Here is a 139430-nt window from a genome sequence, read left to right on the forward strand (position 1 = left end):
CGACCTGCTGAGTTCCTCCAGCGTGTTGTGAGTGTTGCTTTGACCCCAGCATCTGCAGATTATTTTGTGTTTTTTATTCTTCTCCATAGATGCTGCCTGACCTGCTGAGTTCCTCCATCATTTTGAGAATGGTGTCAGGCTCTGATTACTGATGCCCATAATGATCTGTGACTGGTCCACAGTTAGTTCCTATCTCGATTCAGATCATGTGATTGAGCCTGAAGTTAGTTTGATTCAAGTTAAGGTTGCACATTTGCTCTTGGATGATGCGAGCATTTAGTTTTGTACTTCACTGCAATACTGACACAACAGACATATTTCAATAGCATTTCAAGCTCTTAAATTTCTGTAACAACAGTTTTTATTTGACATAAAAGACAGAGCATTTTAATGATCAACTGAAAATAGCATGGTTGCTTAAACAATACAGATATGCCACTTTGCAAAGTTTTTAATAGGTACATGCCAGTGTATAAACCAGTTGTGTCTTGATTGACAACATGAACTTGCAAATGGAAACAAACAAAGACGTAGCTTTAAAAACATAAACCTTTTCCCTCTATATTCCACATTTGTGCTTGAATCCAAGTTCTTCTCATGTTTCCTTTCCTACCATTAGATAGTTACACAGGTGCCCACATTCTTCATTGCAGTGCCACAACCTGGCATGTGGCTTAGTACAAAGTGAGACCTCAATATCTTCACGTGAAAAGAGCAAGGCAATGTAAGTACTACTCTGTTTTTATGTAATTGAAGGGTAAATTTGTTTATAGGGTTTCAAATTCATTTAAATAATTTACTTTTGGTTTGCATAGCTTGGAACCAAATCACATTGTTCAAACTTATGAATGTTTGATCCATATTTGCACTATCATGTCACACCTTAGTTATCTGCTTCAGCTCCTGCCTCAGTACATCCATAGACTTATTGCCATTAGTTATGACTGTTCAAACACTGTACAATTCAGTCACCATAACTTTGATTCTGGAAAATTCAAGTCATTCAAAAATTCTGTTGCTTGCATTGCAGTTCATGCCAATTACTTACAGGCTTAAACTAGACCCCAATTCCTGCCCTTACCCTACTATATCTCTGTCATTTACTTCAGCAGTATAAAATAATTTATTTTATTAGATAATTAATGGCTTATTTGTTCTAGCCACAGCATTTCCAAACTAATTCAATCCACCTTTGTTGCCCATGCCTTCAACTAGCAAGACTCAAAGTTCTGATACTCTCTCTCTCTCTAAACCTATCTCCTTGACCAAGTCTTCCACCATGTTATAACTTTTGCAGTTCAGTATCATTGCTTTTGGATGGGTTAAGAGAGTTGTTATAATTGGATGCTATTGTTGTTATTGTTGTTGGACTACTTGCTCCTCCACCCCCAGTACACCCACTTCCTCAAACCAATCAGGAAATCTTCAACAGTTACACAAGTTTTCATTCACTGAGACACCAGCTGTAGAATTGCAGAATGCATTTAAACCTTTATACACAATTACACATGATTTGACTTTCTGATTCCAAGCACTTTGCCTTAAGAGGAATATTAAAGTTTTGACCAGGATACAGGGCAGATCAAGCGGGATGGTCCCAGGGATGAGAGACTTTGGTTACCCAGGGAGCCTGGAGAAATGGAGTTGTACATTTCTCGGCAGAGGAGGTTAATTGGGGGATTACCAGAAGGGTTAGAAACCAAAGGATGTAGCTGGCAATTGTGAATGCAGCCCAGTCCATCATACAAACCAGCCTCCCCTCGACCGACTCTGTCTATACTTCTTGCTGTCTTGGAAAAGCAGGACCCCTCCTATACCCCAGTCATTCTCATTCTCTCATCCACCCCACACCCCCCTCCACTGGGCAGAAGATACAAACGCTTGAGAACCTGTACCACCAGGCTTAAGGACAGTTTCCATCCCACTGTTAGCCCCACTTATATGCTAAAGATGATCTGCCTATCTACCTAGTCATGGCAAATCAAGAGCTAGATGGCACAGGTTTAAGATAATGGAGGAAAGATTTAATAGGAATTTCAGGGGCAACTTTTTCATTCATGTAGAATGAACTGCCAGAGGAAATGGTTGAGGCAGGTACATTAACAATATTTAAAGTGTATTCGGATAGGTATATTGATGGGGGAGGTTTAGAGCAAGGGTTTCCAACTTTTTTTGATAACATGGATGCCAATGATTAACCGAGGGGTTCGTGGACCCCTGGTTGGGAACCCCTGGTTTAGAGGGATATGAGCCAAATGTGGGCAAATGGACATCCTGGGTAGCATGGACAAAATATTTCTCCTCAGGTCGCTAATAAATCTCTCCCCTCTCGTCTTAAATCCCTTTGTCTACCCTTGCACTTTCTCTGTAACCACAATTCTACCTTCTGCATTCTGATTGTTTTCCCTTTTGCACAATCTCGATATATGGAATGATCTGAAGGATGGCAAGCAAAAACCTTCACTCTATCTCAATACATGTGTCAATATGAAACAATTAGCAACGGTTTAGTTTGAGTGCTCTATTCCTGTATGACTCTATAATCCAACTGAAAATGGGAGCAGATTCCAGGGGCTTTATTGTTTCCATCTACTCCTATTTCTCACATTCTTAATTATTTAAAAAGAAAAAGAAACTATTTTCACTCTCTGTGCTCTATCACACTCCCTGTCTCTGCAAATGCTTGTGTTACATCTTTCAGTCCTACGTCAGCTTTCCTTTCCTAAGGCAGTCCTCAGGAAGTGTGACTGGGCTCAGCATCCTGGAATTAGATAATACCAAGATCACAATCCTAGAATTTGGGAAGACTGAGCTCACAGTCCTGAATTAGGAAATGCCAGACCCGTCCTGCTCCCAGTTTCCAAGGGATGATGTGAACCACTGTCAGTGAGGTTCACATCAATGGAAAAGCCAATGGAAGGAGCAAAATAATCCAAAAAAGCCAAGGGGAAATGTTACAGCTGAAACTCTGCAGAGCCCCAAACCTAAGGTGCAAATGTGAATTAGTCTGGCTGAAAGAAATTGTCATTTAAAGCCTTAGACTTATTTTTTTTAAATGTCAGCTCAGTAAGCAAGCAAGTTTGTATAGCAGGACAAAGATGCCTCTTATATCAGAGGCTCCCTGTGATTGGACAGGTTATCTATCAATCCCTGTGTTCTGTGATTCTTAAACTAGGCTCGGGAAAAAGGAAACACTTGCTTGCCAGCCACATAGACTTCCGACATGTTCCGGTCGTCTCCTGTAACAACACAAATATCAAAGGAATGAAGCACATTTTCAGTCTGGAATGGTTAACTGTAAAAGGAAATGGTCTTTCTATACTAAGCAAAATGCTGTTGACTCTTCAGTCTGCTTCCACTGCAATGGTCTGCAATGCAATGATGCTCTCACATGAAAAAACCATCTAGTTTCTTGAAGTAAATACAGGATTTGGGAATGCTGAGCTTGTGATTCTGGATTAAGGAAAATTGAGCTCATGGATTTCATTCCTCCTTAAACCTGAGCTGATCCACACTTTGCTACCCGTATCCTAACTTTAGAATCAGATTTATTGTCACTGACATATGACACGAAATTCATTGCTTTGTTGCAGCAATACAATGCAAAAACATAAAAATCTATAAATTACAGAAAATAAATAAACAGTGCATATAAAAAGGAATAATGAGGTAGTGCTATTGGGTTCATGAACCATCCAGAAATATAATGGTGGGGGGGAAGAAGCTGGTCCTAAGTCACCGTGGGGGTCTTTGGGATCCTGTACCTCCACCCTGACATTAGTAACAATAACCATGACCAGGATAGTGAGGCTTCTTAATGATGGCTACCACCTTCCTGAGGCACTCCGTCTTGAAGATGAACTCAGTGATGAGAAGCCTTGTACCATGATGGAGCCAGCTGAGGCCTCAAGCCTCTGCAGCTTCTTGCGATCCTGTGTTTTGGCGTCTCTGTGATGCAGCACTCAGAGTGCTCTCCTTTCTACATCTACAATCGGTCTCCATGCCACAGGACTGCTTTGACGACGTCAACTGGAATGTCTTTCATAATGAGGACGTCTTGGAGTTCACGGATGGGGTCATGAGCTTCACCTGGAAGTGCATCGAGGATGTTGTCCCCCAGAGGTCAGTCAGGAACGTGTCTGAATGACTGACGTTCTGTCACACTCACCTCAATAATGTTTTGAGAGGCTGGTCAAGGACTTCATCTGCAGCTTGCTACCACCCACACTGGACCCCCTACAATTTGCCTACCAACACAACTGATCGACAGATGCCGCAATAGCCACAGCTCTGCACACCATCCTTACCCATCTGGAGAAGGACAATGCTTATTTGAGAATGCTGTTCTTCGACTACAGTTCAGCATTCAACACCATAATTCCCTCCAGGCTCGACAAGAAGCTCAGAGACCTCAGCCTTCACCCTGCCTTGTGCAGCTGGATCCTGGACTTCTTGTCAGATCGCCGGCAGGTGGTAAGAGTGGGCTTCCTCACCTCTGCCCCTCTGACCCTCAACACAGGAACCCCTCAGAGCTGTGTACTAAGCCCGCTCCTTTACTCTCTGTATACCCATGACTGTGCTGCCACCCACAGCTCCAATCTGCTAATTAAATTTGCTGATGATACTACATTGATTGGCCTAATCTCAAATAATTATGAGGCAGCTTACAGAGAAAAAGTCATCATCTTGATACAGTGGTAATAAGAAAACAACCTCTCCCTCAATGTTGCAAAAACAAAGGAGCTGGCTGTGGAATACAGGAGGAATAGAGACAGGCTAACCCCTATTGACAGCAGTGGATCCTGGGTTGAGAGGGTGAACAGCTTTAAGTTCCTCGGCATACACATCACTGAGGATCTCACATGGTCTGTATATATTGGCTGTATGGTGATAAAAGCACAACAGCACCTCTTTCACCTCAGACGGTAGTTGGTATGGGCCTCCAAATCCTAAGAACTTTCTACAGGGGCACAATTGGGAGCATCCTGACTGGCTGTATCACTGCCTGGTATGGGAACTGTACTTCCCTCAATCGCAGGGCTCTGCAGAGAGTGGTGCGGACAGCCCATCACATCTGTGGATGTGAACTTCCCACTAGTCAGGATATTTAGAGTGACAGGTGTGTAAAAAGGGCATGAAGGATCATTGGGGACCTGAGTCACCCCAATCACAAACTGTTCCAGCTGCTACCAACCGGGAAATGGTACCGCAGTATAAAAGCCAGGACCAGCAGGCTCCGGGACAGCTTCTTCCACCAGGCCATCTGACTGATTAATTCATGCTGATACAATTGTATTTCTATGTTATATTGACTGTCCTGTTGTACATACTATTTATTACAAATTACTATAAATTGCACATTTAGATGGAGACGTAACGTAAAGATTTTCACTCCTCATGTATGTGAAGGATGTAAGTAATAAAGTCAATTCAATACAGAATTTTGTAGGAGTCTGGTGACATTCTAATTCTCCTGAAACACTTACTGAGTAGAGCTGCTGGCGTGCCGTCAACATGATTGCGTCAATGTGTTGGTCCCCGATAGATCTTCTGAGATAGTGACTCCCAGGAACTTGAAGTTGCCCACCCTTTCCACTGCTGATCCCTCAGTAAGAGGCCCTCAGCTGCACCAGGCCCTTTTCACATATCAGCTCCTGTTGACTGACACTGGCTCCCAGTCTGGTAACAGCTGATTTATAAAAACCCTTCATGGTCTTAGTGTCCTGATAATCCCTGCAGCCTTCTCTGGTTCTGTGATCAGACAGCACGGCAGCACAGTTAGTATAGCTGCTGCCTCACGGCTCCACTGTCCCTGGCTCAATGCTGAACTCAGCTAGTGTCTGTCTGGAGTCTGCACCTCCTCCCTTGAGTCAGGAGTTCCTTCTGGGAGCTCCAGCTTCTTTCCCTGTCCTAAAGGCATGCAGGTTAATTGATGATTGTAAATTGTCCCTAGTATCTAGTTTGAATCCAAGAGGAAGATACTGACACGATGAAGGGAGCCCTGAACACTACCAGAGATGGAGGACCTCTATTGCTGCCCTAAACACCAGTGGCGTAATGGGCAGTAAAATATATAGTTTGAATCGGGAGTGGGAAGTTGATGGGAATGTGGAAAGTATAAAATGGGATTAGTGTAGGTGGGTGCTTGATGGTCAGCACCAACTTGATGGGCCGAGCAACTTCATTCCATGCTGTAAGAAGAGGGATTTCTTCAGCCAGACAGTAGTGAATCTGTGGAATTCGTTGCTACAGAGGGATCGATATGCCCAGTCATTGGATGAATTTAGGTATTGATACATTCTTGATTAGTGTGTGTGTGTGTGTGGGGGTTAAGGGTTACAGAGAGAACGCAGGAGAATGGGGTTGAAAAAGAGCAGTCAAGATTGAATGATGGAGAAGATTAGATGAGGCTGAATGACCTAATTTTGCTTCTATATTTTATGGTCTTAGGAGTCTATGACTCAAAACTCTGTGATCTTTGTAGACTTGTATGTATGCTTTAGTTAATGGAGATGGGGGTCGAGCTGCTCTGTAATTCTGTCACTACACCTCTCTTTAAATACATTAATCCATCAGACCATTGTCTCCTGCACCATCACCAACCCCGACAATCCTGGAAATCTCCCATCCAATGCCACCGGACATAGTTCCCTTACCCTGCACTGCTCGTTTCAACCTCCTACTCAAGATCCATAAACCTGATTGTCCAGGTACGCCCATTGTTTCTACTTACTCTTGCCCCACTGAGTCTGCGTCCGCAAAGCTCAATTCCATTTTACCCCCCTTGGTTCTGTCCTTTCCCACCTACATCTGCAACACTTCACATGCTCTCGATCTCAACAATTTTCAATTCCCTGGAGATGACTGCCCCTTTTTCACCATGGATGTCCAGTCCCTATGCACTTCTATCCCCCATCCAGAAGACCTTAAAGCTCTCCACTTCTTTCCCAACTACAGACCTAACCATCTCCACCACCACCCTCCTCTGACCGATGGAACTGTCCTCACCCTCAACAATTTTTCTTTTGGCTCCTCCCACTTTCTACAAACTCAGGGTGTAGCCATGGGCTTCTGGATGGGCCCTAGCTCTGCCTACCTTTTTATCAACTACGTGGGACAGTCCATGTTCCAAGCCTTCCCTGGCAATACACCCCAGTTCTTTCTACATTGATGATACATTGATTACTGCATTGGTGCTGATTCATGCACCCATGTTGAGCTCATCTATTAAATCAACTTCCATCCTACCATTAAATTCACTTGGTCCATTTCTAACATCTCTCTCCCCTTTCTTGTTCTCTTTGGAGACAAATTGTCCATCGATGCCTTTTATAAACCTATTGATTCCATGGTTAGTTTGACTGTACCTCTTCCCAACATGTAAAAATAGCATGTCCTTTTCTCAATTCTTTTGCCTCGACTACACCTGTTCCTAGGATGAGGCTTTCCTTTCCAGAACATCAGATATGTCTCATTCAACAAGCGGGGTTCCCTTCCTCCACCATTGATGCTGCCCTCACCCACATTTCCTCCATTTCCCAGACATATACACTCACCCTCACCTTCCTGCCACCTTAACAGGGATACAGTTCCTCTTGTCCTCACTTACGTTACCACCCCATGAGCCTCCACATCCAACACATCATTCGCAGCTTCTTCCACCATCTAGTATTAAACATTTCAACCCTAGGAAACAGATACTCTCTGTCCACTCAATCTATGCATCTCATAGTCTTGTAAGCCTCTCCCCTCAGCCTCCATAGCTCCAGAGAAAACAACCCAAGTTTATCCAGCCTCTCGTGATCGCACATGCCTACTAAACTAGGCAGCATACCAGTCAACCTCTTCTGCACTCTCTCCAAAGCCTCAACATACTTCCTATGGTGGGGCAACCAGAACTGTAGGTAAGACTCCAGATGTGGCCGAACCAGAGTTTTATAAAGTTGCAACATAATATCCTGACTTTTGAACTCAATGCCTTGACTAATAAAAGCAAGCAACCAGAAAGACATCCCAAGCTATTTGACCAGTGCAGAACAGCCAATCATGGAAGTAGAGAAATTTACAGCATTTAGTCTATGAGCAGCTGATAATGTCATTCAGATCAATCTGTCTGCAGCTTTCAATCCAGGACTCTGTCTCTGAACCAACATATGACCTGTGGAACTACAGGAGCCAACACACTTGACCAATGTTATACTACCATCGAGAACGCTGGCTGGCTGTACAACTACTTCTGGCTTATAGGCAGAGACTGAAGATGGCAGTACCAGTGGTGAGGACCAAGAAAATGTGGTCAAGGGAGGTGGAGGAGCGCTTGGAGGATTGTTTTGAGTCCGTGGACTGGACAATATTCAGGGATTCATCTTCAAATCTGAATGAATATGCCACAGTTGTCACCAACTTCATCAAGACTTCATGAAGACCTGTGTAGATAAATCTGTCTTTGAGAACATATCAAACATACCTAAACCAAAAAGCTGTGGATGAGCCAGGAGATTCATAATCAGGTGATGGCTAGATCTGTAGTATTCAAGACCAGTGATCCAGAACTATACAAGTCCAGGTGCGACCTACAGAAGGCTATTTTAGCAGTGAGAAATAAATATTCATTTTATTGCCCTATTTGGTTCTTTTTCACACTTATAATAATTTTTATGTATTTACATCGTACTGCTACCGCAAAACACCAAATTTGACATCATTGATTTATCAGTGATAATAAATCTGATTCTGCTAAATCTGAAATTAAATTTGTCTTGACTAATCTTTCCTGTTTTGTTCCCTGGCAATGTCCTTGTTAATTATTTCTATACCATCTTCAGTGCTGTCACAAAGCTTCTGAAGTTAAAAAATAAAATTTGACATCAAGCCGTAAGGAACTATTAGGAAATTAGCTACAAGCTAAGGAAAGAATGAGGTTTTAAACAGTATTTTAAAAAAGGCAAACTTTGACTTGCTGAGCTCCTCCAGCATGTGGTGTGTGTTGTTTAAAAGTGAGTCAACTAATGCTTATAGTTTAATGAAATTGAAGTGGCATTTGTAATTAAATTGTTTCACAACTCACCTAAGAATAGAAACTTCTGAAAGATATCCTGTAAAATCAGCAAAGAGAAATTCAGTGACACGTGAAAACACAAACACTGAAATGCTTTCCAACTTTGCTTAGGAATGGGTTCACAGAATCCTTACCATCAGGGTGTCCTCAGGAGATATTTCAAATGGAGAGTTTGGGATGCCGGTGTTGATCAGAACAGCATCAAAGTCCTTTCCCACCTCAAAGTTTCCCGTCAGCTTATCGAGGCCCAAAGCTGTAAAAAGCAAAATTATCCTCCATAAAGAACGTGTATAATTTATAAAAGGGAACACAGTTACATGAAGGGCTGGAGCCTCGGTAGCATAGCAGTTAGTGCGACACTATAACAGCTCAAAGTTCAAATCCGGTGTCCTCTGTAAGGTGTCTGTATGGCATCCCTGTGGAATGCGTAGTTTTTTCCCGGGTACTCTGGTTTGTCCCTCAGTTCAAAGATATACCATGTAGGTTACTTGGTCATTGTAAATTGTCCCATGGTTAGGTTAGGGCTAAATCAACTTAAGTCATATGTATGGAAATATTGAATAAAGGACTCCCGAGTTTCCTCGAATTTGATCGAGGAATTAACCGTGCTACTCCTAATTTTTTTTCTAGGTTTAAACAAGCTATAGTTTGAGAAAACCATTGAAATGTAGTAGGGGGATCAAAATCTTTCCATTTAAATAAAATGGATCTTCTGGCCATCAGCATAACAAATGCTATCAAACGGCAGGCTGAAGATGATAAATAATTAGAATCAATCGTTGGTAATCTAAAAATTGCAGTAATAGGATGGAGTTGTAAATCAATATATAAAACTGCTGAAACAATACCAAAGATATCTTTCCAGTATTTTTTCAAAAGAGGGCAGGACCAAAACATATGGGTTAAAGAAGCAACCTCAGAGTTACATCTGTCACACATAGGGTTTATATGGGAATAAAAATGGGCTAGTTTATCTTTTGACATATATATAACTTAAGTTGATTTTCTTTTTGAATCCTTTTCCTAATATCTAATTGTTTATGGAAGGAGGGACGGAGTCAAGGACAGAATAATTAATTATAATTGACAAATTATGGCAGCCCAGTTTTTTTTTCTGTTTTGTTTTCTGCTTAGCTTAGGGGTTTTTTCTTTTTGTTTTTTTTCTTGAACAATTCTTTTGAACTTTTTTTTCGGTTTCAATTATCAAGAGATCGGGAGGACCTGTCTGGATATGATATTTGAAACTTACGTTTGTATATATGATTGCTATTATTGTAATCCTGTTCTCTTGGTATTGTTATTATTGATATGTTCATTTAACTGATTATAATGCAATAAAAAGATTTGAAAAGAAAGGTTAGGGCTAAATCGGGGTTGTTGGGGATTGCCGGAATGGCACAGCTCGAAGGGCCGGAAGAACCTACTCTGCGCTGTCTCACTAAATGAAAAATTAAACGAATAGACAGGATTGTTACCTTGAAGTGGAATGCTTAATAGATACCAGAGAGGTTGCTTAACCTCTTGCTTCTCTGATACCCATCAGCTTTAAGCAGGTTCTATTATACCAGTGCCCAAGGAGAATATGGCAATCTGACTCAATTACAATGATCCAGTTGCACTTACATCCACCAGCTTGGAGATGCTGGTGATGAAACTTATCAACTCTTGCCTCAGAAGTGACTTGGATCCTCTCCAATTTGCCCACCGTTACAACAGGTCAACAGTAGCTGCCATTTCACTGGCTCTTCACTCAACCTGAAACACCTAGACATTGAAGATGCATGTATCAGGATGCTCCTCACTGATTGCAGCTCTGCATTCAACACTATCAACCCCTCAAAACTAATCAATAAATCCAAACCCAGGGCTCCACACATCCTTGTACAGCTAGGTCCTCGATGTCTTCACTCGCAGTTCAGATCGGCAACGTGTCCTCCACAATCTCCATCAGCGCAGGTGCACCACAAAGCTGTGAGATTAGCCCCCTGCTCTATTTGCTTTAAGCTTATGATTGTGAGACTAAGTATAGCTGCAACGCTATATTTAAGTTTTCTGATAACACTGCTGTTAGGCTGAGTCATCAGGGGATCAGAGGTGGTGAGGTTCAGCAACTTTAAATTCCCCGTTGTTATCATTTCAGAGGACCTGCCCTGGTTCCAGCATGCGACTCCCATTACAAAGAAGGCATAGCAGCACCTCCATTTTCTTAGAAGTTTGCAAAGATTCGGCATGTCATCTAAAACTCTGAAAAGCTTCTAGAGAGGTGCGGTGAAAGGTATACTGACTGGTTGCATCATGCTCTGGTATGGAAACACCAATGCTCTCAAATGGAAAAGCCTACCAAAAGTAATGGATGCAACCCAGCCCATTTTGGTTAAAACCCTCCCCACCATTGAGCACATCTCCAAGAAGCATTGTCACAAGAAAGCAGCATCCGTCATCAAGGTGGGAGGAGAAGATGGCAGCGCGCGCAGCTCTCTGGTGAAATGATATCGTATTTGTAAGTAGGATGCCGTGCACAATTCTGATTTCATGGAGACATACGTGAGAAGACACAGAGGAACATATGGAGAAATTCCTGAAATGCCCGGTTCGCTGCCACTGCGACTGTGCGATTGAGAATCTCTGGAGGGAAGGCCTCAAAATCCCCGGCTTTGCCTGCTGCTGGCGACCAAGGCTGGGGTCGAAGCGTTCGGCAGAGATGGTGCTCGGTATTCGGTGTCGGAGGGCTGGTTGGAGCTCGAAGTTTTCGGACGACTCAGAGTTGGACCGTGGTCGGGCATGGCAGGGAAAGTTTTCTTCCTTCTCCCGTCTGTGTGAGATGTGGGACTTTCGAGAGACTTTGAACTTTTTTACTGTGCTCATGGCCTGTTCTTCATCAAGTTATGGTATTGTTGCATTGTTGTAACTATATGTTATAATTATGTGGTTTTTGTTAGTTTTTTCAGTCTTGGTCTGTCCTGTGTTTCTGTGATATCACACCGGAGGAATATTGTATCATTTCTTAATGCACGCATTACTAAATGACAATAAAAGAGGACTGCGTGTCCTCATAATCTAATCTAATCTAAAGTACCCCCACCATCCGGGTCATGCTTTCTTCTCACTACTGCCATTGAGGAAGTGGTGCAGGAGCTTCAGGACTTACACTATCTGATTTCCCCTCAAACATCAGGCTCTTGAACCAGAAGGGAAACTTTACAAAACTTCACTCACCCTAACACTGAACTGGTTTCCACAACCTATGGACTCACTTTTAAGGACTCTACAACTCATGTTCCTGATATTGAGTGCTTACTCATTTACCATCATCATGGGCACTAGCTTCCCCAGCATCCATTAAATCTCAGAGGCAATGCCTCAGCATCTGTCATTGAGGACTGCCATCATCAGACAATGAACTCATGTCCACTACCCCACTACAGTGGCTTCTGGTTATTTGGCTATTGGTTAATTGAGACAGCTGTTAATTTAGAACAACACTTAGAAACAAAAACTAATCAAGAAAATAGCAGTGATTCCTTTGTTTATTTAGGATACTATGCTGCTTAACTGAGACAGGAAACTATTGCAGAACAGTTTTGAACCAGCATCAGTTGTGTGCACTTGCATGGCAGTTAGACACTACACAGCACTTCAAGTGAACAGTTTTTAAATAGCATCAGTTGCATGTGTTTTTGTTCAAAAAGCAGTGTTTCTTGTCACCGACAGATGGTGAGAAATAGGCAAGTAAGACAATTCAGAACTGTTTTACTCACTACGGTTTTAAGCAATCGGGCTTGGAGCTGCCAGAAACAGCTGTGAGTGAAAATGAAATGATTTCACTACTTCAACAATTTAGGCACTACGAAGAATTTGAAGGTATCGACAAACACCCTGAATGTTCCAATAAAAAATGAAGATTCGGAAGACGCAACCATCGAAAGCATTGTACGAAGGCAGTCTATTATCTGCACTGGGTGTCTGCTCTGATTTTGTTCATTTACAGTCAATCAAAAGAAAACAGCAGAGCACACTGGATGAATTCCTCCGCTGATAACTATTAGGAACCAATAAACAATTTTATAGAACTGTAGTGTTGGAATTTGTTCTGTCCTTCATTTAAGTACATAATTCGTTATTAGTTAAATGGTAGTTTGTCTTTTTTATACCTTTTGAACTATTTACATGAAACTTCGGCTAGTTGGGGAGGCCACTTAATTGGGCCAAAATTTGTCCCAATTAGAGAAATCCACTGTATCTTTTTTTTTGCTCTCATTTTCTAATACTTATTTAATTTTTAAAAACATGTGTATTTCTTATTGTAGTTTATGGTTTGTATTTATTATTATGATTGCAATGTACTGTTGCCTCAAACAAAACAAAATCATGCCATAAGCCAGTGATATTAAATCTGATTCTGATTCAGATCTTTCTGTTTTTGGATTTGCACAGTCTGTTGTCTTTTGCACACTGGTTGTCCGTCCGTCTTTGTTGTGAGTGGTTTTTCATCGATTCCATTGTGTTTCTTTGCGTTTACTGTGAATGCCCACAAGAAAATGAATCTCAGGATTGTATATGGTGAAATACAGTATATGTAATTTGAAAATAAATCTACTTTTACATTTGAAGGATAAAGTAAATAAGAAAAAAAACATTCACCCAGAGAATGGTGGTTTCTGGAAGTCATTGTCTGAAAGGACGGTGAAGGCTAAGCCTCCCCCCAGCATTGATAAAGTAACTGGATCATCACAGTATCATGGAAATTTAGAGCAGAGGAGGAAGTCATTCAACCAATCATATGTACTTCAGCCCAAAAACCTATTTAGGTATTCAAGCTGGAGGTCTGTAATTAGTGGAGTTCTTCTCTGCTGGGACCCCTGCTGCTTGTGATGTATATACATGACCTGGATAAAGATGTAGATGGGTGGGCTAGTAAATTTGCAGATGATACCAGGATTGGCGGAGTTGTAGATAGTGTAGAGGACTGACAAAGAATGCAGCACAAGTTGCAGATATGGGCTGAGAAATGACTGATGGAGCTTAACTGAGAGGTGTTGCACCTCAGTAGAGCAAAGGCAAGGAGAGAGCACAATGTAAAGGGCAAGGTCCATAACAGAGTTGCTGAGCAGAGAGAACTGGGATCCAAGTTGTAGCTGCTGAAAGTGGCTACACAGGGTGATAGGGCAGTTAAGAAGGCTTATGGGACGCTTGCTTTTATTAGTCGAGGCACTGAGTTCCAAAGTTAGAAGGGTATGTTGCGACTATATAAAACTCTGGTCACGCCACATCTGGAGTATTGCATGCAGCTCTGGTCTCCCCGTTATAGGAAGGTTTTTGGGACTTTGAAGAGCGTGCAGAAGAGGTTCTCCAGGATGCTGCCTGGTTTAAAGGGCATGTGCTGTTACAAAAGGCTGGATAAATTTGGCGTAGGTAGGAGGGATTAGTGTTTGGGTGTTTTTGATTTGCTTTTTAGCTGGTTCAGCACAACACTGTGGGCCAAATGGCCTGTTCCCTAGCTGTACTGTTCTATGTTCTACGTTAATCCTACTCCCAGCTCTTAATCCAGAGTCCTGTAGGTTATGGCTCGTCACACAGCTGTCCAGCTACTCTTTCAGTCTCATTTGGATTTCTGCCTCCACTAACTCTCAGCACTGATAAAATTACGTGAAGCAGTACTTGAAGACCCACTACCTCCAAGGCTGTGGACTGGGTGGCCACCCCGGGGAAAATGGATGAAAGGACTTCTTTCTCTCACTGTTTCCCTGATGGGATGACAGTAAGCATGGGAATGCAGCTTTCAGATGGGACTCCTAAAGGGCTCAGTTCTTGCTGTGGAGGAAAATGCAATATAGCAGGAGGAGGCAGCAGTTACATGCAAGAAGACAAAGGATGCTGAGGTACTGCAAGGCCTTGGAGTACATGATGTGTACTACACTTGCAGGGCTGGTTTTGCTCAGTCATGTTGACCAGACACATCCTCCACCACCAGAGTTTGTTTAGCCCCAGTGGTCAAAATCAAGGAATGGTAAACATTGGTTATCAAAGGAACACAGTGTTTCATCATTCTTCACCTTCTGTATAAATCAATACTTTCCCAGAAAGCAGAAGGCTGATTGTTGAACTAATAAATGGCTATAAAATAATGAAAGGCTTTGAGAATGAAGACAGCTAGAAACCCATAAGACCATAAGACACAGGAGCAGAATTAGGCCATTCAGCCCATTGAGTCTACACTGCCATTCCATCACGGCTGATCCTGGATCCCACTCAACCCCATACACCTGCCTTCTCACCATATCCCTTAATGCCCTGACCAATCAGGAAATAGCCAACTTTCGCCTTCAATATACTCACAGACTTGGCCTCTTTACCACAAACTCAACCTGTAAATTAACCTCCTGGGGGTCTTGCACGAGGACTCCTAAGTCCCTCTGCACCTCTGATGTTTGTACGTTTCCCAACACTGTATTCCATCTGCCACTTTTTTGCCCATTCTTCTAATTTGTCGAAGTTCTGCTACAATCACATTGTTTCCTCTGTACTGCCTACCCACCCACCCTCAAAGCTATCAGTTCCATTATCCAAATCACTGACAGTGTGAAAAGTAGCAGTCCCAATACTGACCCTTGAAGAACACCACTAGTTACAGGTAGCCTATTAGAAAAGGCCCCTTTTATTCCCACTTGCTGCCATCTGCCTGTCAGTCATTCCTCTATCCATGCCAATATCTTTCCTGTAATGCCATGGGATTTTATCTTGTGTATGGCACCTTATCAAATGCTTCTGAAAACCCAAGTAAGTGGCATCCACTGCCTCTCCTTTGTCCACCCTGCTTGCTACTTCCTCGAAGAACTCTAACAAATGTGTAGGGCAAGATTTCCCTTGACAGAAACCATGCTGACTTTGACTTATTTTATCACTAGTCACCAAGTACCCTGAAAACTCATCCTTAATAATAGACTCCAACACTTTCCCAACCATTGAGGTTAGGCTAACTGGCCTATAATTTTCTTTCTTTTGCCTCCCTCCCTTCTTAAAGAATGGAGTGAAATTTGCAAACTTCCAGTCTTCTGGGACCATGCCAGAATCAAGTGATTCTTGAAAGATCATGACCAATGCATCTATTATCTCTTCAGCAACCTCTCTCAGGACTCAGGGATGTAGTCCATCTGGTTCAGATGACTTATACACCTTAAGACTTTGAATTTGAATTTGAATTTTTGCTTTGTGATAGCAATGGCACTCACTCTTGCTCCCTGACACTCATGGACCTCTGACACACTGCTACTGTCTTCCACAGTGAAGACAATGCAAAGTACCACTAAGTTCATCTACTCTTTCTTTGTCCCCCCATTACTACCTCACCAGCATCATTTTCCAATGGTCCAATATCAACTCTCACCTCCGTTCTACTCTTTATTTAACTAAAAAAACGTTTGGTATCTTTCTTTATATTATTGGCTCGTTTGTCCTCATATTTCATCTTTTCCCTTCTTATAGCTTTTTAGTTGCCTTTTGTTGGATTTTAAAAGCTTCCCAATCATCTAATTTCCCGCTCACTTTTGCTACCTTATATGCCTTTTCCTTGGCTTTTATGCAGTCCTTAACTTCCCTTGTCAGCCACGGTTGACTACGCCTGCCATTTGAGAACTTCTTCTGTGGGACAAATCTATCCTGTGCCTTGTGAACTATTCCCAGAAATTTCAGAAATCTCTGCTGTGCCGTCATCCCCACCAGTATCCTCCTCCAGTCCACCTGGGCAAGCTCCTCTCTCATGCCTCTGTAATTTGCTTTATTCCATTGAGATACTGATTCATGTGACTTAAGCTTCTCCCTTTCAAATTGCAGTATGAATTCAAAGGTTACAAGCAGAAGGAATTCAACAAATTCTCTCTCTCGCAATCCGACACCAACCTGATTTTCCAATCCCCTATGTCACCTCTTTTTAAAGACATTTCCATCTCTTACTAACAGAACAACACCACCTAGGCCTTCCTGCCTGTTCTTTCGATACAAAGTATATACTTTGATGTTAAGCTCCCAACTATAGCCTTCTTTCAGCCACAACTCAGTGATGCCCACAATGTCACACCAACCAATCTCTAATTGCGCCACGGGTTCGTCCACCTTATTCAAAATGCTACGCGTATTTAAATACAGCACCTTCAGTCCTGCATTCTTTGCCTTTTTGAATTTTGACTCTGTGGTACAATTTAACTCTTAGCTCTGTCTGCATTTGTACCCAATCACTGGCTTATCCTTCTTACATACACGTTACACCCATCATAGAACATAGAACATAGAATAGTACAGCACGTTACAGGCCCATCGGCCCACAATGTTGTGCCGACCCTCAAACTGTGCCTCCCATATAACCCCCCCCCCACCTTAAATTCCTCCATATACCTGTCTAGTAGTCTCTTAAACTTCACGCGTGTATCTGCCTCCACCACTGACTCAGGCAGTGCATTCCACGCACCAACCACTCTCTGAGTAAAAAATCTTCCTCTAATATCCCACTTGAACTTCCCACCCCTTACCTTAAAGCCATATCCTCTTGTATTGAGCAGTGGTGCCCTGGGGAAGAGGCGCTGGCTATCCACTCTATCTATTTCTCTTATTATCTTGTACACCTCTATCATGTCTCCTCTCATCCTCCTTCTCTCCAAAGAGTAAAGCCCTAGCTCCCTTAATCTCTGATCATAATGCATACTCTCTAAACCAGGCAGCATCCTGGTAATTCTCCTCTGTACCCTTTCCAATACTTCCACATCCTTACTATAGTGAGGCGACCAGAACTGGACACAGTACTCCAATTGTGGTCTAACCAGTGTTTTATAGAGCTGCATCATTACATTGCGACTCTTAAACTCTATCCCTCAACTTATGAAAGCAAACACCCCATAAGCTTTCTTAACTACCCTACCTACCTGTGAGGCAACTTACAGGGATCTGTGGACATGTACCCCCAGATCCCTCTGCTCCTCCACACTACCAAGTATCCTGCCATTTACTTTGTACTCTGCCTTGGAGTTTGTCCTTCCAAAGTGTACCACCTCACACTTCTCAGGGTTGAACTCCATCTGCCACTTCTGCATCTTATCAATGTCTCTCTGCAATCTTCGACAATCCTCTGCACTATCTACAACACTATCAACCTTTGTGTGGTCTGCAAACTTGCCAACCCACCCCTCTACCCCCACATCCAGGTCTTTAATAAAAATCACGAAAAGTAGAGGTCCCAGAACAGATCCTTGTGGGACACCACTAGTCACAATCCTCCAATCTGAATGTACTCTCTCCACCACAACCCTCTGCCTTCTGCAGGCAAGCCAATTCTGAACCTACCTGGCCAAACTTCCCTGGATCCCATGCCTTCTGACTTTCTGAGTAAGCCTACTGTGTGGAACCTTGTCAAATGCCTTACTAAAATCCATATAGATCACATCCACTGCACTACCCTCATCTATATGCCTGGTCACCTCCTCAAAGAACTCTATCAGGCTTGTTAGACACGATCTGCACTTCACAAAGCCATGCTGACTGTCCCTGATCAGACCATGATTCTCTAAATGTCCATAGATCCTATCTCTAAGAATCTTTTCCAACAGTTTTCCCACCACAGACGTAAGGCTCACTGGTCTATAATTACCCAGACTATCCCTACTACCTTTTTTGAACAAGGAGACAACATTCGCCTCCCTCCAATCCTCCAGTACCATTACCGTGGACAACGAGGACATAAAGATCCTAGCCAGAGGTTCAGCAATCTCTTCCCTCGCCTCGTGGAGCAGCCTGGGGAATATTCCGTCAGGCTCCGGGGACTTATCTGTCCTAATGTATTTTAACAACTCCAACACCTCCTCTCCCTTAATATCAACATGCTCCAGAACATAAACCTCACTCATATTGTCCTCACCATCATCAAGTTCCCTCTCATTGGTGAATACCGAAGAGAAGTATGTCTTGGGGTTTTCCTTTACCCTACTCACCAAGGCCTTCTCATGCCCCCTTCTTGCTCTTCTCAGCCCCTTCTTAAGCTCCTTTCTTGATTCCCTATATTCCTCAATAGACCCATCTGATCCTTGCTTCCTAAACCTCACATATGCTGCCTTCTTCCACCTGACTAGATTTTCCACCTCACTTGTCACCCATGGTTCCTTCACCCTACCATTCTTTATCTTCCTCATCGGGACAAATTTATCCCTAACATCCTGCAAGAGATTGCTAAACATCGACCACATGTCCATAGTACATTTCCCTGCAAAAACATCATCCCAATTCACACCTGCAAGTTCTAGCCTTATAGCCTCATAATTTGCCCTTCCCCAATTAAAAATTTTCCTGTCCTCTCTGATTCTATCCTTTTCCATGATAATGCTAAAGGCCAGGGAGCGGTGGTCACTGTCCCCCAGATGCTCACCCACTGAGAGATCTGTGACCTGACCCGGTTCATTACCTAATACTAGATCTAGTATGGCATTCCCCTTAGTCAGCCTGTCCACATACTGTGACAGGAATCCGTCCTGGACACACTTAACAAACTCTGCCCCATCTAAACCCTTGGAACTAATCAGGTGCCAATCAATATCTGGGAAGTTAAAGTCACCCATGATAACAACCCTGTTATTTTTGCACCTTTCCAAAATCTGCCTCCCAATCTGCTCCTCTGTATCTCTGCTGCTACCAGGAGGCCCCTCCCTGCTCTCATGACTATACCCCTTCCCCACACGAAACCACCACGGTGGGCTTCACAGCTGAACAGGTGAGAAGACAACTGAAACGTCTCAACCCAAGCAAGGCTGCAGGACCGGATGGTGTCAGTACCAGAGTGCTCAAAGCCTGTGCCCCTCAGCTATGTGGAGTACTTTGCCATGTATTCAACCTGAGCCTGAGGCTCCGGAGGGTTCCTGTACTGTGGAAGACGTCCTGCCTCGTCCCTGTGCTGAAGACGCCACGCCCCAGCGGCCTCAGTGACTACAGACAGGTGGCATTGACCTCCCACATCATGAAGACCCTGGAGAGACTTGTTCCAGAGCTGCTCCGGCCTATGGTCAGGCCACACTTGGATCCCCTCCAGCTCACCTACCAACCCCGACTAGGAGTTGAGGATGCCATTGTCTTCCTGCTGAACCGTGTCTACGCCCACCTGGACAAACCAGCGAGCACTGTGAGGGTCATGATTTTTGACTTCTCCAGTGCATTCAACACCATCTGCCCTGCTCTGCTGGGGGAGAAGCTGACAGCGATGCAGGTGGATGCTTCCCTGGTATCATGGATTCTTGATTACCTGACTGGCAGACCACAGTACGTGTGCTTGCAACACTGTGTGTCCGACAGAGTGATCAGCAGCACTGGGGCTCCACAAGGGACTGTCTTGTCTCCCTTTCCCTTCACCATTTACACCTCGGACTTCAACTACTGCACAGAGTCTTGTCATCTTCAGAAGTTTTCAGATGACTCTGCCATAGTTGGATGCATCAGCAAGGGAGATGAGGCTGAGTACAGGGCTACGGTAGGAAACTTTGTCACATGGTGTGAGCAGAATTATCTGCAGCTTAATGTGAAAAAGACTAAGGAGCTGGTGGTAGACCTGAGGAGAGCTAAGGTACCGGTGACCCCTGTTTCCATCCAGGGGGTCAGTGTGGACATGGTGGAGGATTACAAATACCTGGGGATACGAATTGACAATAAACTGGACTGGTCAAAGAACACTGAGGCTGTCTACAAGAAGGGTCAGAGCCGTCTCTATTTCCTGAGGAGACTGAGGTCCTTTAACATCTGCCGGACGACGCTGAGGATGTTTTACGAGTCTGTGGTGGCCAGTGCTATCATGTTTGCTGTTGTGTGCTGGGACAGCAGGCTGAGGGTAGCAGACACCAACAGAATCAACAAACTCATTCGTAAGGCCAGTGATGTTGTGGGGATGGAACTGGACTCTCTCACGGTGGTGTCTGAAAAGAGGATGCTGTCTAAGTTGCATGCCATCTTGGTCAATGTCTCCCATCCCCACTACATAATGTACCGGTTGGGCACAGGAGTACATTCAGCCAGAGACTCATTCCACTGAGATGCAGCACAGAGCGTCATAGGAAGTCATTCCTGCCTGTGACCATCAAACTTTACAACTCCTCCCTTGGAGGGTCAGACACCCTGAGCCAATAGGCTGGTCCTGGACTTATTTCATAATTTACTGGCATAATTTACATATTACTATTTAACTATGGTTCTATTACTATTTATTATTTATGGAGCAACTGTAACAAAAACCAATTTCCCCCGGGATTAATAAAGTATGACTATGACTATGACTATAGAATACCCCCAATAGAGTAACCGCTCCCTTCCTGTTCCTGACTTCCACCCATACTGACTCAAAAGAGGACCCTGCTACATTACCCACCCTGTCTGTAGCTGTAATAGTATTCCTGACCAGTAATGCCACCCCTCCTCCCCTTCCCACTCCCTCTAACCCTTTTAAAGCACTACTTTAAATCATCTACTTGTAAACCTACTGACTCATCGTCAGCTTTATCATACTGCTTCCTATCCCCCTGACATGTTAATTTAAACCACTCCCAACAGCTCTAGTAAACCTGCTGCAAGATTATTGATCCCCATTGGATTCAAGTGCAACCTGTACCTTTTGTACAGGTCCCACCTGCCCCTGAAGAGGGCCCAATTATCCAGAAATCCCAAGATTACTACTCTTGAGGTCCTGCTTCTCAGCTTCCTTCCTAACTCCCTGTATTCTGTTTTCAGGACCTCCTCCATTTTTCTACCTACGTCGCTGGTACCAATATGTACCATGACTTCTGGCTGCTCACCCTCCCTTTTCAGGATATTGTGGACACGTTCAGAAACATTGTGGACTCTGACACCTGGGAGGCAAACTACAATCCATGTTTCCTTTTCACGTCCACAGAATTGCCTGTCTGTCCCCCTGACTATAGAGACCCATATCACTGCTGCCATCCTCTTCAGTTCCCTACCCGTCTGAGCCATAGGGCCAGACTCTGTGCCAGAGGCACGGCAGCTGTTACTTCCCCCAGGTAGGTCGTTTCCCTCCCCCCACCCCCAGTACTCAAAATGGAGTACTCATTATTGGCGGGGGGGGGGGGGGGAGTCCACAGGAGTGCTATCCACTATCTGATGTTCTCCCTTCCATCTCCTGACAGTCACCCATTTATCTATTTCTTCTAGCCTTGGGGTGACTACCTTCCTGCAGCTCCTGTCTATCACTGCTTCACTTTCCCTAACAAGCTGAAGGTCATTGAACGGTCCCTAAGGAGCTTCTTCTCAATGCACTGAGTGCAGATGTGGCCAACGGGGAGGCTGAAACTCTGCCAGACACCCAGAACAGAAAACTAGCTCTGTAAACATACTCCCTATTCTCTCAAGATTTAAATAAGAAATAAGGAATGAATTTACCTACTTACCTGGCCTCCGCCTGTTCTCGCCAAAGCCACGTTGAGCCAAAGCCTTACTACTCTGCCTCAGACTACTCCGACAACGACCACTCCCACGATGACTGCTCTGCTAGGCGGTACCTCTTTTTTCTAGAGACTGGGTTTTTAAGGCTCTTCACCGGACACCCTTTCTTCCGTCTCTCACCCTCCTCCTCTTTTTGGACGCTCCGCACTGGTTCTCTGCCTACTCTGGTTCTTTTCATCTTGAATTTACAATGAGACATTAACTAGTTCGACTTCAGCAGTCCCCGCTCCTCCTCAAACTTTATCCCCACTGAATGCACTGCCTTCTATTCACTCCGCACCAATAACATCCTTAACTTCAAATCCACAGACACTGTGTGTGCTGTTGTACTGTGGCAAGCTGGCCTCTACCTTGCTGAGGCCAGGCGGCAACTCTCAGACATCTCATACCCACCCGTTGAAGTGGACCCCACTTTGGACCATCAGGAAACTGGCTCTGACACCATCACCGACCTCATCATCTCTGGAGAACTCCCATCCATTGCCACCAAACTCACAGTTCCCAAACTCCACACTGTTCACTTCTTCCTCCCACCCAAGATTCACAAACCTGACTGCCTAGATAGGCCCATTGTCTCTGCCTGCTCCGGCCGTACTGAACTCGTGTCTGCATACTTCGACTTCACTCTGTCCCCCTTGGTCCAGTCCCTTCCACTTACATCCGCAACACTTCTCATTCTCTTAATCTCCTCACTAATTTTCAATTCCCTGGCCCTGACCGCTTCTTTCTCAATAAAAGAACCAACCAGTTCCCCTCTACCACCTCCGTCTTTCATCTGGCAGAACTGGTCTTTACCCTCAACAACTTTTCTTTCAGCATCTCCACTTTCTCCAGACCTGAGGTCTAACAAGAGGCACCCAAGTGAGCCACAGCTGAGCATGCTTATTAATTAGATCAGTCCATGTTCCAAGCCTTCACAGGTAAAGCTCCCCAACTCTTCCTCAGCTACAGTGACAATTGCCTTGGTGCTGCTTCATGCACCCACACTGAGCTCGTCAATTTCATCCACTTTGCCTTCAACTGCCACCCTGCCCTAAGGTTCACTTGGTCCATTTCTGACACCTCTCTCCTCTTTCTTGATCCCTTTGTCTCCATCTCTGGAGACAAACTGCCGACGGACATCTTTTATAAACCTACAGGTTTCCACATGATCTTGACTATAGCTCATCCCACCCTGTCTCCTGTAAAAATGCTATTCCGTAAGACCATAAGACATAGGAGCAGAATTGGCCCATTTGGCCCATCGAGTCTGCTCCGCCATTCAATCATGGCTGATCCTTTCTCCTCCTCCTAAGCCTCACTCCCCAGCCTTCTCCCCGTAACCTTTGATGTCATATCCAATCAAGAATCTATCAAGCTCTGTCTTAAATACACCTAACAACTTGGCCTCCACAGCTGCCTGTGGTAATAAATTCCACAAATTCACCACCCTCTGGCTAAAGAAATTTCTCCGCATCTCATTGTTGAATGGATACCCCACTATCCTGAGGCTGTGCCCTTTGTCCCAGACACCCCCATCAAGAGAAACATCTTTTCCATATCTACTCTGTCTAGGCCTTTCAACATTCAAAAGTTTTCAATGAGATTCCCCCCTCATCCTTCTAAATTCCAGCAAGTACAGACCTAGATTTAGCAAACGTTCCTCATCTGATAACCCTTTCATTCCTGGAATCATCTTTGTGAACCTTCTCTGAACCCTCTGCAATGCCAGCACATCTTTTCTTAGATGAAGAGTTCAAAACTGTTCACAATACTCACGGTGAGGCCTCACCAGTGCCTTAAAAAGCCTCAGCAACATCTAGAAACTCAGGTCTCATCTCATCAACTCATCTCAGGTCTCTGTAAAAAACCCTCAGATAGCTGCAGTTCATTCAGAACACTGCTGCTAGAGTCCTCACTAAGACCAAGAAAGTAGAACTTATCACCCCAGTTCTCAGATCACTACACTGGCTTCCTGTCCATCAGAGGATTGACTTCAAAATATTACTTCTGGTTTATAAAGCACTGAATGATCTAGGGCCAAAATACATCTCCGATCTCTTGTTGCATTGTGAACCTTCCCGAGCTCTCAGGTCATCTATGCTTTCTGTCCCCAGGGTCAAAACTAAACATGGTGAAGCAGCTTTGAGTTACTATGCTCCACATAACCTTCCAGAGGATCTGAAGTCTGCCACAACTTTAAGCTCTTTTAAATCAAGACTTATATCTTGTTCTATGTAAAGTGCTTTGCACTGCCTTGTGTTTGAAATGTGCTATATAAGTAAACTGCCTTGACCTACATGCTGATTTAAGAAACCTCCTGGATGCACCTATTAAATTCTGCACCATCTAAACTTATTGCATCAAGTCTACATTGGAGAACTTCAAGTCACCCATAGCAACAATCTTTTTTTTGCTCTTTTCCCTAATCTGCTTGTAAATCTGTTCCTTAATGTCCCAGTAGTTATTGGGGGTCAGTCGTATAATCCCATCAATGTGATTGCACCTTTCTTATGTTTGAGTTCTAACCATAAAGACTCAGTGGATGAGCCCTCCATTGTGTCCCTTCAGAGTGCAGCTCCCGATTAATAGCACGACTCCCCCTCTCCCTATGTTTTTTTAAATCTTCTTCTTTATCTTTTCTAAAGCACTGAAACTGGAGCATTAAGCATCCAGTCCTGTCCCACGCTCTACCAAGTGTCCTTATTGTTCTATGTACTCACCCATGTTATAAGTTCATCAACTTTACATTTAGTACTCATGGTATTAAAATGCTTCAACTCATCCTTCCCAGTGCATCCATTACTTGCCCTTCCTTTCTTACAGACTTACTCATTACGACATCCATCTTTCTCTCAATCCCCCCACTTTCTGAACCAGTGCTTTGGTTCCCATCCCCCTGGTTTACCCAAACTAGATTAAACCATCTCGAGCAGCACCAGTGCACCTCCCTATTATATCTGAAGGAGAAGGTTAAAACAATGGGCCACAACTCTTAGGATAGTTCTTCTGAAATCCAATGGAGAATCAAGAAGAAATTACCACACCAAGAATATGGAATTTATTTAAGAGGAAGCTGGATACAGGAGGAAGAAAGGAATGGAAGCATGGGTCTTGGTGTTTTGCAATTTGGAAGTTCTTTGGAAGTCAGGAATGTGTCATAAAACTTGTCTTAATTGTTACACAAAGAATGAACAAAGAAAGAAGAGCTGAGAGAACAAAGAAGTCATGGTTATCTTCTACAAAAACTAGCTCAGATTAAAAACGTGTCAATAATAAGAATTAGCCTATAAAATAGCCAGATTCAAGTGATGCAATACCTGCTGCAGAAAAACTAAGAAGCTGCAAGTAAAATGCAGAAGCAGCAAGACCACGATCACTGGAAAATTCACTAAACAGTTACATGCTTATAGGTGATTCTATAAAAATACAAGCAAGCAGAGGAAAGTTAAACTACAAGAGAAATAACCATTCTACACCCTGATCCAACCGTGGTGAGATGAAGAGGGCTGGAAGGAGATATGTGGAACATAATAGCTGCATGTCAGTTGCATAAGAACTAACATGCCACTGTTGGACCAAGTGACCAATCTCTGTAATGCAAATCTCATTATAATTTTAGTCAAATTACAAAATGGGGATTGTACACAGTTTCTCACCTTTACTGCCACCAAGGGTTGCAAGTCTGAATGCTTCCCTATACGAAAGCTTCTCATAATCTGGAGAGGTTAAACTCAGAACCTTGGACGTATCAATGGCTCTCCGTACAGCATCAAGTATTGAAGGCGAGTAACCACCTGAAAGATCTAAAACAGAGTTTTGTATCATTTCAGCAGTGCACATCAGAAAAGTAGCTGAAAGGTGAATAGTTGTCAAGGAGATACCTTTGAACTGCAGACTAAGAAGATCAGGTAAGAACAAAGTGGTTCTGCTGATTTTCTCCTTGTGAACGAGCCAACACCATAAACCACAAGAGACATTACAGAGGGTAGAGATGATATATGGAATTGTATTACCTGTTGCTGGTGTAGGTTCCAACCAGGACTCTCCTGAGTGAGCCCATCTCTGCCTTTTGGTGGTCCACTGCACCAGTACTTACCTGCTCCATCACTGCTGATAGAAGCTTGTGCTTCTGATGGTGGGGGATATGAGATTATGTGCACCTGACCTTCAGCAGTGCACAAGGGCTGAGTCATCTTTAGGACCTTCCCTGCTGATACCCAATGAAATTCTCACCTTAGTGTCTTCAGCTAATTTCCCTACATGCTTATGATCTTTTGCTAGCATTACACACAGAAAGTTTGGAAATATGAATTCCAATAGTCATGGTCTAGTACATTAGTTTCTAATTTAGAGCCATAGAGTCACAGAAAATGACAGCATAGAAACAAGTCCTTTGGCCCATCTCATCCATGCCAAACCATTTAAACTGCCTAGTCCTATCAACCTGTGCCCAGACCAAGGCCCTCCATTCCCATTCTATCCATGTATCTATTCAAACTTCTCTTTAATATTGAACTCAAAATTGCATCCATCACTTATGCTGACAGCTTGTCCACACTCACACCACCTTCTAAGTGAAAACATTTCCTCTCATGTTTTGCTTAAACATTTCACCTTTCACCCTTAACCCATGACCTCTAGTTATACTCTCAAACAACCTCAGTGAAAAAAGCCTGCTTGCAATTACCCTAGCTATCCCCCTCATAATCTTCTACATTCTAGGGAATAAAGTTCAAACCTATTCAATCTTTCCTTATAAGTCAGGTCCTCCAGATCTGGCAACATCCTTGTAAATTTTCTCTGTACTTTTTCAAATTTATTTATATCTTTCCTATAGGTAGATGACCAAAACTGCACACAATACTCCAAATTAGGCCTTACTAACCACTTATAAAACTTCAACATAACATCCCAACTCCTGTACTCTATATTTTGATTTATGAAGGCCAATGTGCCAAAAGTTTTCTTTACAATCCTATCTACCTCTGACACCACTTTCAATGAATTATGAACCTGTATTATCAGACCCCTTTGTTCTACCGCACTCCTCGGTGCCCTACTGCTCACTGTGTAAGACCTACCCTGGTTTGTCCTCCCAAAGTGCAACACCTCACACTTGTCTGCATTAAATTCTATCTGCCATTTTTCAGCCCATTTTTCCAGCATGTCCAGATCACACTGCAAGTTTTGTTAGTCTTCCTCACGGTCCAAATCACCCCCAATCTTGGTGTCATCCGCAAATTTGCTGATCCAGTTTAGCACGTTATCATCCAGATCATTGATATAGATGCCAAACAACAAATGACCCAGCACCAATTCCTGACGCACTCCACAAGCCCAGGTCTCCAGTCAGAGAGGCAACCATCTACTACCACTCTTTGGCTTCTCCCACAAAGCCTATGTCCAATCCAATTTACTACCTCATCTAGAATACCAAGTGACTTAACCTTCTTGACCAACCTCCCATGCGGGTCCTTGTCAAATGCCTTGCTGAAGTCAACGTAGACAACTTCCACTGCTTTGTCTTCATCAACATTACTGTAACTTCCTTGTAAATCTCTATAAGATTGGTTAGATACAACCTACCATGCACAAAGTCATGCTGACCATCTCTAATCAGTACCCGCCTATCCATATACTCAGGTATCTGGTCTCTCGGAATACTTTCCTATAACTTTCCCATTATTGATGTCTGGCTCACTGGCTTATCATTTCCTGGTTTATTCTTAGAGCCTTTCTTAAACAGCGGAACAACATTAGCCATCCTCCAATCCTCTGGAAACTCACTTGTTGCTAAGGGTGATTTAAATATCTCTGCTAGGACCCATGCAATTTCTTCACTTGCCTTCACAGGTTCCAAAGGAACACCTTGCTATGCCCCAAGGATTTATTCACCCTAATTTGCCTCAGGACAGTAAATAACTCCTCCTCTAATCTGTATCAGTTCCATGAGCTCACTTCTATAGACTCTGTATCTGTCTCCTGAGTAAATATAGATGTGAAAAATCAGTTTAAGATCTCCCCCATTTCTTTTGTCTCCACGCATAGATTAGCATTCTGATCTTCCAGAGGACCAATTTTGTCCCTTCCAAACCTTTTGCTCTTAACATATCCCTTAGGATTCTCCTTCACCTTGTCTGCTAGGGAAACCTCATGCTTCTTTTAGCCCTCCCGGTTTCTTTCTTAAATGTCCCCTAGCATTTCTTATACTCCATAGCATCTCATTTGTTCCTACTTGTTAGGCACCTCATTTTATTTTTTAATCAGGGCCTGAATATCTCTTGAAAACCACAGTTCCCTAAGCCTGTTATCCTTTTAGAATAAATGTCAAAATGAATGTGCCTTTTATTCTGACAGGCACATACAAGCTTTGTACTTCCAAAATTTCACTTTTGAAGGCCTCCCACTTACCAAATACACCTTTGCCGGAAAACAGCCTGTCCCAATCCACACTTGCCACATCCTTTCCGATACCATCAAAATTGGCCTTTCTCCAATTTAGAATCTCAACCCGAGGACCAGACCTATCCTTTTCCATAGTTACCTTGACACTAATAGTATTATAATCATTGGATAGAAAGTGTTCCCCTACACAAACTACTGTCTCCTGCCCTGTCTCGTTTCCTAACAGGAAATCAAGTATTGCACATTAGTTCTTTGGGGCTTCTATGTACTGCTTAAGAAACTTCCACAAACACATTTGACAAACTTTATTCCATCTAGTCCTTTTACAGTATGGGACTTCCAGTCAATATGTAGAAAGTTAAAATGACCTACTGTCACAACCTTTTGTTTCTTGCAACAATCTGCAATCTATCTACAAATTTGTTCCTCTAAAGCCGGCGACTGTTGGGTGGTCTATAATATAGCCCCATTAACGTGGTCATACCTTTCTTATTCCTTAGTTTCACCCATAAAGCCTCACTAGAAGAGCTCTACATGTACAATCTAAGCACTACCATGACATTTTCACTGACTAGTAGTGCCACCCTTCCTTTTTTGATCTCTCCCGCTCTGTCACATCTAAAACACCGGAATCCCAGAATACTGAGTTGCAAGTCTCACAACTGGCTACAAAATCATAATTCCAAGTGTTGATCCATGCCCTGAGTTCATCTTCCTTTCCTGGGGACCCAAGTCACCCCAACCACAAATTGTTCCAGCTGCTACTATCCGGGAAATGGTACCGCAGCATTAAAAGCCAGGACCAACAGGGTCCAGCATGGCTTCTTCCACCGGGCCATCAGACTGCTTAACTCAAGCTGACACAACTGAATTCCTATGTTATATTGACTGTCCTGTTGTACATTTATTATAAATTACTATAAATTGCACATTGCTCATTTAGACACCACCACGTTGAATGAAGACATAACAAAGAGAGTTTTACTCCTCATGTATATGAAGAATGTAAGTAATAAAGTCAATTCAATTCAATACTTCTTGCGTTCTTCCATTACTTGGAGGACTCTAGGTTCCAATCTCCTGACAGGGACATGGGCCGTACTATTCTGGCTGGCATTTGTCTGGTCATCAGGGAGCTCTGCATTGATAGATGTATTGTCAAAGATTTACGGGACATGGACGTGGCCTCCTTAGTCCACCGTGTCTGTGCCATCATCTGGAACCTATCTTTACCAATCCTTTGTGGCCCATAGCATTCTATGCCATGGTACTCCAAACGCAGATGAGATGTTAAGACTGAGGCCCTACCTGCTCTGTCAGGTGGATGTAAATATTCCATGGCACTCTTTCAAGGAAGAGCAGGGTAGTTGTCATGTTTAGAGTCATCAAGGGGTACAACACAGAAACAGGCCATTTGCTTGTTGACCGTGCCAACTATTTACATCTATCCCACATTTAGCTCATCTTTTACTCCACTCAGGTTCCAATTAATCATGCCTGGATTCTGCCACTCATATATACAATTGAGACAATTTACAGTGGACCATCGACCTACCAAACCACACATCTTCGGGTTGTGGAGTGAACCCGTGGGAGAACATGCAAACTCTGCACAGACAGCATGCTAGTGCAGGATTAAACCTGGGTTTCTTGCACTGTCAGGCAGTGACTCTATAAACTGCACCTCTTCTCTCCGATGTCCTGAGCTATCACTTAATTTAACTCAGATTTAGATTCGGATCACATTGAAATTCCTTACTCAGGTGAACCTTACAGAGTAAACAGTATACATGACAATGATGCATACTGCTATCAGTGCAAAACAACAGAATGGCACAAGTTAGCAGATAGTCCCAAACCCATGAATCTTCTCTGCTTCTCTCTAGCTTTTGTCTCATTTGATTAAATAAGTATTTGCTTATTTTTCAACATTGATGTCTGGTTCCAGATTCTTCCACAAGAGGGAAATTCCTCTCTTCATCCTCATTGTAAAGATCCTCAGTTTCGAGCAAGTCTGCTCTCACTCCTCTGAACAGCATGGTGAAGGTACTCCACCAGACTGGTGGGTGGGGAATTATAGGATTTAATCCCAGCAACTAGGAACCCGCAATATGATGCATCCACGTTCTGTTCAGAAAGCTCCAAAGCGGTTTGTAGTCAATGAAACAATTTTGAAGCATTATTGACTGTTGAATTAAAGAGACAAGAAGACAAAGAAGACAAAAGGTGCACACCTGGTCCAAAGACAAAAAAAATGGTTTACCTACCTGTTCCTAGCCCCACATTTACTTTGTGATTCAAAGCCCTTCGTACATCCATTAAACCGCTGCACAGGCTGGAGGGTGAAAGAGAGAAATCATGCCCCAGTTTGTCTGTTATTCACACAGATTCTAACAACAAGCACGTACAACTAACAATTGCCCATCAGCACTAACAGGCTCCACTGGATATTGCTAACACTGGAATCATGGAGTTGTGGTGTGCCAAGTTTTTCATAATAACATTGCTCACTTCTCTGGTAAATCTTCCATTAATGGCCGTATCTCTGCTCCATAGCTCTCTCAGCTCCCCCAGCCTCTGGATCCAAGGTTCCACCCATGACACAGGTTTTACCGTGCAGTTTGAAGGCTAAACCAAGTTAGTCACCAGTAAGCCTAATGGGGAATTTGGGAGAAAGTGCAATACTGCAGAGTGGAAGGTTCGTTACCGCGGAATGCGGGAGGTCTGTCACCGCGGAGTGCGGGAGGTCTGTCACCGCGGAATGCGGGAGGTCTGTCACCACGGAGTGCGGGAGGTTCGTCACCGCAGAGTGGAAGGTTTGTTACCGCAGAGAGCAGAAGGTTCGTTACCGTAGAGAGTGGAAGGTTTGTTACCCAGAATGGAAGGTTCCATATAACCATATAACCATATAACAATTACTGCACAGAAACAGGCTATCTCGGCCCTTCTAGTCCATGCCGAACTCTTACTCTCACCTAGTCCCACCGACCTGCACTCACTCCATAACCCTCCATTCCTTTCCTGTCCATATTGTTGTCCAATTTAACTTTAAACGACAACATCGAACCTGCCTCAACCACTTCTGCTGGAAGCTCATTCCACACAGCTATCACTCTCTGAGTAAAGAAGTTCCCCCTCATGTTATCCCTAAACTTTTGCCCTTTAACTCTCAACTCATGTCCTCTTGTCTGAATCTCCCCCACCCTCAATGGAAAAAGCCTATCCATGTCAACTCTATCTATCCCCCTCATAATTTTAAACACCTCTATCAAGTCCCCCCTTAACCTTCTACGTTCCAAAGAATAAAGACCCAACTTGTTCAACCTTTTTCTGTAACTTAGGTGATGAAACCCAGGTAATATTCAAGTAAATCTTCTCATACTCTCTCTATTTTGTTGACATCTTTCCTATAATTCGGTGACTAAAACTGTACACAGTACTCCAAATTTGGCCTTACCAATGCCTTGTACAATTTCAACATTACATCCCAACTCCTATATTCAATGCTCTGATTTATAAAGGCCAGCATACCAAAAGCTTTCTTCACCACCCTATCCACATGAGATTCCACCTTCAGGGAACTATGCACCATTATTCCTAGATCACTCTGTTCTGCTGCATTCTTCAATGCCCTACCATTTACAATGTATGTCCTATTTTGATTAGTCCTACAAAAATGTAACACCTCACATTTATCAGCATTCAACTCCATCTGCCATCTTTCAGCCCACTCTTCTAACCAGCCTAAATCTCTCTGCAAGCTTTGAAAACCTACTTCATTATCCACAACTCCACCTATCTTAGTATCATCTGCATACTTACTCATCCAATTTACCACCCCATCATCCAGATTATTAATATATATGACAAACATATAAAACAGCATTGGACCCAGTACAGATCCCTGAGGCACACCACTAGTCACCGGCCTCCAATCTGACAAACAGTTACCCACCACCACTCTCTGGTGTCTCCCATCCAGCCACTGCTGAATCCATTTTACTATTTCAATATTAATACCTAACGATTGAACTTTCCTAACCAAACTTCCGTGTGGAACCTTGTCAAAGGCCTTATTAAAGTCCATATAGATAACATCCACTGCTTTACCCTCGTCAACTTTCCTAGTAACCTCTTCAAAAAATTCAATAAGATTTGTCAAACATGACCTTCCACGCACAAATCCATGTTGACTGTTCCTAATCAGACCCTGTCTATCTAGATAATTATATATACCATCTCTAAGAATATTTTCCATCAATTTACCCACCACTGATATCAAACTCACAGGCCGATAATTGCTAGGTATACTCTTAGAACCCTTTTTAAACAATGGAACAACATGAGCAATACGCCAATCCTCCGGCACCATCCCCGTTTCTAATGACATTTGAAATATTTCTGTCAGAGCCCCTGCTATTTCTACACTAACTTCCCGGTTCATTACCGCAGAGTGCGGAAGGTTCATTACCGACAGCGCAGAATGTTCGTTACCGAGAGTGGAAGGTTCGTTACCAAGAGTGGAAGGTTCGTTACCGCAGACTGTGGAAGGTTCGTTACCGAGAGTGGAAGGTTTGTTACCGCAGACTGTGGAAGGATCGTTACTGAGAGTGGAAGGTTCGTTACCGCAGACTGTGGAAGTTTCGTTACCAAGAGTGCAGAACGTTCGTTACCGAGAGTGGAAGGTTCATTACCGCAGACTGTGGAAGGTTCGTTACCGAGAGTGGAAGGTTAATTACCGCAGACTGTGGAAGGTTCGTTACTGAGAGTGGAAGGTTCGTTACCGCAGACTGTGGAAGGTTCATTACCGAGAGTGGAAGGTTAATTACTGCAGACTGTGGAAGGTTCGTTACTGAGAGTGGAAGGATCGTTACCGAGAGTGGAAGGTTCATTACCGCAGACTGTGGAAGTTTTGTTACCAAGAGTGCAGAACGTTCGTTACTGAGAGTGGAAGGCTTGTATTGCAGAGTGCGGAATGTTCGTTACCGAGAGTGGAAAGTTCGTTACCACAGTCTGTGGAAGGTTCGTTACTGAGAGTGCAGAATGTTCGTTACCGAGGGTGGAAGGCTTGTATTGCAGAGTGCGGAATGCTCATTACTGAGAGTGGAAGGCTCGTTACTGTAGAGAGTGGAAGGTTCGTTACTGCAGAGAGTGGAAGGTTCGTTACCGAGAGTGCAGAACGTTCATTACCGAGAGTGAAAGGATCGTTACCGCAGAGTGTGGAATGTTCGTTACCGACAGTGCGGAATGCTCGTTACCGAGGGTGGAAGGCTTGTATTGCAGAGTGCGGAATGTTTGTTACCGAGAGTGAAAGGATCGTTACCGCAGAGTGTGGAACGTTCGTTACCGAGAGTGCAGAATGTTCGTTAGTGAGAATGGAAGGTTCATTACTGCAGACTGTGGAAGGTTCGTTACCGAGGGTGCAAAACGTTCGTTACTGAGAATGGAAGGCTTGTATTGCAGAGTGCGGAATGTTCGTTACCGAGAGTGGAAAGTTCGTTACCACAGACTGTGGAACGTTCGTTACCGAGAGTGCAGAATGTTCGTTAGTGAGAATGGAAGGTTCATTACTGCAGACTGTGGAAGGTTCGTTACCGAGGGTGCAAAACGTTCGTTACCAAGAGTGGAAGATTCGTTACCGCAGAGTGTGGAATGTTCGTTACCGAGAGTGTGGATGGTTCGTTTCCAGGAGTGTGGAACGTTCGTTCCCACAGAGAGTGAAACGTTCGTTACTGCAGAGTGTGGAACGTTCGTTACCGCAGAGTGGAAGGTTCGTTTCCAAGAGTGCGGAACGTTCGTTCCCGCAGGGAGTGGAAGGTTCGTTACCGCAGAGTGGAAGGTCTGTTACCGAGAGTGCGGAAGGTTCTTTACCGCAGAGTACGGAACGTTTGTTACCGAGAGTGGAAGGTTTGCCCCCAGTGAATGGCTGAGTTTAAAGGCAGAGACAGATCTATGCAGAAGTGAGATATGTATGAAAGATCAAGAAATAAATGACATGGTTATAATTTGAACTAAAGAGGGGTATGGAGAGACTTATGAAAACATCAGCATAAACAAGCTGTGCTGAATGGCCTCCTTCAATGCTGTACCATGCAATACATTAAAATATATACCTTTAGAAGACAGACAAAATGTTTTGGAATCTTCAGGGACCTAGCTGAGAATCCATTGGGGGATCAATCAACATCTAGACTTGGGAATCAGGTTAGCAAATAACCATCAGGGCAGGGAGCAAGGGGCCTAGCAAGAGCATCTGCCAGAGCTATTGTCCAGACAGGAAACAAAGTTCCTGAGATTAACTAGAACCTGACAATCCTCATCCAGTCCAGGCACTTTCAATACCACCACACCCCTAGAAATATTGCACATCCCATATACAGCTCAATGACTGTAGAATCTGATTTCCTTTTAAAGATTCACACAACACAGAAATAGGCCATCCATGCTGACCATGAATCCTAAATCAACATTGATCCCTTTCTATTCACCCTGTGTTCCCATTAACCTGCACCATGCCTTACCACTCATCTACCCACTTAGGGTAACTCACTGTGGCCAATTAATCTACCAGCTCACACATCTTTGGGATGTGGAAGGTAATTAGAGTACTAAGAAGACTGCCATTGAGTGACTGGGAGAACGTGCGGACGCCATACAGACAAAACCCAAAGTCAGGATTGAACCCAGGCTGCTGGAACTGTGAGGCAGTAGGTCTACCAGATGCGCCACAGGGCTGCCCCATTACGAATGTTGATTGCTTGATAAAATTTAACTGCACTGTCTGAAATAGTGCCGTGGGAAGGCAGGAGGCGCCTCAGCTTGATGCTTCATTGAAACGAAGGCACCTAGGTCAAAGCAGCACTCCCTCAGTGTGGCATGGGATCACTGGTCTGGACTTCTGTGTTCAAGTTCCTGGCGTGCAATCTTAAAGCCAAATCTCGGCAGAATATTAAACCAAGAGTTCTTGTTGTACTCATTTTTTTTTCGGATACTCACGATATGTTAGAATTGGGACAGTGTGCAATGCCAGCTCCTTTCCTCTGGAAGAGTTCAAGCTCCTCATTGGAGAGGTAGACTCCATGAGCCATGATAGTCTGGAAAGACATTGTAGTTGATGATGAGCTCTTGATGAGAGACTCCTTTAAAACTCTTACAGAGACGGTGGGAAAAATCCAGAAAAATAGGCAGAGACTCAACGGGGGAGTGTACGATAAGAATGCAAGTAGATGTAGGAGTAGGCCATTTGACCCCTTGTTCCTGCTAAACTTTTCAATTAGGTCAAATATATTCCAGATCACTGTCTTCAATATACTCATTAAAAAAAGCCTCTATAGCTCACGGCAAGAGAATTTCAAAAACTTCCTCTTTGTGATGAAATTTCTTCACATCTCTGTCCTAATAGAGAACAGGTAAGGAATTTTTCCTCTATTCACACCACTAGTCCCATAATATTAGACAGCCATCCTACTCGAAATCACAGCCCTCTGCGTGAGCTATAAAAAGGAGGCAAAATCTGGGGGAAGACTGTTTGTGAAATCCATTGGTGACCCTGGTTGAGTGACAAGTATCAGTCTTAGGATATCATGAAAAAATTCCCCACTTCTTTGCAAAGTAACATTGTGGATCAATACACACACCCGAGGAAGGGCTTTTAGGGAATTAGGGAAGAAGGGTACCTCCAACAATCTAACACTCTCTCAGTACTGCAGCTGGACAATGATTCTGGATAGGTGCATGAATCTGCTACCTTCTGAAATTGCAACATGAACATCATGCTCTGTGTGCAACTGATATATAATTAGCAACAATGCCCAGGAACACTCCAACTAGCAGCCCTGCTTCCAGCTTCTTATCTTGGGAAACTTGGGCTGGAAACAAGGACCACAGATATATGTTGAAAGTGGATGGCAGTGGAAGGTTGGGAGGTTAGATTCTTTAATCTGCAAGAAGTACTTACCTTATCATTCAGAAGGCCGTGGACATCATAAACTTCGGAATAATTCTTGCAGTTTGGAAATATTTTCTTCACAGCATTAATCTCAGGCTGAGTCTCACTGATATGACTCTGTTTATGAAAGAAAACACGTTTCAGGCAACTACAAGTCTATGGAGAGTAGAATAAAGGAAACCAATCAAGAGCAGGTTGGAAGGTCATGTTTATAGGTAGCAAAGGGTAAGGATGAAGGTTTCAGCAGCAGATGAGGTGAGGCTAGAATCACGTAATGTCTCAAAGGTAAAGGGCTCTTGACTTTATTTCTAATAGATTGAACCATGCTGGCTGTGACTGGCAGTTCTGATCAGAGCCTTCGGGATCCAGTCAATTAACCCACAGTAAATGCTGGACTTTGATACATGTGCAAGAGACATGGAACTATTGGACCAACCTTTGGATTCACAGAGCAAATCCGTCAGCTGAGTTCCCACCCCGTCTCCAGATGGACCCTAGTGGCAGAACCCAGACTCACTGAGTCTTCGTGGGAATTCTAGGATATGGATTGAAGAGGTTATGGAGAACTTAATTAAACTTTTAAAAATATTTAGCTGTTTTTTAAATGTCTGTAACTATTTCTAAATGCTTAAAACAAGAACGGCAATTGTAATAGTTTTTGTGTGTCAAAATGTCAGACATACAAAAATTGTAAAAGGCAACAACAGAAGGCCAAAGCTGCTCCCTCAGCTCCGCCCATTAGGGGCACTTTGAGGCAAAGCCTTTGCACTACAGCGGTACCAGCCAGCTCACCATAAGGGGTGTGCTGCAGGGTTCCAGAGTCTGAAGGACCAGACAGATTGGTGCATCGTTTCCGGCAGTGTTTGCACAGAAACTTTTATTAATAATCTCATATCTTTGACTGCCAAGGACAATCATACCATGGAAAGACCACGATCATCCACGTCATATGACATGGCACATAATGAATAAACGAATACCTTTGAAGTAACATAATAAAACAGGTCCTCTCAATCTGGCCCAGGTAACCACAGGAAACAGTGGACCATGATGCAGGGCAGAGAGAACAAACTGATCCCACCTTTGTTGTCTTCATATGACAGAGCAGCGGAACAAAATCTGAAGAGCATGCCAAGTTTATCTGGAAAAATTATTTGTATTTTAAGACATAATAATCAGCAAATATGAAATTGGTATTAATAGAAATTGCTGCTGAATATTGTATCTTGACTAATATAAAGTCACAGAGTCAAGGATAAAGTAAATGAAGAGGGACAGCAACAAAGACCAAAGACTGAAGGGCTGATGACCAGATGGTACAGGCTTAAAGATGGCCAGAAGGACCAGAATTAGCAGAAGAAAATGCAATGAGTGGTTAAAATTGGAAAAGCAGCCTGTTAGTGTGGACAGAAGCAATAGTGCACAACTGTACAAGTACTAGCATTGGCAGGAATAGGGTTCGGGGTGCATTATATGCTGTACCTGAATGTTCAAGTTATTGGCATTTGCAAATGTCCCAATTTGTTTCAATAACTCAGAAGAGCAAGAGAGCGCAAATCGAGGGGTCACAATAGGTCTCACCAGAGGATACTAAAACAGAAAATAAATCAGTAAATACCACTAGTTACACACTACCATCAAACTATAAAGTCTAAAATTATTGCTGTCTTTGAATTAACTTAAAAATAGAAAATGCTGGATATAATCAAGAGGGCAGGCAACATTTGTGACGAGAGAAAAACATGGACTGATATGGAACTGTGGTAGCTTTTAGACAAGTGCAGAGGCAAGAAACTTGGCAAAGTTCTGTGCTTGGATCAAAGACAGGAGAGAGTGAATGACAGCAGTGATGATTGAGCAAGATAACAGACAGTAGTAACTGAAGGGAGTTACCAGTCTCTTCACAGAATCAGTCTCTTTGACCCATTAAGTCTGCACTGACCATCAAGTACACATTGACACCAATCCCATTTTACTGTGCCCAAGTTCACATCATCTCCCACACCCCCCAGCCCCCACCCCTAGATTCTATTGCTCACCAGGACTTTAGGGGCAATTTACTTTGTCCAATTTACCTAACATCCCACATCATTGAGATGTGAGAGGAAACTGGAGCCCCTGGGAAAGCTCACTTGGTGATAGAGAGAACGTGAAAACTCATCATAGGCAGCACCTGAGGTCAGGTGCAAACCAGGGTTTCTGAAGCTGTGAGTAAGCTAGTCACATCACTGTGCTGTGCCAGTCTGAACTCCAAATAACCAATGGAAAGAAAGGGCGCAGTTCCTTGATCTCACATTGAAGAGCATGGGATCAAGAACAGAGAAGTGATAGGTCAGATAATTAAAGAGACAGGCAGCCCAGAGCTGTGGTCATGCTTGTACAAATAGCTGAAGTAATCAGTAAAGCCCTTGCCCACTCAGAGTTGGTACCCCTTTCAGTGTACTAGAGAGGCTTCACAAGCATTAAATATATTACAGTGAGCTAAATTAATTTGAATACTAGACCCACACAGAAAGGAGTTGCCTGCTGTGGTCAATGTTCACCTTTGGCCTTTGGTACCCAGGAAGCACCAATCAGTCATTGGTAGGCCCCAGGTGATGAGGCCTCAGCCATTGTACCACCCCCTCTTTTGACCAGAGGATAGACTGGTGGGAGTGTATGTCATCTCCTCTTAAAGGTAGGAATGTAGAGTCATCATCTCTACGAGAGGATATTCAGACTGATCAAAAACAGTTATACTTGATGTAAATAGTTAGCAAAACTTAAAAAAGAATTATTACTTTTGCCAAATCGGGGTCAGGAATTATCAGTCAAATGAAGAGGACTCTGCACCTGTGGCCAGTGGAATCCAGAAAGAGAGCAGTGGGCAGATCCACTGGGATCTGTCCCAACATTACAGTGGCTTGGTTATAATCAAGAGGACAGGCAACATCTGTGGCGCGAGAAAAACAGGACTTACAGTAATTGGAAATGTTCCCAGAGAGACAGAAAGGATTGTGAGGAAGGCTTTTGGCATACTAGTCTTTATCAGTCAGGTATCGAATTGGGGATATTATGCTGCAATTGCACAAGATGCTGCTGAGCCCATTTTTGAACATTGTGTTCAGTTTTGACCATCCTCTGAAGGGAAAATAACCTTAGACTGGAAACAGCGTAGAAAACATTTACAAGATGTTGTTGGAGCTCAGGGTACAGAGTTACAGAGAGAGGCTGGGCCGTTTGGAACTTTAGTCACTGGAGCATAGGAGACTGAAGGGTGACCTTGTAGAGGTATATAAGTTCATGAGGGGCATGCTGTAGATAGGGTGAATGCACAGAGTTGTTTTCCCAGGGTTAGGGAATCAAGAACCAGATAGCAGAGATTTAAGGTGAGAGGGAAGAGATCTAGTGGGGACCCAAGGGGCAATTTTTCACCCAGAGGATGGTCCATAAAGGAAATGAGCTGCCAGAGGAAGTGGTTAGGGTGAATACATTAAAAAGACAGTTGGCCAGGTACATGATCAGGAAAAAATCTGCAGATGCTGGAAATCCAAGTAACACACAGAAAATGTTCCTCATCTTTTTTTCTCCAGTCCTGCTGAAGGGTCTTGGCCCAAAGCGTTGACTGTACACTTTTCCATAGATGCTGCCTGGCCTGGTGAGTTTCTCCAGCATTTTGTGTGTGTTGCTTAGGCAGGTACTTGGATAGGAAATCTTTAGAGGAAAATGGGCCAAACATAGGCAAACGGAACTAGAAAGTGGGCATCATGTTTGCATAGATCATTTGGGCCAAAGGGCCCATTTTCTGGCTGTACAACCCTATGTTCCCTCCTGAACCACCATTATAGTTCCAACTCTGAGCGAAGACATTTCTTTGCATCTTAATCTTAATAAATAGCCAACCCCTCCAATAAAATCTGATGAAAACTCAATAACGTGAAACTGTTCCTGTTCCTTTCTCCAAAATGGGTATCAGAGTCCCTTTCTACTTTATTGTTTCTATTATACAATCCAGCACCCACAGCACGAGTTATTCTGGAAAATAAAATTATTACAGGATTTCCTATAATACAGATGCTTTATAAATGCAAATGTAAATATTTTAAAGGTTGCAAATACTCAGATGATCATGCAGTGACTGTGAAAGAAGAACCAGTTAATTGCTTAAGTTAAGCGCAGCTAATGCAGAGGCATAATAAGGCACTGGTTGGACTGCATTTGGGATATTGTGAGCAATTTTAGGCTCTGTATCTCAAAAGAGATGTGCTGCACTTGGAGAGGGTGCAAAGGAGATTCACCAGAATGATCTAGGAAATGAAAGGCTTAATGTATGAGGATAACTTCATGGCTCTGGAACTGTACTTGGAGTTCAGAAAGATCAGGGGGAATCTGCTCAAAATCTTCTGAATGCCAAAAGGCCTGAATTAAATGGGCATGAAGAGGATGTTTCCATTTGTAAGAGAGTCTGGGATCTGAGGACACATCCTCAGAATAAAGGGAGTATCTCTTTAGAAATAAGGTGACGAGGAATTTCTTCAGCCAGAGGATAGTGAATCTGTGGAATTCATTGCCACTCAGGGCTGCGGAGGCCACGTCATTATGTATATTTCAGGCAAAGATTGATAGGTTCTTGATTGGTAAGGGGAATATGGCCTAATTCTGCTCCTATATCTTATGGCCTTCAGGTCTGGGACATTTCATTTGAACTTGGAAATAGAGAACCATAGCTAGCAGAATCATAGATATAGATATACATAGAGAGCAGAGGAGTTTCAGCAGGCTGTTTTTATATTCATTCAAGGAGTGTGTGCCCTCCCAAATTGTCCTCATTAAGATGGTAGGAGTGAGCTGCTTCCTTCAACTGCTACGGTCCTTGAGATCTGTGTATACCCACAAGACTACTTGGGAGAGAGATCCAGGATTTTCATGTAGTGACGGGAAAGAAATGGAGATATATTTCCAAGTCAGGATGGTGTGAGGAATAGTACGGGGAAAAACATAGGGGCTTTCTCAGATGGAATCCAAATCCGTGACAAGGTTGAGCCAGGATATTCAAGGTGCCAGTTAAAGTTTGGATGAAGCTTCCTTGTGTGCACAGTGTGTTGTTACTGGTAAGGCTGAAGGTCATGTCTTTGAGGCCAGATGGTACAAAAAGAAACAAAAAGAAGGGTGAACCAAAGAAAGGTGAGTCTACTTTACCTTCCGTTTGGCCAACTCAGCAACAAATCTGTGAGGAATAATAAAAATTCAATGCCTGCATCACACGTTGCTTTGACTTACATAACATAAACTGTACATTGAGTATTCTTGTACACCCTCCCCTGCTGGACAGATCAAGGATAGAAATCTCTAGCCTTCATCTTCCATTCCCCTGGGTTTGACAGTCAATAAGTAATCCTGTATATTTTCCACCAGCTTCAATGAGGTTCCACCTCCAGATACACCTTCCCCTCTGCTCCCTCTCACAATTCCAATGTCAACGTTCCCATAATGACTCCCTTTCCCACTCTCCTATCACCATGAACTACATTCTATCTCTTAATATTTTCCTATACTGATGTGAAAGTTGCAGCATCTTCTCTTTTACTTCATCTCCTCCACTCGTCCAGAGCTTCAAGCTCCCCTCAGGGATGCAACTAATCCAATTGGGCTTCAGAGTTCATGACCTTTCTGTTGCCTGTCACTTCAATTTCCTATCCCACTCCCACTTAGATCTAGCTGTCTGTGCCCTCATGAATGGTTGTAGTAAGGCCCAAGGTAAGCTTAAGAGACAACAATTCACCTTCTGCCTGCACACCTTTGGAGCCATTGGGCTTAATGGTGAGCTCAACAAATTCAGATAGCTAGCTTTCTCTGCTTGTAAGATTATCCATCTGCAAAGTTATGTCAGTTTTCCTCTCTCCACAGATGCTGCTGGACATTTTCAACATTCTCCTTTTGGTTTTGAGTCTCAGCCACTGCTCTCTCTAAGCTGCACTGTAACTGAAATGCTCCCATGCACATAGCCTTTGTTGCCATGCAGCTGGAATTTTCTTCTATATAATGTTAATATAATTTTGAAACTATGCTGATATAATTTTAAAATCTATGTTAATATTAATTATGTGCTATTTAATATGATCTATAAAAGTTCTGAAAAAGAATTGTACCACACTTACTTTGAAACGTTTTAGAGCTTCAATGTATTTACATTGTCAGTGCTTCGTTATAACACTGTTACAAACTGTAACAGTAAACACAGAATGGAAGTTGGTAGCTCATTGCTAATAAACCGCCAACCTGCTGAACACCAACACCATCTAGTCAAAACATGTTACTTTTGTCATTGTGCCTCTCAGTTGTTTCAACTGCCTGACATAGTTTGCTTGTGTTGTGAGTTGTGGTTTGTGATTGTTTGATGTGTATATTGCCAAAAAAAAAACATTAAAGTACTGTTAAGTTTTCAGGCCATGTAAAAAGTTCCTGCACAGAGCAATGGTTGGTCTGCACAGCTGTAAAAAAAGATTAGAGGGAATGTTGGTCTCAGCAACTGCTCTAACCCGTATTTCACAGCTTTAATATGTCCCTTTGTTTTCTCACTCTAAGTTATCTCATTCATCTATCAATCAGAAAGCTCTGCAAAACAGAGGAATCACCTCATCAGCCCCAACATCACCCTATAAAAGTCTAGCACTCTGCTACCAAATGATTCAGAAATCCTGATGGTTCAGAATTTCCTTAGAAAAGTTGTTTCATTCCCTTCACCCTCACTGGAAACCCACTTCCTGCACTCCATAATAATACCAAGTAACATCAAAATTGTTCTGTATAGCCTACATTATAATAAGGGACTACTTTATGCTTTGGTAACACGTCGTTGCATACACTATTAGGCGCGTATTGAGCATGTGCTATTAGGCCCATATTGATCTGTATGTGTGTGCTGAGCTTGGATTCTGCCAGAAGAGATCCATGAAACTTAGCTCCCGTCTCCAGCATTTTTATTAATAACATTGTTGTGTAAACAGGCCACACACACAACAAATTGGCGATGAGAATTATGAACCTACATCTTATCGGAACACCGTGTTTTAGTTGATAATGATACTTGGAGAAGAGAGGGAAGGGAGATGAAAAGGAACGACACACACATCTATATGGAGTGAGCTCATTGCGCTAGCAAAAAGGACACATGAGTCAAAAAGAAAACAAGGGGAAAACGAGGCTAAATTAACATAACGAAGATGGCGATGATTGGAACCATTACAGCATTTGACAGTGGCATTGAAGACTGGGCAACTTACATTGAAAAAGTGGAGTTATATTGTGATGCTAACGGTGCATCGGTCTTGTCGAAGAGTCTTGGCCTGAAACATCGACTGTACTTTTTTCCATAGATGCTGCCTGGCCTGCGGAGTTCCTCCAGCATTTTGTGTGTGGTCCCAGTTCAATTGTAGTTTAATCAGAAAGACATATTTTCTGCTCCTGAGCTACTATTTAACATAAACACGACTATAAAATTAGAGCGCCACAGTAGCATTGCCATTAGCACGAAGCTATTACAACTCAAGGCATTGAAGTTCAGAGTCCAATTACAGCATCCTCCGTAAGGAGTCTTTGTACATCCTCCCTGTGGAATGTGTGGGTTTTCCCTGGGTCTTCCAGTTTCCTTCCACAGTCCAAAGACATGCCAGGTTAGTTAATCCGTCATAGAAAGATAAAAATCTACAGCACATTACAGGCCTTTCGGCCAACGATGTTGTGCCAACCATGTAACCTACTCTAGAAACTGCCAAGAGTTCCCCTACCGCATAGCCCTCTATTTTCCTAAACTTCATCTACCTATCTAAGAGTCCCTTAAAAGACCCTATTGTATCCGCCTCTACCATCTTTGCTGGCAGTGCATTCCACGCACCCACCTCTCTCTCTGTTGAAAAACTTACCTCTGACATCCCCCTAGTACCTACTTCCAAGCACCTTAAAGCTATGCCCCCTCGTGTTAGCCATTTCAGCCCTGGGGAAAAGCCTCTGGCTATCCACATGATCAATGCCTCCCATCATTGTAAATTGTCCCGTGATCAGGTTAGGGTTAAATTGGGGATTTTGGGGGCTGGGCTGTGCGAATTGAAGGGCTTGAAGGGCCTATTCCATGCTGTATCTCTAAATAAACAAAAATAAAAATAAATAAAAGCCTCACAGACTACCCCCTATGCAGAGATACCAAATGACAGAACCAAGCTGCTGTGATCAACAGAAGTCATCCACTCAGTTTGAAATAATGTAACGAACAGACTGAATAAACTTGCCAAATTCACATTTGGGCTGAACATGTTTTGCCAGTACGGTGTGACCGAATTTCATTATTTTTAATCCAGGTACTCTTATCATTTACCAAGAAAAAAGCAACCTCTGAAAGTTTGCCTAACTCCTATCAGATACCAACAGAAATGTACTGGATTTTAATAATCATTAAACTATTGTTATGCACACAAAATGCTGGAGGAATTTCTAGCATCTGCAGATTTTCTCTTGTTTGTGATCATTAGACTATAACTCATTGACCATAGCTACATGCCTATTAAAATGTCAAGTGGTAATTGATCTGAAACAGAGAAGAAAGCTCCTTCAAAGCCTTAAGGCTTAATGTCAAGATGCCCTCAGAGCTCTCGTGGAACTGTGCGCTTCAGTTCATCTAGTGCCAGGCATAGTGCATGTTACTCCACTCCCATCACTATCAGCACTCTGAAAAACATTGCTCCTCTCCTCTCCTCTCCTCTGTGAACTGGCCAGACTCCTTGATAGTTTTATACTACCAGTGCATCGGGACATTCTATCAGCAGTTCAGGACTTTCAACCTTTCCAAACTTTTGACTTGTTTCTTACTCAGCTGTATATGGAATGGACAGCTGGAGGAACTGCATCATCTCTGACTTAGCTGAGTATGTCCAGCATTTTCTATTTTTAACATCGCCAAGTATCTTTTACCCGGCTATCTGCACCTTTCTGTGAAGCACTGAATTGGTGCAGGTAAATGATTATATCTACACCATCTACAGTACATTGCCCAAAGAACAGAGAGGGAATTGCCCAGTTATTCCACTTCCAAGTGAATCTGAGTGAAGAAGCTAGCCTCAGGGGAACATTGCATACCTGTTTTAGGGACATGACCTTGTCTTAATGAGCAGGTTCCAGGATGGTGTTCGAACATGCAAATCCCACTAACAGAGCTGCTAAACAAGCCAACTTGTTTCAGTTTATGATGGTTCAGTGGGCAGAATGCTGACTGTTCTTGACTCAGCTCTAGGGGGGCTATTTGTCCATGCCCCACACCAGAGACTGTATTTCGGTAGCATTCAAACAGAGTCCAAGTCGAGGCAATGCTGTAGGAGGTACCACCTTTCAGCAGAGACATTAAATCCAGGACTCATCTGCTCTCTCATTGATGTGAAGAACCTGATGGATTTACTTTGAAGATATAGAGACACCCACACTTCAGCCCACTAAATCCATGCTAACCATCAAGCACTCAATCATACTAAACCCTTATTTTTAAATTCTCCCAACATTTCTTTTCAACTCTCAACAGATTCTATAAGTCTTCTACAAGTTTGGGGAAATTCAGAGTGGCTAATTAAACTACCACCCCGCAAGTCTTTGTGATGAGGGAGGAAACCTACATGGTCCGAGGGGAAAGGTGCAAACTCGTCATAGGCAGCACAGGAGGTCAGGACTGAACCCAGGTCACTGGCCCTGTGAGGCAGCGCCTCTAATAGCTGAGCCAGTGTGCCGTCCAGGAGAGCTCCCCTAGTGACGATGGGATGAATTACATTTAACAATAAAACCCAAATCAACCATTCCTTGAAGCAAACAAACATGAGGTAAATATCAAGCAATATTAAAAGTTCTTTTGCGGTTTGTGATATTTCAGTTATTACCATGACCATTTATTTGTACATTCCTCAGTCTTATGAATATTCTGAACTCTGTATTATATTTATAATATTAATTCAAAATTTGCTTTCTACATCCTGTCCTGTCTGTGGGAGTTCCTCAATACAGTTGGCTCTGCCACCTACTTAATGGCATCACAGAGAAGCATCAGCTGGTTCCTTTGATCTGATGCCTGATTTTGGAAAAAGGAATGTCTGTGCCACGGAGACCATCAAATCTTACAGGAGAGGACCTCGCTCCACCATTTACTGGGAATTCTAAGCCCATCATTTTTTATAATTATAGGAGAATTCTATATGCACTTACGTTACTTTCTCCTATCTTCCAGTTTCATATATCCCATGATTTACTGATTGGTGCATATTTGCAATGAAGCAGGAAATAATGAGTCCACTTTGATGATTCTGTGCAAAGTGTAACAATATCTTCAAACCCTGTGCAACAGCCAAACAATAGCTACCCAATTTAAACTTTTGAATAGTTATGCTCTACAAACCTGCCAAGAACTTTCCTGGTGAAGACCATGCTCGCCCACATCATATGACATGGTACATAATGGAGAAGACTCTACAAACCAACATTCCGAAAACCTATAGTGTGTTAGCAACCGAGAGGCCATATAACAACAACTGCTTTTATATAGCACCGGTAACGTAGCAAAGCAGCACAAGATAATTCACAGACGGATTATTGGACAACAATTAGGTTGGTCCATTTGGCATGTTGAAGACAAATTCTTCCCTATTATTCAAACTTAAAGTCCTAGAGCTGTACAGCAAAGGAATGGCCCTTCGGACCCAAATACCGATACCAAACTTTAATGTCCATTTACACTAATCCCAGAAAGTATATATCCTTCTATGCTTTGCTGACTTAAGAGTCTGTCTAACACCGCTACACTTCTTACACGTAGTATTTTATTTGTTCATGGGAGGTGAATTTTACTGCTAGGCTGGTGTTCATTGTCCATTCAAAATTAACCCCAAACAAATATTTCAGAATCATTTACAAATCAGTCAGATTATTGTGAGAACATAAAGGAAAGTAGATGCTGGAAAGTTGAAAATAAACATCAGGAAGATCTCAGCGGGCCAAGCAGCCTCTGTGGAGGCAAAGCAATAGTTGATGCTGCAGGTTACGATCCTGCATCAGGCCTGAGAGTGTAGGAGGAAGATGGACAGTGCATAGGAGCGAGACGGAGCCTGCTGGATGCTAGATAGACCCAGATAGGCGTGGGATGAGAGTTAGTGGAGGGGGATAGGAAAGGCAAACAAACCCAGGTAGATAGACAAGTACATGAAGGGCAGATGGAACCAGGTGGGGGAGAACAATGGGTCAAGTAATGGGAGTGGAAGGGGACTTGGAGGGTTGGAAAAAGGAACAGGGGAGAGATAACCTGGAGGAGTATTGAGAGAGAGAAAGGAATTGGGTGGATGTGGGTTACTTGAAACTGGAAGCTTCAAAGTTCATACCCTTGGGGTGTTGGCTCCCCAAGGGGAATATGAGGCATGCATGAGATGGGCTGGTTAGGTCTTTGAATGGTTGCGAGGGAGCAGGAGTAGAACGTGTTGAACTACCTACAGTGGCAGGGGGGAAGTGAAAGAGGTGGGAAGGCATGAGCTGACCAGGGAGCCAACGCAGGGAGTGAATAGTCCAACGCAAAAGCAGAAGGGGGTGGGAGGGGGAGAGGGTAAGATTGTGTTGAAGCTGGTGGAAATGGTGCTTTTCCTTCATCAGGAGTGTGTGGTGGGAAGGCAGCTGGTAATATAGAAGTGAGAAAACAAGGGTAACACCTGCTGCCTTTGGTTCCACCTGTCTCCTCTGTCTCTACCCCTTCCCCTCCACTCCCCTCACCTGGTCCAATAACACCTAATTTTGTTTCCCTTTTCAATTTCCAGTTCCCAGCCTGCTTCAACATTCCACCATTCTCCTCTCCCATCTGGATCAACCCGTCCATCATCCCATTTCATCCGGTTCCATCACCCACCAGCCTCTGTCTTGCCCATCCCTGTCAGGTTTGTATACTGGTCATCTCCCCCTCCACATTCTCAGTCCTTCTGCAGGTTCGCAACTCGATCATCCCTACGTTTCCACCCGTCCTTCCAGCAGTTCCTTTTTTAACAAGTTATTGTGATTTTGGGGTCACACGAGGATCGGACTGAGTGAAGACCACCACTCCCTTTCTTTAAAGGCAACAACATAAGCTGTGTTTTTATGACAAACCAGTGGCTTCCTGCTCACTGTTACCAAGACTAGGCTGACATTCCAGATACTGACACCAGACTTTTAATTCCAGACCTATTTGATGTCTTCAATGTAAATTAGTCTTCAGATCAATAGCCCAGGCCCGAGCCACTATCCCAGTGACTCAGCCTGTGATGACATGTTCTATAAAGTGTAATGTAGCTTCAAAACATCCAGCCGCCTGAGCAGACCTTCACTCGGCTGGAAGTGACCACAATTGCCAGACGTCAGCATCTTTTGTTATTGCCCTCAAATTACATTCCTGAAATTGGATACAGAGAACCACCCATGTGGCTCAACGATGCCACAAAGAGAACTGGTCAGCAACGGTCGCTTGCAGATTCAGACGGCCACTGCATTACTTGTGTTTTGTCTCAATTCAATATTAGGAGGATAGCTACACCAGAATCCGAATTGGTTTTAATTTCACCAGCATACATCGTGAAATTTATTATATATTTTTGAGCTTCTGGCTGCATATCATTTCAAGACCCCTTCCCATTTACTATATCTATCTATATATATATAATTTTAATAGTTAATAAAAACTATTAAATAAATTTAATCATCAATTTAAATAATAGTGCAAAATAAGTATTGAGGTAGTGCTTATTGGTTCAATGCCCATTCGGAAATCATTGAGTGTGTAGCTTTGGGCTCCTGTACTTCTTTCCTGATGGCAGCAATGAGACGAGGGCATGTCCTGAGTGATGAGGGCCTCTAGTGATGGACGCCACCTTTCTGAGGCTTCACTCCTTGCAGATGTCCTGAAGGTTACAGAGGCTAGTGGCCATGATGGAGCTGAACATCGCAACGAAAAATCAACTGTTTCCAAACACCAACTCTTAGGGCATATTCTGGACTTGGGAAAATATCAACTTCAGCAACCAATCTTTAGACCTGAATGTGGACTGTAGATGAAATGTAAAATGCAGCTCTGGACAATGGGCTCCTAGAGCTGTGAACAGCAGTTAATTGAAGAAAACAGACGATGCTGATTAACATTAATTTTGGGTGTCTGGAGTGCGGGCACGAAGGAGGGGGGTTGAAAGTTATATGTAATTCAAAGGAGGCATTGTGGATACATTGTAAATATAGAATTGTCCTTTGATCTTTGTCATGTAATACTGGGTTGAACACACCTCTTCCTCCAAGGAGTGTTTCATTTTTGTTGAATAAAAGGCTACTTCAGTGACATTGTTCACATTACAACATCACGAGCTACTCAGTGTATGTGAAAGGTCAGTGCCGCTGATTTATGGTTTAGTCTCAGTTTAGGTTCAGATACCTGTGAATGAGCTTTGAACTTCAATCCCTAGATCAAGCAAGCTCTGCCCAGGGAAAAGGGAGAACATCTGGAACTAAGAGACAGCGAGAAAGGCGACAACAGAAGCTGCATGTAAAGGCAGGCAGGCTATAAACACAAGAGAGTCTTCAAATACTGGAAATCCAGAGCAACACACACAAAATGCTGGAGGAACTTAGCAGGGGAGTCAGCATCAATGGAGAGGAATAACGAGTCGATGTTTCATCAGCCCAGGAACGTTACAGTCAAAAGAGCACTGCAAGAGTGCAGTCACACTTGTAACAGCTTTGGCTGCTGTTGTTTTTATTTCAAGACTCACAGAGTACCTGAAAGTGAAGGGTGCAGGAACACTGTGTGGAAAGTGTACATTAATTACAGATTCTGTCTGGTTTTGGGGCTACTCCACCAGCAGTAATGGTACTTGTTATGTTACGTAACTCCAACACATTAAACTAATGCAAAGGAAAACAAGAGAGCCAAGAGATGAGAGTCTTAAGTTTTGTTCTTTGCTTTAAGCGAGGCACATGCATATCAGGTGGTGGCATCATGATGTATGCAATTCATTTATTTTTGTATATAACTCGTATTGAATTATTTAAACAACAAGAATGCTTAATCAAACAATATGTTTACAATATTACTCAAATATTAAAGGTGCCACTGCTGACTGTAACATCAAACAGCGAGTTGTTGGTCTCCCCTCTTGCTGTAGCATGACTGATATCTTTCTCTCCCTTGTCAGTGAGAGAGAGCCTGTGGCATGTCGAACTGTCAGGTGAACAGTGGATTTTGATGGACTGCAGACCATGGGCTCTTTGAGGGCTTTGCTGAAGCAGGCGGGGGAGAGTTGATGCTTCACTGCTGCTTGTGCATGGGAGGGGGGAGCAGGGAGTGAGGCTTTGGGGTTCTAACATTTTCCTGTCATTCATTATTTAGGGTATTTCTTTCGTTTGTGTGGATGTCTGCAGAGAGTATGAATTTCAGGTTGTATATTCTCTGATATTAAAAATGGAAGTATTGAATCACTGATGTTACTGAAATATTACATATGCAACAGTACTAAGCAGAAAGTTCGAGATGATTGTACAAGCACAGTAAAACTCTAAAACTTGTCAATCAGAGCTAAATCTAATTCTAGCAGTACAAGGGCTGATGTTGATAATTGGCAACTGTTATAATGCAGGAAATATTATTGCCATCTGTAACAGTAGTATTGCCAACAGCAATATCCCTGAAACAAAAATGTGTCGCAGACAACGGTGTTGATTTTTAATGCAAGATAAATATTAGGCAGGACACAAAGCAAAATCTGTGTGACCAACATATCCTTTGATCCCTTAATATCCAAAAATCAATCCTGAATAAATACTGTGATCAAGCGCCATCAGCTGCCTTTGGTAGAAAATTCCAAAAACTCATTAGACTCCACGTGAAGAAGTTCCTTCTCTTCTCTGTCCTGAATGGCTGGGCTCCTTATTGTGAGACAGTAACTGCTGACTCCTGACTCATCAGCCAGAGAACACATTATCCTTGCGTCTACCCTGTCAGACCCAACAAGAATTCCAAACTTGAGAAAGTATAGACCCAGCCTGCTCACTGTTTCATTGGACAAAGTACCTACTATCTCAGGAATAAACCTGGTGAATATTCTCTGCCCTCCCTCTGTAAGTACATCCTACTTTACACAGGGAGTCCAGACCTGTACACAACTTTCCAGGTGTACTCTTACTCATGGTCCTTTCAATTGGAGCATGGCGCCAAACCCTCTTGCAGACCTTCATTTCCTGGAAATTTATCAGTTTTTAAAACATACTTAGACTTATAGACAGGAGTACTGCAAACTTCTGGGACATTCGTGGACTCAAGGCCTTAAGCCACAGTGTCACCTGTCAGCAGTCGCCATGAGAGAGGCGTTGAAGCCGGTGCACCCCACTGGGGCAGTGAGGTGCGGGGTCCAGGCTGGAGTCGGTGCTGCCCCCAGTGTTCACTTGGCTGAGGACAGGCTGTATCGTGGTCGACTGCATCAAGGACTCAGGGTCTGTTCTATTTATTTTGCGCGACTGTATTTTACTGATATCTTACATATGCTTGCTAACTTGTATGTGCTATGTGTGCTTTGTGTTGGGCGTGACTGTTGGTACTGTGTTTTGTACCTTGGCCCTGGTGTAAAGCTGTCTCACCTGGCTATATTCATGGGCTTTCAGTTTGAGCTTTGACTGCCATGGCCCACTCACTCCTGTTTCGGGTCAAGTGAGTCAATTCATTGGTATTCATTTCCAGTTCTCTGGCTGCTGTCCCCATCATCATTTGTTTTTGCCTTCCTCTTGCTTTCTTCCCTTCAATCTTTCCCATAACTACCGTGCATTCTAACTTCTCTTTCCTAATCACATGTCCAATGAAGTTACGTTGCCTTTTCATGATCTCGCACATTATTTCTCTTTTTGTGTTTGCTCTGTTCATGACATTATCGTTAGATATTCATTTCGTCCATGATATTCTTTGCATCCTCCTCAAAAACCATATCTCTGCTGCTACAATTCGTTTCCTCATGTCCAACATTCTGAGCCATATAACATAACTGGATGAATGTAACATTTTAGTACTCTGAGGCGGGTTGTCATGCCTAGTTTAGTATTGGTCAGTATCCTCTTCATTCTTGTAAAGGTATCTTTTGCCATCCCTATTCTTCTTTTGATGTCCAAGTTGCACCTGCCATCTGATGTCACCCAGCTTCCTAAGTAGCAAAAGTTCTGTACTTGTTTTATGTCTTCCTGTCATGGTCCGGTCTGTAAAGTCCGTATTCTGGTTCACAGTCCAGTCCATCGACCCTTCCTCCAGGTTTTCCTGTCTACCCTGTTTCTGTTCTTGTTGAGCTAATTGAGGCAGCTGATTCTCGTTGGGGCTGGCTGCATAAATACCTCCAGAGACGAGGGTGTGGCTGCTGGATTGTTCTTGTCCTTACTCCTTGCATCCCTTCCTCTGCCTTCTGTTTCCTCGCCTGAAGCCCTGCCTTGTCTTGCCGGTAACTCTTGCCTCGCCTGAAGTTCTGTCTTGTCTTGCATTGCCTGAAACCTTGCCTTGTCTTGCTGTCTTGTCCTGAAGCCACCCCGTACCTAGCTCCCTTCCTGTCCCTTGCCGCCGCTGGGTAAGTCAGGCCATCTTGCCATTACCCTGCGGTTGGTTCTGTCCCTTCCTGTTCCTTGCCTCCGTCAGGTAAGCCAGGCCGTCTTGCCATTACCTACGGTTGGTTCTGAACCTTCCTGTCCCTTGCCTCCGTCGGATAAGCCAGGCCATCTTGCCGTTACCTGTGGTTGGTTCTGTCCCTTCCTGGCCCTTGTCTCTGTCGGGTGGAGAACCATGCCCTGCCCAGGAGGAGCCTCCAGCCTCCAGCCCCAAGCCTTGCCTCAAGTCTCTAGCCTCTAGCCTCAAGCCTGAAGACCCCAGCCTCCTGCCTCCTGCCAAGCCTCTCCTCAAGTCTCTAGCCTCAAGTCTGAAGACCCCAGCCTCCTGTTTCCTGCCAAGCCTCATCTCTAGCCTCTAGCCTCAAGCCTGAAGACTCCAGCCTCCTGCCTCCTGCCAAGCCTTGCCTCTGGCCTCAAGCCTGAAGACTCCAGCCTCCTGCCAAGCCTCGCCTCAAGTCTCTAGCCTCTGGCCTCAAGCCTGAAGACTCCAGCCTCCTGCCTCTTGCCAAGCCTTGCCTCTAGCCTCTAGCCTCAAGCCTGAAGACTGCAGCCTCCTGCCTCCTGCCAAGGCTTGCCTCTAGCCTCAAGCCTCAAGCCTGAAGACTCCAGCCTCCTGCCTCCTGCCAAGCCTCGCCTCTAGCCTCAAGCCTGAAGACTCCAGCCTCATCCTGCCTGCCTGCCAAGCCTCGTCCTTGCCTAGTTCTGGGGTCCGAGCCAGAGGCAAGACCCAGGTACTATGTCCTTGTCCAGTCTCTGGCTCGGAGTCCAAGCCCGGGCTCCTAGCTCTCTTGTCCAGTCCTGTTCCTGGTTCCCAGTTTTCCTGCCCATGTCCTGGCCCTCGCCCTGTATCCTAGTCCTGTCCTTAGTACTTCAGTGTCTGCATCTTGCACTTGGGTCCATTCCTAGCCACCGTCCTATGACAGAACAATCCAGCCAGCCATGGATCCAGCGACACAAACACTGTTGTTTTCCTCTTACCACCCGGGGTTCCTTTCTGTTAAATACCCTCCCACCCACCCAGGTCGTCCATAGTCTGGATACCCTGTTTGGTTGCCAGGAGGCTCCTGTAGAGGGGGGAACTGTCATGGTCCGGTCCATGAAGTCGGTATTCCGGTTCACGGTCCGCTCCATCGACCCTTCCTCCAGGTTTTCCTGTCTACCCTGTTTCTGTTCTTGTTGAGCTCTAATTGAGGCAGCTGATGCTCATTGGGACTGGCTGCATAAATACCTCCAGAGACGAGGGTGTGGCTGCTGGATTGTACTTGTCCTTACTCCTTGTATCCCCTCCTCTGCCTTCAGTTTCCTCGCCTGAAGCCCTGCCTTGTCTTGCCAGTAACTCTCGCCTCGCCTGAAGTTCTGTCTTGCCTTGCATTGCCTGAAGCCTGGCCTTGTCTTGCTGTCTTGTCCTGGAGCCACCATGTACCTAACTCCCTTCCTGTCCCTTGCCTCCGTCGGGTAAGCCAGGCTGTCTTGCTTTTGCCTGGGGTTGGTTCTGTCCCTACCTGGCCCTTGCCTCCATCGGGTGGAGAACCACGCCCTGCCCAGGAGTAACCACGCCCTGCCCAGGAGGAGCTGCCAGCCTCCTGCCAAGCCTCACCTCAAATCTCTAGCCTCTAGCCTCAAGCCTGAAGACCCCAGCCTCCTGCCTCCTGCCAAGCCTACCTCAAGTGTCTGGCCTCTAGTCTCAAGCCTGAAGACTCCAGCCTCCTGCCTCCTGCCAACCCTCACCTCAAGTCTCTAGCCTCTAGCCTCAAGCCTGAAGATCCCAGCCTCCTGCCTCCTGCCAAGCCTCGTCTCTAGCTTCTAGCCTCAAGCCTGAAGACTCCTGCCTCCTGCCAAGCCTCGCCTCTAGCCTCAATCCTCAAGCCTGAAGACTCCTGCCTCCTGCCAAGCCTTGCCTCTAGCCTCAAACCTGAAGACTCCAGCCTCATCCTGCCTGCCTGCCAAGCCTCGTCCTTGCCTAGTTCTGGGGTCCGAGCCAGAGGCAAGACCCAGGTACTGGGTCCTTGTCCAGTCTCTGGCTCGGAGTCCAAGCCTGGGCTCCTAGCTCTCTTGTCCAGTCCTGTTCCTGGTTCCCGATTTTCTTGTCCATGTCCTTGCTCTCACCCTGTATCCTAGTCCTGTCCTTAGTGCTTCAGTGTCTGTGTCTTGCACTTGGGTCCATTCCTAGCCACCTCCTTATGACACTTCCCCATTTATTCTCAGCCTGCAGATAGGATTCTCTTTCTTTTTGGATATCGCAATACATTCTGTCTTTTTGCAATTGATAGATAGACACATTTTTACACTTCCTTCAACAATTATACCAATTAAGTTTTGCAGTTCTTCCTGCGTACTTGCAATTAACACAATGTCTTCTGCATATCTGAAATTATTGATGTTTTCACCACCAACTTTGATTCCCAAGATGTCTCTTATGTTTTGTAATATTGTATTCACTGTACACATTAAATAAGTCAGGGGAGAAAACATACCCTTGCCTAACACCTCTCTTAATTTTCGTAAACTGACTCACTTCTCCATCTATTCTTACAGTGGCAGTTTGTTTCCAGTACAGATTTCTGATTAGGCGGAGGTCTTTCGAAACTAGATCTGCAGTTTTCTGTAAAATTTCAAATAACTTATTGTGCTTCACTTTATCAAATGCTTTTGTGTAGTCGATAAAACAAACAAACAAATCCTTCTGCACTTGAATATCTCGTTCTGATAGTCTCCTTAACATCAATATTATGTTTCTTGTACCTTTGTCTTTCACAAAACCACGATGTTCTTTGCCTGTTACAGCTTGTATCTTACTTTTAGCTCTCATCATCAAAATTCTTACAAGTATCTTGGTGATATGACTCATTAAATTTACGGTCCTATGTCTCAGGCACCCTAACTATATGTATATGTGCCCTGGACTTTTGTACAGAACTGTATCCATAGATCACTTCTCTATTCTACTTCCTTTTCCATTCTAAATACCTTAGTCATCCTTTGCTTTCATAAGATTTTCTTTCCCAATTCTCAGGCCTTCTATCGCAATATTATTAATCATCCTCTTCAATTTAATATTATCCTTAAATTCTCTCATTAGCCGCAACTGGACTACTCATAGAACATAGAATATAGAATAGTACAGCACATTACAGACCCTTCGGCCCACAATGTTGTGCCGACCCTCAGACCCTGCCTCCCATATAACCCCCTACCTTAAATTCCTCCATATACCTGTCTAGTAGTCTCTTAAACTTCACGAGTGTATCTGCCTCCACCACTGACTCAGGCAGTGCATTCCACACACCAACCACTCTCTGAGTAAAAAACCTTCCTCTAATATCCCCCTTGAACTTCCCACCCCTTACCTTAAAGCCATGTCCCCTTGTACTGAGCAGTGGTGCCGTAGGGAAGAGGCACTGGCTATCCACTCTATCTATTCCTCTTATGATGTTGTACACCTCTATCATGTCTCCTCTCGTCCTCCTCCTCTCCAAAGAGTAAAGCCCTAGCTCCCTTAATCTCTGATCATAATGCGTACTCTCTAAACCAGGCAGCATCCTGGTAAATATCCTCTGTACCCTTTCCAATGCTTCCACATCCTTCCTATAGTGAGGCGACCAGAACTGGACACAGTACTCCAAGTGTGGTCTAACCAGAGTTTTATAGAGCTGCATCATTACATCGCGACTCTTAAACTCTATCCCTCGACTTATGAAAGCAAACACCCCAGAATATTAAGTGTGTCCAGGACGGATACCTGTCACAGTATGTGGACAGGCCGACTAGGGGGAATGCCATACTAGATCTAGTACTAGGCAATGAACCGGGTCAGGTCACAGATCTCTCAGTGGGTGAGCATCTGGGGGACAGTGACCATCGCTCCCTGGCCTTTATAATTATCATGGAACAGGATAGAATCAGAGAGGACAGGAAAATTTTTAATTCGGTAAGGGCAAATTATGAGGCTATAAGGCTAGAACTTGTGGGTGTGAATTGGGATGATGTTTTTGCAGGGTAATGTACTATGGACATGTGGTCGATGTTTGGAGATCTCTTGCAGGATGTTAGGGATAAATTTGTCCCAGTGAGGAAGATAAAGAATGGTACGGTGAAGAAACCATGGGTGACAAGTGAGGTGGAAAATCTAGTCAGATGGAAGAAGGCAGCATACATGAGGTTTAGGAAGCAAGGTTCAGATGGGTCTATTGAGGAATATAGGGAAGCAAGAAAGGAGCTTAAGAAGGGGTTGAGAAAAGCAAGAAGGGGACATGAGAAGGCCTTGACGAGTAGGGTAAAGGAAAACCCCAAGGCATTCTTCAATTATGTGGAGAAATAAAGAATGACAGGAGTGAAGGTAGGACCAATTAGAGATAAAGGTGGGAAGATAAGAAAGCTTATGGGGTGTTAGCTTTCATAAGTCGAGGGATAGAGTTTAAGAGTTGCGATGTAATGATGCAGCTCTATAAAACTCTGGTTAGGCCACACTTGGAGTACTGTGTCCAGTTCTGGTCACCTCACTATAGGAAGGATGTGGAAGCATTGGAAAGGGTACAGAGGAGATTTACCAGGGTGCTACCTGGTTTAGAGAGTATGCGTTATGATCAGAGTTTAAGGGAGCTAGGGCTTTACTCTTTGGAGAGGAGGATGAGAGGAGATATGATAGAGGTGTACAAGATAATAAGAGGAATAGATAGAGCGGACAGCCAGCGCCTCTTCCCCAGGGCACCACTGCTCAATACAAGGGGACATGGCTTTAAGGTAAGGGGTGGGAAGTTCAAGGGGAATATTAGAGGAAGGTTTTTTACTCAGAGAGTGGTTGGTGCATGGAATGCACTGCCTGAGTCAGTGGTGGAGGCAGATACACTAGTGAAGTTTAAGAGACTACTAAACAAGTATATGGAGGAATTTAAGGTGGGCGCTTATATGGGAGGCAGGGTTTGAGGGTCGGCACAATGTTGTGGGCCGAAGGGCCTGTAATGTGCTGTACTATTCTATGTTCTATGTTCTACATACCCCATAAGCTTTCTTAACTACCCTATCTACCTGTGAGGCAACTTTCAGGGATCTGTGGAAATGTAACCCCAGATCCCTCTGCTCCTCCACACTACCAAGTATCCTGCCATTTACTTTGTACTCTGCCTTGGAGTTTGTCCTTCCAAAGTGTACCACCTCACACTTCTCCGGGTTGAAATCCATCTGCCACTTCTCAGCCCACTTCTGCATCCTATCAATGTCCCTCTGCAACCTTCAACAATCCTCTACACTATCTACAACACCACCAACCTTTGTGTCGTCTGCAAACTTGCCAACCCACCCTTCTACCCCACATCCAGGTCATTAATAAAAATCACGAAAAGTAGAGGTCCCAGAACAGATCCTTGTGGGACACCACTAGTCACAATCCTCCAGTCTAAATGTACTCCCTCCACCATGACCCTCTGCCTTCTGCAGGCAAGCCAATTCTGAATCCACCTGGCCAAACTTCCCTGGATCCCATGCCTTCTGACTTTCTGAATAAGTCTACCATGTAGAACCTTGTCAAGTGCCTTACTAAAATCCATGTAGATCACATCCACTGCACTACCCTCATCTATATGCCCGGTCACCTCCTCAAAGAACTCTATCAGGCTTGTTAGACACGATCTGCCCTTCACAAAGCCATGCTGACTGTTCCTGATCAGACCATGATTCTCTAAATGCCCATAGATCCTATCTCTAAGAATCTTTTCCAACAGCTTTCCCACCACAGACATAAGGCTCACTGGTCTATAATTACTCGGACTATCCCTACTACCTTTTTTGAATAAGGGGACAACATTTGCCTCCCTTCAATCCTCCAGTACCATTCCTGTGGACAATGAGGGCATAAAGATCCTAGCCAGAGGCTCAGCAATCTCCTTCCTCGCCTCATGGAGCAGCCTGGGGAATATTCTGTCAGCCCCGGGGATTTAACCGTCCTAATGTATTTTAACAACTCCAACACCTCCTCTTCCTTAATATCAACATGCTCCAGAACATCAACCTCACTCATATTGTCCTCACCATCATCAAGTTCCCTCTCATTGGTGAATACCGAAGAGAAATATTCATTGAGGACCTCGCTCACTTCCACAGCCTCCAGGCACATCTTCCCACCTTTATCTCTAATCGGTCCTACCTTCACTCCTGTCATCCTTTTTTCCTTCACATAATTGAAAAATGCCTTGGGGTTTTCCTTTATCCTACTCGCCAAGGCCTTCTCATGCCCCCTTCTTGCTTTTCTCAGCCCCTTCTTAAGCTCCTTTCTTGCTTCCCTATATTCCTCAATAGACCCATCTGATCCTTGCTTCTTAAACCTCATGTATGCTGCCTTCTTCCACCTGGCTAGATTTTCCACCTCACTTGTCACCCATGGTTCCTCCACCCTACCATCCTTTATCTTCCTCACCAGGACAAATTTATCCCTAACATCCTGCAAGAGATCTCTAAACATTGACCACATATCCATAGTACATTTCCCTGCAAAAACATCATCCCAATTCACACCTGCAAGTTCTAGCCTTATAGCCTCATAATTTGCCCTTCCCCAATTAAAAATTTTCCTGTCCTTTCTGATTCTATCCTTTTCCATGATAATGCTAAAGGCCAGGGAGTGGTGATCACTGTCCCCCAGATGCTCACCCACTGAGAGATCTGTGACCTGTCTCAGTTCATTATCTAGTACGGCATTCCCCCTAGTCAGCTTGTCCACATACTGTGACAGGAATCCATCCTGGACACACTTAAACTCTGCCCCATCTAAACCCTTGGAAATAATCATGTGCCAATTAATATTAGGGAAGTTAAAGTCACCCATGATAACAACCCTGTTATTTTCGCACCTTTCCAAAATCTGTCTCCCAATCTGCTCTTCTGTATCTCTGCTGCTACCAGGGGGCCTATAGAATACCCCCAATAGAGTAACTGCTCCCTTCCTGTTCCTGACTTCCACCCATACTGACTCAAAAGAGGATCCTGCTACGTTACCCACATTTTCTGTAGCTGTAATAGTATCCCTGACCAGTAATACCACTCCTCCTCCCCTTTTACCCCCTCTCTATCCCTTTTAAAGCACTGAAATCCAGGAATATTGAGAATCCATTCCTGCCCTGGTGCCAGCCAAGTCTCTGTAATGGCCACTACATCATAATTCCATGTATGTATCCAAGCTCTCAGTTCATCACCTTTATTCCTGATGCTTCTTGCATTGAGGTACATACACTTCAGCCCTTCTGCCTTACTACCTTTACACCGTTTATTCTGCTTCTCTTTCCTCAAGGCCTCCCTGTGTTAGATCTGGCTTTACTCCATGCATTTCTTTCACTGCTCTATCACTCCAGATCCCATCCCCTTCGCAAATTAGTTTAAACCCTCCCGAACCATGCTAGCAAACCTACCTGCAAGGATGTTGCTCCCCCTCAAGTTCAGGTGCAACCCATCCAATCTGTACAGGTCCCACCTTCCCCAGAAGAGATCCCAATGATCCAAAAATCTAAACCCTGCTCCATGCACCAACTCCTCAGCCATGCATTCAACTGCCATCTCCTCCAATTCTTACCATCACTGTCACGTAGCACTGGCAGCAATCCTGAGAACGCCACCCTTGAGGTCCTGTTCTTCAGCCTTCTGCCTAGTTCCCAAAACTCACACTTCAGGACCTCATCCCTCTTCCTGCCTATGTCATTGGTCCCAACATGTATCACGACTTCTGGTTGCTTTCCCTCTCGTACCAGGATGTCGTGCACCCGGTCAGAGACATCCCGGACCCTGGTACCCGGGAGGCAACAAACCATGCGGGTGTCCTTCTCACATCCACAAAATCTCCTGTCTGCTCCCCTGACTATCGAGTCTCCAATGACGACAGCTCTCCTCTTCTCCATCCCACCCTTCTGCACCACCGGGTCAGACTCAGTGCTGGAGGCCCTGCCACTGTGGCTCACCCCTGGTTAGTCATCCCCGCCAACAATATCCAGGACAGTAAACTTATTACTCTTCCCAATATGCCAAGTTCTGAGGGATTAGCAATTGAAACAAAAACAGATTACAAAGAGTGAACATTTTGGTATGGTATTTCCAAATTTCTATCCTAGTGAATGCTCAGCTACATAATTAATAATGAAACTCTACTTCTGACCACAGCACTTAAAAACAATAAACCATATCAACAGAAGCAGCTCTGCTTTACATTTCAGTCAATGCTCAAGCATCAACCTGTTGGTATGATACCCCGATTCCCATTCCTGTCCTGATACATCTGTCCACGGCCTCTTCTTGTGCCCAGGTAAGGCCACCCTCAGGATGCAGGAACAACACCTAATAATCCGTCTGGGTAGTCTCCAACACGATACCATGAATATAGAATTTCTCCTTCCAGTAAAAAAAATTTGCCACCCTCTCCTCTTGCCCTATTCCCCATTCTTACCTCTTCTCACCCACTTATCACTCCCCCCCCCATGTCCCCTCCTCCTTCCCTTTCTCCTGTGGTCCACTCTCCTCTCCTATTAGATTCCTTCCTCTCTCGCCGTTTACCTTCCCCTCCCACTTGGCTTCACCTAATCACCTTCTAGTTAGCTTCTTCAGCTCCCGCCATCTTTTGATTCTGGCGTCTTTCTACTTCCTTGTCAGTCCTGAAGAAGGGTCTAGGCCCGAAACATCGACTGTTTATTCACTTCCGTACATGCTGCCTGACCTGCTGAGTTCCTCCAGCATTTTGTATGTAATGCTCAAGTTGTACCTTACTTAATAAAAAGAGAGATGTGGATTTAAGTGGTTCTTTTCAGCTGAGGAAGCACTTTTTTGCACCTGCCTGTAGGACACATGACAGCCAATCAGGACACACCGTACTCAGTCAGCAAAATGTAAAATTAATGGTCCATTCACTCCTTTCTGGAGGTATCAGTTGAGGGATGAATTTTGACCAGGATACCTAGATTAACTTCACTGTACACTGGTGAGACCCGACGTAGATTAAGGACTGCTTTGTCGAGCTCCTCCACTCCATCCACGTTAGAAAGTATGTCCGAGTGGCCAACCATTTTAATTCCAATCCCCTTCCCATGTCACATATTGATCCATGACCTCCTCTACTGTAACGATGAGACTGTTCTCAGGTTGGAAGAGTAACACCTCATATTCTGTTTGGGTGGCCTCCAACCTGGTGGCGTGAACATTGATTTCTCCAACTTCTGGTAATTTCTCCCCTCCCCCTTCTCTCCATCTCCATTCCCTATTCCGGCTCCCCTCTTACTCCTTTTCTTCTCACCTGCCCATCACCTCTCTCTGGTGCCTCTCCTCCTCCCCTTTCTCCTATGGTTCACTCTCTTCTTCAATGAGATCACTTCTCCTTCAGTCCTTTACCTTTTCCATCCATCACCTCCTAGCTTCTCACTTCATCCTCCCTCCCCAATCCCCTTACCTTCCACTCACCTAGATTCACCTGTCACCTTCCAGCTTGTACTCCATCACCTCCCCCACCTTCTTATTCTGGCTTCTTCCCACTTCCTCCAGTCTCAGCCCAAAACAGCGAACTTATTCCTCTCCATGTACGCTGCCTGACTTGCTGAGTTCCTCCAGCATTTTGTGTGTGTTGCTATAAACTTTACAGCAAGGGATGATCTTCGGAATTTGGTTGCCAAGTGAATGGACAGGGAGTTGTTTGAAAGTTCCTCTGTTTGATAAACTGGGGAGACTCAGAAGTAACACATTACCTTTCTGTTTCCTTTACTGATTCCTCTGTTGCTTCATTATACTCAGTATAAGCGACGTTATTGTCCATGCATACTTTACCCACAAAAGCTCGCTGGCCAAATTTATCTGTATCAAAAAATAGAAAGAAAGGAAGCACTAATTTCTCAAAGTTTGCTAATGGTGGAAATGTCTTTTTTGTTACTCTAGCATAGTGGAATCGTTCCTGATGAAGGCATCAGAGAGGACTCACCTATTCTTCTTCAAGATAGCTCTTAGGAGCTTTGTGTCTAACTCAAAGAACAGAAACAGCCTTAGTTGAACAATCATCTGAAAAGCTGCCCACCCAGTAATGTGGAAGTCCCTTGGTGCAGTGTCAGCTTCATGAACAATGGCTGCCAATAGACGTGGCTAATTTAGCAGCTCCCTGCTGTCCTGAAGGCAAGGAGATTGAAGGTTCAGTTCTCCAAAAATGAGAGCACTCAGCAGAGCTGAGATACTATAATGTGGAAGGATTTTTGCACAGTTGGAAATACTGCTTTTACTGATGATACATAAACTGAGGCTCTTTTTGCTCTATGAAGTGGGCATAGATGTTCAATGGCAGGGTTCTCCCTCTGTCCTCGTAAATACACAGTATATCCCTCAGGAACATCATGATATAATATAATTTGTGGAAGCTTTCTCGGGGTAAATTAGCTGCCATTTTGACTACTTTTCAAAACTACCTCATTGATTGAAGCTGGCCATTTGGCCAATCTACCTTTGATGCTCGACTCAAGCTGCTCCCATGCCTCCTCTTCAAAACCACCATCGTAGCCTTTTTCAGCGGCCCTAACGTGCATCTATGCTATTCAGTGCAACCACTTCCTATGGTATCAGATTCCACAGCCTAGCTGGGTCACTTCCTTAGCTCTTCCCTCTTCCAGAATTCTTTCTGTCAACCAGCTTCCCAATGCTCTCAGGCTTACTGGTCTAATTACTCACTCCACTGCTCTGCTCACCACTCACCCTTCCAGCTCTTGTTCCCTGTTCTGACCCCCTTTTCCTGATCCTTTCTCTACTCCAACATAATCCTTTCTCCATCTCTCCAAACTCCACCGCACCAACCAATAATGCCCTGGCATGGTCGTTTGTCAGTGTTGTCAGGCAAGTTTTAAACTGGAATGGCAAACGAATATGAGCCTAAGCAATGTAACTAGGGAGAGAGAAAAATGAGGACAGGAATGAAAGAAAACAAGGGCCACAGTACAAAAAAAAGAGTAATATGATTAAAACTAGCAAGAAGGCAATACTAAAAAGCTTTAAAAACATAAAAAAACCTACAGTGCATCAGTATCAGTGCATAAAACATTTGTCATAAGGTAGATGAACTAACTGCACAAAGTGAAGGGAAATTATCTGATATTCATTAGGAGGACATGAATGTAATGGGTTAAAGCTGGATGCTTGATATTTACCTTTCAGGGAGGATACACAGGAAGGGGAAGATAGTGGGGCAGTGCTATTAATAAGAGGCAAAATAAATATGGGTATGAAAGAATACCTAGGAGATGCTGAGTCACTTTGCGTAGAGGTTAAAAAAAAAGACACTGGCAGGAGTTGTGTACTGACCCTAAATGGTGTAGGAAAGGATGTAAGTCAATGGTGATGCATGAAAAAGAGCTATTATGGGAGACTTCGACCTTCATGTAAATTGGGTTAATCAAGATGAAATAGAGAGCTACAGAAAGTAATTCAGTGTCTGCATTTGGGATAGTTTCTGAGAACAATATGCTATGGGCCAACCAGGAAAAAGGTTAAGATCTTCTCATGAGTAATGAGACTGGGTTAATAAATGACACAAGAGTAAAAGGTTCCCTGGAAGTTAGTGATAAGATATTCAACTTTCAAATTCTGGTTGCGGTCAAGAGCATAGGCTTGGAAACAACTATGTTTAACCTAAACAAATGGAATTACAATGGAAAGGGAGTGTTGGTTAAAGAGGGTTCAGGGAAGACTATGGGCACATGATGACAGGGACTTGAAAGAAATAATTCAAAATCCTCAGTAAATCTCTCTCATTGGAGGAAGCGTAAGTTAACCATGTCTAACTGCAGAGGTTAAGAATAGTATTAAGTTGAAAGCGAAGTAGTCCTTAACCCTATGTCAGTCTACACTGGTGAAATGGTAGCAAAGAGAATCAGCAGCATTAAATTCCTGGGCACTTACATATCAGATGATCTATCTGGGGCCCAGCACGCAGATACAAATTACAAGGAAGGTGTGCCATCATGATGGCTTAGATTCTCACCCAACATTTCAACAAATTGTTTATAGATGTACTGTAGAAAGTTTATAACTGTGAGTTGTATCCTGGTCTGGTGTAGTAAATGGCACATCCTTCCCAGCATCAAAACTATCTGCCCCAAAGCATTGCCTCAAGATGGCAACATCTATCATTCAACATCCTCACTATCTAGACCAGACCAATAGGCAGGAGGTACAGAAACTTGATATCCCACAACACCAGTTTCAAGAACAGCTACAGTACTTCCCTTCAACCATTCAGTACTTGAACCAACCTGTGCAAACTCTCATCACAACTTCAGTACAACAATACTGTGATCACTTTGACTACTTTGCACTACAAAAATCTTTAATTTCTGTTGTAATTGTGCTTTTCTTGCAAAAACTGTACATGCTTATGTATATTCAGTTTATGTTTTTCTTGTGAATGTTGTAAATGTGAAGCTTTGTGCCTGGGATTTTGCTGAAAGCAAGTTTTTCATTGCAAGTGTGCATATACATTCAGTGACACTTCATCAGGTACCTCCTGCACCTAATAAAGTGGCCACTGAGGGTATGGCCGTGGTTTTCTGCTGCTCTAGCCCATCCACTTCATGGTTCAATGGCTTGTTCATTCAAAGATGCTCTTCTGCACACCACTGTTGTAATGCATGGTTATTTGAGTTACTGTCACCTTCCTATCAGCTTGATTCATTCTGGCCATTCTTAAGTAAAGTCAAGTCAAGTGAAGTTTACTGTCATTTAATGACATACATGTATATAACATTAATAACCATATAATGTATATAGAAACAAGACAAAGTCTCTTTGAACCAGGGCATAAAGCACATAACACATGATAACTTATGAAGGTAAGGATAAAATCTACTGATGAATCACACATAAATAACAAACTAAAATGCATTAATATTAAATATTGTAGGGTACAGAACAGATTAACTGGTGACACTTTGAATACAATGTGGCCAGGAGTTCAGAAGCCTAATGGCCTGGGGAACTGTTTCTCATCTTGACTGTTCTTATTTTTGTGCATCATAGTCTGCTGCCCAACGGCAGAAAGTCAAAGTGGATGACCTCTCTCACTAACAAGACATTTTCACCAACCGAACTGCCACCCTATGTTTTTTTTTGTGTTTTCCACACCATTCTCTGTAAACTCTAGACACTGTTGTGTGTGAACACCCCAGGAGATCAACAGTTTTTGAGATAATTAAACATCTCTGTGGAGTCTGCGGAACAAACTCAATGGGCCAAACAGCCTAATTCTGCTCCTATATCTTATGATCTTAAGGCTTCTGTCTGGCACCAACAATCATTCCACGGTCAAAGTCACTTAGATGACGTTCCCCCCACCCCCCCCCGCCCCTATTCTGATATTTGGTCTGAACAACAGCTGAAGCTCTCGGCTGTCTCTGCCTGCTTTTATGAATCAAATTGCTGCCACATGATTGGCTAATCAGATATTTGCATAAACAAGCAGGTATACAGGTGCACATAATAAAGTGGCCACTGAGTCTATATACTTGTGCATTTGACAATAAACTTGAATCTGACTTTGAAATCCTTTAAAGCTATTCAGGTGCAGACATTCACTAGATTGTGTAGTTGCTATCTATGAAATGAATAGATTTGGGATAAACCTCTTACCAATGATGTCACAAAGCTTTAAAGATGAATCAGTATGGATGGTTGCAAAGTAGCATGCAGTAGTTGTGCCATTTCTCAGCGTTCTTTTCTGTTGAATAATGAAGTTGTTATTAGTGGGAAGTTTGTTCTTACTCTTCTGCCCTTTCCAAGCTCTCTCTTGTTTGAGTAACAGAAAATCACTGACGGGCAAAGAATGTTACCTGCAAATTCTTTCTTCATCCATTGGACTAAATACAGCAAAACGTAGTGCTGGATTCACTGTGATGTGTCAATATAAATGCACTGAGCAAACCAGATGGAGCTGAATTTATAGTCATTTGTTTTTATACAGATTTTCGTGGGAAGGTTACAGTGCAGGAAGAAGATATTCAGCCCATCAAGTCTGTATCAATTTTATGGAAGAGAAGTTCAGTTGCTCTCACTGTCCCATCCTCTCTTCATGAGCCTGTTTAATTTTCCTACGACCAATTTTGAATCACAGCATTGAATCTACTCACTAATACCTCCAGGAGCACTTTCCAGAGAGTAAAAACATTTTTCACTGTCAACCTTGGTGCCTCTACCAGTAAAATTTACCCCCTTCTGTTCTAGTTGTTGACCCCACTGCCATTTGGAATTGTCCACAAGTATGTAGCCCCTCATTTCTGGAACAGGCCATTTGGCCCTATCAGTCTGTATGGGGGTTTATCTTTCACACATATCCCTCTTGGTCTCACCACCTTCAGTAAACCCTTCCAGCTCTTTCTTCTTTGTGTGTTTATGCAGTTTCCCCTTAAATATATCCCTGTTATTTTCCTCAAATGTTCCAGTCCATTATAAACACTCAACACATCAAGAAATATCTCAAGAATTCATTATTGGATTTGTTCATGATTTAATATTAACAATGATCTTCCATAAATGGAGACATTGCTCCATTAACCTGATTACACCTTTCACTTTTCTGATGAAAGGAGCCCCAGCCCATTCAGTCTGATAGTTCCAACGCTCAATTTCGCTATCACCTTGTGATAATTTTTGTTGCTCCTGCTATTCATTTATACTTGTTCTGTAACATGCAGCACAGTTTTCCAAGTGTGGTCAAAAACAAGTTTCAACACAAGTGAAACAGCCTCTCTGTGTTTTTAATTCCTTTTCTCTAAAAGTGAACCTCAGGTGCTGGCTTCTTCTTAGCTTTCTAATTATATTAATTACCTGTATCATTTCTTCTAGTGCTTTGTGAAATATGACCATTTTATTCTAAGGATTACATACTGCATATGTTGATTTGAAAACCAACCTCAGCAGATTGGCTAAAGTGATGGAGGTGAAAGCCTGCAGCTTTTTCCCACCATGCCTGGAGACTCTTGAAGCTTGGATGGACAGTACACAAAATCCTATGAAAATTTCTGGACACTTTAGAAGGTATCAACTCTAAAAGGGATTAGCAGAGATAGACATCATGGTCAACCTGGATAAAATTGACTGGGGCCTGTCCCATGAAGTATTACTCTTATGATATATTGATTCTAGAGGGCATGCAGTGTAATTTTTCCAGAATAATAAGAGCTGGTCTCCAAGAGTTAAATTGCATAGGCTAGAACTGTGCACCTTGAAATAATTAATCAATTTGATTTAAACTTCAGGATTTCAGAGGAACAGACAATGTCACTGTCTTTTGTATTTCCAGTTCTGAAAAGTCTCGAAACATTTTTGTTTGGATACATTTCTGGTCATAGTGTGTTAAAAATTTGCAAAAAGTCTGTGATGCCATGTCGATGGACATGGGGTGAACATAGGTGTGTGGAGTTAGGTCTGCATCTCATTGAGTGGGATAACAAGCCCAAAGCACTGAATGGCTGCCCGATTCCCATAAATGTCTACTTTCACCAAGTGATGCAAGACAATACTTGAAATATTGTTGTACGTACCACTACTTTGGTATAAATATCCTCTGCAAACTTCAGGTCTTTGAATTTGGTTTCAGTGGGGAAGGTATACTTGATTAGCCATTGAAGGAGTGACAGATCCAGGCAACATCCCATATTGGGATATTGGGGGGCATGGATGTGGGTGTCAACCAGTCCCGGAATAAAGAATTCCTGCCTGAATGAAGAGAGAGCAGATAGTTAATGACATAGCTTACTTATTGGCATAAACCTTTTTTCATTGCAGTTGACCAGGAGGACAAAGAGAGAAGACGTGGGTTGGTTAATGAACAACAGGATTGTTTTGGTTAAGCCCATAATCGGTTGGCAAATAACAACAAAGCAATGACCTATGAGTTATCTTAAAAAAATAAGATTACAATGCTCAGAACTCTTGGATTGCTGCAGCCAAAACATTGGTAAAATTTTGTGAAATGTTATGATTACATAGAATTAGAGCACAGAAAAAGGCCACTTTGCCTTACTAGTCCTGTTAGTGTTTATCTTCCATGTGAGCTTTTCCCCCACTCATTTCCATTTCGCTGGTCACCATAACCTTCTATTCCTTTATCCACCTCTGAAATGCATCTCTTCTGTTTGGTACAGCCAACCTCTGTGGGGATGAGTTTCACACTCTTCCCATGAGTTCAATAAATGTGTTGCCCTGAATTCTATATCTATCTCTGATACTGATGGCCAACAGTTCTGTGCTAGGAGAGGTGCCCTGGTTTAACCTACATTCAGGGTCAGGATGAGCTGCGGAACCCAGAGGGAGCCAATGAAAACAATGATGCAGGACACGATGACACCACCCGTCCAGCACATGGGAACCCTAGGCTTTCATTTCCCCATTGACACTGCCACTTGTGCCAGCAACTAGTAAACAACAACTTGCCTTTGCAAAGCATCTTCAGGTGAGTGGAGAAAGATTCAATAGGGGAAACTCTTTCCACTCACAGGGCAACAAATTACCAGGGGGGGTGTTGGAGGCAGGTACAACAGCAACAATTAAAAGACATTTGCAAGGTTACATGGATTGGAAAGGTTTAGAGAGATATAGGAAGCTTTATTGAAAAACAGAAAACAGAATGCACAGTGATTATATGGGCATAGAATCAACAATGATTGAGACAACAACAAAATGATGGCGAAGTGGAGCCACAAACATGGTAATATTCAGGGTCTCATGTTGCAGGTGTACAATTACACCACTGGATTCTATAATTGGAAAGTCTCATGCATTTTTCTAGACTTTCACTCCCTTTCTCCTGACATTGTGAACCACTTGGCCAGTGCGTGAGGACTTCATAACCTACAGTGTGCTCTAACCTTGGCTGAAGCACTCGGACCGTATCCCTCTTGAAATGCCACTTCGCTGACAGTTCTTCTTCTTTATCTGCAGTATCGATGAATATGATCTGCAACAGAAACAGGAAAAAATCTGATTCTGTTCTGCTGGTTCTGAAGACACTTAGTTTCCCTTCAAAAGAACATAGGTTTTCCAACCATCGAAAAGAAAGATCTGCACCTGGAGAGAAATAAAACTGTCAGTGGGTCAGGCAGCATCTGCGGAAAGGGAAACAGACTTACCATTTAAGGTTGAGGTCTGTCATTAGAAATGGGAATAGTTAGAGATTAGAATAAGATGTCAAATGCTGGAATATGGACAATAAAACAATCTGCTGGAGAAACTGTGTGAGTCATGCAGCACCTGGGGAGAGAAATGGACAGCTGAAGTTTTGGCTCAAGATCTAGACTGAAAAAAGGGGACTTGACCTGAAACACAGCTGGCCATTTCCCTCCACAGACTCACCAAGTTCCTCCAGATGTTATTTACTGCTGGGAGTGTTTGAAGGTAAAAGATGCAGAGAAAGCAGGTGTTGCAGTAGGGATCGAAAATAAAATGAGAATTAAAGGGAAAGTCTGTGTGTGAATGGAAGGCAGGAAGATGAGAAGATGAAAGAAGGTGACAATATGAGATGAACAGGGATGGTAACAGGGAAAGCTGTAAATGTAGAATAATTATCTGAAGTTATCAAAGCAGCATACAATGAGTGCTGGAAATCTGAAATGAAAATGCCAGAGAAGTTGATTATCTGAAATGGTTACAGTCAGTATTCCATGGAAGGTTGCAATGCGCTGACTGAGAAGATAAGCTGCTACTTCTTGACCTTTGTTGGATTTCAACATCGAGAGGTCAGAGCAGGAATGAGAAGTGATTCATCTCAAGTTATATATGCATGTGAGCAGTGACTGGGGAGTTCAGGAAGATCCGTCCTAACAACTTTAGGTGCCCTGTACGGGCAGCAGTTACGAGAAGCTGTTTTTATCATCATGTTGGTCTGGGAGTGTAGGAATAGGAAATGTCTTTAGCAAAAGGAAGGAAGGAAAATTCACATCTCCAACACTTTTAAAGCAGCCCAAAAGACTCTGTAACCACACAGGTATTATTAGAACGTCATAGCAAGTTTCCATCAATAGTAGTGTGACAACACCTTGGCTAGCAAGTAAAGTTTGAAACAAACTTCCCTACCCTTCCTCGCACCTGCTTGGGAGGTCAGATGCGGTTTTATCTCAATGAGACTACTGAAATTTGTCACCATTTGAAGCAGATTTATCTTTTACTCCCAGGCAGTCTAATCCCTCATTTATTGCTCAGCTTCAAATGCTTTTGCTAAAGTGGCCATGAAGCAGCGTTTTAAATAATTGCAGTCCCTACAGTATGCATGTTTCAGGATTATGTCCAGGAAAGGTAGGCCAGTAAAGTATCCACAAGTCTGGATATTGGGTAACTTGAAGAGAAGCACAGATGGCATACCTCCTACTCGTCTCCCTCGAGGTGGGAGACACTGATCCCTCCAAATTGCATTGGTGTGCGGCTACACAGTAACTGAAATGCTCCCGCACACATAACCTTTGTTGTTACACACCTGGCAATTTCTTTGATATAATATTAATATAATTTTGAAATTATGCTAATATGACTTTGAAATCTGTGTTATAAGTCCAGAAGATAAAGGAGCAGGATTTGGCCATTTGGCCCATCAAGTCTGCTCTGCCATTTCATCATGGCTGGTCCAATTTTCCTCTCAGCCCCAATCTCCTGCCTTCTCCCTGTATCCCTTCTTGCTCTGACCAATCAAGAATCTATCAACCTCTGCCTTAAATCTACATAAAGACATGATCTCCACAGCTGCCTGAGGAAAAGAATTCCACATACAGTATTCACCACTCTCTGGCTAAAGAAATTCCTCCTCATCAGCATTCTAAAAGGATGCCCCTCTATTGTGACGCTGTGTCCTCGGGTCTTAGGCTCTCCCACAATAGAAAACATCCTCTCCACATCCACTCTATTAAGGCCTTCCACCATTCGATAGGTTTCAATGAGGTCAACCTCATTCTTCCGAATTCTAGTTGAATACAGGCTCAGAGAGATCAGACGCTCTTGATATGACAAGCCATTCAATCCTGGAATCACTTAAGTGAATGACCTTTGAACCCTCTGCAGTTTCAGCACATTCTTTCTAAAATAAGGGTCCAAAACTGTTCACAGTACTCCAAGTGAGGTCTCACCAGTGTTTTATAAAGTCTCAACATTATATCCTTGCTTTTATATTGGGATACGTGGGTGTTACTCTGGTTGGTAATTAGTGGTGAGTGGTGTGCCACAGCTGAGCCCGTAACTGTTCATGATATACATTCGGAAGAGGTACATTCGACGTTTCAGGCCGAGACCCTTCGTCAGGACTAACTGAAGGAAGTTAGTCCTGACGAAGGGTCTCGGCCTGAAACGTCGACTGCACCTCTTCCTAGAGGTGCTGCCTGGCCTGCTGTGTTCACCAGCAACTTTTATGTGTGTTGCTTGAATTTCCAGCATCTGCAGAATTCCTGTTGTCTGCATGATATACATTAATATTCTGGAAGAGGGGACCGAGTGTAGTGTATCTAAGTTTGCTGATGACACTAAATTGAGTGGAAAAGCAAATTGTGCAGAGGATACATAGAGTCTACAGGGAGATAGAGATAGGTTAAGTGAGTGGGCAAGGGTCTGGTAGATGGAGTGTAATGTCGGTAAATGTGACGTCATCCACTTTGGAAGGAAATTGGAAGATCAGATTATTATTTAAATGATAAAAGACTGCAACATGCTGCTGTGCAGAGGGACAAGGCAGTGCTCGTGCATGAATCACAAAAGGTTGGTTTGCAGGTGCAGCAGGCTATCAAGAAGGCAAATGGAATGTTGGCCTTCATTGCTAGAGGGATTGAATTTAAGAGCAGGGAGGTTATGCTGCAACTGTACAGGGTACTGTTGAGGCTGCACCTGGAGTACTGCATGCAGTTCTGTTCTCCTTACTTGAGGAAGGGCATTATATATATATATATATATATATATATATATATATATAATAGTACTGGCTTTGGAGGTGGTACAGAGGAGGTTAGACTATGAGGAGAAATTGAGTCGCTTGGGGCTGTACTCGTTGGAATTCAGAAGAATGAGAGGAGGTCTTATGGAAACATAAAATTATGAAAGAAATAGATAAGATAGAGGCAGGAAAGTTGCTTCCACTGGTAGTTGAGACTAGAAATAGGGGACATAGTCTCAAGATTCAGGGGAGTAAATTTAGGATGGAGAGGAGGAGGAACTGCTTTTCCCAAAGAGCGATGAATCTGTGGAATTCTCTGCCCAATGAAGTAGTGGAGGCTACCTCAGTAAATAGATTTGAGACAAGGTTGGATAGATGTTTGCATAGTAGGGGTATTAAGGGTTATGGGGGAAAGGTAGGTAGGTGGGGATGACTCAGATCAGTCATGATCTTATTGAATGGCAGAGCAGGCTCCATGGGCCAGATGGCCTGCTTCTGCTCCTACTTCTTATGTTCTTGTGTCTATCCTGCTTGTTATTTCTTCAAAGTATTCCAACAGATTTGTCAGGCAAGATTTTCTCTTGAGGAAACCATGCTGACTACGGCCTACTTTGTCATGTGTCTCCATGTACCCTGAGACTGCATCCTTAATAATTGACTTCAACATCTTCCCAACCGTCGAGGTCAGACTAACTGGTCTATAGTTTTCTTTCTTCTGCCTTTCTCCCTTCTTGAAGAGTGAAGTGACATTTGCAACTTTCCAGTCTTCAAGACACATTCCAGAATCTAGTGATTCTTGAAAAATCATTATTAATGCCTCCATGATCCCTTCCACCACCTCTTTCAGAACCCTGGCATATACACCATCTGGTCCAGGTGACTTATCTACCTTCAGAGCTTTCAGTTTCCTAAGAACCTTCTCTCTACTTATGGTAACTTCACACACTTCATGACTTCTGACACCTGGAACTTCTACCATACTACTCGTGGTTTCCACAGTGAAGACTGATGCAAAATACTTACACATTTGTCATTTCCTTGTCCCCCATTACTACTACTCCAGCATAGTTTCCCAGTGGTCGATATGCACTCTTGTCTCTCTTTTACACCTTATGGATCTGAAGAAACATTTGGCATTCTCTGTAATGTTACTGGCCATCTTACTTTCATATTCCATCTTTAACTTCTTGACTTTTTTTAGTTGCCTTCTATTGGTTTTTAAAAGCTTCCCAATCCTCTACCTTCCCACTAATATTTGGTCTACTGTATGCCCTTTCTTTGACTTTTATGTTGGCTTTGACTTCTCATGGTTATGTCATCTTTCCTTTAGAACAGTGGTCCCCAACCACCGGGCCACGAAGCATGTGCTACCGGGCCGTGAGGGAACAATATGAGTCAGCTGCACCTTTCCTCATTCCCTGTCACGCACTGTTGAACTTGAACATAGGGTTGCCACTGTCCCGTATTAGCCAGGACATCCCGTATATTGGGCTAAATTGGTTTGTCCCAATGCGGGACCGCCCTTGTCCCATATTTCCCCTGCTAAAGTAGAGCGTTCCTATGAAACCGTTCATGCCGAAATGGTGTGAAGCGAAGAAGCAATTACCATTAATATATATGGGAAAAATTTTTGAGCGTTCCCAGACTCAAAAAATAACCCACCAAATCATACCAAATAACACATAAAACCTAAAATAACACTAACATATAGTAAAAGCAGGAATGATATGATAAATACACAGCCTATATAACGTAGAAGTAATGTATGTACGGTATAGTTGGGAAGATTAAGGCAAAACCGATTTGTGTAAAAAAATCGGCACGTACGCGCATGCACACATCACATATGCGCACATCACGCATGCGCACACAGGTGCCCGCGCAAGGCTTCATGGTCATGGTAGTCTTTCCAGGGGTAAACACAAGTGTCCCAGGATTTGACTGCTTCTTTTGTTCCTTATTTGGGAGTGAGAAAGTTGGCAACCCAACTGTAAAAGACACGTTGAGGTGAGCTTAACCCTACTTAAACAACCCCCCCCCCCAGGTCGGCCGGTCCGCAAGAATATTGTCAATATTAAATCGGTCCGCGGTGCAAAAAAGGTTGGGGACCGCTGCTTTAGAATACATCTTTATCTTTGGGATGTATATACCCTGTGCCATCCGAATTGCTTCCAGAAACTCCAGCCATTGGTGCTCTGCTGTCATCCCTGCCAGTGTTCTTTTCCAGTCAATTCTGGCCAACTCTTCTCTCATGACTCTGCAATTCCCTTTAGTCTACTGTAATACTGATACATCTGATGTTAGCTTCTCCTTCTCAAACTTGTGAGTGAATTCAATCATGTTATATTATATAATTGGTTCCTTAGAATTATTATAGCCTGGGGTGGTAATGAGAACAAGCTCCCACTGCCTATTAAATGCTCCCAATGGCGTGCACCTAAAGTGTCCTCTGACAACCAAATCCAGCTCCTGGCCTTCACGTGTGGCTTAGCTACTAAGCCTGGTGGAACTGTTTCTACTGACAGGAGAAGGGGAAAAGGTGAGTTACTTGCACCTTAAAACCAGTCGCTTCGGCCAGATGGTTGGCAGCTCATCTAGGAGAAGGAAAACTCTGATTTCAAACCTCGGCTATACTCACTCACAGGCAAGGCTTTGGGACTAAACCCAGAGGGAAAAAATGGAGCTAGAGTCCCTAAGGCAGTCCTATGTTGAGTTCAATGCAACTGGGAACTCCTGCAGTGCTGCTGGTATCAAACTGTATCGTGGTCTGCCGTTCCTTTGGGTTCATCAGATGTGTGGAGAGGAGGAAGCTTGGTACATGAGCAGCAGCTTGCTATCCATATGGTACTGCCCAGGCTTGTGTATCTAGACAGCTAGGATGCAATATCCATGGTCAACTCTGACTAATGGAGCCCTCAGACATAGCGTATTATATAATTATATAATATAATTGTGAAGTACCCTGTAATTAATTGCATTAATGAATATAATCCATAAAATTTCTAAATAATAAACATGCCACAACCTTTAGCTTGAAACATTTTAGAGCTTCAACATATTTACCTCGTCCGTGTTTCAAGTTACAACACTGTTAGAAATTGTAACAATAAACACAGAATGGAAGTTGGTAGCTCATTGTTAATGAACCTCCAGCCCTCTGAATGCCAACGCAATCTAAGTATTCATAGTATGCATATTACAAAAAAAATTAGAGTGCCTCACAAAAATTTCCTGTTCAGAACAATGGTTGGTCTGTGCAGCTGTAAAAAAAATTAGAGAGAACATTGCGGGCAGAGATCCTGGAAACTAATAATCTTGAAAAGTAAAGTTGAATTTTGTGCACAAGTCTCTGGAGTGGAACTTTAAACCGTTTTCTGGATCATATCTGCACACCTGAAGCAAATGCCAGAGCTGCATAATGATATTTAGATATTACTGCATGCCAGGTTAACGAATGAGAACTTTGGGGTGGGGGGGAGGGGGGTAGCTTCATGTCCAATAATCACAAGGTATACAAATGAAATTTGGAAATATAGCAGACTTTATTTTTACCTGGACATTTCATTCAGATAACTTGGCTGTGGCTCATTTCCAAAAGTCTTGCCTCTAAATCAGTAACCGTGGGTTCACGTCCTACTCCCTCGTTATCCTTATCTCGGGATTTGTGCTTAGGCGATTATGTGCGGGTATCCTCCCACCCGTTCATTTACAGCTCTGATGTTTTCCGCACTCACCCTCTCTGTCCCCACACCTCTCTCCAGCCCTTTCCTCTGATCTTGCACTCTCGCACCTTTCCTTTCTCCTCTTCCCTTCATTCCCCACTCTCCTTCCAACTCTTGTGTTGTGATCCCACCGCACACTTTCACCCCTTCCCATTCCCTTTCCCAAATTCTTCTTCTTTAACATTTCCTAACCGCCGACCAGAGTTAGAATACCTCTACACAATATTTATAAAGTCCCTTTTTATGGAAAATAGCCCTTGGACACGATTTTCCAACGACTGTGACACAGGTGTTCGGTTATTGCCGAGGTGCAGAGCGAGAGACACCAGAGTGGATGAACAGTTCACTTGCTTTTAATAAGAACTGTGCAGAATTAAAGGAAGATCGATAACGCTAGAACGACGGGGGCGTTAACTAAAACTCTCAAACTGAAAGCTAACGCCAGCACTGCGGCTAGGAAGCAGTAATCTTATACTAATACCGCTCCATTACAGCGCCGATATAAACGGTAGTCTTCTTTCACTGAACAAGATAAACAGGGAAAGTAGGCGTTACTGTGCTTTTGGTCAAGTATCTATAAGACTGGGATGAGAGTTACCGTAAATACCGTCACATTGAATTGGCTGGACGTGCATTCTTGCGAAGCGATTGCCGAGCCTTTTCCGCAGCCCGCCTGCGGGAGAGCGCTGAGTCCGTGGTTGTAATGCTCGTTTTCTAGAAGGTGGTAATGCACCCGATTCCCAGTTCTAAACGAGGACTAGTCGAGTTTACCTCTACAGTCTACATTGACACCAAATGAAATTGTAATAAAAAGAATTGCATTGAAAAGTATAATTGATTGATAATGCACGCATTCTTCTCGGAAAATGTGATTCCCCATCCATACGCACACGACTGGTTTCTGCCGATCTTTGGGCGCAGGGAATTCATTACACTAATATATTGTCCAGTATTTCATTTACACTGAAAATCGAACTAAACCATTGATCCCTCTTGACCCAGCGATTTAAAAAACCCACCACAGTGGAAATGTGAATCGGCGTCCGTACCTTTCCCAACTCGTTGACTCCCACGATATAAGCGTCCAAACTCTCCACTGGAGACGTATCTGTGGAGTGGATGAAGGTCCCCCTGAAAACCTGGAGGCAGTCGCCGCGATCCTTAGGAGTTTGGGTGGCCATAGCTTTAACTGGAGGGGTGAGCTTTGTTGTCAGTACCGGGCAGCGAATTGATCCCACAGTTTCAAGAGGAGCAAATGATCAGCCACCCTCACCAGCTCCGAATCCAAGAAGTCTTTGCCCTGATTTGCATTTATGAACGTAGCTCGAACGCGTAATTGTCTTTGCTAAAACTCTGGCGGCGTAGTGACATCAGCGCTGGACTTCGGGGCAAGAGGTCGCGAGTTCGAATCCAGCCGGCTCTCATCCGTGCCTGGGTTGTGTTCAGCTAACAATTCGACCTGGATGGGCTCCGCCAGGTTTCAGATGCCCAATCATATCAAAAAAACCGGTGCAAAAAGCTTGTTATGACTCCACCAGGATGCCACAGAAGTTCAGCAAGTTAACATTTGCACTTCTCCTGTACAACTATTAAGTGATAGGGAAGGAAGAACAAAGGGATAGACAACGGGTGAAGGCCGTGATTGAAGACCGTGATAATGCAGGTTGTAAGTAGAAGCCATAGGGACAATACATCACATTTAATTTAATTTAAATTCTCTTAATTGTGTAGTTTTCAATTGCAATGGAGGACCAGCAGCATAGAGTGGCAGGCAAGAGCTTCTAGATGGTCTAGATTTCCCAGATGGTAGGTAATCAGCAGAACCAGGAGGTGGCAAGTAGTGGAGCTAGGGCTAAGGGGACCCAGGGAAGAAAGAAGAGTCTTCTGCAGAGGGGAAATTTTGAAAACAAAGGAAGAAACATGGAAAACAATAACCACTGTGGTCAGGGAAGATCAAAACACACAGTCTTAGAATGGGAAAAATGGGGAAAAAAACAAAAATTAAAGGATTTTTTGATTGCATGCAACAATTTAAATTTTAATAAAGTACACGAATATGGAACAAAATTAAATAACTGGATAGGATCTAATAGGCAAGCTGTTTTAGTAAATCAGGGAATTAGGGATGCAGATAACAATGCAATAATCACAGGGCAGCGGTTTAATCTGATGTTGCGGTGTTCGTCAAGCTTTGCAATTAGCTTGTAGACGTATCTTTTTATTTCAAAATATACTTTATACAAAAATAAAATTATTACGATAAACCACTCAATAATTTTCCGTCCTTTACACACGCTTCTTTTATAGTCAGTACATATCCATACTTACGGCCACCCACGTGGCACTCCAGTTGTTCGCCTTACCACATCATTGTTGAGGGCTATACTCCCCGCCACCGACCCCTCCCACTCCCACGGGTGAAGAAACCTATACCGTGGTCCTTCCCCACCGGGCCCTTGCAGTTGCTGCACCGAGTTTCAGCGCGTCCCTCAGCACATACTCCTGCAGCCGAGAATGTGCCAGTCGGCAGCATTCTCCCACGGACATCTCCATGTGCTGGTAGATCATCAAGTTTCGGGCCGACCAAAGAACGTCTTCACCTTGACTGGGGATATCCTCAGTGCGCAGTTGTGAGTGTTTCTCTCTGGAAGAGCGCTCGTTTATATAACACCCCCCGCCGCCCGCCCGCTCGCCCGCTTCGGTCTTGATTCCCAGCCCTTCAGTTCACCTTTGAATTCTATTGGGTCGGGGTTTTTTTGGTCTTAGGGGTTCGTAGATAGCGTCTATTTAGATACGTTTGCTTACGGAATTATTAGAGAACCCAGCCTCTGAAATTTCTGATGCGTGCTTTGTGTTTGCCTGCGCCAGAACCTCTACGGTGTCCCGTTTAAAATGGTCCTCGTGTACCCGTAAACGTCCTGTCTGGCCGACGTAGTCCTTGTTGCATTCTCCACGGGTGATCCTGTACACCACATTGCTTTTGTCGGTTATCTTTCTTTTCTGGTATCTTGATTCTTGAGATGAGCTGCCTTAGAGATGCTGTTGGTTTGATCTATTTATAGACGGGGAAAACCAGATTAGCGGCATTTATGTGGAGGACAAAATACATAGAAAGCATAAGGGATGGTGTTCACAATCAATCTCTTGACGGAACCCAGATAGTTTTGTGATTGGGAGTTGTGCAATGAGAAAAGAGCCAATTAATAAGCTTAGATTATATCACAAGCTCAGCTGGTCTGTGCACCTGTATTTGTTAATTATTTTCTTATCTAGAGTCTTTAAGCCTTTGTGCTTTCTGTTTATTTTGACTGACATGGACTGTGATTATTTAAAGGGGACTGCTGATTTCCACTTGTCGCGGGGTCCTGTGATTCGTCACACAGTGTCAGTCAGTCAAGCCATTGACGCTCTGTTGAAATTCCTTGCCTACCACCCCATGAGCTTCTGCAGCCAACACATCATCCTCCACAATATCTGCCATCTCCAAAGGGATCCTACCACCAAACATATATTTACCTCCTCACCTCTCTCCATTTTCTGCAGGGATTCACTCGTCCATTCGTCCCTCCCCACTAATATCCCTCCCAGCACTTATCCTTGCTAGGAGCCAAAGTGGTACACCTGCCCATTCACCTCCTCCCTCATCTCCTTTCAGGACCCCAAGCAGTCCTTCCAGGTGAGACAACGCTTCACCTGTGAACCTATTGGGGTCATCTATTGTGTCCAGTGCTCCTGACGTGGCCTTGTCTACATCGGTGAGACCTGTCGTAAATTGGGGGACCGTTTTTTGGAGCACCTCCGCGCTATCTGCCAAAAGTGGAACTTCCCGATGGCCAAACATCTTATTTCCAATTCCCATTCTCTTTCTGACATGTTGGTTCATGGCCTTCTCTTGTGCCAAGTTGAGGGCACCCTTTGGGGGAAGGAGCAGCACCTGGGTAGCCTCCAACCTGATGGCATGAATATCAATTCCTCCTTCCAGTTAAAAAAAACCACCCTCCTCCTCATCCCCTCTTCTTCTATTCCCCACTCTGGCCTCTTACCTCTTCTCACCTGCCTATCACCTTCTCCTGGGTCCCTCCTCCTTTCCTTTCTCCTATGGCCCACTCTCATCTCCTGTTGGATTGCTTCCTCTCCAGCCCTTTATCTTTCCTCTCCACCTGGCTTCACCTATCACTTTCTATCTATCCTCCTTCCCCCCCCCCCACCCTTGCCTTTTTTATTCTGGCATTTTCCTATTTCCTGAAGGGTCTCGGCCTGAAACGTTGATGTTTGTTCATTTCCATAGATGCTGCCTGACCTGCTGAGTTCCTCCAGCATTTTGTGCATGTTGCTTCCTATGAATAAACTTTTGTTTCTGTCTTTACATGGGAGCTTATCATTCCTCCACACCTGGGTTAGTCGTCTGTCAGCGCACACCATGACAGTAGTATCCCACCATAAGTGGACTCAGTGGAGGTTCAACAGAGGCTTGGACATCGGTCGGCTGGAGGCAAGGGTGCCTTCTATTCTCAGTGCTTGTCCTGAGTTTACATTCCAAGTTCCCCAAGGCTACCTTCTGAGTTTCTTGAGTCCATGTTCTGAGCTTCTCTAGTCTATGTTCAAAGTTGTCATGGTTTCCTGGATCTCCCATGAGCCTCCAGGTTTCTGCGGACTATTCGATTTCCAAGTTATTTTCAAAGTCCGTGAGTTATATGCTATGTTTCTGAGTTTGCCAGACCTGTCTTGAGTTCCTGAAAACCGTCTTTTCATTTAGATCAGAAGTCTATCTATAACTGGATAGAAACAGTGCTTGCGAAAGTCATCAGAGGATGTGACTCAGTTTGGGCCTCAACAACAAAATCATGTAGGCGGCGGGGTGGCTGGGCCTGTCTCCTTTCATGTGGTCTGCTCTGTATACTGGCCTTGATGCACAGGTCCCTAGCTCTTGTCTGAATTTCACTCCATGATTCCTCACCCCGTTTTGCTGAGAGTGCATCGATAACAGACTGAGCCAAGTCCATAGCGGATGAAAGCTCCAAACTGGGAGATTGTAGCTGGTCTGACATGAACTTGGTGACTTGGATTAAATCCTCAAACTGAGTGAGAAGTAAAGCAAACTGCTCGTCAACCAGTCCATTTACAGCTCTGGCCTCCGTTTTCCTCCGTGCATTTGGTTGACCCATAATATCCTGTAGTGTAGCTAGAATGGCAAGGAGTGATTTCCTTATAGCCCACAAAGCTGTATACTGCCATGCCCAGCATGTATCTGACAATTTCTTCAACTCCACGGGCTGTGCAGTTGATTCCAGTTCTCTCTGTTTCTTCATGAAAAGATCGTGGGCAACAGAGTTTGAAAAGAAGTTGTAAAGCAGCTGCACAGTTTCAAAACTCACCGGCTTGTGGTACATTGCTCACAACATCCATTAAAACAAGGTTAAGTCTGTGAGCATGGCAGTGTATATATAATGCCTGCAGGATCTCTTTCCTGAACCTCTCTTGTACCCTGTTATTGCACCCAGACATCACTGCCGCCCCGTCATAACACACGCGTTCTTATCAATAACACACTGGGCGAGTGTCTGTTTAATGCTTTTAAGAAGCGACTCTGCGTCCAACCCTTCTGCTGGAGTGAAGTTCAAGAATTCTTCAAGCACTGTTTCGTTATTCAAATACCGCACCACCACTGATATTTGCTCCTTTTTACTCAAGTCTTTACTTTCATCCACCATGATGGCAAAATATCCAGCCTCCTTGATTTCTGTACTTACTTGACGTCTGACCATATCTGCCATAATACCCATAACTTAATTTTGGATATCGTGATGGGTGTTTTTTGCATTTTCAGGATTGTCCTCTATTTTTTTAGCTACAGTCTTATCAAACCTCCCAATTACACTGAGCAACTCAACAAAGTTTCCCCTATTGCCAGATCCATCATTCTCCCGGTGTCCCCGCTGGGCAATGCCTTGGCACGCAGTATAGCGTAGAGACTCAACCACTGCTCTCATATACTCATGATTTTCTTGGACAATCTTTGCATGTCCTTTATCAAGCATATTTCCCAATCTTGAACCGTCTTGTTTTCTCAATCTGAATTTGGCCCATGCCTCCATAGCAAACTTGTAAGCTGCACTCACATGGTGGGTTTTGAAAGCTGTTATAGCTTTCCGCCAGTTGCGGTAACCGGTGACAGTGAAGGTAGACTCAGAATGGAACCTATGTCCTCCACACAGGAAATGCCTGCATGCGAAGCAGAATGTAGCATCTTTTGTGATTGGTTATTCCAATCAGGAGTACAGGTCAAACCAGCCATGAGTACTCCTTTGCTGATTGCCAAACTGTTGCAAAAGGTACTTTTTCAATGCTGGCCGATGGGGTCCTTCCTCAGGCTGCTGGCTAACATCGCTGACAGTATTCCCACTCGCACTAGGAGCAGCTTCATCCACGTTCTCTTCCAAATCCGGCTCCATTTCTTGTTCTTCTACTTCGCCCTCACACTCCTTCGATGAACTGCTGTCGTCCTCATCCCCACTTACTTCTTTCTGCATGTCACTTTCAATTAAGACAGGCTCAGACTGAGACACAACTGATTCCTCTGGATGAGGTCGTTCTCTGACTAAAAATCAAACCATTTTTCACGCCGGCCAAAATAATGCACGTGCCAGGCCCACGCTCGTTTGTAAAAGCACAGTGTGTGTGTGGCATCTGTTAGTCTCGCGAGACCACGGATCAGCGCCTGGATGTATCCTGTCAATCTGTCACGTGAGTGAGAGTGAGTGACATCACCACCTTAAGTGATCTTAGATCAGCTTTAACTGATCTGAGGACAGCAACAGCAAGACATTGACAACGAACGAATAAGCAGAAGTGTAGAATGGATCTGACAGAGTTTATAACTTTATTGCTGTGTGGGTGCTATGGTAATAGAAACATAGAAACATAGAAAATAGGTGCAGGAGTAGGCCATTCGGCCCTTCGAGCCTGCACCGCCATTTATTATGATCATGGCTGATCATCCTACTCAGAACCCCGCCCCAGCCTTCCCTCCATACCCCCTGACCCCTGTAGCCACAAGGGCCATATCTAACTCCCTCTTAAACATAGCCAATGAAATGGCCTCAACAGTTTCCTGTGGCAGAGAATTCCACAGATTCACCACTCTCTGTGTGAAGAAGTTTTTCCTAATCTCAGTCCTAAAAGGCTTCCCCTCTATCCTCAAACTGTGACCCCTCGTTCTGGACTTCCCCAACATCGGGAACAATCTTCCTGCATCTAGCCTGTCCAATCCCTTTAGGATCTTATACGTTTCAATCAGATCCCCCCTCAATCTTCTAAATTCCAACGAGTACAAGCCCAGTTCATCCAGTCTTTCTTCATATGAAAGACCTGCCATCCCAGGAATCAATCTGGTGAACCTTCTTTGTACTCCCTCTATGGCAAAGATGTCTTTCCTCAGATTAGGGGACCAAAACTGCACACAATACTCCAGGTGTGGTCTCACCAAGGCCTTGTACAACTGCAGTAGTACCTCCCTGCTCCTGTACTCGAATCCTCTCGCTATAAATGCCAGCATACCATTCGCCTTTTTCACCGCCTGCTGTACCTGCATGCCCACTTTCAATGACTGGTGTATAATGACACCCAGGTCTTGTTGCACCTCCCCTTTTCCTATCGGCCACCATTCAGATAATAATCTGTTTTCCTATTTTTGCCACCAAAGTGGATAACTTCACATTTATCCACATTAAATTGCATCTGCCATGAGTTTGCCCACTCACCCAACCTATCCAAGTCACCCTGCATCCTCTTAGCATCCTCCTCACTGCTAACACTGCCACCCAGCTTCGTGTCATCTGCAAACTTGGAGATGCTGCATTTAATTCCCTCATCCAAGTCATTAATATATATTGTAAACAACTGGGGTCCCAGCACTGAGCCTTGCGGTACCCCACTAGTCACCGCCTGCCATTCTGAAAAGGTCCTGTTTATTCCCACTCTTTGCTTCCTGTCTGCTAACCAATTCTCCACCCACACCAATACCTTACCCCCAATACCGTGTGCTTTAAGTTTGCACACTAATCTCCTGTGTGGGACCTTGTCAAAAGCCTTTTGAAAATCCAAATATACCACATCCACTGGTTCTCCCCTATCCACTCTACTAGTTACATCCTCAAAAAATTCTATGAGATTCGTCAGACATGATTTTCCTTTCACAAATCCATGCTGACTTTGTCCGATCATTTCACCGCTTTCCAAATGTGCTGTTATCACATCCTTGATAACTGACTCCAGCAGTTTCCCCACCACCGACGTTAGGCTAACCGGTCTATAATTCCCCGGTTTCTCTCTCCCTCCTTTTTTAAAAAGTGGGGTTACATTAGCCACCGTCCAATCCTCAGGAACTAGTCCAGAATCTAACGAGTTTTGAAAAATTATCACTAATGCATCCACTATTTCTTGGGCTACTTCCTTAAGCACTCTAGGATGCAGACCATCTGGCCATGGTGATTTATCTGCCTTCAATCCCTTCAATTTACCTAACACCACTTCCCTACTAACATGTATTTCACTCTAATTGGGGGCGCTGTTTCACTAGATCAACTGGAGAAACAAGCTGTATTCAAAGCTATACAGAGAAAGCAAAGCAGCTGCAGTTAATTTCTTGGTGGTGCTATAGCAATTTCTGCTGGGGCTATAGCCCCAGCTAGCACCACCTTAGCACCGCCCCTGATGAGGTTAGACCCACTGAGTCCTTCCTGGCCTTTGTACCTCCCACTTGATCCTTGACTTCCTCACTGGGAGACCGCAGTCAGTGCAGATCGGTAATAGCATCTCCCCTTGCTGACGATGAACACAAGCGCACCCCAGTGATGTGTGTTTAGCTCACTGTTCTATTCTCTCTACACTCATGACTGCGTGGCTAGGCACAACTCAGATGACATCCATAAATTCTCTGAAGAAACAACTGGGGAATTGAGTATAGGAGCAAAGAGGTCCTTCTGCAGTTGTACAGGGCCCTGGTCAGACCACACCTGGAATATTGTGTACAGTTTTGGTCTCCAAATTTGAGGAAGGACATTCTAGCTATTGAGGGAGTGCAGCGTAAGTTCATGAGGTTAATTCCCGGGATGGCGGGACTGTCATATGTTGAAAGATTGGAGCAACTGGGGTTGTATACACTGGAATTTAGAAGGATGAGAGGGGATCTGACTGAAACATATAAGATTATTAAGGGATTGGACATGCTAGAGGCAGGAAACATGTTCCCAATGTTGGGGGAGTCCAGAACCAGGGGCCACAGTTTAAGAATAAGGGGTAGACAATTTAGAATGGAGTTGAGGAAAAACTTTTTCAGACAGAGGGTTGTGGTTCTGTGGAATGCTCTGCTCCAGAAGGCAGTGGAGGCCAATTCTCTGGATTCTTTCAAGAAAGAGTTAGATAGAGCTCTTAAAGATAGAGAAGTGAAGGGATATGGGGGAGAAGGCAGGAAAAGGGTACTGATTGTGGATGATCAGCCACGATCACAGTGAATGGTCGTGCTGGCTCGAAGGGCTGAATGGCCTACCCCTGCACCTATTGTCTATTGTCTATTGACCGATGTTGCCCTGGAGACACTGCCTGACTAGCCAGTCATGGAAGAGCTTGATGCATTGCTATCTATGGAGGAACTCAGCAAAGCTATTGACTGTCTTGCCAGTGGGAAAGCCCAAAGGAAAGATGGAAATCCACCCCTCCCCACCCCAAGGTCTTGAAGAGCAGGAAGCCTGCCTTGCCGCATCATCTACTCGAGCTTCTGTGTCTTTGCTGGGAGAAAGGCGACATTACCCAAGACATGCGAGATGCCAACACTGTCACACTGTACAAAATCAAGGGCGACCATAGTGATTGTAACAACTACCATGGCATCTCTCTCCTTAGTATTGTGGGGACAGTGTTCACCTGCATTGTCTTGTCACAACTTCAGAGCCTTGCATCCAAAGTCTACCCAGAGTCTCAATGCGGGTTCAGAGCAGGCAGGTCTACGGTGGACATGATCTTCTCACAGCGGATTCAATATCAGCAAGACTAAGTAATTTATTGTGGTTTCAGAAAGGGAAGTCTGGAGAACACACACTAGTCAACATTGAGGGGTCAGTGGGGGAAAGCATGCGCAGCTTCAAGTTCTGGGTGGCAACATCTCTGAGGATCTATCCTGGGCCCAACACATCAAAGCAATTGCAGTGAAAGCGCACGAGCGACTATGTTTAAGAGTTTGCAAAGATTTGGTATATCACTAAACACTTGCACGTTTTGACAGATGTCTGTTAGAGAGCATTCTGAATGGCTGCATCCCCAATTGGTATGGAGGGTCCAATACCTAGGATTGAACGAGGCTGCAGAGAGTTGTGGGCTCAGCCCTCAGACATCAGGTGCACATCTCTCCCCACCATCAAGAACATCTTCAAAAGGCAGTGCCTCAAGAAGGTGGCATTCATCTTTAAGGACCCTCAGCATCTGGGATGATGCTCTCCTCGGAGGGAGGAGAAGATGGCGGCGTGACGCAGCTCACAGCGACCACTCTGGTGATGATGTCTGTTATTTGTCAAGTAGGGTGCCGTGCACAATCCTGATTTGGTGGAGATGGACGTGAGAGCACGGAGGAACATATGGTGAAACTTCTGAAATGCCTGCTTCGCTGCTGCTGCTACTGCGTGGTTCAGAATCTCTGGAGGGGAAGGCCCCAAGTCCTCGACTTTGCTTGTTGCTCAGCGGCCGGGGCAGGGTCGAAGTGCTCGGCAGAGGATGGTGCTCGGAGAGGCTGTGTTGGAGGCTCGAAGTTTTCGGACGGACTCAGAGTCCGCTGCAGTCGGGTGCTTCCAATGGTGCTGCATCGGCAAGTTGGCGGCGCTTGGAGGTTCAAGGAAGGAAGAGTGTCTCCGTTCTGCGTGAGTGTCTGCGTGAGATGATGAGGCTACCGGGACTTTGAGACTTTCTTTTACCATGCCCATGTTCTGCTCTTTATCAAATTATGGTATTGCTTTGCACTATTGTAACTATATGTTATAATTATGTGGTTTTGTTAGTTTTAGTATTGGTTTGTCCTGTGTTTTCTTGTGATATCATTCTGGAGGAACGTTGTATCATTTTTTAATGCATGCATTCCTAAATGACAATAAACGAGGACTGAGTGTCCTTATAATCTAATCTGATCATTGTTTCCATTAAGGTGGAGGTACAGGAGCTTTAAGTCCTACACTCAGTGTTTTAGGAACAGCTTCTTCCCCTCCGCCATCAGATTTCTGAATGATCCGTGAACGGATGAGCATTACCTCACTGCTCTTCATTTGCACTTTTAAATTTTTTTTGTAATTTAGAGCAAATGTTATTTCTTGAACTGCATTGCTGCTGCAGAACAACAAATTGCATGACATACATCAGTGATCATAAACCTGATCTGATTGTTTGTTGCTCAGTTAAATGCTGCGTGATGTTTTTGGATCCTGATTATTTTGTGATTGAAAGGTTCTTCAGTGGTCAAGAATGAGGACTGTTGCTTACAATTGCTTTGTTAAATGTTAAAATTTCATTACATTTAGATGGGCTGAAGGGCCTGTTTCTATGCTGTAGCAAAGAAGAGGAAAGGAGAAGAAGTGTGGTGAGAGACAAAGTGAAGAGCAGGGAAAAGAGAAAGACTCAATGTAGTGTGGTCTTGTACTACTAAAGACAGAAAATTCCATTGATAACAATTAACCAATTAAATAGCCAGATTCAAGCAATGTGACACCTGCCACTGAAACCTAGAAGTTTCCAGAAAAATACAGGGGCAACTGTGACCATTGGAAAGATCACCGAGCAATTACATGTACACAGTGGCCACTTTATTGGGTAACCTGTACACCATGTTTATGCAAATATTTCATCAGCCAATCATGTGGCAGCAGCTCTGTGCATAAAAGCATGCAGGCATGGTCAAGATGTCCAGTTGTTGTTCAGACCAAACATCAGAATGAGGAAAAACTGTGACCTAAGTGACTTTGACCATGAAATGTTTGTTGTTGCCAGGTCAGAAACTGTTGATCTCCTGGGAATTTCACTCACAACAGTCAAAAATGCCTTGTTAATGAGAGAGGTCAGAGGAGGGTGTCTGGATTGTTTCCAGCTGACAGGAAGGCGACAGTAACTCAAATAACCACACGTAACAACAGTGGTGTGCAGAAGAGCATCTCTGAATGCCCAGCATGTCAAACCTGGAAGTGGATGGACTAAAGCAGCAGAGGACCATGAGCACGGACTCCTTATGTTACATCCTTCTGTATGTAAGTACAACACTCCTTGCACGTTTCCACTCGACTGCTCAGAGAAGATCTCATGCCATACGATCTTGACAAACCATCTTATGCATTCCAACTATGTCGTTACTTTCTCCAAGGCTCCAGCAGTATCACTGCTTACTTTTTAATCTCCCTTATACTTCTTGCAACACCTTACCATGGGAATACAATTGATGCAAAATGCGGTCTTCTGAGATGTCACATTTACTTCTAGACTCCAGATGTAAAGACGAAGTCAGTGTGTACCTGCTAGTAGGAAAGACATAACCCAGATAATAAGATCCTAACCAATTACATGTGAGGGAGATATAAACTCCATTTTCACACATGAAATACCATGAAATTGGATCATTTTGCTTTGCTTGATAAGAACCTTGCTGAACAGTAACATTTTGCTGATGGATATCATTAATGATAATTCAAGAGTCATTACCCCATTAGGACAACATAAAGTATAATTGCATAAATTATGTCCTATTGGAATGGAATCGACCTCAGGCAAACTAGATTAGATTAGATTCAACTTTATTGTCATTGTGCCAAGTACAGATACAAAGCCAATGAAATGCAGTTAGCATCTGGCCAGAAATGCAATGAATAGTGTTATTTACAAAATAACTGCGAATAAAAATAAGTGCTACAGCACACAAATATAAAAGTACTGAGACAGTACAATATGGGTACAATACTGCTTAGCGCTGTGATGTGAGGTTCAGCAGGGTCACAGCCTCAGGGAAGAAGCTCTTCCTGTGCCTGCTGGTGTGGGAGCGGAGGCTCTTGTAGCACCTACCGGATGGGAGGAGAGTAAAAAAGTCCATGGTTAGGGTGAGATGCATCCCTGATAATGCTTTTTGCCCTGCCCGGGCAGCGTTTATGGTAGATGTTCTCAATGGTGGGCAATTGGGTGCTGATAATCTGCTGGGCAGTTTTCACCACACGCTGGAGTGATAACTCTTATAGTAAAAACAGAAAAGGATTTAATAGCTTTGTCATGAATATTAGATGCTGGCACAGAGATGTCCCAGGATAAAATATGAGTAGGGTCAAATTTGATATAATTCACTAAATCCTGCTGATTGTGCTTATATAAATGACCTGACTCAAGACGGCATGAGGAGGGGGCCTCATATATTTAGTCTCAAATGAGAATAATGAATCGATGTCAATGTTGCTACTGCTGGATTGTGATAATTAACTTTGATTATGGAAGATGGTGCATGTTTCCTCTAGGTCTGCAGGATGCCTGGCATTGGTGAATACTTTGAAGTGAATGGTACGTACTATTTTGGCATAGCCAACACCTGGAGGCATTAACAGCACCAGCAAATCCATGCGACACATAGTACACATTATGATTCATTTCAATTGGCACATTGTGAGTAAGGTAAATGGTAAAGATATAACAACAGCAAATAATACTGTAATAAACATCATGACGCCCAACAGTTATCATCTCTGTTCGACATTGTCTGGTTAATGATTTGCTCACTGTAACCCAAGAGCATAGGAACTAAGTCAAATGTTACCAGCACATTCACCTCAGTGCTTGTTGTTTTCGTCAGTACCAGTTTGCCTCCTTGCTGTGGTGAGTGCGTCTCCTCTTACTTTCGCTTTCTACTTTTACCGCAGAGTTAGTAATTAACAACACTTGATAAGGTCCTTCCCATTGAGCTGTCAGTGGCTCCTTGTGTGTGTTTTTTTTAAATCAGGTCCTACTCAGCAGGAATCAAGGTGTGCTCTCCTTCTGTTAGATCACTCCAAACAACAGAAACCTGTTCAGAAGCAGACTGTACACTTTAGGTTAGTTTCACACAATAGTTGACTAAACTGTTTGCCATAATGTATATATCAGCCTCTCTGAGATCAAGTGCTCCCAGGAGTGACATAGGTCCTTCTTAGTTAGATTACATTTAATTTACTTCTCTTATTTGGGGTTGCTCTGATACTACACAAGACCATAGTAAGGGCCATAGTTCATGGTACTTAGTCAGTTCTTGTTTGATGGTTCCATTCATTCATTCACTCATTCCACTTGTCCTGATGACTCTGGGTGATGTGGACAATGGAAGGACTATTCAATGTTCATCAGTCAACATAATTCCTGACAGGCATTCCCAGTGAAAGGCATTCTTTGGTCAGAATCAGAATGTGTCACAGCAATGCCAATCTAGGAATATAGTCTTTAAACAGAGTTGTTGGTGCATGTGTAGCAGTGGCTTTTCTTGCTGGAATAGCTTCCACCATTTTGGAGCTTAGTCCACTACTGCCATGACATCTGAGTATCACTGACAGTTTGGTAATGTACTGCTCTTGTAGGTGCAAAAATGAACCACGCGGGACAGGCAACCTAATTGTGGTAGTTTTTCTGCTGTTCCAGGATTTGTTTTTTGGCAGAGCGTGCATTTTTCCAACTTTTGTTGAGCTTGTGTCTTAAAACTTTGGATTGCATCTCCACTGGAGAAATCCATTGATCATTTTATTTTATCCAGTGTGTCCTAAGAAGTGTATCTGCTGTGCCAGGTAAGGAAGCAACAGAATTGGAGCTACCAGTCTGTGACTATTTCCATATCTCCATGCTCCATCGCTGTTTAATTCCCCATCATTCTTCAACCAGAACCATTTTTCTTCCTTGGAGCATTGAGCTTCCACCTCATGAATATCTTGTATAAAAATATACGACAAAGAATTCTCATTTGTTACCGTAACTGCAGTTGCTGAGTTCACTTCATGTGTTCTCTGTACTTCGTTTAATTATTCGGCTTATTTCTTTTATTTTATTTTATTGGATCTGCCAGCAGAGAGGTTAACTTGTCAATACACTAAATCCACTGTCAGTCTCCAGGTGCCATTCACTTTATTAGGGCAAATGGACTGTTCGATAAGACCTCAAATGGGAGCCTGTTCTTCCAAACAACTCTTGTAAATTTTGTTTGTCTCCTATGTTGTCATCAGCTCTGAGTCAACTGTCTGGATTTCCTGACAAAACAACATAGTAGCCAGAATTTGGGTGCCAGCATGAGGGTGCAATCTGTAAATGTTCTTAATACGCTGAAGTTCAGACCAAGCTCTGACTACCTCCTTTTTTTGTTGGGGATGTGGAATTTCTTTGGATCATTTATCAATCTTTTCTGGTTCAGGTGGTTAGAAACGTAGAAACATAGAAAACCTACAGCACAATACAAGCCCTTTGGCCCACAAAGCTGTGCCATACACGTCCTTACCTTAGAAATTACCTAGGGTTACCCATAGCCCTCTATTTTTCTGAGCTCCATGTACCTGTCTAGGGATCTATTAAAAGACCCTATTGTATCCGCCTCCACCACCGTTGCCGGCAGCCCATTCCACGCACTCACCACTCTCTGCGTAAAAGGAAAACTTACCCCTGACACTTCCTCTGCATCCATCATCAGGGATCCGCACCACCCAGGTCGTGCTCTCTTCTCGCTGCTGCCATCAGGAAGAAGGCACAGGAGACTCAGAACTTGCACCACCAGGTTCTGGAACAGTTATTACCCCTCAATCATCAGGCTCTTGAACCAAAGGGGATAACTTCACTCAACTTCACTTGCCCCAAAATTGAAAAGTTCTCACAGCCTATGGTCTCACTTTCAAGGGCTCTTCATCTCATGTTCTTGATACTTATTGCTTGTTTATTATTATTATTATTTCTTTCATTTTGTATTTGCACGGATTGTTGTCTTTTGCACATTGGTTGAGCACCCAAATTGGTGTGATGTTTCATTGATTCTATTATGGATTTATTGAGTATGCCCACAAGAAAATGAATTGCAGGATTGTATCTGGTGACATATATGTACTTTGGTAATAAATTTACTTTACTTTGAACTTTTGAATTCAAGCAGTTTGAGATAAGCTGATTAAAAGGATTGAACCTGTCAATATAGTTGGACCATAGTTCAGCTAATACTGGTAAGGAAGATATGTAGAAAAAAAAATATGAAGCAAGGGAATGCATTGAAAGCTAATGATGCGAGGTTCCATCTATCCTCAAATAAATCGCAAAGGGGCAGTGAAAACTTATGTACCAGTCTCCTTTCCTAGGCAATACAAAGGAAGCCCATCAACAATGGGATCTAGTGATGGAAAATCAACAGATAAGTGGGGTGGATCCAGACAACCGTGAATACACAATAATAAGAGTTATGATTAAAGGACAAAGCATAGTTAACGATTGGACCAAAGAAATAAGAGATGAATACAAGAATGGGAGATTCGTTAAAAAGTATTTAATGAAGTTGTTGGTTGGTTGGCATCCACGTCTCGAAGGACAATGGGTGATGATGATCATAATCACAAGCCTGGGCGGAAGGTATGGAGATCCTGAGATGCCCAGTTGTCAAGATCTCCCTCTCGTCCTCACCAGTAGTCCAAAGGAAAGCTCATAAAGCAATACGTTTGGCACCAGCTTGGCTACAGGTGCTGTCAGAAGGATGTTCAATGATGTCCGGCTTCCTTAGGGGCTCCACTGCGGATTTGCTGTCTGAGTTTACTCCCATAAGCCCTCGTCTCTCCTGAGGCTGCCCACAAGGCAGTGAGGCTATTTACCCGTAGCTGGGGATCTGGTTCATGAGCACCAGGGTGTGCCCACACACCAGTGAGGCTGCGTGCTACGTGTGCAGGGGCCAGACCTCCTCCCCATCCTCTGTAGTTCAATCTGAGTCCGAAAGGAGTTCAGTTTCCGTGTGTCACCAGCGAGGAGGCACGACATGAGGCTTGTTGTTGGAGAGGTTATGTGCTGGTAGGGAGAGACCTACACACTCGGCTCTCCTTTTCGCGAGACTGCTAGCCAACGGTGGAAGCTGAAATTGAGAGCGACAAGCGCTCCCCACTACACTACCACTCTAGATGTGTTACAACAACCAGCTTGATCCACCCCACTTATCTGTTGATTTTCCATCACTAGATCCCATTGTTGATGGGCTTCCTTTGTATTGCCTAGGAAAGGAGACTGGTACATAAGTTTTCACTGCCCCTTTGCGATTTATTTGAGGATAGATGGAACCTCGCATCATTTTTTACTATATATTACTAAAAAAGCCAAACTAAGTTAGGATAAAGAATGCAAAGAAGAATCTGAGTGAAATTGCTAAAGTTATGAATAATGAAAGAACCTATAAAAACTTAAGTAACAAAATGAAATTGAGTTGCCAAGAGCCGGAAGATAAACCTGTAAGTAATGACAAAAAGAACAATATTGAATACTTTTTCACAATTAATAACATGGAAATTATGAAAAACATGACATAAACCACGAGAAGGAACCAAAAAGAATGAAAATAAATATAAGGTAGAAAGAAGAAGCAGCTGTTAAAAGTCTCAAGGAGGATTGTTCCAGATGGAATGCACTTGTACATTCTGCACCTTCTATTATAAAGAATCACCAGCTGGTTAAAATATTGCCAATCATAGGAAAGAAATCATAATTTTTTTTTACAGATGCAAAAGATAAACACACCAGGAACTGAAAATAAAATAAACAAGGCCTGGATTCTGATGAGAATCAGATTAAAATCTTTTCAATGTTTTCTTACTACCAATCATAAATGCTTGCGGGAAATTGGCATTTATGTTGGCTATTGAGTAATAAGGGATCACTGTCTCATTTACATATTGGGCTATTTTGAATTTTTCAATTCTCAAATATTGTATAGGCAAACTTGGCTAGTATAGGGAGCACCAAAGGTTTCTCCTCAATTGGTGATGGCAAGTGTCCTTCTTTGTGGAAATGTGACTAATTTGTCCAAGTTTGACGATTTGCATTTTTATAAGTCTCTGAATCACTAACCAATGTCCCAGTGACCCACTTTAGATAGTACATATGATGTACCAGCAGATAATCAGATAATTGTGCTAATTTAAAGAGATTAAAACATTGCAAGGAAATATTGAATGACATTCAGGATTTTTTTCTGAGCAGTCTACAGTGACATAATAACAGAGAAAAGGGCATGGAAAAAACTACCTACCAACTGAGAGAGATGAAGAGGCTGGTGTGAGGCATAAAACAGAACAGTCCAATGGGCTGAATGACATTTTATTTTTGGTGATGCAGACTGTGTAATTGAATAGAATTTCTTTTATCTATCAAATAAATAAAAATACTTAAATATAATTTAAAGAAGCTGGCATCTTGGTAGCTAATGTTTTATCTTCTAAATCTCTATAATCCATCCAGATTAAATTAAATCATGAATTTAGTTTGTGACTACTTAATAGATAACAGTTCATTCATGGATTTGCAAGAGGTCCCATGCTTATTACTATTCAGCAGTAGCTTTTTAATTAATACAGAATAAAAATTGCTATGCGTTTAGATTCCTTAAACAGTGGACAGATCAATTTGCAGTTATATAAATTGAGACAAGAACAGGAGTTTATAGGTTAAGGGTGAAAGGTGAATATTTAAGGGGAGCCCTGAGGCAGAACTTCTTCACTGAGAGGCTGGTGCAAATGTGAAACAAGCTACCAGCGGAAGTGGTGGATGCAGGCTCGATTTCAACACAGAGAAATTTGGATAGATGCATGGATGGGAAGGATAGTCCAGATGTGAGACAGTGGACTAAGCAGAATAATTGTTTGACATGGACTAGACGGGCCAAAGGGTTGTTTTTGTTCTGTAAGCATGTAAAACTTATATTTTTGTATATTACAGACCAGCAACCAGCATCCAGGTTGACTAGAGCTGATTTGGACGAGCTCACCTTTCTGAACCTCTAGAATGATTAAATCAATGAGATCATAAGTGATCTATACACTAACTCTGTGGATTTTAATTCATTTGCTGAACAAGAAACCAAACTTATTTTTGTTATTTTCAATTGCTCCCTCCATGTTTCAGGTTTTCACTCTCTGAATAGTCTGGCTCTAATTTTAGCCCCCTCCATTTCAGGACTGTCATCAAGAAGAAGAAAGATTCACTGTTTCATAAATCCTCATAATGAAAAGGTGGATACTCCTAAATTCTTCTCCTTGTGTGGAGATTGCAGTAAGGCAAAGGTTAAAATAATGTGCTGATAGAGACAGTGTGCAGACATTGTAACAAAGCAACACATGGCCTTGAGAACCTAGTTCCCCTCTTCACAGGTTGGGACTTAAAATCAGCAGACAAACCTAGACGGGATAAGAATGCATAGGATTATACCACACACACTTGCTATTGGACAGTAAGTTTACTAATTCTAAGGCAATTGTGACCTTTAACTTAGGTTTTTTTTCCATTATTAATACCTGAAAAAAGGAATTGTGAGTGGTAGCTACTGTATACATGCAAATAATGGAATTCAAAGGTGCACAAGTTTCCATTGGATCAATAACTGTATAAAAATCCCCATTCTGGTATGTCAGACATTTTAATTCCACGTCCCATTCCCATTCCGATATGTCACTCATTTTAATTCCACGTCCCATTCCCATTCTGATATGTCTGTCCACGGCCTCCTCTACTGTCAAGATGAAGCCACACTCAGGTTGGAGGAACAACACCTTATATTCCGTCTGGGTAGCCTCCAACCTGATGGCATGAACACTGACCTCTCTAACTTCCGTTAATGCCCCACCTCCCCTTCGTACCCCATCATTTATTTATTTATTTATTGTTTCTTTACTCTTTTTTCTCCCTCTGTCCCTCTCACTATAACTCCTTGCCCATCCTCTTGGCTCCCCTCCTCCTTTCTTTCTGCCTTGGCCTCCCATCCCACAATCCTCTCCCTTCTCCAGCCTCGTATCCCTTTTGCCAATCAACCTCCCAGCTCTTAGCTCCATCCCTCCCCCTCCTGTCTTCTCCTATCATTTCACATCTCCCCCTCCCCCTCCCACTTTCAAATCTCTTACTATCTCTACTTCCAGTTAGTCCTGACGAAGGGTCTCGGCCCAAAACGTCGACTGTCCCTCTTCCTAGAGATGCTGCCTGGCCCGCTGCGTTCACCAGCATTTTCTGTGTGTGTTGCTTGAATTTCCAGCATCTGCAGATTTCCTCGTGTTTGCGTTTAAAAATTGACAATTTTGATTGGAATTTTCAATACAGTTTGGTGACGGGCTGAACTGTTGTCCTTGTCCACATGTAAATAAAGTGTAATTAAGAAATTAGTTAATGTTGTCCAGTTAAACATTAACAATGCTTCAACCCCAGTACACCCACAAGAACATGTAGATATACCCTATGTTCTAAGAATAGTGACATACATTAATGAATGTTTCAATATTTAAAGGAAAATGATATTAGCTAATAACTTATTTTTATTGAAACTTACGGGTTGTAATTGGTTTTGAAATCACAAGATGCAGTTGTATAAACAAAAACAACCGTACAATAGAACAACACATCACAAGCAGCCAATTGGCTCAAGTACCTGGAAGTCCACTGCGGTACTGTACAGACGATGACTGGTTCCGCCATGTCTACATGTATATCTGGGACAACTTAGAGAAAAACACAGCAAGCCAGCTGATAACAAAGACTGAATGCATCCTGAATCTTGGTTCCAAATCACACCAAATTTCAGAAATGGTCCGATTATCCCATGCCTGGTCTCAATGGCTTTTGAACTGGAAGACAGAATTACAGATTTCCAATGGACTGCAGGTTACCGTGTTCATAAAATTATTACTCAGGGAACATGGATGCAATTAGTTATCTTTCAGCATTGGTAGAAATGCTACCAGAGCAGAGAAGTGGTCCTGAATGAAGCATGAGTCATAAAATGCAACCATTCAACGGATCAGTGATCACAGATGATAATTGCAAACACTCAATTATGACTTGTCAGATAACTGTAACACCTTGAGCATCACAACTTTTAAAAATTGATTAAATTAAAATTTTTTAAAACTTCAAAAATTTGACTTATATGGAGAGGCAGATAGATAAACAGCCATCAAGTTGAAATGCTAACTCTTCCATGCTACAAAAACTTTAAAGATTTTCCAAAATTCAGAATTCCACCTTCCTTGGCATGTTGCTTTAATTCTTTGCCACACCACATTATGGGATATCTACAGTATGATTCTTTAATTTTGTTGAAACATCACTGATCACTATTAACAACATTTCTCTTTCCAAGATCTTACATAACCTGGTAATTATTTCCAGCACTTGAGTTATTTACACTTCTGCATTAACGTACAAGGGCAAGAAAGAAATCTGTGTGAGGGCAGGAACCATTAAAAGGGGCAGGGCTTGCCTGCGCGTGAGTTTCACTTGGAGAAGTGAAAAGAAGTTCGATTTAAATGGAGCAGCCATTGTTGGAGTGGACAGGGTTGGAGCGGGGGAATTGAGGCTTTGGCTCAAGAGGCTTCAGCGAGAAGTGGCTGAGGCCAAAATCTACTCCTGGTAAGCTTCTTTTCTTTCTTCACTATTACATAGGTAGAACAGCAAGAATGGAACCCCGGGCAATTGTGTGCTGCTCCTGCATGCTTGTGGAAAGTCAGGGTGACCCCTCAAGTGTCCCTGATGACTACACCTGCAAGAAGTGCATCCAAGTGCAGCTCCTTGCAAGCCACATTAGGGAACTGGAGCTGGATGGCCTAGGGATCATTCCAGAGAAAAGGAGTTGATAGATAGAAGCCACCAAGAGACAACCACACCATAGCTGCATGAGGCAGATAGCTGGGTGACTGTCAGAAGTGGAAAAGTGAGTTAGATAGATACATTTATACTGAACTTTGCACTAAGTACACATATATCACCATATATGTTACCCCTGTGGCTGTTGTCAATAATAAGTATATCACCTTGGATACTGTTGGGTGGGGGTGGGATGAACTACTAGGAGAAAACTGCGAAGTCCGGGTCTTTGGCACTGAGCGTGGCTCTGTGGCTGAGAAGCAGGAGCAGAGGTGTGCAGTGGTGATAGGGGATTGAATAGTTAAAGGGTACAGACAGGAGATTCTGTGGATGTGATACTCTGGATGGTTTGCTGCTTCCCGGGTGCCAGGGTCAGGGACAACTCAAATCAAGTCCACAGCAATCTTAAGGGGGAGGGAGAGCAGCCAGACATAGTGGTGCATCTTTCTGCCAATGAGATAGCTGGGAAAAGAGAAGAGTGAACACAGAGCGGTAGGAAGGAAGCTAAAAAGCAAGATTTCAAGGATAGTAATCTCTTGACAGTTGTCTCTGCCACATGCCAGTGAGTATAAGAATAGGACGATATCACAGGTGGAACGTGTGGCTGAAAAATTAGTGCGGGGAGCAGTTATTCAAATTTGTGGATCATTGGGATCTCCTCAGGGGAAGGTATGACCTGTATAAAAGGTACAGATTACACCTGAACTTGAGAGGGACCAATGTCCTTGTGGGCAGGTTTGCCAGAGCTGTTGGGAAAGACTTACATTAAGTTGGCAGGGAGTGAAAACAAGAATGATAGGTCAGATGATAGAGCAGTTGGTGTAAATATAGATTCAATGTATTGAGAGACTGTGAGGAAGGATATTCAGTGAATGGGGCATAACAGTCAATTGGATGGGTTGAAGTGTGTTTCCTTTAATGTGATAAGTATCAGGAACAAGGGCTGATAAACTTAGAGCATGGATCAGTACATGGAAATACGATGTCGTGGCCATTGCTGAGATTTGGCTGTTACAAAGGCAGGAATAGCTGCTAGACATACCTTGTTAGTACAGTGGTTAGTATCACCATATTTTACACGGGAGACTAGGTTCGATTACACAGTGGGTAGTTCCGAAGATTTTTGAGGTGGCACAGTAGGATAGCGATTAATGCAATGCTGTTACAGTATCAGTGATCCAGGTTCAGTTCCTCTGCTCATGACTGCATGGGTTTCCACAGGGTGCTCCAATTTCCTCTCACATTCCAAGGACATACAGGTTAGTAGGTTAATTGGTCACGTGGCTATAATGGGGCAGTGTGGGCTTGTTATCATGCTGTACCTCTAAATAAATAATAGGGCGGGGGGGGCGGGTAATAGAGGAGGGGTGTGAAATTGCCAGTCAGGGATAGTATCAGTAGGGACACTGTTGATCAGGGTTGACCATGGATGTTGTGTCCTACTGTTTACACAAGCCAGAGCAGTACGATATGGAGACCATGCATCAGGCTCCCCCTCTCCACACAGCTGAGGAATCCAAAGGAATGGCAGAGACCGATACTCTTTGGCAGAGGTGGCATCACAGGGGTTGCCAGTCAGCGTTGTACTCAACATGGGATGGCCTTAGTGACTCCAGCTCTGGATTTTTTCTCAGAGTTTACTCACAAAGCCTTCCCCATGAGGGGTATAGCAGCAAGGCAGCGGAGGTTTGAAATCAGTTTTCCTTCTAGATGAGGTACCGATCATGGCTGACGAGGGGCTCTGCCTGAAGCAACTGGTTGTTAGTCACCAGTAACCAGTCTTCTCCCTTTCTCCTGTCAGTAGAAACAGTTCCACTGGGCTTAGTAATTAAGCCACACTTGAAGGCTAGGAGCTGGACTTGGTTGTCAAAGGTTATTTGAGAGACACGGCATTGGGAGCATTTAATGGGTATTACCACTTATCCCCCCTACCCTCCTCTGGCTACGGCGACCTTAAGGAGCCCAGAACTGTAAACAGGTTGACTAGAGGAGAGGCTTTATAGGACCTGGTACTACACAATGACCCTGATCAGGTGACATATCTCAGTGGGTGAACATTTCGGAGCTCGTTTACATAACGTGTCTCGAATCCTTCCTGTCGACACCTTCTGCTCCATCTTGCACAAATGAGACCACAACTCCCTGACCTTCAGCATAGCCTTGGATGGTAGTAGACGGTATAGGGAAGTATTTAATTGGAAGAGGGCGAATTATAATGCTATTAGGCAGGAACTTGTGACTATAAATTGGGAACGGATGTACTCAAGGAAATGTGCAATGGAAATGTGGAGGTTGCTTCGGGATTACTTACATGGGTTTCCATATAGGTTTATCCCATTGAGTCAGGGGAAGAATGATAGGGTAAAGGACCATGGTTGACAAATGAGGTGGAACATTTAGTCTAAAGGAAGAAAGAAGTATTCTTAAGATTTAGAAACAAAGATCAAACAGGGTACTGGAGAGTTATAAAGTAGCCAGGATGCAACTTAATAAGGACTTAGGAGAGGTAGAAGGGAACACGAGGTCTTGGTGAGTAGGATTAGGGAAAACCCCAAGGCCTTTTATATGTAAGTATAAGGATGACTCTTCCCCGTGGATTGTCACCTTGTCGTGGTGGAGAAGCTTATGTGGTCCTGTGATCCCGAGAGCAATGGTGTCTGGAGCTATGCTCCTGGTAGGGTCACCCATGGCGGTAAGGTCGAGGGTGAGATCCCTGACGAAGAACAATCCAACCAAGACCTCAACGGTGGAATAGGTGGACAAAGTTACTTCGAATTCAACGGCTGTGAAGGCGGATGGAGGCTGCAACAAATCCATCAGCTCCAATCATCATGGCTTCCATGCCATTGGAATCAGTTGGCTGATTTGCAAAGTATCGTGTGCTTCTTGGAGTGCAACGTCAAGTACACGTTAAACAAATACATGCACAGGCATCTTCGCTCTGTGGGCCACTTCTTCAGAACGAAGACCATCATCCTCAATCTTGAGGGATAGCCACAATGATAGGGATGACCAGAGTGAGGGTAGGACTGATCAGGGATAAAAGAGGAAACGTGCCTGGAGTCAGAGAAGGTAGGGGAGGCCCTTAATGAACATTTTGTCTCCGTATTCACCAGAGAGAGGGAATGTGAGGTCAGCTTAGAACAGGCTAATGTGCTGGAACATGCTGAGGTTAGTGATGCTGTAACTTTCGAAAAGCATTAGGATAGAGAAGTTCCCAGATTACTACAGGAAGTGAAGAAAGAGATTGCTGCGCTGTCGTCCATGATTCTTGAGTCCTTAATGACCACAGGAGTAGTAGTAGTACCAGAAGATAAGAGGATGGCAAATGTTATTACTTTGTTCAGGAAAGTGAGTGAGGATAACTCTGGGAATTATAGACCACTGAGTCTGACATCAGTGTTGGGCAAAGTATTGGAAATATTTTTTAGAGAAAGGAATTGTGAGCATTTGGAGAAGCATAGTCTCATTAGGGATAATCAGCATGGCTTGCTGAGGGGTGGGTCACACCTTACGAACCCAATTGACTTTTTTGAGGAAGTGATAACACAAATTGAAGGTAAAGCAGTTGATGTGATATAAATTGACTTTACTAAGGCACTTGACAAAGTTCTGCATGGTAGCCTCATTTAAAAATCTACAGAAATGGGATCAAGAAAAACTTGCATAGATTTAGCTTGGCTTGCCACACAAGACAGAGAGTGGAAGCAAATGGAGTGTATTCTACCTGGAGTTCTAGGACCCCTGCTCTTTGTGATTTTTATAAATGATTCAGATGAGGAAGGGGAAGGATGAGTTAGTAAGTATGCACATAGGTCGGTGGTGTTGTGGATAGCATTGTCATAGTAACCTATGACAATGGGACACTGAGAGGATGCAGAAGTGGCCTGATAAGTGGCAGATGGAGTTCAATCCAGAAAAGTGTGAAGTGATACACTTTGGAAGGTCAAACAATGGCAGGATCTTGGGGCCCAAGTCCACAGATCCCTCAAATTTGCATGCAAGTTATTAAGTCATACAGCAGCTCTCTGGGCTGTATTCCCTGGAGTTCAGGGGAATGAGGAGGATATCATAGAAACATTCCAAATTAGATATAGCAAAGTTATTTCCCATGGTAGGAGAGTCTAGGACAAGAGGGCACAATTTCAGGATTAGAGGATGTCCTTTTAGAACAGAGATGCGGAGAAATTACTTTAGTCAGGGGGTAGTAAATCTGTGGAATTTGTTGCCCCGTGCAACTTTTGAGGCCAAGTCATTGGGTATATTTAAGGCAAAGACAGATAGGTTCTTGATTAGCCAAGGCATCAAAGGGTATGGGGAGAAGGCAGGGGAGTGGGGATGACTGGAAGAATTGGATCAGCCCATGATTGAATAGTGGAGCAGACTCGATGGGCTGAATGGCCTACTTCTGCTTTTTATGGTACATTAGCCTTCATTAGTCAGGAGATTGAGTTCAAGAGCCGTGAGGTAATGTTGCAGTTCTATGAGACTCTGGTCAGACCCACACTTATAGGATTGTGTTCTCTTCTGGTCATCTCATTGCAGGGAAGATGTGGATGCTTTAGACAAGATGCAGTCTGGATTAGCAAACAGATCTTCTGAGGAAAGGTTGAGTGAGTTACCTTCAGGACAAATGAGGATGAGAGGAAATTTGGTAGAGGTATAGGAGTTGATAAAGGGCATAGAGTGCACAGTCAGCACCTTTTTTCCAGGGTGGCAATGGCAAATACAAGAGGACATACTTTTATGGTGATTAAAGGGAAGTATGGTGAGGTATGGTGGGGTGGGGGAAAGAGAGGAGGTGAGATATCTGGGGTAGTTTTTTTTTAAAAAAACACACACACACAGTGGAAAGTGCCTGTAATGCACTGTGGCAGGTGGTGATAGAGGCACATAATTTAGGGACATTTTAGATACTCTTAGATAGGCACACGGATGAAAGGAAAATGGAGGGCTATGTAGGAGGTAAGGATTAGATTGATCTTGGAGAAGGTCATAAGGTTGGTAAAATATCATGTGCCAAAAGGACCGTACTATGCTACATTCTTGTGTTCTATATTCTAAAATAGATCAATAACCCAGAAAGAGATTACTGAGTGTACACAGTGGCCATTTTATTAGGTACATCTGCTCATTAATGCAAATATCTAGTCAGCCAATCACATGGCAGAAACTCAATGCATAAAAGCATACAGATGTGGTCAAGAGGCAAGTTATTGTTCAGACCAAACATCAGAATGGAGAGGAAAAGTGATCTAAGTGACGTTGTCAGTGGAATGATTGCTGGCACCAAACGGGGTGGTTTGAGTATCTCAGAAACAGATTTCCTGGCGTTTTAACACACAACAGCCTCTAGAGTTTACAGAGAATGGTGCAGAAAACATCCAGAGAACAGCAGTTCTATGGGTAAAAGGGCCTTGTTAATGAGAAAGGGCAGAGGAAAATGGCCAGACTGGTTCAAGTGGACAGGTAGGCAGCAGCAAGTCAAATAACCACATGTTACAACAGTATACTGAAGAGCATCTCTGAAAGCACAGCACATCGAAGCGAAGTAGATGGGCTACAGCAGCAGAAGCCCTGTAGTTAATAAAGTGGGCATTGAGTGCATTTTGTGGTTTTACTTATGTGACTCGGCAGAAGATACTCAAGATTGTATTTTATTTTAGAGAATTTATAAAATACAAATTTTTCAGAATAAAGAGAAAGTCTAACCACTACAATAATATAAATTGTTCCACTTTGTAGCAACAGCTCAAGTTAATAATAATGCCAAATTTTCATGAATTCAAATAATACTTGTGTCATTAATAGGAATTATACCCTACATATGGTTAGGTCATATCTTTCATAATTCTCTAAGTCATTAGTTTAATCAATTGCCTCATTATGATAAAGACATCTGTGTTTAGACCTGAGCGCACAGTGTACGAGCATCAGCTGTTCACAACATCCACTGCTGCACATTCAGTTCAGACAGTGGATCTGGTGGACTGAAACTAGCAGTCAATATGCTTGCACTAATTTCTCCACTCTCTCTTTCACAGTATTATTCTGACAATATTACATGTTCCTATCTGTGCAAAGAAGCTAGAAAAACATGCTTTGGTTGACAGTCATGTCAGATATACTGAACCTAGTATACAGTTATGTAACCAAAGATAGAAACGATCAAGCTGTTTCATTTATACTGGCTGTTGCTCAATCCTCAAGATTCAAGCTAGAAAAGTTCAGTTCTCCCTGGGCTGTCATCTGTTTGTTCTTCAATGGTGCATTAGTTTGTTGGTTGGATACACAAGTTAAAGTCTCAATGGACTTTGCTCTATCGCTCTCATCATCACCATCAAAATCAGAGTCATCAGTACATTCGGCATCTCCATTGCCTTCGCTCCCTTTTATGCAACTTCTTGTGTCAGGATCTGTTTCAGCATCACCTTCTCTATTTTGGGTTTCTGAAGAGGACAATCTGAGAAGTGGGGAGAAAAAGATACGTCAGCTTCCTTATTCAGCAAGCATGAACAGAAGGAAAAAAATACATGATTATTTTTGTCCCAATATTATCGAGAGACAATTTCTTTTATTAAAAAAGAGCGTAGTCAGAGTTGCAATTGCGATAGCCAATTTTCATCCATTAGGTTCTTCAAAGAGAAGTCGAAATATTAAGCAGAGAGCAGTTATTATCTATCTACAACTGGTTGTGAATTGACCGAATAAGTAGTCCATTTCAGAGGTGTCAATCAGATTGCTGTGGGACTGGTATTTGAAGCCAAGACAAATTAAGCACAGATGTTCTACCCAAATAAGGAAGGGTTTTCATGGGAGTCTGAATGTTTTACAACTTTTTATTCCAGATTTCAATTTAAATTAACCAGGTACCATGCTAGGATGCAAATGCATGTCTGCAGATCAGTAATGTAGCCTCTTGAAACGTGTACAATCAAATATCCACTGTGGTGTCCATCCTTGACAAGATAAACACTCTCTCGTAACACCAAGGAAAATTCCTCTGCTCTTTTCTACCAGAGTACCATGGAGGTTTATGTTCACTGGAGGGTATAGCTGTTATGAACTTGGATTTTAAGAAGGCTTTTGACAAGATGCCACACAAGGCCATGATATTGCAGGAAAGATTCTAGCATGGATAAAGCAGCGACTGATTGGCAGAAAGCAAAGAGTGGAAATAAAGGGAATAAAAAAGCAGGTTGAAAAAGTAATTGTAGGATCTGGGGCTTTATGAAGAGAGGATTTAAGAACAAAGTCATAATGAGCCTTCATAATACTTGGTATGGACAGAATGGCCTCTTTCTATGCTATGGTTATTCTGTAATGGTGGTCTTCTTCAGCTCCCCGTTGGAAAATTTATCTGTAGAGCAGTTTCCAGCACTCCAGTTTTTGTACAGCTCGTCTTCCTTTTGGCACATTGATTGTATTGTTGTCCTACTGTGAATGCCTGCAAAAATAACCCAGTTTGTACAGTATATGGTGACACACATGTACTTTGATAATAAATATATTTTGATATCTTGTCCTGTGAATTGGATCATCACAGTGAGGCAGCAGGGCAAGAACAAGCCCTACCCACAAAACTGAAGCTCGTAAATGCTGCTGGGGTGGCTGACTCCCAATGCCATCAAAATCGATGCTAGAAGTCTCCCCTCACATTACAGGACAGTATAGAAGTCTCAGCTTTTTAATGGAATGAATTTGAGAAAGAGTATAAATGTTGTCACTACTAAACAGACATGTTTAGTGCTTCCAATCATGGTTGAATTTCTGGCATAAAAATGTGGTTGAGATAGTCATGTCCCAAATGCACGCGTCACTGTTGAGGCCAGTATATTGATCCAACCTCTCCCCCCCACCCCCATCCTTTTCCCCTCTGCTCCTAACCCACACAATTCTTCCGACACCATCACCAGCCCCCAAGCCCCCATTACCTTGTTTCTTTCCCCTCCCTCAGACATTCAATCTACACATCACCCAAACATTCCTTCCAGTGGCTCCCTCCCCCACTGTTTCCAAATGCCCATCTCCATAGCCTCAAAGGGACATAGGCTATAGATTCGGGGGAGTAGATTTAGGACGGAGATGAGGAGAACTGCTTTTCCTCGGACAGTGGTGAATCTGTGGAATTCTCTGCCCACTGAAGCTACCTTAGTAAATATATTTAAGACAAGGTTGGATAGATTTTTGCATAGTAGGGGAATTAAAGGTTATGGGGGAAAAAGGCAGGTAGGTGGCCAGATCAGCTACGATCTTATTGAATGGTGGAGCAGGTTTGACGGGCCAGAGGGCCAACTCCTGCTCCTATTTCTTATGTTCTCACTTGATTCCATGTTCCACCTTCATTTATCATAGATTCCGTTATCAGCACCCCTTAAGGTTTCTAACCATCACCCCTGTTACCATTTCTACTTTCCCTTCCTCCACCTGCCTATTACTCTTGACTAGCTAGCTCTTGACTCACCTCCTTACACTGGACATCGTCCGTCTATCGTTCACTGCAGATATACACTGCGGTGAAGGGACATGTAGGCAGCTTGCCAGTGTCAGGAAATACTGTAGAACCTTATCTCTTGGTTTTCCCTACTTTTCTGCTTCTTGTATTATTTTTACTATACAAGAACATCTACATCAGTGTTTACTCCAGAAATTACCAACGGTTCACAGGAAATCCGGGCCAAAGGAAGATGTTAGAGTGCCACCCGACAGCAGAGAATGATTTAGCACACAGCACTTTTCAATCTCAATAACATGTTGCTGCCAGTTCCCAAATGTAAGAAAATACAAAGATTTCTGTATTTAGTTGCATTAAGTATCTGAAACATCAAATGTTATGCTTTTCATTGTCTCCTACCAAAAATCTGCAAAGAACAGCAAAGCAATCAAAAATACCAAAATGAATTTTGTTTAGCAGAAGGTATCAACAGACACAGAGCCATTTGATCAGATTGAATTGATTTGTAAATGTATCATCTCTGTCTCACTCTCTCCTCTGGATCAGAATGCTTCCTCTCAAACTAAGCTCCCTTAGCTGGATGCAAAATATCCAGTGTCACAGTTAGAAGAGCAAAGAATCTCTCTCCTGTGTCCCAAGGTCATTACCTATACTCCACAGCCATTAAAATACAGTACATTAACTCCCCTAGGTTGTAGGAGACAGGTAACTGGGTGACTGTCAGGAGAAGTAGAGGAAATGCACAACAAGTGCAGAGTACACCTGTGGCCATTCCCCTCAATAATAAGTATACAACTTTAGATCCTGTTGAGGGTGATGAACACAGTGACTATCTCTAGCATGGAATCTGGTGCTGTAGCTCAACAGTAGGGAGGTGAAGAGGATTGCAGTGTTGATTGGAGATTCCATAGTTAGAGGAACAGAGATGAGAGTCTGTGGGTGCAATAGAGACACCCAGATGGTATATTGTCATTCTGGTACCAGGGTCAGGGGTATCTTAGATCAGGTCAATGGCATTCTCAAGGACAAAGATGAGCAGCCAGGAGTCTTGGTGCATATTGGCCCTAATGACATAAGTAAACAAGGTGAGGAGGCTGGGAAAAGAGCTTTTAGGGAGCTAGGTAGAAAGCAAAAGAACAGGATCTTTAGGGTAGTAATCTCTGGATCGCTGCCTGTGTCATGCACCAGTGAGGGCAAGAATAGGATGATTTGGCACCTGATTGAGTGACCAAGGAACTGATGCAGGGAGCAGGGGTTTAGATTTATAGATCACTGGGATCTCCGCTGGGGAAGGTATGACCTGTACAAAAGGGTAGGGTTACACCTGAACCCAAAGGTGTCTAATATCCTTGCAGGCAGGTTTGCGGAAGAGCTTAAACTAATTTGGCAGGGGGATGGGAACCAGAGTGATAGTGCTGAGGTCCAATCACAAACAAGAGGAAATCCAAACACACAAAATGCTGGAGGAACTCAGTAGGTCAGGCAGCATCTACAGGAAAGAGTACAGTCAACGTTTTGGGCTGAAACCCTTCATCAAGACTGGGGGGAAAAAAGAGTCAGAGTAACAAAGCAAGGGGGAGGGGTGAAGTAAAGAGCTGGGAAGTTGACTGGTGAAAAAGATAAAGGGCTGCAGAAGGGGAAATCTGATACTGGAGGACAGAAGGCCACGGAAGAAAGAAAAGGGGGAGGAGCACCAGAGGGAGGCGATTGGCAGGCAAGGAGATGAAGTGAGAAGAAAATGGGATTGGGGGAATGGTGAAGTGGAGGGGGCATTATTGGAAGTTCGAGAAATCGATGTTCCTGCCATCAGGCTGGAGGCTACCCAGATTGAATACAAGGTGTTGCTTCTCCAACCTGAGTATGGCTTCATCACAAATGTTTGTGATTGGAAACTTGGATGTCCAGCACCTGCAGGTTTTTTTCTTGTCTGTGAGTGAAAGTCGTTATGAGGCCACACTAGCCTGTAGAACCTACCATCTCCAATGCCGGCAGGCATGGACGTCTCCAGACCACGTTACCTGCTGCCGACTTCAGTGGTTCTAACGATCCTGAGCAGATTCAGAAACCAGACTCCATCGCCATCGATGGGGGTCCCAACGACCTCAGAATGCCTCAGTGGCGATTGTGCAACCTCCAACTCTGCCTCCTGCCTTGACCAACAGCACCTCCAATCCAGGTTTTCACGTGCTGCCACTGGAAACGTCTCCCCTTCCCCCACCACCACTCTGCAATCCCGTGTCCCTCAGGTCCCACCGCCAGCTCCTGGGTCTGCAGAGAATTCCTTTCATACCACCCTCCCTGAACACTCCAACCCTCCCCCCGACACCATTAACCCTCTTCCCCCCTCCGATCCCAGCTCTCATCCCTGCCGAGTCTTCACCATCTCCTCTGACATACCCCTTTCTGAGGCAGAATGTTCTGTCCTCAGCAAGGGCTTCAGCTTTGTCCCTCTGCACCCACACCTCTGAGTTTCGCGCCTGCCATGACACTGAGCTCTTCTTCTGCCGCCTCTGCCTCCGGGCCTACTTCTTTGGCAAGAACTCTCCACCCTGCACTGATGACCCTTCTCCTGTCTTCAACCCTCCTCCTCCTCTTCCTGGAGGCACCACTCTGGTCTTCTGCTTACTGATCTTTTCATTTGTTAATTGCTGACGTGACATCAACCGTCTTGACTTCACCACTCCCCTCTCCAATTCCAATCTCACTTCTCTCCACTTTCTTTGCACCAATCCTAACCTCACCTGAAACCCACAGATTAGTGGGGGGAGGGGTGTGCTGTAGCAGTCTGCAGGACTAACTTCTACCTTGCTGAGGCCCAGTGACAACTGTCAGAAACCTCCTCTTACTTAACCCTCGAACAGAACCCCACTAAGGAGCACCAAGCCATTGTCTCCCACACCATCACCAACCTTATTAACTTGGAGGATCTCCAATCCACTACCTCCAACCTCTTAGTTCCCTTACCCCGCACCTCCCGTTTCTACTTCCTACCCGAGATCCACAAACCTGCCTGTCCAGGTAGGCCCATTGTTTCTGCTTGTTCCTGCCCCACTGAACTTGTATCTGCATACCTCGACTCAGTTTTATCCCCCCCCCCACCCCCGGTTCAGTCCCTTCATGACACTTTGCACACTCTTAATTATTTCAATGATTTCAAGTTCCCTGGCTCCGAGAATCTTATTTTCACTATGGATGTCCACTGCCTCTACACCTCCATCCTCCACCAGGAAGGCTCAAAGCTCTCCATTTCCATTTCTTTCTGGACACCAGACCCAACTAGTTCCCCTCCACCACCACTCTCCTCCATCTGGCAGAACTTGTCCTTTCTCTCAATAATTTCTCCCTTGGCTCCTCCCGCTTTCTCCAAACAAAAGGTGTGGCCACCGGTACTCGCATGGGTCCCAGCTGTGACTGTCTTTTTGTTGGCTACATAAAACAGGCTATGGTCCAAGCCTACACTGGTGTCACTCCCCAACTTTTCCTACACTTCATCAATGACTGCATTGGTACTGCGTCCTGCACCCATGTGGAGGTTGTCCACTTTGCCTCCAATTTCCATCCTGCCCTCAGATTTACCTGGTCCATTTTCAACACTTCCCTCCCCTTTCTCAATCGTTCTGTCTCCATCTCTCGAGACAGCTTATCCATTAATGTCTACCATAAGCCCGCTGACTCTCATAGCTACCTGAATTATACCTCATCCTTCCCTGTTACTTGTAAAAACACTATCTCCTTCTCTCAATTCCTTGGTATTGACCGGATCTGCTTTCAGGTTGAGGCTTTTCATTCCAGGACCAAGATGTCCTCCTCCTTCAAAGAAAGTGGCTTCCCTTCCTTCACCATCAATGCTGCCCTCAACCGCATCTTTCCATTTCACACACATCTTCCTTCACTCCATCCTCCCGCCACCCCACCAGGGATGGGGTTCCTCTTGTCCTCACCTATCACCCCACTAGCCTCCGTGCCCAGCACATAATCCTCCATAATACCCGCCATCTCCAGCAGGATCCCACCACCAAGCACATCATTCCCTCCTCCCCCCCCACCACTTACTGCTTTCCGCAAGGATCGCGACTCCCTTGTCCGTTCGTCCCTCCCACTGATCTGCCTCCTGACACTTATCCTTGCAAGCGAAACAAGTGCTACACCTGCCCCTAGTTTATGTTCACCCGAACCCAGAGAGGCAAAGGTGGATGAAAGAAAAGTTGTGGAGAAAGCGTGCCAACAAGTTTCTTCAGTACTTGAGGATGGTAGCGTACACTGTTGGCATTCAAACCACATCAGGGACATCCAAGTGAAATCCCTCGTTCTAGAACATGCTAGTGAACAAGATGGATTGGCACTGCAACTTATCCAAGCAGAATCCCCAGTTGAAAGACGAATCTGGACCAACACTCGATCCTGGTGTTTCCGGACAGCGCCGATCAGACCAGACCAGAAAACTGGTGGAATATTATCAAGCTGGCTTTGCCTGAAGATCTACAGATGGAGAGATGTCCTATCCACCAGATGGCAGTTTATTGTTAAACTGGGAGCTTAACATCCACTGTATCAAACGGACAGGCAGGTAGGCAGAGGGGGTGGCGTGGCTCTGCTGGTAAAAAATGAAAAGAAGTGACATAGGTGTTGAATCGTTGTCATGTAGCTCAGAAACTGCAAGGGTTAAAAGACCTAATGGGAAGTTGTATACAGACACTACGATAATCCTTTATTATCGCCAAGTATGTGGACACATACAGGGAATTTGATGCCGGCTTCCCTGAGCTCTCACTCTACAGAATCAAAAAGCAAACAAAACTATAGTGCAAATAATCGTGAATTATATGCAATGAGGTATACCTGTGTATGTACAGGTGGACTTGGTTTATAATAGACTAAAATTCAAGTGTTCATAAGACTGATGGCATATGGAAAGAAACTGTTCTTGTACCTATTTGTCCTGGCATACAGTGATCTAAAGCGCCTACCAGAAGGAAGGAGTTGGAACAGGTGATGTCCAGGGTGTGATGGGTCTACAATGATGCTGCTTGCTCGCTTCCTGACTCTAGATGCATACAAGTCCTGGATTGAGGGCAGCTTCACACCAATAATCCTTTCTGCAGCCCTGACGGTTCTTTGGAGTCTATTCTTGTCTTGTTTGGTAGCTGATCCAAACCAGACAGTGATGGACGAACAGAGAACAGACTGGATTATTCCTGAATAGAATTGAATCAGCAGCTCCTGAGGCAGGTTGTACTTCCTGAGTTGATGTAGGAAATACAACCTCTGCTGAGCCTTTTTGATGAGTGTCCACGTTGGGTGTCCACTTCAGGTCCTGGGAGATTGTGACACCCAGAAACCTGAAGGTCTCCACAGCAGACACAATACTGTTGAGTATAGTGAGTGGGGGGAGTATTGGGGGGCTCTTCTTCAAGTCCACTGTCATCTCCACAGTCTTGAGCGTATTTAGCTCCAGATTGTTCTGACCACACCAGAGGGCCAGCCATTCCCCCACCCGTCTGTATGCAGACTCATCACCGTCTCAGATAAGGCCAATGACAGTTGTGTCGTCTGCAAACTTCAGGAGTTTAACAGATGGATGCTGCGAGGTGCAGTCATTTGTGGAAAGGGAGAAGAGCAGTGGGGAAAGCACACATCCCTGGAGGGCACCAGTACTGATTGTCTGGGTGCTAGAAATGAACCTTCCCAGCCTCACTTGCTGCACCCTGTCAGTCAGGAAGCTTGTGATCCACTGACAGACGGCGGGGGAAGATAGTGAGCTGGGTGAGTTTGGAGTGGAGGATTTCTGGCGCGATGGTGTTGAACGCCAAGCTGAAGTCAACAAACAGGACCCTCGCAGAAGTTCCTGGGTTGTCGAGGTGTTGTAGTATGTAATGCAGTCCCATGTTGACTGCATCATCCACTGACCTATTTGCCCGATAAGCAAACTGCAGGGGGTTCAGCAGGGGGCCTGTGATGTCCTTCAGGTGAGCCAACACTAGTCTCTCAAAGGACTTCATGACCACAGATGTCAAGGCAACAGGCCTGTAGTCATTTAGTCCTTTGATAGTGGGTTTCTTAGGAACTGGAATGATAATGGAGCGCTCAAAGCAATGAGGGACTTCACACAGCTCCAGTGATCTATTGAAGATCCGTGTGTAGATGGGGGCCAGCTGATCAGCACAGGTCTTCAGGCAGGAGGGCAACACGCCGTCTGGGCCTGGCGCTTTCCTGGTCTTCTGCCTCCAGAACAGCTGACTCACCTCCCTCTCACAGATCCTGAGTGCAGGTACAAGAGGGCTGAAGTGAAGGGGGGGTAGGGGGAGCAGTTTTTGTAATGTGGGGTGAGAAAGCGGATACTGAGATATCGGGGTGATGGATGATGGGGATTGCAGGTAGGTCTGTGTTTTGGCTGGGGGGAATGAAGGTGTTGAATCTACAATAAAACTTGTTCAGATCGTCAGCCAGTTGATGGTTCTCCACAGCCTGGGGGAATGGTTTCTTGTAGTTGGTGATCTCTTGGAGCCCCTTCCACACTGACACTGGGTCGTTGTCTGAAAACCTGTTTTGCAGTTTTCCAATGTAGCGCTTCTTCGCTGCCTTAATCTCCCTTGTCAGTGTGTACCTGGCTCGTTTGTACAGAATCCTGTCCCCTCTTCTGTACGCCTCCTCCTTCTCCCGACGAAGCTGCCCGAGTTGTGATGTGAACCAGGGCTTGTTGTTGTTGAATGTGCAGAAGGTTTTTGCTGGAATGCACGTCTTCACCAAAACTGATGTATGAGGTCACGATGTCAGACAGGTCATGAAGATCTGTAGCTGCAGCCTCAAAGACACTCCAATCCGTGCAGTCGAAACAGGCCTGAAGTTCCAGCTTTGACTCGTTGTTCCATCTCCTGACTGTCCTGACAACAGGCTTAACCAATCTTAGTTTCTGCCTGTATGTGGGGAGAAGGTGAACCAGGCAGTGGTCAGAGAGTCCCAAGGCTACCCGTGTAACAGAGCAATATGCATCCTTTATCGTCGTGTAGCAGTGGTCTAGTATGTTAGTGTCCCGAGAGGGACACTTAATATGTTGTCTAAATTTTGGCAATTCATGGTCAAGGTTTGCTCTGTTAAAATCACCAAGAACAATGAACAAGGAGGCTGGATGTTTGTTCTCCACTTCAGTTATCTGGTCAGCCAGGTGTTGTAGCGCCTCCCTGACACAGGCCTGAGGTGGAATGTAGCCGCCGACCAGAATAGTTCACCAGAACTCCCGCGGTGAATAAAACGGTCTACAGTTTTTAAGAATTGTCTCTAGATGTGGAATGCATGATTTTCCTAATACTGTGACCTCCGTGCACCAACCTTCGTTTATGTAGAAACAGATTCTGCCTCCTCTCCCTTTCCACGAGAGTCCCGCATCTCGGTCCGCTCGAAAGAGTTGGAATCCCAGAAGTTGCAGTGAGTTGTCCGGGATGTGCTCACCCAGCCAAGTTTCAATAAAGCACAAAGCGGTGGATCTGGAAAAATCGCCGCGAGTTTTATTGAGTAGCAGTTCATCCATCTTGTTGAGAAGAGAACAGACATTTGCCAGGTGAATCGACGGGAGTGCAGATCGAAATCCCCGCTGTCTCAGTTTAATGAGCGCACTAGCTCGCTTCCCTCTACGGCGTCTTGCACACAGACCAGTCAGAGCTGCTGCAGCACCTCGGACCAAAACCTCCGTAAAAGTAACCATAAACGGTGGAGAACAGTTGGTGGCAGATTCACTAATCTTTAGAAGTTCCTCTTTGCTGTATGTAATCAGAGAGGAATCGCAGGAGACAGGGCAAATCAGAAAAAAAACAGCAACAGTACCAGAGCAACACACATCAAAGTTGCTGGTGAACACAGCAGGTCAGGCAGCATCTCTAGGAAGAGGTACAGTCGACATTTCGGGCCGAGACCCTTCATCAGGACTAACTGAAGGAAGAGTTAGTGAGAGATTTGAAAGTGGGAGGGGGAGGGGGAGATCCAAAATGATAGGAGAAGACGGGAGGGGGAGCTTCTGGCCCAACGAGCTGTACAGCCCAGCAACTCACCTATTAACCATAACCTAATCACAGGACAAGTTACAAGGCCTACTAACAGGAACATCCTTGGGATATGAGAGGAGAGCGGAAGGGGAGGGAAGTACAAACTCTGAGCAGTAATAGCATTTCATGACCTACAACAACTAGAAGGACAAAGACAACAAAAGCATGGGAACAGAACCATTCAAAACTTGTCTCCCAAACCACAGATTAATTGGACTTAGAAATATATCACCAGTCACTCATTGTCACTGGGTCAAAATCCTGTAACACCCTCCACATCTCAAGGACTGCAGCAGCTCAAACTGAGCTCACGTCCCTTGAATAAATAATAGATATCATATTAAACGTCTTTTATTATCAAGTGCCTTTTAGAAATCCAAATGTACAATATCAGTTGGTTCCTTTATATCCACTCTACTAGTCACAAAACTAAACTCTAAATTTGTCAATTCACCTTGCTCTATTATGGACCTTAACAATATGGTTTTACTGATGCTATTACTTGCCAATGACAAATTTTCTCCTTCCATTCTTGAATATATTTGTTATATTTGTGGTTTTTCCGATCCACTGAAGCCTATACAGAAATTGGGAAATTTCTCTGAGTACAACTACTGCATCTGTTACTAATCTGCCATTTGCATTTTAGAATGCAAACCATTAGGGTCTGAGGAACTATCAACCTTTTGTCTCATTACTTTGCAGCTCTTCCTTTGAGATAGCAATTGCTTTAAATTCTCCTTTTCATAAAAGATCTTCTATCATTATTTGGATGCTTTAGACTCTGTTATCATAAAAAAACAAAATATTTGTTCAAAGTCTCTGCCATTTCCTTAATTTTCCAAATTTATGCATGAAGGAACAAAACTTCAGCAACTTTTCATGTATGTGGATATGAAGAACAAGAGGTGGGTAAGAGATAAAATCTTGCTTTCACTGTCTGTAAGGACTGAAAGGCGTTATTTTCAGGACAAAACAGTTCAATGAAAACAGATGTTAACTTCACTCCTTTTAAAATAACTGCATAAGCCAGCACAAGCTACTTACAGATGCACAATCTCCTCCTTCTTCCCACATTTGGCACAGAGCTCCAGCTTGAAGGCACATGGTTTACACATAATGTGGTACGAATCCTTCACCGTCTTCTGAAGGCATTTAACGCTAAAAAGGATTTTGAATAATCAAAAAGTCATGAAAAAGGTTCCAGACAATATTTCAAATAAGAACAGAGGCTTAGCCTATAAGTAGTGTTTTAGCAGGATCTTTAAAAAAACACTTGAGCAACTTGAAATAGAGGTATTATATTAAAGAAAGAGGCAGATCAGTCCATTTGATTTGCCATGGTACAAGTCACTTGGTTGAATTCCAAACCTCCTAGTTTCCACATTAATGCAATTATTTAATGTTTTCAAAGGAAATGACCCAACTTGAATAATTGTAGTTTTGCTGAGCTGCAGAGATAGTCCATCATCATTTTCCACACTGTATCTGGTCCATAAACTGCAGTAGGTCACTGCTTAACCTTTCTAATGGTTACTGATTGTAACTATGATGAGCTTGGTTTAAGATTGATTAAAAGAATCACCTTCAAAAGACAATGTTCACACTTTTCTCTTTCTGGTCTCTACTGATCTTGTAAACCCAAAATGTTCTAGGTTACATTTCAGTGTCCAACCAAAAAAAACCGAAATCATTGTTTAGCTAATGAACACCACTCTGCACATCGTGTACAGTTCAGGCCACTCCATTGCAGGAAGGGTGCAGAAAATGTCCATCGAGAATGCTGTGTGGATTAGAAAGCATTACTTATAAGATTGGACAAACTTGTATTCTCTGGGGTGGTAGAGGCTGAGAAGAGAACTTAGAGGTTTATAAAAATATGAGAAGCATAGATAGCAGGAATCTGATTTCCAGATACTACCAGGGACATAGCTTTAAGGTGGGAGGAGGAATGTTTAAAGGCAATGTGCAAGGCTTTTCCCCACCACAAATAGTGGTGGGTGCCTGGAATGTGCCGTCAAGGCAATAGTGAAAGCAGATATGACAGTGGAACATGAGGAACATTCAGTGAGGCAGATTAGCACAGGGAATGGAAAAATATGAATTTGTAAAGGCAGGTAGGTTTAATATAATTTGAGATTATGGTCAGCACAGGCACCATGTGACAAAGCTTCTGCTCTTGTCCTATGCTCTCGGAGAAATGTCTAGCTGCAGAACTCCTCCTTTCCCTCCCCCACCTCACTTGACAGGCATTGCATCTACTTCATACCCCACACATTGATTGTGAATTTAAATGTTATTCTTCAGGCAATCTTTTCTTTGCCTTCCATCCTCCCTCTCTCACTGGGAGCATCAATGAGCTTTTCAAATTTACTTTCTTTTGAAAGAAGCTGGAATTTAGCTTAGTTTTTCATGAGATAAGAAAGGCATTCTACACTTTACGATTAAACACTTGCTCAATCAAGACTGCAAAGCCACTGGCAACCTTGCTTAAGCCCAAGAAGAATTTGAATCACATTTAAAGTCTATTCATGGACACAAAGAAGTAACAATGGAGGGTTCACCGCAAGCTTACTGAAGCTCATTTCCCAAGAATACACCATTCTAGAATTTGCCAGCAGTTCAGTAGGGGAGGTGCCGTAAGAGGAAAATACTTTGTGGCATCTCAAGTTTGAATTTATTTGCTGTGATTGTGGAAGAATGGATTTATAACCCTGATCAGATTGCACCACACTATGGAGGCATTATGAAATCCCAGATAATCCTTCAATATAAAACACAGGCCATTTGTCCCACCTCTCAATTACATAAATTAAAGGAGAAGAATTAGGTCATTCAGCCTATCAACTCTGCTCTGCCATTCAATCAGGGCTGATTTTTCTGTAAACTCCATTCACACCTTCTCCCTGTAACCCTTAACCCATTATCAATCAAGAAGATCCTTTCAATTTCTGCCGTAAATACACCCAATGACTTGGCTTCCACGGACCCCTGGGAGGAATGATTTCCACAGTTTCACCATCCTCTAGCTGAAGATATTCTTGCTCAGTTTAAAAGAATGTCTCCTTTTTCTGACACTGTGCCCTCAGATTCTGGACTCTTCTACCAATGGAAACATTCTCTTCACATTCACTCTATCCAGGACTTTCAGTATTCAGTAGTTTCAATGAGACCACCCCTCCGTCCACTCTTCTGAACTTCACTGAGTACAGGCCCAGAGAGATCAAATGCACCACGTGTTTAATTCCTGGGACCATTCCGGTGTTTATGCTCTAGTTTAGCTATCACCTACTGCTCTTCATTCTTGACATCAAAGCTCTGCATGGCTTTGTGTCTCAGTATTCTTTATTTATTTATAATGACACAGGATCTGGTCCATGCTGCATCCCAGTACAACTATCCCATCAGTCCCTCATTTCCCAGCATTCTCTCAACCATGTACATGAACTTCGAGCCATTTAAGCTGTCTATTCCCATCAATGTGCACTGGGACTACAGCCCTTCATACCCCTACCATCCATGTACCTATCCAAACTTCCTTTAAACATTGAAATTGAGCTCATGTGCACCACTTGTTCTGGCAGCTCACTCCACACTCATGACCCTTTGAAATGAAGTAGTTTCCCCTCATGTCCCCCTCAAACTTTTCATCTTCCACCCTTAACCCATGACCTCTAACTGAAATTCCACCCAACCTCAGTGGAAAAAGCCTGCTTGCATTTACCCTATCAAGACTCCTCAATTTTGTATACCTCTATCAAATCTCCTCTCAATCTCTGTTCCATGGAGTCGCTTTACTTTCGTTTATCAAGCTTCCCCTTAAACACATGGATGGTCCTATTTCAAAATGTACACAAATAACAGAAAACTATAATTGTGAAAGATTTACTCATTATCTTACTACCTCCACTCATGAAAACCCAGCTGAACTGTCTCTCACTCAACTTCTGCCATTGGTTACCGAATTCAAAGTGTGCTTGGAGAGGTTGTCATTATATTCAGTAATGTGGTGCAAACTTTGTACAAAAGAAAAGCACATTGTCTTCGATAGACATGTCTATGAACCTCTGCTGGTCCATTTGAGGAAGATGCTGTTGGGCAAGAAGTTTCAGAATTCTCATCCAATGATTTCCCAGGCAAAATAATGTGGAGCTTGTGAGATGGTTATGTTCCTATTTACCCTTTGAGGAGAGTGTTGAGGGAGGCTTGCTGAGCTGCTTAAGTACATTTTGTAGTTGGCACACATTGCAGATTCAGGAAGCCAATAGTGGAGGAAACTGACGTTTTGGGTAAACAGCAACTTGCTGGAGGAACCTAGTGGGTCAAACAGCACCTGTACAGAGAAAGAAATTGTTGACACCAGGTCAAAACCCTGAATTATGACTCGTGGTATCTGCTGCTTTCCACCCCTTCAACTACATTCTTATCAAGACTGGCTCCTCTTTGACCAGAGCTTTGAGACCTTACTTCCTTTCCCACCCAATCCAGTGGTTTCTGCTGCTCTCCAACCACATTTATCAAGAGTCTTTAAATTCCTTTGTACTCCCAGTTGCTATTTGACCACTGAGTTCCTCTAGCAGATTGTTTGTTGTTCCAATTCCAGTATCTGCACTCTGTGTTTCCAAAAATTTAGGGTAATGGATGGAGTACCAACAAAACAAACCACTTGGACACTTGAATTTCTAGAGCATGAACTCATCTAGGCCAACGCTTTCACACTCCTGCTCATGAGCGAGTATCGAAGCGATTTGATGTCATCTACTTACTAATCTGGCACAACAGTGTGGGCCAAAGAGACTACTTCTGTACTGTATTATCTTTTGTTTGAAAATCATTTTCTCTACTGATCATTCTACTTAGGATCACTATGTAGTGGGTATTACAGGTATGTGCCACTTAGCGTCCATTTGGACATCGTCCAATTGCATATTCGTCCATAGTCCCAATCAGAGAACGTGATGTAGCGGACGTAAGCAATCTCTTGTATCTCGCGTCTCTGGAGTGTAGTAGCGTTATCTCTGTTTAATGTTCTTTCGAAAATATTACTATAAAGTGCATCATGGCTTCCAAATGCAGCAAAACCACTCCTAATGATAGCAGCAGCAAGAGGCAAAGGAAACGTATCGATTCGGAAGAGAAACAAAAGGTCAGTAAACAATATGAAGGTGGAAAACTAGTGAATGCTATTGCTCGGGATTTAGGCATGTCGCACTCGACAATGATGATCCTGAAAAACAAAGAAAAAATTCTCGAAGCTGTTAAAGGATCGGCTTCACTGAAAACTACAAGGCTCACGAAAATGCGAGAGGGACCTACAGTGCCATGCAAAAGTTTGGGCACCCCGGTCAAAATTTCTGTTACCGTGAATAGTTAAGTGAGTAGAAGATGAACTGATCTCCAAAAGTCATAGGGTTAAAGATGAAACATTCTTTTCAACATTTTAAGCAAGATTACTGTATTATTTTTGTTTTGTACAATTTTAAGAGTGGAAAAAAAGGAAAGGAGCACCATGCAAAAGTTTGGGCACCCCAAGAGATAAGCTCTCATATAACTTTTACCAATATCTCAGATCTTAATTAGCTTGTTAAGGCTATGGCTTGTTCACAGTCATCGTTAGGAAATGCCAGGTGATACAAATTTCAAAGTTTTATAAATACCCTGACTCCTCAAACCTTGTCCCAACAATCAGCAGCCATGGGCTCCTCTAAGCAGCTGCCTAGCACTCTGAATATTAAAATAAATGATGCCCACAAAGCAGGAGAAGGCTATAAGAAGTGTTTTCAGGTAGCCGTTTCCTTAGTTCGTAATGTAATTAAGAAATGGCAGTTAGCAGAAACGGTGGAAGTCAAGTTGAGATCTGGAAGACCAAGAAAACTTTCCGAGAGAACTGCTTGTACGATTGCTAGAAAGGCAAATTAAAACCCCCGTTTGACTGCAAAAGACCTTCAGGAAGATTTAGCAGACTCTGGAGTGGTGGTGCACTGTTCTACTGTGCAGCAACTCCCGCACAAATATGACTTTCGTGGAAGAGACATCACAAGAAAACGTTTCCTGCGTCCTCACCACAATATTCAGCGTCAGAAGTTTGCAAAGGAATATCTAAACAAGCCTGATGCATTTTGGAAATAAGTCCTGTGGACTAATGAAGTCAAAATAGAACTTCTTGGCCGCAGTGAGCAAAGGTATGCTTGGAGAAAAAAGGATGCAGAATTTCATGAAAAGAACACCTCTCTAACTGTTAAGCACAGGGGTGGATCAATCATGCTTTGGGCTTGTGTTGCAGCCAGTGGCACAGGGAACATATCACTGGTAGAGGGAAGAATGAATTCAATTAAATACCAGCAAATTCTGGAAGCAAAAAAGCCGAAGATGAAAAGAGGATGGCTTCGACAAAAGGATAATGATCCTAAACACACCTCAAAATCCACAATGGACTACCTCAAGAGGCGCAAGCTGAAGGTTTTGCCATGGCCCTCACAGTCCCCTGACCTAAACATCATCGAAAATCTGTAGATAGATTTTAAAACAGCAGTGCATGCAAGACAGCCCAAGAATCTCACAGAACTAGAAGCCTTTTGCAAGAAAGAATGGGCAAAAATCCCCCAAGCAAGAATTGAAAGACTCTTAGCTGGCTACAGAAAGTGTTTACAAGCTGTGATACTTGCCAAAGGGGGTGTTACTAAGTACTGACTATGCAGGGTGCCCAAACTTTTGCTATGGGCCCTTTTCCTTTTTTGTTATTTTGAAACTGTATAAGATGGAAATAAAAAAGTAATCTTGCTTAAGATATTAAAGAAATGTGTCCGCTTTAACTTTATGCCTTTTGGAAATCAGGTCATCTTTTACTCACTTAGCTATTCACAGTAACAGAAATTTTGACCAGGGGTGCCCAAACTTTTGCATGCCACTGTATAATCGGATATGGAGAAATTGCTAATGACATAGATGGAGGACTGAACACAAAAGAGAATCCCTCTCAGCACATTGACGACCACTGCTAAGGCACAGAGCTTGTTCGAAATGCTTAAAGAAAAAGCAGGACCAGACTATGATATTGATAAATTTTGTGATATAGGCAAAGAAAGTGAAAAAAAATTAAGAAGTTTAAAATGAAATAAAAAAATTATAGCGTTATGTACAGTTAACAATTTTAGTGTAAGTTCTTGGCTATTTAGTCAATACAGGTACACTACAGTACTCCATATAGGTTTGCTAAGTATATAGTATGGTGTTCGCACAATGTCCAAATCACTTAATGTCCGATTTCACAGAACGTATCATGGACGTTAAGCAACGCATACCTGTACTGAGTCATGGCTGAGAGAAGGCCATAGTTGGGAGCTTAACATCAAAGGATATACTTTGTATCAAAAGGACAGGCTGGAAGGCATAGGCAGTAGTGTGGCTCTGTTGGTAAGAGATGGAATTTCATCTTTAGAAAGAGGTAATATACGGTCAGAGAATGTTGAATCTTTGTGGGTAGAGTTCAGAAACTGTAAGGGTAAGTAAACCATTATGGGAAATATATATAGGCTTCCAAATAGTAGCTAAGGTGTAGGGTTCAGATTGCAAAGGAAGCTGAAAAAGGCATATAATAAGGCTAATGACACAATTGTAATGGGGGACTTCAATATGCAAGGGGATTGGGGAAATCAGGATAGTGTCAGATCGCAAGAGAGGAAATTTGTTGAATGCCTATGAGATGGCTTTTTAGAGCAGCCTGTGCTTGAGCCTACTCAGGGAAAGGATATCTTAGACTGGGTGTTGTGTAATAACACAGATCTTATTAGGGAGCTACTGTAAAGGAACCCTTCAGAGGCAGCGATCATAATATGATTGAATTCATACTGCAGTTTGAGAGGGAGAAGCACAAGTAACATGTATCAGTATCAAAATGAAATAAAGGAAGTTATATAAAGAGCAAAAGGTGAGAGTTGATATTGGATCATTGAAAAATGATGCTGGCAAGGTAGTGATGGGGGACAAAGAAATGGTAGATGAACGTAATGAGTACTTTGCATCTGTCTTCACCGTGGAAGACACTGGCAGTGTGCTCGGAGGCCCGTGAGTGTAACAGAGCAGGAGTGAGAGCCATTGCTATTACAAAGGAAAAACTGAAAGGTCCTAAGGTGGACAAGATGGACTACATTCCGGAGTCCTGAGAGAGGTTACTGAAGAGATAATGGATGCATTGGTCAAGATCTTTCAAGAATCACTTGATCCTGGCATGGTCCTGGAGGACTGTAATATTGCAAATGTCACTGCACCCTTTAAGAAGGGAGGAAGACAAAAAAGGCAGTTATAGGCCAGTTAGCCTAACCTCAGTGGTTGGGAAAGTGTTGAAGTCTATTATTAAGGATGAGTTTTCAGGGTACTTGGAGATGAATGATAAAATGAGCCAAAATCAGCATGGTTTCTGTAAAGGGAAATCTTGCCTGACACATCTGTTAAGAGTTCTTTCAGGAAGTTACAAGCAGGATGGACAAAGGAGAGGCAGTGGATGTCATTTACTTGGATTTTCAGAAGGTGCATTTGATAAGGTGCCACATGAGGCTGCTTGACAAGATAAAATCCAAGGCATTATATGTAAGATACTGGCATGGATAGAGGAATGGTTGACAGGCAGGGGGCAGCGACTGGGAATAAAAGGGGCCTTTTCTGGTTGCCTGCCAGTGACTTGTGGTGTTCCTCAGGGGTCAGTATTGGGACTGCTACTTTTCACACTGATTGTCAATGATTTGGTTAATGGAATTGATGGCTTTGTGGCAAAGTTTGCGGATGATACAAAGATAAGCGAAGGGGTAGGTAGTGCTGAGGAAGCAATGCAATTGCAGCAGGACTTAGACAAATTGGAAGAATGGGCAAAAAAGTAGCAGATGGAATACAGTCTAGGGAAATTTATGATAATGCAGTTTGGTAAAAGGAACAATAGTGCAGACCATTATCTAAATGGGGAGAAGGTTAGAGGTGCAGAAGGACTTCGGAGTTCTTGTGCAAGACTCCCAGAAGGTTAATTTATAGGCTGAGTCTGTGATAAAGAAGGCAAATGCAATGCTGCCATTTATTTCAAGGGGAATAGAACATAAAAGCAAGATAATGCAGAGTCTTTATAAGACACTAGTCAGGCTGCACTTGGAGTATTGTCAACAGTTTTGAGTCCCATAATCTCAGAAAGGACGTGTTGTCACTGGAGAGAGTCCAGAGGAGGCTCACGAGGATGATTCCAGGAATGAAGGGGTTAACATACGAGGAGCGTTTGGCAGCTTTGGGCCTGTACTCACTGGAATTTAGAAGAATGCGTGGGGAACTCATTGAAACCTACCCATGTTGAAAGGACTTGATAGGGTGGATGTGGAGAGGGTGTTTCCTGTGGTGGGAGTATCCAGAACTAGAGGGCACAACCTTTTTATTAAGGGGCAACCTTTTAGAACAGAGGTAAGGAGGAATTTTTTTTTAGCTAACGAGGACTTTTTGGAGAAAAGTATAGGAAGTAGAATTTTTACTTTACAAACAGAGTGGTGTGTGCATGGAACACACTGGAGGTGGTGGAAGAGGGAGATACATTAGGGACATTGAAGAATCTTTTAGACAGGCACACATATGAAAGAAAAATAATGGAGAGTTGTGGGAGGGAAGGGTTAAATTGATTTTGAGTAAGTCAGCACAACATTGTTCATGGAAGTTTCCTGTCCATATCAACAGGGTGTGATACATAGTCATACTTTATTAATCCTGGGGGAAATTGGTTTTTGTTATAGTTGCTCCATAAATAATAAATAGTAATAGAACCATAAATAGTTAAATAGTAGTATCTAAATTATGCCAGTAAATTATGAAATAAGTCGAGGACCAGCCTATTGGCTCAGGATGTCTGACCCTCCAATGGAGGAGTTGTAAAGTTTGATGGCCACAGGCAGGAATGACTTCCTATGACACTCTGTGTTGCATCTCGGTGGAATGAGTCTCTGGCTGAATGTACTCCTGTGCCCATCCAGTACATTATGTAGTGGATGGGAGACATTGACCAAGATGGCATGCAACTTAGACAGCATCCTCTTTTCAGACACCACCGTGAGAGAGCCTAGTTCCATCCCCACAACATCTCTGGCCTTATGAATGAGTTTGTTGATTCTGTTGGTGTCTGCTACCCTCAGCCTGCTGCCCCAGCACACAACAGCAAACATGATAGCACTGGCCACCACAGACTCGTAGAACATCCTCAGCATCGTCCGGCAAATGTTAAAGGACTTCAGTCTCCTCAGGAAATAGAGACGGCTCTGACCCTTCTTGTAGACAGCCTCAGTGTTCTTTGACCAGTCCAGTTTATTGTCAATTCGTATCCCCAGGTATTTGTAATCCTCCACCATGTCCACACTGACCCCCTGGATGGAAACAGGGGTCACCGGTACCTTAGCTCTCCTCAGGTCTACCACCAGCTCCTTAGTCTTTTTCACATTAAGCTGCAGATAATTCTGCTCACACCATGTGACAAAGTTTCCTACCGTAGCCCTGTACTCAGCCTCATCTCCCTTGCCGATGCATCCAACTATGGCAGAGTCATCCTAAAACTTCTGAAGATGACAAGACTCTGTGCAGTAGTTGAAGTCCGAGGTGTAAATGGTGAAGAGAAAGGGAGACAAGACAGTCCCCTGTGGAGCCCCAGTGCTGCTGATCACTCTGTCGGACACACAGTGTTGCAAGCACACGTGTTGTGGTCTGCCAGTCAGGTAATCAAGAATCCATGATATCAGGGAAGCATCCACCTGCATCGCTGTCAGCTTCTCCCCAGCAGAGCAGGGTGAATGGTGTTGAACACACCGGAGAAGTCAAAAAACATGACCCTCACAGTGCTCGCTGGCTACATCTTCAATAGGGTTGCTGAAGATGGCACTGACAACTGGGGACTCCCTGCGTGCAGCTCCGTTAGGAATCATCAAATATTCCCATTTAGGACTACCGCAACTGAAATCCAGTACGGCCATGGGTACTTCCGAAAGCAACATCGTTTTAAAATGCCTTTTTTTTAAAAAAAAAAGGTATCGATTCTGAAAATAAGCAGATCCCGGATAGTAGATTCTGGTCACATGTACAGTTCCCCTTTAAGAAAATGGAACTGGGTACGTCGCGCCAGTCTACAGACATGATTGAAATGCAGAGGCTTTAGACCCGCGCCACCCCCCCCCCCCCATTGCCGACTATCCTGACATTGTACAGTCTCTGGGAAATAAAACTGAAAACCCCAGAGCAAGATTGCAGTACCAGAGGAACACCAAGGACTGCTGTGTCCTTTATTTCATGGAACAAAGACTCATGCTGTCATTTCCAAAGCAGCGCTCCAGCCCGATGGTTTCACCATTTACTATAAAGACAGGTCAATCGAGGCTTTTAAAGGTAGAGGATATGGCACACAAATGTGGTGGTTCTGCCCCAGTTCTGCTCACACGACCTGGAACACCTAGCAGTCAAATGTCATCATTTTTATCTGCTGAGGGGGTTTCCACCATCATCCAGTAGCGGTATACATTTCACCTTGGGCCAACGTCAGGCAGGCACCGGAGGAGCGGAATATTAATCATCAGACACGAAACAGTGCACCCTGATGTCTTTCCTTTTATTGCAGAGGATTTCAACCAAGCCAGCTTGAAGAAGTCTTTGAACAACTACCACCAACATACTGTATCATCTGTGGAACCAGAGGAGGCAACACACTTGACCACTGTTACACCACCATCTAGGATGCTTACCGTGCCATGCCACGCCCTCACTTTGGAAAGTCCAAGTGTCTAGCTGTACTTCTACTGCCAGCATATAGGCAGGGGCTAAAGACTGCAGCACCAGTGGTGAGTACCAAGAAGGTATGGTCAAGGGAAGCAGAGGAGCGCTTGCAGGACTACTTCAAGTTGCTGGACTGGACAATATTCAGGGATTCATCTTTGAGTCTGAATGAATATGCCACAGTTGTCACCAACTTAATCAAGACCTGTGTGGATGAGGGTTTGCCTTCGAGAACATATCGGACATACCCAAACCAAAAACCATGACCAGAGATGACCCAGGAGATTTGTTGTCTGCTGAGAGCTAGATCTTTGGTGTTCAAAAATCAGTGATCCAGAACTATACAAGTCCAAGTATGACCTACGGAAGGCTATTTTAAAAGCAATAAAAAAAACCCAATTCTTATTTAAGTTAATTGAATCTACATCAGCAGGCCATTACTTTCTACAAGGTGAAACCTACCATCATAAATGGCTGTGATGCTTCACTCCCAGCTGAGCTCAACACTTTTTATGCACGCTTTGAAAGGGGGGTTAAAACTACACCTGTACAAATCCCTGTACATCTCGTGACCCAGTGATCGCTGTCTTGAAGGCAGACGTCAGAGCATTTTTCCAAGAAGGTGAACCCTCACAAAGCATCACGTCCTGATGGTGTACCTGGTAGGGCACTGAAAACCTGTGTGAACTGGCAGAAGTATTCAAGGACATATTCAACCTCTCGCTGCAGCAGTTGGAGGTTCCCAACAGCTTTCAAAAGACAATTATATTAGCACCCAAGAGGAGGTTGAGCTTCCATAACGATTATTGCCCAATGGCAATCATGTCTACTGTGATGAAGTGCTTTGCGAGATTGAAGAGTTTGGTCATGGGTAGAATTAACTCCTATCTAAGCAAGGACCCGTGTTCGACATTGGCCCCCTAGGCCTGAGTCGTAGTAGTAGTAAGCAAGGACGTGGACCTGCTGGAATTTGACTATTGCCACAATAAGTCTACAGCATATGCTCCTGGACAACAGTAATACCTACATCAGGCTGCTGCTTATTGATTACAGGTCAGCATTCAACACAATCATACTATCAGTTCTAATCAACAAGCTCCAAAACCTCTGTACCTCCTCTGTAACAGGAACCTGAAGATGCACACTCAATGTGTTAGGAACAGCTTCTTCCCCTCTGTCATCCAATTTCTAAACAGACAATGAACTCATGAACACTACCTCAGTATTCTTCCCCCTCTCACTTTGCACTCTTATTTAACATACTATATAAAAGATATCTTAATATAATTTACAGTTTTTTATATCATGTATTGCAATGTACTGCTGCAAAACAATTTCACAACATATTTCAGAATCCATTTTAATATCACTGGGATATCGGAATTCTGATTCTAATTAAGTTTGAAGAGAAAGGGATGAACAGCAAGTGGGAGGCTTTTAAAAGTGTGATATCAAGAGTCCACAAGAAACACATTTATTAGGGTAAAGGTTAAACATGGCGAGATCAGGGAACCTTGCCAGATGAGGGATATTCAGACTCTGTTCAAGAAAAAAGGAGGCATATATTGGGTTTAGGAGGTCAGAAACAAGTGAATCCCTTGAAGACTATAACAAGATTAAGATTACTATTAACAGGAAAACCAGTAAAGGCAAAGCGGGTGTGAAATGGATCTGGCAGGTAGAGTTAAGAGCTTCTGCAGGTTCTCAAGAGGTTCTATAACTATATTAAGAATAAAAGAGCAGATAAAGAGGGAGGAGGTCCCATTAGAGATTATCATCAAGGCCCTATGTCTTCAGCCACAGGAGAATGCTCAGAACTCTCCTCAGTGTTAACAGGGGAGAAAAACACGATTGTTCAAGGTAAGGAAAACAAATGGTGATGTTTTGGAGGATATTCACATTACAAGGAGGAAGTATTTGTAGCCGTATAGTGCATTAAGATGGATAAATCCCCAGGCCCTGGCCAAAGTACATCCTTGGACTTTAAGGCTAAAGAAGATACTGCAGTAAGTGCTTGCTTCAGTGTCAGCCGCCAGGGATATTACTGAAGAATGGAATGTGGCTTAGGTTGTTCCATTGTTTAAGAAGGGCAGCAAGGACAAGTCAGAGAACTACAGGCCAGTCTGCCTGACGTCTGTAGTAGGGAAGGGCTGGAGGAAATTGAGGGCTTTAAATTTAACAACAATTGAATCAACAGACCCTGATAAGGAGAAATCAGCATGGTTTTGTGCGTGGGAAGTTGTATTTGACAAACCACTGACAGTGTCCTTTGAAGGGGTAACCAATAGGTGAGGGTAAGGCAGTGGTTGTTTTCTGTTTGGACTTTTGCGAAGTCTTTATTAAGGTTAGGATGGAAGGTTAAGTTCTATAAATCCAGGCAGAGATAGTTACAAGGATGAAAAATTGTCTTGTAAGTAGGAAGCAGAGGATGGTGATTTAAGATTGTTTCTTGGAATGCAGGCTGGTAACTAGCAGAATGCCACAAGGGTCAGTGTTAGGACACCTGTTATATACAAATTATTTGGATGTGAATGCACAAGTCTTCTTCAATAAGTTTGCAGATGACACAAAATTAGGAACTTTTGTTGATAGTTAAGATGATCATAAATTACACAGATTAATCAGTTAGTAAAGTGGGCTGACAAGTGGCAAATGGATTTCAATACAGATAAAACTTGAGGTGATGCATTTGGAAAAGTCAAAACAGTGCAGGGCTTCAACTATGAATGGTAGGGCACTAGGGAATGGAACGGAACAGAGGGACCTTAAACTACAAATACATAATTTATTGAAAGCAGCGTCATGCAGGGTACTGATGATAGGAGCTGGGACATCATATTGCAGTTGTAAAAGTGGATGGTGAGGACTAACTCAGGGTACTGTCCAGTTTTTGCCACCCTATTATAAGACAGATGGGGGTTAAGTGGCAAAAGAGGAGGAAGAGATTTGAGGATATTGCTAGGACTAGAGTGCCCAAGTTGTAGGGGGAGGTTAATGATGCTAGGTCTTTCTTCCTTAGAATGTAGCAGATTGAGGGAGACCTTAGAGAAGGTTTTTCAAAATTATGAAAGGCATTGATAAGGTGTCTTTTACCTAGGTAAGGGAATCCAAAGCTAGAGGGCATAGAGTTAGAATGAGAGGGGAAAGTTTTTAAAAAGGGACCCGAGGGGCAGTTTTTATATTCAACTAGAGGGTGGTGATTAAATGAAATGAGCTACCAGAAGAAGTGGTTGAGGCAGGTACTTAGATTGGTACATGCAGAGGCAGCACGTACATGGGCCAAATGCAAGGAATTGGGAATAGCTGTGCAGATGGCATGGTTGCCATGGAATCAGTCAGCCTAAGGGACTGTATCCATGCTGGCTGTGACTTACCTCTTTGCTCTTTGATGAAGCTTTTGACAACCTGCCTAAACATTGTCTGCACGGCTTGATGTTAAAATTTGTTTAACCATCACTGTTACGCATTTCCTAGAGGTCCTTCTTTTGTTATGTTAAGGACCCACACAATTGGAGAGGATTTTTTTAACATAGATTTTAAAGTTTTATTAGAAAGACTCTTTTAACTTACCATTTCCGAGGCTGACTAAGTGGCTTATACTTGCCATATTTTATTTTCCATTCCAACACTTCCTTACATCGTATGCATACACCTGTATGTACGATAGCATTCAGCCTCTGGGAAAGAGAAAACATTATGTGTTAATGTTACAGCAATTACAGTGATAGCTTCAGAATCACAAGGTAGTAACTATTAGGGTTTCAATAAGATAAATCTCTCTACCTTAAAGACAAGGGAGGAAAATGTTAACTGTTGAGAGATATTTAAAACGGTGAACTGTTCAACAACATATCTGAAGGAAATACATTTGTATTTAGGTGAGAGGCATAAATACAATTTGGTGAATACTTCAAAGACACAAAGAAAAGCTGGTGGGGTGGGCAAATGAAACTTAATTATAGCTTCGTAGGGAGAAGTACAAATATTAACTGCAGGATGCAAATGTTAAGGAACTACAGGGTGCTCTCTAGTGCAGTTGAACAGCAGAATATGTTGAGAAAATTACAGTGAGGATACAATTGAGACAGAAGAGGAGCTGCAGGTGCTGGAAGAATTAAGCAGGGCAAACAGCAGATATGGAGGGAAATGAAATGGACAGTCAACACTTCAGTCAAGATCTTTCATTAGGACTGGAAAGAAAGTGGGAAGGTTACCAGTATAAGGTAGGGGGAGAAGTGATGGAGCAAGAGCAGCTCTACTGTTGATCCATAAGAAGTGGGTCAAATGGATACAGGTACAGGATACAAATCGGTCCGAAGCATCTTTAAGCGCGGTATTTAATTAATTTAATTTCATTTCTCAGTTCTTTCTTCATATACCTGTAAACCTCTCCATCCAAAACAACTAAACCCAATACCGCTACCTTCTCAATGTGGGTATTTACTTCTCACGGATTCATCTATCATAAACACAAGCAGCTGGTTACCGAGGCCTTTGAAAACACTTTCCTCATTTGTTTTGGCAGAAATCTCAGAATTCTAATTGTTGTAGTATTTAAAAATAATAAATGTTAACCTGGAATAGATCAACTTTACAAAACCAGACATCGATTCAATCGCGGTGATTACTTACCTTCGTCTAAGCAACATACATCAAAGTTGCTGGTGAACACAGCAGGCCAGGCAGCATCTATAGGAAGAGGCGCAGTCGACGTTTCAGGCCGAGACCCTTCGTCAGGAAGGGTCTCGGCCTGAAACGTCGACTGCGCCTCTTCCTATAGATGCTGCCTGGCCTGCTGCGTTCACCAGCAACTTTGATGTATGTTGCTTGAATTTCCAGCATCTGCAGAATTCCTGTTGTTTGCGTTTAAACTTACCTTCGTCTTATTACTTTTGTCATACTTGTCATTTTTAAACACAGTGACATTTTGGTGCTTTTGCGCTCGCTTCCTTGCAACATTTCCCCGTTCACAGCTCATAATACCTGAATCTTTAATACAAATATATTTACCAAACCACATGCACAACCAACAGCCGCAATAACCCGGAAGTTGACGAACAGAAATCACATGGCAACCCGAAAATGAAGCGATCTTTGCCCCGATTGGCCGTTCTCATAGACGTCCGACAGGCTGACAAGGACGTCAATCATCGAAATACATCCAACCAAAGCAAAAGTAGGCGTTCGCTGGCTGACCCCGTTACCTTTCACATGAAGCTTACTGAGTTTGTGCAAACCACCTTCTCCGTTGTGTTGCTTACCAGATACATCTAAAGCGCTCCCCAGAGGAGGGTAATTCTTATTAAAAGAAACTTTTTTAAAACGTATTCATAACAAATAAATTAAAAGTCTATCCTTTCTGTTCAAGGTGCACTCCACCCCTAGATGTCCAATTTCAAGTGAGACTGAACACCAAAGGCTTCATTTCCAAGATCAGCCAGGCACAGCGCAGATGAATTGCTGAAAGGGGATGGTGGGGGGGGGGGGCGCAGGTAGTTGACCCAATAAAAGTCCACTTCCTGGATTTCTGAAAGGCATCTTGGCCAGGCCTAGATCCAGACATAAAATAAACAGCAGGAAAAACTCAAAAGGTCAAGCAGCATTTTTGCAGACAAAGGAATGTCGATGTTTCAACCCTTGACCCTGCATCTGGATTGAGAGTGGAGAGGGAAGATAACCTGTACATGGAGGTGAGAGGGAAAGATGGGACTGTTAGGTGACAAACTGGAATCAGATGTGGGGGGAGAAATGATGGGCAGATGGAGTTAGGTAGGGGAGAAGGAGAGGGAGAACGTGGGTATGGAGGGTGTGTATTTAATATGTCAGAAATATTTGAGTAATATTGTTTGATTCAGCATTCTTTGTTGTTTACGTAATGCGGGTTATATGTAAAATTACGTAAATGGCATATGTTATCACGCTGCCTTGTGATACGTGCGCTCCTTGCTTAAAGTCAAAACTAAGTTAGACGCGCATTTTGGACGTCTGCCGGACGATGCTGAGGATGCTCTACGAGTCTGTGGTGGCCAGTGCTGTCATGTTTGCCGTTGTGTGCTGGGGCAGCAGGCTGAGAGTAGCAGACACCAACAGAATCAACAAACTCATTCGTAAGGCCAGTGATGTTGTGGGGATGGAACTGGACTCTCACGGTGGTGTCTGAAAAGAGGATGCTGTCTAAGTTGCATGCCATCTTGGACAATGTCTCCCATCCACTACATAATGTACTGGGTGGGCACAGGAGTACATTCAGCCAGAGACTCATTCCACCGAGATGCAACACAGAGCGTCATAGGAAGTCATTCCTGCCTGTGGCCATCAAACTTTACAACTCCTCCCTTGGAGGGTCAGACACCCTGAGCCGATAGGCTGGTCCTGGACTTATTTCATAATTTACATATTACTATTTAACTATTTATGGTTCTATTACTATTTATTATTTATAGTGCAACTGTAACGAAAACCAGTTTCCCCCGGGATCAATAAAGTATGACTATGACTATGGCTATGTCTTAATTGGTTTAATACTTTGGAGTTATGAAACATAACAGTGGCAATGAGGTATTTTTAAAAAAATGTACCCAAGACGATTACCTGTTGAAGCTAGCAAGATGTTCAACTTAAAATAAAGTGTAGCGAAGCAGTCAAGTTTAAAAGTAAAATCGCAGGACTTTTTTTTTCTTCGGAGCAACATGTTTTCTTCACAAAAAGATGTTCGAGTTTTTAAAAAGGCAGGATAATTCACAGGTTAATAAACTGTGAGTACCAGGTGATAATAATCATAAAAAAACAGAAATGCTGGCTACATTGGAAATATTGACACATTTGATCCACAAACTTAGCTGGATTTTGCATAATGAGCAAATTGAGCAGTACTTTGAAGCAAATAAAATAGCCAATGAGAAACAAGTGAATTGGATTTAAAGATATATTGTTTGCTTTGAAGTTTAAGTGCTGCAACCAAACCAGCAGAAATTAGCTTTGCTGGTATTGTGAAAGTAGTGCAGAAATATTTAGAACTTAAACCATTGCAGAACGTTTTAGATTTCATACGTGGAATCGAAAGGAAGAATAATCCATTTCAGTGTACATGATTGAATTGAAGAGATTGTCTGAGTATTGTGAGTGCAGTGATGGGCTTAATGATACACTGAGAGATTGTTTAGTTTGTGGAATCTTACAAGAAAATATTCAAAAATGGCTCCTAACTGAAGCACAACTTACATGTAAAAGAGCAGTTGAAATAACTGTATCAATGGAAACTGCAGACAGAGAAGCAATTAACTTGTTGTCAAGAATGAAAGTGAGCGTGAACAAAATTGTAACGTCTAAACAGAAGCAGGACTGACTGAACAAATGGTGTTACTATTGTGGCAGGGATCAATGCAGAGTTAAAAGTGAGACTTGCAGAAAATGCAATAAATTAGGACACACTCAAGGAGTGTATTAGGCAGATGAAAACAAATGGACTACATAGGGAAGAGAAAAAGATAAAAAGTCAAGTTGCAGTTTCAAAAATGCACTAATCTGCATGCTATTTATGAAAAATCTGATAATGATGAGAATGGCACTGGGCTGGGTAGCCTTGAGATTTATAAAGTGATAACTAACAATAGACAATTGATATGGCTTATATCAGAAATGAACTGGAAGTTAATTCAAATGGATTTGGACACTTGCTCATTTATTTCAGTCATTCCACAAAATGAGTTTGAGAGACATTTCAAAGATACTAAACTGAAAGTAGGAACTTCTACTGGAGAAAAGATAATTCCTGTGGGGACGTGAGTGGTTGAGATAACTACAACTTGATTAGAAATGCATCTGCCACTTGCATGCCACATCCCCTACAATAGTGTCAACTGAAAGTGAAGTAAGAAAGGTACTGAATGATGCCACAGCTGTCTCCATGCTGTACACCATGAACCATTGCCTGAAGGACAATGCTGCTCAAAGGAATCGTGAAAGTGATGAACGCAGAGGTCCAATTACTACAGGTTTTGTAGACAACATTTCTGAGAAAGTTTCTGATGTGTTAATCAGGCAGTAACTTGCGATATGTGGCTTGGTTTTTATGCTTTTGTGAGTATAAAGTACCAGAATCTACTTGTGTGCATTAAGATTATTGCATGAACTTCAAGTAGGAGACAAAAAGCTGCTTGAAAAGGTAGATCACAAACAAGAGAAAATCTGAAGAGCTGGAAATCCAAGTAACACACACACACACACACACACACACACACAATGCTAGAGGAACTCAGCAGGCCAGGCAGCATCTATGGAAAAGAGTACTGTCAATATTTCAAGCTGAGACCCTTCAGCAGGATTGGAGAAAAAAGATGAGAATTCAGAGTAAAAGGGTGGGGAGGGGAGGGAGAAACATGAGGTGATAGGTGAAACCTGGGGGTGGGGGAGGGGTGGAGTAAAGAGCTGGGAAGTAAAAGTAGATTGGTGAAAGAGCTATAGGGCTGGAGAAGGGGGAATCTAATAGGAGATGACAGAAGGCCATGGAGGAAAGAAAAAAGAAGAGGGGCACCAGAGCGAGGCGATGGGCAGGCAAAGAGGTAAGGTGAGAGGGAAATGGGAATGGAGAATTGAGAAGGGAGGGGTATTAGCAGAAGTTTGAGAAATCAACATTCATGCCATTAGGATGGAGGCTACCCAAACAGAATATAAGTTGTTGCTCCCCCAACCAGAGTGTGGCCTCATCGCAGCAGTAGAGGAGGCCATAGATGGATATGTCGGAATGGGAATGGGAAGTGGAATTAAAATGGGTGGCCACTGGGAGATCGCTCTTTTTCTGGCAGATGGAGTGTGGGTACTCGCGAAGCAGTCTCCCAATCTACGTCAGGTGTCACCAATATACAAGAGGCAACATCGGGAGCACCAGAAACAATATCTGGCCCCAAAAGACTCAGGTGAAGTGTTGACTCAGCTGGAAGTTTGGGGACCTGAATCGTAGTGAGGGAGATGGTGTAGGGGCAGCTGTAGCACTTGTTTTGCTTACAAAGATAAGTGCCAGGAGGGAGATCAGTGGGGAGGGACTAATGGACATGGAAGTCACGTAGGGAGTGATTGCTGAGGAAAGCAGGAAGTGGGGTGGGAGTGGGGGGAGGATGGGGTGAGAGCAGATGTGCATGAAATGGAAGAGATGTGGTTGAGGGCAGCGTAGATAGTGGAGGAAGGGAAGCAACTTTCTTTTAAGAAGGAGGACATCTCCTTTGTTCCGGAATGAATAGCGTCAACTGAGAGCAGATGTGGTGCAGGTGGAGGGATTGAGAGACAGGAGGGCACTTTTACAAGAAACAGGTGGGAAGAGGTATAGTCCAGGTAGCTGTGAGGGTCAGTGGGTTTATAATAGACATCAGTGGATAAGCTGTCTCCAGAGATATAGACAGGGATCGAGAAAGGGGAGGGAGGTCAGAATCAGGTTTATTATCACTGGCATGTGACGTGAAATTTGTAACTTAGTACCAGCAGTTCGATGCAATACATAATATAGAATAATAATAATAATAAAGTCTTATTCAGTATACTTTATACAGTATACGTATATTGAATAGATTAAAAACTGTGCAAAAAACAGAAATACTATATATCAAAAAAAAGTGAGGTAGTGTTCAAGGGTTCAATGTCCATTTAGGAATCGGATGGCAGAGGGGAAGAAGCTGTTCCTGAATCGCTGAGTGTGTGCCCTCAGGCTTCTGTACCTCCTACCTGATGGTAACAGTGAGAAAAGGGCATGCCCTGAGTGCTGGAGGTCCTTAATAATGAACACTGCCTTTCTGAGACACCGCTCCTTGACGATGTCCTGGGTACTTTATAGGCTGGTACCCAAGACGGAGCCAACTAAATTTACAACCCTCTGCAGTTTCTTTCGGTTCTGTGCAGTAGCCACCCCCCATACCAGACAGCGATGCAGCCTGTCAGAATGCTCTCCATGGTGCATCTATAGAAATTTTTGAATGTAATTGTTGACATACCAAATCTCTTCAAACTCCTAATAAGGTATACCTGCTGTCTTGCCTTCTTTATAACTACATGGATATGTTGGGACCAGGTTAGATCCAAAGAGATCTTGACACCCAGGAACTTGAAACTGCTCACTCTCTCCACTTCTGATCCCTCTATGAGGATTGGTATGTGTTCCTTCGTCTTATCCTTCCTGAAGTCCACAATCAGCTTTTTCGTCTTACTGACGTTGAGTGCAAGATTGTTGCTGCGGCACCACTCCACTAGTTGGCATATCTCACTCCTGTACGCCCTCTCGTCACCACCTGAGATGCTACCAACAAATTTGTATCATCAGCAAATTTATAGATAGTACTTGAGCTGTGCCTGGCTACACAGTCATGTGTATATGGAGAGTAGAGTAGTGGGCTAATCTAACACCCCTGAAGTGCCCCAGTATTGTTTGTCAGCGAGGAGGAGATATTATTACCAATCCACACAGATTGTAGTCTTCTGGTTAGGAAGTCGAGGATCCAATTGCAGAGGGAGGTACAGAGGTGCAGGTTCCGTAACTTCTCAATCAGGATTGTGGGAATGATGGTATTAAATGCTGAGCTATAGTCGATGAACGGCACTCTGACATAGGTGTTTGTGTCCAGGTGGTCTAAAGACATGTGGAGAGCCATTGAGATTGTATCTGCCATTGACCTATTGTGCCAATAGGCAAATTGCAATGGGTCCAGGTCCTTGCTGAGGCAGGAGTTCAGTCTCATCATGACCGACCCCTCAGAGCATTTCATCACTGTTGATGTGAGTGTTACTGTGTGATAGTCATTAAGGCAGCCCATATTATTCTTCTTATTCTTCTTAATTGTTGCCTTTTTGAAGCAAGTGGGAACTTCCACCCGTAGCAGTGAGAGGTTAAAATGTCCTTAAATATTCCCGCCAGTTGATTGGCACAGTTTTCCAGAGCCTTATCGGGTACTCCATCGGGACTTTCTGCCTTGCGAGGGTTCACTCTCTTTAAAGACAGTCTAACATCGGCCTCTGAGGCACAGCTCACAGGGTTGTCAGGTGCAGCAGAGATCTTCACAGCAGTAGTTATGTTCTCCCTTTCAAAGCTGGCGTAGAAGGCATTGTGTTCATCTGGTAGTGAAGCATCACTGCCATTCATGCTATTGGGTTTCGCTTTGAAGGAAGTAATATCTTGCAGACCCTGCCAGAGTTGTTGTACGTCTGATGTCGCCTCCAACCTCGTTGGAAATTGTCTCCTTGCCCTTGAGATTACCTTCCACAAATCAAGCCTGGTTTTCTGGTACAGGCCTGGGTTGCCAGACTTGAATGCCACAGATCTAGCCTTCAGCAGATGAGGTACCTCCTTGTTCATCCACGGCTTTTAGTCTGGGAATGTACAGTAAGTTTTTGTAGGCACACACTCATCCACACAAGTTTTAATGAAGTCGGTAACAACTGTAGCATACTCATCCAGGTTCAAAGATGAATTCCTGAATACAGTTCTGTCCACCGATTCAAAGCATTCCTGTAGGTGCTCCTGTGCTTCCCTTGTCCATACCTTCTTGGTCCTCACTACCGGTGCTGCAGTCTTCAGTCTCTGCCTATACTCAGGGAGAAGAAGTACAGCCAGGTGATCAGACTTCCCGAATTGAGGGGGTGGAATAGCACGGTAGGCATTCTTGATGGGAGTGTAACAATGGTCCAGTGTATTGATTGCTCTGGTTTTGCAAGTGATCTGTTGATAGTAATTGCTTAGTGATTTTTTTTCGGACTGACCTGGTTAAAATCTCCCAAAACAATGGTGAAGGCGTTAGTATGTACTGTTTCGTGCATGTTGATCCCATTGCTCAGATCATCTAAAGCCTGATTGACATTGGCCTGAGGTGGAATGTATACTGCTACCAAAATGACCCCGGAGAACTCCCGCGGTAGGTAAAAAAGACTACACTTAACTGCTAGATATTCCAGGTCTGTCGAGCAGAATTCATCAGTATATTGAGGTAGTACAAAGGAAAACCAATAACAGAACGCAAAGTACTGTACATTTAAATCTGTAACTGGGCTGACACCTTTGGTTTGTAAATGCCGAAAAAGAGGTCCGCAGCCACAGGAAATGTGAAAATGGTAGTTTATTTTCCGGCAGATTGTGACCTATTGTGTTGCTGTTGCGCCAATTCTTTTTATAATCTGAAGGCAAAC

The 139430-nt window shown here is 43.5% G+C and overlaps 2 protein-coding genes across 2 annotated transcripts; both read right to left on the minus strand.

The window, feature by feature from the left end:
* Positions 1-340: 340 nt before the first annotated feature.
* Positions 341-78443, minus strand: gda (guanine deaminase). Its single transcript, XM_063049023.1, has 14 exons — positions 78176-78443; positions 70367-70455; positions 69041-69215; positions 67131-67218; positions 63218-63323; positions 42048-42075; positions 38352-38459; positions 36879-36986; positions 35918-36015; positions 31189-31256; positions 26173-26319; positions 9193-9311; positions 9068-9095; positions 341-3239 (listed from the first exon to the last, which is right to left on the minus strand). Exons 1-14 carry the CDS (start codon positions 78305-78307, stop codon positions 3172-3174), a joined length of 1362 nt encoding a protein of 453 aa, XP_062905093.1. The 5' UTR covers positions 78308-78443; the 3' UTR covers positions 341-3171.
* Positions 78444-104101: 25658 nt separating this feature from the next.
* On the minus strand, positions 104102-132304 carry c5h9orf85 (chromosome 5 C9orf85 homolog). Its single transcript, XM_063047657.1, has 4 exons — positions 132145-132304; positions 130839-130945; positions 116541-116654; positions 104102-105465 (listed from the first exon to the last, which is right to left on the minus strand). Exons 1-4 carry the CDS (start codon positions 132286-132288, stop codon positions 105201-105203), a joined length of 630 nt encoding a protein of 209 aa, XP_062903727.1. The 5' UTR covers positions 132289-132304; the 3' UTR covers positions 104102-105200.
* Between the last annotated feature and the right edge of the window lie 7126 nt (positions 132305-139430).

Source organism: Mobula hypostoma, chromosome 5 (genome assembly GCF_963921235.1).
Source record: "Mobula hypostoma chromosome 5, sMobHyp1.1, whole genome shotgun sequence".
Taxonomy (NCBI): Eukaryota; Metazoa; Chordata; class Chondrichthyes; order Myliobatiformes; family Myliobatidae; genus Mobula; species Mobula hypostoma.

Excerpts from the sequence above, each read along its gene's own strand:
- gda (XM_063049023.1), bottom strand. The coding sequence starts at position 78,307 with ATGGCCACCCAAACTCCTAAGGATCGCGGCGACTGCCTCCAGGTTTTC. Across the intron at positions 36,987-38,351 it reads CCAATAACTTGAACATTCAG|AGTCATATCAGTGAGACTCA; the intron begins GTACAGCATATA and ends TTTCATAAACAG. Across the intron at positions 31,257-35,917 it reads TGTCCCAATTCTAACATATC|CCTGTGCAGCGGTTTAATGG; the intron begins GTGAGTATCCGA and ends TTCACCCTCCAG.
- c5h9orf85 (XM_063047657.1), bottom strand. The coding sequence starts at position 132,288 with ATGTGGTTTGGTAAATATATTTGTATTAAAGATTCAGGTATTATGAGC. Across the intron at positions 116,655-130,838 it reads CTTAGTCAGCCTCGGAAATG|CGTTAAATGCCTTCAGAAGA; the intron begins GTAAGTTAAAAG and ends AATCCTTTTTAG. Across the intron at positions 105,466-116,540 it reads AAGGAGGAGATTGTGCATCT|ATTGTCCTCTTCAGAAACCC; the intron begins GTAAGTAGCTTG and ends CCCACTTCTCAG.